We start from the raw sequence: 144,179 nt of genomic DNA, 5'->3' as shown, positions 1-144,179 counted from the left end.
TTAGTCTTATCCTTGAGAATAAGTATTGTACTTTTTTTTGGCCCCTGAGACAAATTTCCTCTACTCCATGGCTCAGGGTAGCGGTCACCTTAGCTGATGTATCCATGAGCATTTTGCTGTGAGGAGATACCGGCTTCATCCCGAGAACCGTAGGGCTGTCAGTTTTGCTTACTGTGGCGCTGGATCATTACTGCTCTGCTGCTTCTGGTTTTGGAGCTAGCAGCTGCTCCATTTGCTCAGGTAACTCTGAACTGTTTTCCAGTATGTGCTGTAGATGTATCCACACCAAATCTACTATTTACTGTTATGGCCTAACCTCACCGTCTGCTGTTGGAGGCTGTCATCTTTTAATAATAAGAACGTTTTCGCAATTAATAAATTTCAGTGACTGTCAGGACCACCACACTGTGAGGCAAAGAGCAGGAGAGGGGGTTCTCTCAGCCTGAGGGAACTACATAACCTTGCTGCAGATAATAGACCTTAACATTGCTTTGAACCTGCCCTGGACTCTGGTGTGTGTTTTGACGAGCAATGTGTGTCTGTGCTTTCATCCACACTCTGCTGGTGCAGCTTTTTTATCTTCTAAGTGTTGTGGTTTGAGTAGGTGTTAAAACTGCCTAAATATAAACCAGTTGCAATTAATTCCTAGAACACCTTCAGAAATAATTTCTCAAATACCTGGTTGGGCACTTTGTTCATGCAGCCATGGTTAAACACATTCCCAGATTTGTGATTAGCTTGACAGAGTTTTTTTCCCCCCTCGATCCCCATGCGGCATATAGCCACTAACTTAGGTTTAGCTAGGAATTTTCTTTGTTTATCAAACTTCCTGCTATTGTAGGAGCCTACGGCAATTATGGCATTGCTGGTCAGTGATTATACTACTCTATGGGATCTAAGAGGGATAATTGCTGCTCTTTCTATTGCTGGTTTGGCGTTGGAAGGAGTAGGCACAAACAGCAATACTTGGTCCAAAAAAAACAATGACTACAAAATTCGCTCCATTTTTTATCTGTTATATATTTTTATCCCTGTACGCATACTTGTCATGTTTCATCAAAGAGGAACAATGCCTACTGCGCCAAATGCATCAAAATCATCACACTCTAGGAAAAAAATCACTTGTGTACAGCCATTATCAATCTGTCCTCTATACAAAAATCAACAAGAGTGCAGCATTTTTATTCACGCTAATATTAATAGCATTAATAATACAGTATTAATAGTATTAATACTACCAATAGTATAAATAGTATCAAAGTGTTGCTATTTTTGAAAGCTTTCAGTTTACTTTTAATCTTAAAATTGTATGTGATAAAGCTTGAAAGCTCATGTAGTGCATAACAGTATAAATGCAGAGCCATATACTTCGTTGATGGCACTGATTTATATCTGCTGACGGACTACTCATTTCAGTTGAACTTGGTACACAAAAACTGTCTAGACAATAAACACATTAAGGACATATCTACTTTACTTCCAGCAGTTCTAGCTTGCTGGCACATTATTACATTACACTGTATCAGGTCCATCTCAAATTTCAGCAAAACAGCTATCTCTAAGAGGCAACTCTGTATATTTGTGTGGTACCTCCAGTTGTGTGTGAGCCTTGAATCTAATTTAACCATTGATAGAAATGCATTTTGAACCCACCTAGTATAACTGTGCAGTGACAGGAACAATTTGGACTTAAAAGGTGCCTATCTTCTCAAAATTTTGATACCTGGACTGTCTTTTTTTCAAGGTTTAGCTGCTTCCTCTGGACTGTGCACCACTCCTTGTTATATTTGTAGTGAGTGTCGTCTAGGCTCATTCAGACTTACTGCTCCTACTGCATGGAGTGGGATTTTAATTATGAGAATTAAACCTGTCATATGCTCCTACCTAATAAATCCAGGAGAAAGCAGAATTTAGTGAAACAGTGCAGCCATTCTGTATTTATAATAGTATACAGGAGATTACGAATTAGCCCTGAGATGACCCCATACTACTTGAGATCAGAGATCAGAGTTTAGACCTCAGACATATTTGCTTTCCAGGTTGCCCTGCGTCTCTTGGAACTCATTTGTCAGCTTTCAGTTTTACCAGGTATCCTTGCTTTTTCCCTTTTAAAGGGATGTTTCTCTCATGCTAACAGGTTTAGAAGAATCCAAGTTTTTAGTCTGTCTCACGAGGCGCATCTCCCTGTATTTGCTGGTAAAACCAAAATGATGTCATATGCATGAGATACGAGTTGTATATCTTAATTCAATTTAGTTTACTAAGAAAACATTTTTTGGGGAGAGTGAAATGTCCTAAACCAAAAAAGTGCTTTTCCCCCATCCTGTTTATACATGGACTGTTTGTATCTGTGATATTGAAAGGAGCCATGATTAGCCTGAGGTGATTGTGCCACGGCCTATCCTTAAACCTTGAAGACAAATGCTAGGTACAGCCAAGGTTATCCATGAATGCAGCAGATGGACGGGGTCCCTTGGCCGTGCACATCCCATTAGTGCCCCAGCCGTGCTGCAGCTCCGGTCAGCTCAGCTTGCTCTTGTGCTGTGCTGCTGACAGCTGCTCTCCTGCTTGAGGATATATATCTCCTGTTGTTGTGGCCTTGCTTATTCCAACAGAAGTCAGCATAAGCAATAATGGTTTTGTGAGATCAGATTGTGCTTTTAAATTGTATGAAACATAAATTGAGGATTAGCTACTGCTGTGCTTCGTTGACAAATTTTTCTTTCCTAAACTTTGGATCGTGTTCAGTAGTTCTGATGGTTCTTGCATGCCTCTCATGCTGCTGGGCAGAGTATTAACAGTTTTGATTTATTTGTTATTGTTGAGGAAAGGAACTCACTGTATGTGTAGTTTAGACTGTATGTAGTATAATGTGAAGTTTAGACTGATTGCAATATTAAAAGGATGGATGAGGAGTGAACAGATAGATAGTCAGATAACCACTAATAGTTTTCACACCAGAAGTTTCTGGAATAGTATGAATATATATGTATCTACCTGATTTGCAGGCAAAATTAGGTATTTGCATTGCTATGCCTGTGGCTTCATACCTGCAACTAATCACGGGCATCCACAAAACTGAAGATTCTTTTTACAGATTGACTACTAAACCTCCTCCACCAAAATTCAATTCAAGACAGACATAAAATCCTCCAGCAAAAGTGTTTCCTTTTAAAAACTAATACATCCCACAGTAGAAAATTGGCATAGGTAATGGTTGGAACTGTTTTTTTCCCAGGACAGGTTTATGGTTATGCCTATACTAATAAATTTAGTGACAAAATGTTCTCAGATGCTGCAGCTCAGTATCACATAAAGCTATAAGGTAACCTGTATGACCACCTCAGGCTCTGAAGAACTGTAAGGTCAGGAAGTTAGTGTGCCACGGACAGTCTATATCTGGTATCCGACAGCCAAGTTGGCTCTCTTTCTTACCATGGGAGACAACATAGAGATGACCGTGCCAAAATCTTTCTAGGATTGTAATGTAATCTGGTAGCAAACTGACAACACCATTTGGTCACATCCATGCTGGCACACTCAAGCTCCTTCGAGGACTAACAGAATGATTTGCCAGCGTAGAGATATCACTTCATGCTGTGATACAACTTGCTTTTCTGTTAAGCAAACTATTGAATGAATAATTTTTAGGCTGCTTTCAGGTATTTTGGAGCTATCAATTTTCTGGACAAGGTATCATTGTCAAAAATCCTAGAAGATACTTTTATTTTCTTCGGGCGTGTCAGTACCAAGACCAAGTAACACATAAATTCTTTTGAAACAAGGGGCTCTTCAGTGTCCTGAGAGAAATACAGCAATTACTGACTTACTAAGGTAATGGATTTAGCTAGAGTCGCATCAGTGTGCAAGTCATGCACAGTCCCATGCACAAAATTGCAATGAATTAAAAAGCTTCCCCACAGCAACATAACAAAGGACAATCTTTGAAAGGCCAAACCTAGAAATAGAATGCAGTCTGAGAAAGTGTGTCACTTGCTAATTATGGAGAGGCTGACTCTTAAAGTCATAATTAGCTTTCTATTATAAACCTTTTTTTTTTTCTTCCCCAAGACAATTGAAGCTGGTCAAATAACTTTAAACATTTTTCATGTGCGATTTTACTAATGATGGTTTAGGGGAAACAGTATAAGCTGGCTGGTCTGTTCTTCCAACTATGGCTGCACCACAGAATGCCAGGACCCGCTTGAGCCTGGCTTTCCACTGCAGCCAAAATGCCTTTCCTTGGTGCTCCCTTCCCAGCTGCAATCCATTATGCAGCAGGGCTGCAATGGTTTTACTCTCGATGGAATTGTTCATACCTGGGCAAATGAAGCTGGATTTGCGTGGCTGTTTGCTTAAGTCTGTATTACTTAATATGACTTGAGTGTGGAACTCTTCTTTGGATTACATGCTAGATATACATCTCAGCATTTGTAGAAAGAAAAAATTTATATTGAAGCCATTTAGTAACACTTTATGCTAAGTTAAATTCTCCGTGACGCTTTTCGTGGTAAACATGCATTCAGAATTCATCTTCAGTCTCTGTATGTTGATACTTCATTTACTAACTGAGTAGGTAAATTCCCAAGTATTAAAAAACCCTAAAATATTCAAGCAACAAATTCTACCCTCCTTTCTTTCATACCATTTGTTTTTCAATATCATAACTTATATAGTAAACTAATTCACCTTTTGCAATTTAACCACAGGTTTTTCCCTTTCTGGGTCAGGAAAGAATGTCTCTGCGCTCCTGTTTGAAGAGGGACATACAAAACTGCACATTATGAAAGACTTGCCAGCACCGTCAGAGACTCAGAGAAGGATTTACATTTGCACAGATGCAGAGCAATAATGGAATACCACTGTCGTTCTCCCATGTATATTGAATGAAATGTTTTCTGCCTTGCCTCACTTACATACTATTCTGGTGCTACAAAAATTCTGTGTCAGCTTGAAGGAAATAATTCCCGAAGGCATGGGCAGCATAGGGTGGATGTTGACCTATATAGCTGAGAGTGGGGATTATTTGGGAAAACTTGAATCCTCCCTATGGAAAGTCACTGCAAGCCAGTTAATCTCTCACCTAGCTGCAAGCCATTTGAATGGAAGGGCAAAATCTTTCTCCATAAATGTTCTGCCCAGCCTGCTACTTTCTTTGATGGCATAATTTTATGTCAAGGCCATAACATATCCTACAGCCTTTTTTTTTTTTTTTTTTTTAAAGCAGATACTGATGCAAAAGAAGAAATTAGAAAACTTGCCCACTTATTCAGCATACTTACAGCTACATGTGTTCATTATTGTACTGATTGTACGACATCGTACTGGAGGAGAAGCAGGAAACCTCACTGCTCTTTTTCAGTTCCCCATGTGCTTACAAGTACTGTAACACACAAGGCAGTTTATAATTAGTATCATGACTCACTTAATACTAGTAACTGCAACTATGCCCTCGGAGGAAATGACTTTTCCATATCCTTCAGTTCAATTCTGTTTTGTATTAATGGCCCACCCCTTTTCTCTTGTGTCTCTTCTTCCAGAACTCCTGAGCTGATGTCAAGACGTGTCTTCTAGCAAGTGTGAGGGAGAAGACAAGTCAGACTTTGGCCCTCACAAATACTCTTCCAACTGTGCCAGCTTCCAGAAAAAAGGAAGACAAATCAGAAACAGCAGCTTCCAGAATTCCACTCCTTCTCCAGAAGATAAATATAAACCAATTGCACAGGAACATAGTCTGAATTCAGTTAAAGAAACTAAACAAGACCATCTTGCTTTCTGAGACCTGTCCTATTAAGTCTGTTCCTGATTACAAGAGAATGAACTTCTTTGAACAATTAAACAAGTGACTTTAAAAGAAAACTGGAGAAGTAGCAGATGGTGAGGCAGACAGACATCTTTGGTAGTTTAGGGGTGGAGTGAACAGTGAGTTGAGTTTCATGTCCTTGGGCTTTCTGGTGTTCACTGAAGAGACGATGAGCCTCTAAGCAAAGAAGATTAAAAAATAATTTGGTAATTTATAAATTCAATATCTGCTTCATGTTCCTACTGGGAAGATATCAAAGAAAAAGAGACAATGGAGATCGAGGATAAGAACAGGTAAAAAAAAATATTAACTCCTGAAAGAATTTTCTGTTAGGCTGACATTTTCTTGCTGAAACCCCCGCGGTCAGTAAGTTAAAGACTGAGTCTGGAACTTGCCTAGTGTTTGTACAAAATTGCTACTTTTAAAGGTGAAATCAATTGCTTAAGTTACAGAAATCACACATAGGTGTCAGGCTCTGCTGCATTTACTTATGAATTGTCTCTGAATTAATGAGAACTGCTTGAGAAAAATAATCAGTCCTGTGAGTAATGGATTCATAGTCTAACTTTCAATTCACATGGATAGTCTACATTCACTATAGCATTTTTTGAAAACAAGTGAAAGTTTTCTTCCTGCACTTGCCTAACTTTGAATTCAACATGTTGTGTTACTGGGAAGAATGTGTAATCTTGGTAAAACAGCTAAAAAGCAAAGCAAGTTCCTTGTGTGAACAGTATCTAAACAAATCATATGAGATAAATGCGTATTTGGATGTTAAGTTGTAATTAGAAGTGTTCTTATTTGCTATCAATGGGCCTGCAGTAAGATGATAGCTTCCACTCTTAGCCTTGCAATCTGCAGAATCCCCACTGATGTGCAACTCTATAACATACAGCCTCTGCTGTTTCCCGTGTGTTGAGAAGGGGGGCTTTGCATTGTGTTGGAACGTTGTTGTTAGCAACAGCTGATTATTGTTTCAGGATCTGTTTGACTGGCTTCCTGGGTAACTTTGTGAAACTTCATGGAAGTTACGCATTTCTATTGCAAGGTGACTACGGGAGAGAAAATCTGGGGGTTTGAATCTCTCTCTTTTTCTTCTAGATTAGTTATCAAGGCCCTTCTAATGCAAATTTTGTACATCTAGAAATCTCTGAGGTTTAGACATTGCACAAATTACCCATGCAGCAAGCTCTTCTATCATCCAGTAAGACATGAATGTCTTCTGTAAAGACCTAGTCTGATGGTCAGCTTGGTTGGCATCAAGGACTGAAATTGGACCAGAGGTGAAACTACAGAACTGCCAGGGACAAGGGCTGGAAAGCATGGGTTGCCCTAGACTGAGCTGCAGGGCCAATATTCAAGCTGGAGGCTGTGCATTGGACAGAAGTGGGACTGAATAAATCTGGCTTCAGAGCCATAGCCAGGTAGAGGCAAGCAGACTTGACTTGACACACACTTGACTTTTACATGTGAATGGCTCAATCTGGCCTGCTAAAAGCAGATTTCTTGCAGTGAGCATTATTCATGCTGCCAACAATTTTAAATTCTCTATTTCAATATCGACATTATTGGATACTATTAAATGATGGGCTTTGTTCCACCAAGATCATAAACGACAAATCCTGTCATGTCAGTTGTGTAATGACTTTTGCTCATTTGATTCCATGCAGTTTACATTTTTATGCAAGTCTCAGTTAAACTGAATTTCCACTAGACTATGTAGTGATATTTCAGAATCCTCATTGGATTTTTTTTTTTTATTTCAGTGTTAGTCCATTATAAAAAATTACAGATCTCAAAGATTTTGGCACAGTATTTTACCTGAGCTTCAACTTTAACATTGGCATTATACCTAGCTATTTTTAACGGTAGTTAAGTGGCAATTTTCAAATCGGTGTGCAAAATTAGGGCTTTAGATGTCTAACTTGAAGCTTAGTTTTAGCAAACCCTTGTGCCCTTATGATGTCGCACCAAATTAATTTCCTTCTCAAATTTTGGTGTATACCCTTCGTCCAGCATGTCTTTAGTCCACCGCAAATAGATTCTTTTTGGGGCAGAGCCAAGCTTTTATGCTTTTTTTTTGGTACAGTGTCTATTATAATAAGACTGTAGTCCCAGTTGGAGCTTCATGGAGTTTGTGCAATATATATAAAGACAGTAGCTAAAGTACTGATTTCCAGTCCAGGTTTTGACTTTGAAGTTTTAGAATTTTTCATTATATATATTTGCTACTATTATATTAATTAATGATAATAGGGGTGCAATTCCCTTAACTTCCCATCCTCAAGCCTCTTTCTATCAACACATAGATCCGATACAAATATTAAAAAAAAAAAAAACCTTTTCTAGCTAATTAAAATTAACTTATTTTCCAGAAAGGCTTAATTGATTACATTGTAGATGGGTTTTGCTGCAACGTTAGTTTGTGTTAAGCACATGCTATCAATAATCTGGTTACTATTCATCCACAAAAATCTTTGGGTACTGAAGTGCTTTAAACTGGTCCACGACCGAAGGAAGGGAGTGAGTGCACTGCAGCTCTTGCAGTGCTGATGCTTGGATGGGACACAGTCACACTACAGCTTTAGTTACCACAACCCATCAGCTCCTAATCCAGTCTTCGCTGACTGTGAAACCCTTTATTGCTGCAATTTATTTTTTTTTTTTCGGTGTGGCTACTTCTGTTCAAGATAGGCACAAGCAGGCTAATTGAAGAGAAGTTAACACAGGCTTTGTTAACTTTGCACTTAACTCATACCCATACTTCAATAAAGATTTTACATAGATTATAATAATAGACATATTGTATCTAATCAACTCTTTCCATAAGTGTGTCTGTGTAAATATAAATACATATGCATAATAAATAAGCATACAGTCTGTTGTACACTTAAAAATCCGCTCTGTGGCCTCTGTAGGTGTCCTGTTCCCCATCTCACTTTCCTTAACCTTTGTAGAAAACTCCCTTGACTTCTATATTTCTTGCTTCTCTTGTGTCCAAATATATAGAGGTATGCCAAAAGGCATGCCATATCTGTTCCCTCATACTGATGGAGATGTAAACAACAATGATGGCATTTTCAAAAGCACCCTGCCCCCAACTAGTGAAAGTTTTACGATCTACTTCACTGGAAGCAGTCAGGATGTCTTTGTCTTCTCCTTGCTGAAGCTACAGGTTAGCACACCCTCCATGCTGAAGAGGGGAGACCTTATCACTCTCTACAACTACCTGAAAGGAGGTTGTAGTGAGGTGGGGGTCAGTCTCTTCTCCCAAGTAACAAGTGATAGGACAAGACAAAATGCCCTCAAGTTGTGCCAGGGGAGGTTTAGATTGGACATTTGGAAAAATGTCTTTACTGAAAGAGTGGTCAAGCATTGGAACAGGCTGCCCAGGGAAGTGGTGGAGTCACTGTCCCTGGAGGTGTCAAAAAACATGTAGATGTGGCACTTCAGGACATGGTTTATTGGGCATGGTGGTGTTGGGTTGACGGTTGAACCTGATGATCTCAGAGGTCTATTCCAACCTAATGATTCTATGGTTCTATGATATCACAGCTGCCTTGTGCTTTGTGTCTCAGCTCAAAATGAGCCAAAACAATTAAAAGTAAGAATCTGTTAAACTGGGTAATACCATCTGAACCAGGGTAAGAGGCAATTATGTAAGAAATTCTACCAGTAAATTGGAAAGAAGAGTAAAATGCAGTGGGGGTGTAGGAGGCTGGAAGTACCTGATGTCTTACCCCATGCTACTTTATGTAAGACAGGACATGGAAACACAATCTCTGATTCCCAATGAACGATTCCGCAGCTCTTGTGTATGAGCTAGTGTTTGGAGCAGTATTTACTTGCAGCTATTACAGTTGTGTGACTGGACTTAGCACGTAACCCAGGAATCCCTTTCGCTTCTCTGTGTTTTCCGAGAAGACAATGCCTTGTGTCGTTTCTTCCCCTTTTCACTCCTTCCTCTCACTAGGCCTTAGAAATCGCTAATGTTTCTTCCTCTGTGCCACCCATCCTTCTGTTGTCTGAAGGATAAATTGTTGCTTGTTTTTCTCTATGAAATGCTGTTGTGAAGGAGACAGAACTGATATGGAGCTGGTAAAGAGCTAGCATTATCTGAAAGGGTATTACTGGGTATCATCCGCTATCTGACGTACAGATACTTGCAGAGGTGCTTGAAGTTGTGGCTTTTAAAAATTTAAGAAATTTGCACCTCTTGTATTTCCTTCTGTTCAATATTCTGATTTTCTCTAGGGCTCTGTTCACTGATGCCTAGAAAATATGCAACTTTGGAACATGACTAGATGCAGTATTCAGAAGCAACAGGCATGGAGAAATACTTCTTAAAATGTTTAATGTATGTGTCATCTGGGGCTGCTGATCTCATTTTATTTATTGAGTGGATTTTCCTCACTTATGTAGAAAGCTTTATTAATTACTCTGGAATGAAAATAAGAAAAATGTCATAAGGTAGTATGGAAAAAATGTCTTTTATAAGCTGATTACCATGTGTCTTAAATGGAGGCAAAAAACCTAGGCCTGCATTCATTATGGTATTTAGGAACCTACGTTAGGCACTGGAATAAATTTGCAAATTCAGGCTCTGCTTTTTTGATATTTCAAGGTTAAAGTTCTAAATCTGTCCGTATTATTGGCACCAAAGGCCAAAAGAAAACACTACCAGTAAGTTAACATATTGCTTATTAAAAAATGTATGCCAACAGCAGTTCTTGCAACACTGTAGTCCCTTGTAACGCAATTCTCTAAAGAGCAATTGAGTTTATTTTTGTCACTATTTTGGTTTAATCTTTTGCATAATCTGAAATGCCAAGCATTTTGTTCTGTATTTTGTTATTTGTATCATCTGAAATAGAAAACCCTGTGATTCTTAGCAATTCAAATTTGTGGAGTAATGGTTACTGTACTATAGTTAAGAGTAAGGTTAGGTCCTCTGTTTGAGGACTTTAGTTTAGAGTACTCTTTTCCTAGAGGTAGATCTAAAAGGAAATTTTACTTTGGCATTTGAGAAGATTTTGAAATTTTATTATTTATTTGTGCCTTCTTGCTATGCTCTTTATTTGCAAAGAATAAACTGAAACAAGTTTTATAGGTCTTTTGAGTACTTTCAGTACTTCCCATTAGCATTTGCTTAGCGCTGTCAAGGAACTGGCTTGAACATTAAAGCAAATAACTGGGAGATCAAAATCATCAGATGGAAATAAATGTCAGTTCCTGGCCTCTGTGCCCTTAAATCTTTTGTTTGTTTTTAGTAGTATTTCAAAAGTATCCTGTTCTTTTGATATTTTACATTTAGAAACACAGCAGCTTGCAAAGACATAAGACTTTCCTCCAGTTCTTTAATCTTTGACTAAGCCACAATCATACAGTTATTTTGCTTAGAAGCTGCCTATAATGGTTTCATATCAGGAGTGTGGAGTAGGAGAATTGATTTAAACTCACTGCACTCATCTGTAATAAAGTAGTTTCAGCAAATTACTTAAATTGTGTAATAGATTTTAGGGCAAAACTAGATATTTTGTTTGAATCAAATGCTTCACAGGCCAGAGGGTTTTTTTGGTCATTTGTACTAGATAGGACTATAGCCATTTCAGTGATTTCTTTTATGAAAAAAATTACTTTCTAGTAAGGGGTGGCTTTCCAATGACTAGCACATGCGTCATCAGCAAATAATAGGTTTATTCTCAAACATCTTGAAAAGGCATTAGTAAGCAAGGATAAAGCAAGCTCCCGGCAGTGACTACAGACTAATGCAATCTATAATCTCTGGCTAATGTGAAATATATACCGTGTAATAGTTAAAACATCTGTTATAAGCACTTAAGGAATTGATTTAAGAATGAAGGTAAGTGCTTACAGTGCCACAGAAAGTTTTGATTTTATGTTTGGCGTGCAAACCTAGACATAGTTGTTGAGTCACTGCTACTTGCCTGCCAGCACTGCAGAATGCTATTTGCTGCACTGGAAGGTACTGTACTGCAGTTTCCTCTTGCATTACTGACCTAATCATGTTTGTTTCTTAGCACACCACACACGCCTTTTGCGGGAGTTCCATTCCATCTTTCTAAGCATGCTGACAAGGAAGGAAGGGGTTTGCACCCATTTCTTTCTGCTACTGCGCTTTTACTCTAAATTATTGGAAATAAGAGGTGATTCCACAACACAGAATTTACTGTTTTCAAAGGAAATGTCACTATGAAAATGGCTTTAATTTCATATTATAAAAATACTTCAATGTCGGAGGGACTTTTTCAATATTTCTTTTACTGCATGACCCTTCTTGTAAGGGTTATATGATCTCATTCTGAACCAAACAGAACAATTGTATATGTGAATTTTCCATATATATTTTTAAATCTAAATGCTGTTCTGGTTGGAAAAGTTGTCATAGGAATGTCTATATGTAGTATTTAAAAATTCTCAAATCAGTCCCAATCATTTTAGATTTAAAAGATTTTTTTTTTTCTAATTGCCATGGGTACAAAATTCCCACCTGGTCACGTCAGATGGATTTTCTTCTACATTGTCATGTACAATCATTAATAGTAGTTCTGCATAACAAATATGCATGTGATACCTTTAACCCTTTAACTTCATTAGGATTACACAGCTTCCATAGTTCTGTTTTCCAAAGGCATAAGCAAGATTAAAAATAAAAAAAAATTTGGTGGTTTTTTTTGGCTGTAAAAATCTGAAGAACTGGAACATGTACTCCTTTTCAGTCAGAAGTGTGATTTCTATATAGTCACGTTCTAGGATATTTTTACATAAGTATCAGGGAAAAAAAAAAGTTTACAAAGGTCAGCCATAAGCTGTAAAAAAGACAGAGTTTGATAATGGATAACAGGATATCTATAAGTCACTTTGTAATAAAAAGGAGATTTATATTCTACATTCCTCGCCAGATGAATGGCCAGGATGTTGCTGATGGAAATCAGCACTGCAATTAATGCTATAGGAGTGACTTTAAATTCCAGTTAAGTTTCTGCAAATAGGTTCCTACTGAAACCGTACTTGGAATACTTATACTGTGTTCTTTTGTTTGGGTAGAGTTTGAGAAGAGCTCGTTTTTTCCCCATTCTTTGGATCTGGTACCAGTATCAGTGTTCATTTTCCTTATCTTTGTTACTGAAATCAGTGCCTTCTCTTGTTAGGAGGCTGTGCCAGGAAATTGGTAGTTTGAAATTTTGGCATCACTGAAATCAGTGCAAGCCTTTCTTATTATCATCAATAGCAATATCTAGCCAATAAATAAAACGGGATGGGGCCCCAGGGACAGGGCCAGAACTCTAAGGCTAAGTGGCATAGCACACCTTGTCTAAAAACCTTAAGTCTTTGGCCCTATATCAAAATGTCCTTGTCTGTTCTGCCTGTGGAAAGTTGTCCCTGGTTTACGAACCATGCCTGATCATTGTCCTAAAGACTGGTGGTGGTTACGGGTCAACACTGTGCCGAGAAGCGTGACAACAACTAAACAGTGCGGATGACCAAAGGGCTGCATTGGAACACATGCTCTAGTCGTCTTTTAATACAGTGGAACTAAGAGGATGCACATCTTGCTTCTATCTGGATGGACAGAAAAAAAACAACCCAAATTATCAAAAGGGGAAAACAGACTACAAAACACATGATAAAGGAGAGGCAAATGAAAGGTGTCCCTTAGGAAGTAGAAATGGGACATTCATTCCTGCCAGTATGAAAAATCAGTCTCCCTTCTAACAACAGGATCAGATTTATGAGGGGAACAGGTATGGCTAATGTCCAGGAGCGCAGGAGTCAAGCTTTGTCCAGAACCTTGCACGGTTCCAGTTCTGTCACCAGTTCTTCCCAACTCCTACCCTTCTACTACAGAGCTCACGTACTAGACAGTCTGTCATACACAGGGGTTTTTTCCTGTGATATTAATGTTAAATCATCAGAGGACATAATTTGGGAATATCGTTTTGTCATATGATATGACAGCGGTTGGGGAACTTCAGCCAATCACTGACAGCAGGATTGTCTGTGGCCCCGAATGCGTCCCACCATTTGAGATGCTCAGTGTAGAGAGGTGGCTGTTAGTTGAGATAGCTCTGTTTCTCTCCAAGGTCCCATTCAAACAATTGTGTATGATTCATAAAATGCTAACTCACTCCTCCAGTTCTCCCAGCTGGAGAAGAATTAGATTTTGCCAGTGTGGCTTGGCGGTTTAACTGGTCTGCAGACTATTTTAGTAGCTGATATAGATGGAACTGCATCAGGTTTCAACTACTTCCACCCTGCCCAGTCATCCACATCTGTGCCCCTTGTGCCACACCCTTCTGTAGATAGTATATTCCTGTGGTATCAAGACATAAAAAGATAAACACAAGAGATTGGAAGGCAGCCTTCTCAGTCCTTTGGACATAGCATGAAAAATTCTGTGATGTCAAACTGTAAAGTGGATATAACAAAATGGGAAGTTAAAATGATGAAATGATCGAAAAATGAACAAAGCCCTGAACTAAAGCAAAGAGTTAGATGCATCTCGTTTAAGTTAAAGCAGGATCAGACCCACAAATATTCTAACATTTCTTATAATCCTGTAGTATTTAATATACAAATATTGCTGATCAGTGAAATAAAATACAGGCTGAGAGAAGAGTGGAATGAGAGCAGCCCTGTGAAGGATTTGGGGTTGGTGGTGGATGAAAAGCTGAATATGAGCCAGCAATGTGCACTCACAGCCCAGAGAGCCAATTGCATCCTGGGCTGCATCAAGAGAAGCGTGTCCAGCAGGTCGAGGGAGGTGATTCTGCCCCTCTGCTCTGCTCTGGTGAGACCCCACCTGCAGTGCTGTGTCCAGCTCTGGGGCTAACAGTGTAAGAAAGACATGGACCTGTTGGAGCAGGTCCAAGAATAGGGACACAAAGGTGATCAGGGGCTGGAGCACCTCCCCTGTGAGGGCAGGCTGAGAGAGTTGGGGTTGTTCACCCTTGAGAAGAGAAGCCTCTGGGTAGACCTTAGAGCAGCCCTCTGGTACTTAAAGGGGGCCTACAGGAAAGGTGGGGAGGGACTCTTTGTCAGGGAGTGCAATAATAGGACAAGGGGTAATGGTTTCAAACTGTAAGAGGGGAGATTTAGATTAGACTTTAGGAAGAAGTTCTTTCCTGTGAGGGTGGTGAGACACTGGCACAGGTTGCCCAGAGAAGCTGTGGCTGCCCCCTCCCTGGCAGTGTTCAAGGCCAGGCTGGATGGGGCTGGGAGCAACCTGGTCTGGTGGGAGGTGTTCTTGCCCATGGCAGAGGGGTTGGAACTAGATGGTCTTTGAGGTCCCTTCTGACCCAAACCATTCTATGGCTTTAAGATGTCACAGCACTGGTAAAACTCTGTCTACCTAGATACAGTGTTGTATCCTGATCCACCTGACCTTTGTGGTTTTTCAGCTTCCTTCCATTTTAAGTGGACTATTTTCTTCGCTTGATACAGTTTCTGCAAACAGGTTCATTGTGTCCTTCCCTGTTGTTGTGGCTTAACCCATCAGGCATCTAAACACCACACAGCTGTTCACTCACTCACCCTCAGTGGGATGGGGAAGAGAATTGGGGAAAAAAGTTAAAATTGTGGGTTGAGATAAAGACTGTTTAATACGACAGAAAAGGAAGGGAAAACAATGATGATAAACGAATATACAAAACAAGTGATGAACAGGGCAATTCCGCACCACCTGCTGACTGATGCCCAGCCAGTACCCAAGCAGTGGGTGACAAACCCCCGTCCAACTCCCCCCAGTTCAGCATGTTGTCATACAGTACAGACTAACCCCTTGGCTGGTTTGGCTCACCTGTCCTGGCTGTGTCCCCTCACAGCTTCTTGTGCACCCCCAGCCTTCTTGCTGGCAGGGCAGTATGAAAAGCTGAAAAGTCCTTAACTTACTGTAAGCACTGCTCAGCAACAACTAAAATATCAGCGTGTTATCCACATTATTCTCATCCAAAACACAGCACTGTACCAGCTACTAGGAAGAAAATTAACTCTATCCCAGCCAAAACTAGGACACCCCTTCCACAGAATCTCTGCTATCCGTTGCTGCCAAGTAGCAGTTTTAACTCCCTGTCACTAAGTAAAGGCATAAATGCTCTAGTTTAGTCAGTGATTGGAATTGAGGACCTGTTGGAACGAAATGGAATTGTTGGCTGGAGGTCTGTAGTCCATCTTCCTTCTCAAAACAGGAGGATCACCAATACTGGATCAGGTCAGTCATGGCTAAGCCTTGAAAATACCCCACTATGAAGAGTGCCTCTAGACAAACCCATACCAGTACTGTACTGCTCTCCTAGTGAGATTTTTCCTGCTGTCCAGCGCGAACCTCCCAAGCTGCAGTTTGTTGCCATTGCCCTTTGTTAGTCTAACGCTGTTAGGGAGAGTTTAGTTCCATTGCCTTTGTACCTGCCCTTCGGGTAGCTGCAGGATGTTACTATATTGCATCTTAGTCTCCTCTTCTTCAGACCAAACAAGCCCAAGTCCCCCATCCTCTCCTTGTAGGTCATGTGCTTTGGGCCCCTGATGGTGTCAGTAGTCCTCTGTGGGGATCTGGAACCGAGGAAGCCCAAAATACCACATTCTGGTCACAGTATCCTAGATCCAGCTTCACCAGCACTGAGCAGAGACTCACTTCTCTTGATCTGCTAGTCATCCTCCTTCTAGAGAGAGCATGCTCTTGCCTCATATTCAGCCTGGTATGCACCAACTCCTCTGAAGCTGGGCTGCTATTCAGCCCATGGTCCCAGGTGCAGAACTGTGCACACAATGAACCTTGGAGGTTTCTAGTTGACCACAAGGTCCTCAAGGTCCCCTTAGCTCATTGGGACCACAGATAAGACTAAAGCTCTGTTTTCAGGAGAGTGAGGCCTTTCCCTAAGTCTCGAACGGCATTAGGACTTACCATCTACCCTGTGAGATAAAGCAGAAGATCAACACCAAGAAATATTCATGATCAATCAAGTGACTGACAGAAAAGCAGAAAAATCATGTTTCGTTCTGTGTTCTGCACCCTTGAGAAACACGAAGTTTATCAGCTGTAACTTTGCGCGCTCCATGCGGTGGTCCCTGAACGCTGGGAATCGGCTGGAACACCAGTGTGCTTCCCTGCCGGCCTGCCCTGCTGCAGGAGGAATCTGCGTGCGGCGACGTCTCTGGATCTCCGCGATAGTCACGGCTCTGGCAGCCTCATGCCTGACACACACCGCCGGCCAGGCCAAGCTGCATCCTGCCCCGCGGCCGAGCTCGCCCGCCCGAAGGCCCTGCCAGGCAGCTGCAGCGACGAGCCTCGCGAATCGGCGACAGGGTCGCGGGAAGCCTCCGCCAGCTCCGCGGAGCCGGGAAGCCCCATCTGCGGGGCCTCTCTGCGCGGCGGCAGGCGGGCCGGGCCGGGCCGAGCCGAGCCCAGCCACGACCCGCCGCCGAGGACCCGCTGAGGGCCGGGCCGGGCCGGGCTGAGCTGACCTCACCCTGCAGCCGCTGCTGCTGGCTTTGGGGCGGCTCCTCCACCCGCTCCCTCCTCCCTCTTCCTCCGCGGCGCAGACCTCAGGGTGAGCCCCTCCCTCCCGCCGCCGTGCGCAGTCCCACCCCTTCCCCGTGCGGGGAGCGGCGGCGGCGGCCGCAGCTAACGGTCCTTTGTGTGCCGCGGCGGGCATGTGAGTGGCGACGCGACGGGGCGGGACGGGACAGGAGGCCGCGGGCGTGCGGCGCTGCGGGAGCGGCTCTGCTCGGAGGCCCGGGGGCTCTTTCCCCCGCGGCGAGGGGGCAGGCGCTCGCCCGTCCGTCCCGGGCCTCCGGGCTGCCCGAAGGGGAGGGCGATCAGGCGGCGGGTGGGCGCCGGGGCAGGGCGCTGCGTGTCTGTCCTCAGTTGGTGTCTGTCGTGTTCTCGCAGGCTGGCCCGGGTGACCGTCCTCCATGACTGCCTGGGCTGCAGGACCTTCGAGGTGCCGCCCTCCGCGGCAGTGGGGGACGTGAAGGCGCGGATTGACGCGGAAGCCGGCTTTCCCCGCGCCGAGCAGCGGCTGTGGCACCGCGGGAGAGAGGTGAGGGGGCGCGGCGGGGCGGGCGGCGGCGGCTCCTCCGCTTCCCTGGTGGCCTCTTGCAGCCCTGCGGTGGCTGGCAGTCCCCACCCGGCAGCTTTTTGCGTCTTGCCAGGTCTTCTGGTGCCTGGGCTTGGATGTGGGTCTCTCACGGGAAGCAAGGAGGTCGTTTGGGACAGGCAGCTAACTCTCTTACTTCTCTTGGTGGTGCCAGCTTGTATCATTCGAGTTTTTGTGTCTTTTTTTTTTTTTTTTTTTTTTTTTCCCTGACATAATCCATGTGCTTTATCCTTATTTCTTTGGGAGGGAGCAGAAGATTCACCTGAGAGTGCTGATGGGCTTGTTCTGGCTTTCTTTCGATCTTTAATCGATTTTCTACCTGCTGGCTAGCTTCAGCAGTGGAATTGACATCAGCATGACAGGAAGCTCTTACAAGTTAAAAATTGAGGTCTGGGTACAAGAGAGAGTCAAATGAATGAATGACCTTGTTCTGTTGAAGGCATCAGCCTGGGGTCACCGTTTTAGTCCTGCTTTGCATGCTTCTAACCACTCTTGGGAAGCAGGAACCTGGAGATATTGGTGGGACAGGATGAGTAGAGGCAAGAAGGCGAGAGAGGGGAGTGGTTAGAAATTAGGGTTAAATAGGGCAAGGGGACTTGAAATGCATAGAGGAGAGGAGAAGGCTTCAGAGAGATGTTATCGCAGCTTTTCAATGTATAAAGGGGGCTTTAAGAAGTATGGAGAGAGACTTTATATCAAGTCCTGTAGTGATAGGACAAGGGGCAATGGTTTTAAACGGAAAGAGGGTAGACTTAGACTGGACGTAAGGAAGGAATTTTTTAGGATGAGGGTAGTGAGACATTGGAACAGGTTACCCAGAGAAGTTGTGGATGCCCCATCACTGGAAATGTTCAGGGTCTGGTTGGATGCAGTTTTGAATGACCCAGTCTAGTGAAGGGTGTCCCTGCCTATGATGGGGAGGGGTTGGACTACATGGTCTTTAAAGGGCCCTTCCAACCCAAACCATTCTATGATGCTCGAAAACGACTGAGTGCTAGTAGCTGTATTGCCTAAGAAGCTTTTAAGAACCTACATGGGGAACACAAGTAGTCTTTGAGGGCTCAGGTTTGAAACAAACTACCCTTGTAGTTTATCTTCTTATTTTCTTGCCTGGTTTTGTGTGTCCTTGATTTTGTTCTCTCTAAGCCTTTCTGGTTTGGGAGGAAGGATATCTGTATATCACTTTCTAAAATTCATCTGAAAGAGAAGACCTGAGAAGCACTCTGTCTGGCACACAAAATGATCTTTTGGCAGGGAACAGTCAGGAAGCAGACTAAGCTATTTTGTGGTTTGTTTTTCTTAATATTAAACTGGAATACATATGGGTTTATTTATTAGGTACTGTAGCAATTTTGAAAATCCTTTATAAACTTTTAAACTCCTGTTTATTGGGATCAAATTATTTTAAACTTACTGACATAGTCGAATATTCATCATTAATTTTTTTTTTTTTGCATTAAAGCTGCTACATGCAATTTACAGATATTAAGTAAAATCCAGTATCTCTTTCTCTCGTAGATCCTTATGGGGTTAAATGATTAATTTGAATCCATTCAATCTCCTAGTTTCTGCTGGTGTTTTGGTACAAAAATCCCACCTGAGAAAATTCAGTTATTCTGTCCCTTTAATGCTTGGTGATGGGTTACAGCATTCTGTGGATTATTTTATTTTATTTTATTTTATTTTATTTTATTTTAGTGAGTCCTGGGCAGGTGGTATACACAGTGTAACCTATTTTACAGCTTGAGACAAGATCAGCTCAAGTATAACGTTTCTGTTGTTGTGAGTACTATGTAAAACTGTTGTAAGTGAAAAGGAATATAGGTTTTTTTCTTATTAAAGATTTTAATTTATGCCTGAATACTGTGGACTAGGACTGTCTTGCTTATTAAATGTTATTAGATTGTAAGCATCTACATCTGTGTAAGCACCGAATTCTTTCTAGTGATTTGATTTTACCCATTGAAGTGAGGAAGTAGTCCTGAACTTTGCTATAAACTGAGACTAATATAATAATATAATTTCATATAACAAATTTTTAATATAGTTTAATAGACATGGAAAATAATTTGCATTGGTTAAGTTTCTAGTTAGCGCAGTGCAGCTTCTAATTCTACATTCATTGTTATGGTATGCAGGATAACATCACATCATATATGACTATTTTGGTATCACGTCCTCTATGACTGGGACATAAAATGAAACTAGAATTGCAAGAAAACCATTATGTGCTATGATTACTAAATAGTTTTCCCAATGGCTGCTAACGAATTTGTTGCTTAGTTTGCCCTAGTTTCTCTGTGATGTTCCCCATGAGTCCATAGGTCTGTACGTAGATGTAATGGGGAGATTAGGCTGGTGAATTCTTCAGGGGTGTTTCTGTGACCTACTTTTGTCTCTACACATTCTGTGTTGCTAGCTGCTTTGAGCTGATACTGCTTGGTTTAAAACTCCTGTGAAATGCATACCTATATGTCCCTTTTGGAGTACGTAGGCCATGTACTTCCTGTATACTTTACTTCTTGTATATGTTGTTTTTTTTTTTTTTTTTTCCTTTATGGCAATGCACCTTAGAACAGTAACTGCTCTAGTTGTATGCTTTCAGAAGTTCCCAGAACGTGGAACTTTTCAGTGGTAAAAATGGGAGGCCGTGGCTTGCTCTTAGTGTGCTTCTATAGGCATTTTTTCCACCTGATTTGCTTGCAGCTGTTTTTTCAGTCCTGCTACTAACAAACTGATACTTCATCTGAGGAGTATCATTAGGCAAAAGAGACCATCCTAGGCCTCAGGGACTGAAGGTGCTGCTCAAACTGAATACCGGATGTTTCATAGTATTTGTATAGTTCTAGATAAAACCAGACTTCATAGGATAAGTATGTAGGAAATGGAGCTACAGTAAATTATTTATGCTGCAGAATGTTCTGATCAAGTTCTGTCTTATTTTTTCAGTTATCTGATGGTATGAGGATTGTGGATCTTCAGAAATCTCAAAATCAAGTTTTTCTGAAGCTTCAGTCAAAAGGGTTGAAAGGAGGAGGTATGAAAAATACTTGTGTCTTTATAAACTGGAAGGTCAAAGCATCTTCTAATGCAACCTGGAGTTACTTGAAATTACTCTCTTCTTTAAATAGGAAGCAATTATTTTTCTAATATGTCCTAGGTATCGCTTCACTTGTTATTTTCATTCTGCTCCAGCAAAATTAAACTTCCCTTTTTAAGTGCCTTGGTGTTTAATTTTTTTCTTTGTAATGTCATGTGTAGAAATGAGAATATTCCTGGACTTTGGAATAAATAGAACTTGCTTTTCAGTAGCATTATTAGCTGTCTTATCTCATGTAAAATGAGCTGAGTACATATAAGCTATTCAGATACTGAGAGGATATCTTTTCATAACCACTGTGTAGAAAACTATAACACTGGTAAAAAGCTTTTGATTTCTTCTCTTTGGGTTTTTTTTTTGGTTGTTATTTGGTTCGTTGTTTTTATTTTGATTCTGTGTTTTTAGTTACATTTTTATTGCAAAAAATTTCAGTTTATATGGTATCTTGAATTAGATTGTGATACCTGAATGTCTTTCTTCAGATATGCTCTAGTTAAAATCTGTAATGATTATGTTACTTAGTTGCTAGTATTAATATTATTTTAACAATAACTTTGTTATAAGGGTATGAAATAGATGTAATGGGATGGTAGGGTGAAGCAGGAAACCCTGCCTTTCATGCACATATTTTATTTGGTGTCACAAAATGTTGTATTTCTTAGCCTATGTGAGCTATGAGTGTACTGGATTATGGTTTTCCAGTGACAGAGGGAAGTGAAGTGTTCATTTTCATATTCTGTAGAACCTGCAATGGTTAGAAAACATCTATGAAAATGGACATCGTGGTTCTATGGCATGAAACGTTTTTCTTTTATTCTTGACTGTTTGCTCTGATAACTTTTTTGCTGTATGTAGGCTGTGATAGACTAAATAAAAAGGTTCTTTTTTTCTCCTCTGAGCTGTTTTTTTTCCCATGCAAGTATATGGAGAAGATAGTGTACTAGCCCTAAGAAGTCCTTCATGGGAAAGAAAAGCTGTTGCTGTTTTTCTTGCCTAGGAATGGAGTATTTGGCTGTGAGATTTTCTTAGAGATATCACTCTAAGCAGTCCATGTCTAGATAAAGCACTTAACTTCTTTTGGCCCGCAACTCTGATGTGCGTTGATCTAAAAGACCTGAAGGCTTTAGTATCAGCCTTTTGTGTTCATTCTGGAGTCCTTCAGTTCTGAGATGTTTCCTTACAGCAGATGAATGAAGGAAGGCCCTGAATTTCCAACTCCGGGAAGTGCATGGTCAGTAGGGCCAAGTGCGTTGTTTGCTGAGGTGCTCTGAAGATCACTCATGTCACCTTTGTCTTCATCACTGCTGTCTGTTGAATAATTGCGTAATCTTTTCATACGATCACAGAAGAATTCATGTTGGAGGGGACATCAGAAAGTTTCTATTCCAAACATGCTCAAAGCAGGGTCAGCTCTGAGGTTGGAGCAGTTTGCTCAAGGGTTGATCTGGCTGAGTTTGGAAAGCCTCCAAGGATGGAGGCTGCACAGGCTCTCTGGGGTCCTGTTCCTGCCCTTACTGTGAAAAAAGTTTCTCCGTCAGATTTGTGGAACCAGTTCTGTGTTAAATATGACCAGATCTAATACTCACAAAAATTCAGTTCAGCCTTCGATAGGATGCAGTAAGTCATGAGCTCTAGACATAGTAATTTTTGTGATGTACATAGAGCAGCTCTGCTCTTAGATGTAAAGAATCAGAGTAATGTCTATCTTCCTCCCTATCGCTTAAAGGTTACTTGTCTGTTTTTGTGGTTCCCATAGTGAAATGTGTTGTTTAAACACTTCCTGTTAGCTTGCCTGCCTCAGACTTAGAGATTGGTTTCTTGATTTTAGAGAATTTCTCCTAAGAAAAGAAACACCCAAACTTCCCATACAATTGATCAGTTCACCTTGTTTTGGAACTTTGCATATTGCATGTTGACTTTCATGTACTTCTGTATGCTGTGAAAATAATAGGAAAAGTTACAAAATATTTTACATGCTTCCAGCTGTGAGTTGCGATCAGTTTCTTGGTTGTTTTTTTTTTTATTGATATTATTAAATTATCTTAAACAAAGAGCAATATGAATTTTTCCTCAAGATGTTTGATATTTTTACTTGAATTTTTTCTCAGCAACTAGATCTCTTATTTGTCCCCTTTTTCCACACTGCTGAGGATTGTGGGGTTTTTTTTTAAAATAATGTTCTAGTCCATAATTTATATAATCTGTATGTTTTGAATCTGTGTACTTCATAAACACACAAATATGAAGAAGGGGGGGGAGAGAGAATAATTACTTTATGAATAACTTTAAAAGGAAGTGATAGATGGGGCATCAGTAGAGTTTTGCTTATGGGGTTTGCATCATTAATATTTGTTTGAAGCAAATGTTTTAGAGGTCTGGATTTAAGGAGCTGCTTTTAGTCTCAGACTGGAGTTTGAATTGAAAAGTAGTGAACCTTTCGTTCTATGATAGACCCTTGCTCTTGGAGCAGAACTTCATAACTCTTGGTAGGACCTTTTTGAGACTCTTCCCTGCAGGGCTGAGCCCACGTAACACGAAAGCTGGCACCAGGCCCAGCACCGCGATACGCCAGAGCAGGAAGTGTACATACACTAGAGCCAAAGCGTACTGTGCCTGTGGTTGTCAATAGGGATCATCACTTGGTATAAACAAATTAGAGCCACTGCTGCCCTAGAATACTGTCCTACTACTTCAGAAGTAGTAGTCCTTTAGAAGTTGCTACATTTGAACATCCAGTAGTTGGGGTATAACTGATGCAAAAACTTAGCCCCCAAATTTATTTCATTTAGATATGAAACAGCATGCTGACCGTAACATCAAGACTACCATTTTAATTTTTTTAATAAGAAGAGTTATGATGCAGTATTTTTACAGTTGCTTTTGGAGAGACAAGATTTTACAGTATCAGGCCTTGAGTTAGTGTAAAAAAGTTTTCTAAATTCCCAGCAATTTTTTTTAATCTGAAATTAAGTGCATAGTAGCATAATACACAGATTATTTTTTGTTTGTTTGTTTTTAGGTCGTTTTGGACAAACAACTCCACCACTTGTTGATTTTCTTAAAGATATCTTAAGAAGATACCCAGAAGGAGGACAGATTCTTAAGGTATACAACAAATTATATTTTTAGCAGTCATTTATTATGCATGGCATAATAACACAGGTTTAACACTTTCTGGCAAATCTTACAGTTCTTCTACTTCATTAGATATTAATTCTAGTACAGGAGATACATGTTTCCATTTCTGTGGACAAGGCAAAGTGAGTTGTGGGTTTGTGGGGGTTTTTTTGTGTTTAACGAGTTTGCTTTTCACAGATGCCATTGTAATTTATAAAAAAATAAAGATAAAATGCAGAAGTTGTAATTAAATCAGAGACTTCATGATGTGCTTTGTGAGCTATCTAAAATGTTCATCATATTACTTTATTGTTCAATCTGTGCTCTAAGCTATGGTAAAACCACGTAATAGTATATAAAATATTTGAGAGGGATTATCTTAGTTTAAAATTGGGATAAGCTGGAGACTTTAATACAGATTTTGCTGTGGAATTTCTTGGTTGCTAAATATATTTCCCTCAGTGAACTATGACAGCATCACAAACTTTCATCATTAGATTAAAGAACACTTTTAAGATGGGAATCTTTAAGTTGCTTTTGTGAGACTTGCTCTAGAGTGGTAAGAATAACAAATCCATTAGTTTTGTATGGGCTGAAAAAATTTTTCAGTCTAGACATTGGTTCTTATAACAGAAGAATGTCACAGGATTTTCTGAACTGAGGTTAGTGTTCTTTATGGTGTTTTATCGTTGGTCCAGGAGACTTCAAAGTATGCAACAGTAGGGAATGTTAGTGATGTTGTGATGCTCCATATTTGAAGGTCAAATGTTACGTGTACAAGCCTAACAATGGAAATGACAACATTGATTTAAGCACTAAAAATTTTTTCGATAAATAGGGTGTTGAACTGATAGAGTGGAGTTCACCCCCCCTCACTTCAGACAGGGCTGGAAGAGCCCCCCTGTGAAGAAGGGCTGAGAGAGTTGGGGTTGTTCATCCTGGAGAAGAGAAGGCTCTGGGGAGACCTTATAGTGGCCTTTCAACATACAAAAGGGCCTTATAAGAAGGATGGAGAGAGACTTTATACCAAGCCCTATAGTGACAGGACAAGGGGCAATGGTTTTAAACTGAGAGAGGGCGGACTTAAGATTGCACTTAAGGAAGAAACTTTTTAGGATGAGGGTGGTGAGACACTGGAAGAGGTTGCCCAGAGAAGCTGTGGCTGCCCCCTCCCTGGCAGTGTTCAAGGCCAGATTGGATGGGGCTTTGAGCGACCCGATCTAGTGAAAGATGTCCTGGCCTGTGGTGGGGTGTGTGTGTGGACTAGATGATCGTTAAAGGTCCCTTCCAACCTAAAACATTCTATGAATCTATGATCTGAAAAAATACAGTCCTGCAAGGGGAAGGACAGGTACCTGTAGAAGGTGATTTGTCTGATTTATCATAACTTCCTATGCTAATGTCTGGAAGTGCCAGATTGATTTTTTTGGTTTGCTTTGGGTTTTTTTTTGTTTTGTTTTGTTGTTGTTTTTTCATTGAAGAGCTTCTGGGGTGATTAGTTCATAGCTGGATGTTAAAGTTCTCATCCAGAATGCTCCATCACATGGATGTTAGGAGATTAATTTCCTTAGTATATGGGAATACTAATTTCTAACTAATGGGATTTGGTATAGATATATGTATGTATTTATCCATATGTAAACCACACAAATACAAATGGTGACAGGTGATGGCAGTTTCTGCTATCTCTTGGAAGGTTTTCTTTGCAACTGTGGAACTAGAAGTTGATTATTTTTAGTGTGAATGCTTAAGATGAGTATATCTTCAATTGTTTTGGCAAACTGCATCCTGGGTATGTTCTGAGCAGTGCCTGCTCATAGGATGCGTGCTGACATTTTTACTGTTTCCCAGAACTAGTTGAATCTGTAAGGTGCATTTGAATCATGAAGGGTTCAGACCTTCTTAACAGTTTAAACCCAAATTTTCATTCCTACATGAAGAAATAAGATAATGTCCTAAGAAATCAGATACGTAAATGTAAAAGTAGAAATGTTCTTCTTTTCATGGTTTGCAATTTAGAGTTAACAGACTGTTAGGGAGGGATTACTACCAGGAATTTTGCTGATCTGATAAAATTGATTTCATTGTTTGGATTCTTCGAATACAATGCTATTACGGCTGAATGTAGCAGATGGTCCGTGTGCCACAGCATGAATGCAAGTCTCTGACTACCTAGTGGTTTCTATACTTACTATTTAGTATTTCTAGAGGCTTTGCCTATCTTTCTGTATCTTTTTGAATGATTGCTGTTGTTATTATTTTAGCAGAAGAATTGCATGATTTTTGTAATTAAATACCTCGTGGAGATTCTTGAAAAAATTTATGATTTGTGCTGAACTGTGGGTATATTTCTTGCTATCTTATCATGCTTCAAAATTATGTAGAAGTGACAATATAAACTATATTTTGGTTACTTGTGTGATATGCCTTATAGATTGAACATTATTGTCACAAAGTGAAAAATCGAGGGCTTATAGTTTTGAGAACAGATATTAGATAGCAATCAGCTTAATTTACTGTCAAGGGTATATTAGAATGCAACCTACTCTTAAATATATGCTGCTAGTTGATGCATTTTTTACAAAGTAAAGATTCATCTTGCTAGCAACTCTTTTAATTTTATGCAAAATTAAATGGAATTTGTTGTATAAATACATTGGATGTGATATACCTGCGTAGCTTTTCAGTTCAGCTGAGATACTTCCTTATGCCAAGCTTACATACGCCCACACAAACATACACACGTATGAATGTGTATCTTTGGAGCCCTGATACACTTCGATGATTCAGTGTAAACAAAGCATTGTGTGAAGCTCTAATCCTGTAGGTATTTGTAATCATGCTTATGTGTCTGCAGTGTATAATGCTATTGATATAAATGGGACTGAATAGGTATATTTTATTAATGGTAGTGTTTACAGAACTAGTTTATTGACGTTTTAGTTATTGGAGTTTTCCATAGCTCTCACCACTACTAATACTATTCAACAAATATTCCATCTTAACATAAGCCTTTTTCTGGTCTATGGGCTTCATTTGCAGGTGAGCTCTGTTGGTTCATGCTTTACAGAGTTACTGGTCAGAAATGTTTTGCAGCCTGTTGCTCCAGGGGTGTTAGAAGCGAGCACTGTGGCTCTTGAACGGTTGGTTCATACTGTGAAGTGTTAACTTAAATGGAATTCAGTTGACGTAAATGAGAGTGCTGTCTATTGCCCTTTTACGACTTGTTGCCTCGCTATTGTCTTACAGCTGTTGTGTGGGCTTAACAGCAAACTTAAAATTTATTTTTATAAATTCTTTTTTCTTCAACCTTCTTGAATGGTTTTGAGACTTCTACAACTGATTTGGGATAATATAGTTATAGTAGTAACAGTTTAGTAGCTTATTTCTGAACATTATAACTGCTTCTGTGTGATATTTGAGTTCCAAATTCAGATCACATTTATAGTATTTGTCTGAATATTCCTTTATAATGATGTCCATTTTCATTCAGGTAAACTGGATAAAATTACTTTGGTTGAAAAGTATGAAAACAATTACACTTGGGACAATTGCTTATTATGTTTTGCTGTTTAAGTTGGAAAGCCATTGCTAGAATATGTGCAACATTACTACATTATACTTTGGTTTTGTTTGGTTATTTCATTCCCTCAGGAACTGATACAGAATGCAGAAGATGCTGGTGCCACAGAGGTTAGGTTTTTATATGATGAAACTCAGTATGGAACAGAAACTCTGTGGTCAAAGGACATGGCACAATACCAGGGTAAATATAACTTTTATGAATTTTGGCCATTATTCTTCAATATGCATGTGGTTCTGTGTTTCTCTCTTTACTGTATGGAGATGACCACCTTACTAGGTGCATGTTTTATGTTCTAATGTTGATAATTCTTTTCCAAAGCCGGTGTTTGCTATGGAAGGCCTTAACTGTCTCCTTGGAGGTTGTCAGTAGCAGCTGTCCAACTGCTTCCAATTAATCCTGTTTGAGAAAGCCTTCATGTTCTGCTTTATTCTAAGTCACTTCTCCCAGGGTGACTGTATGTCCTGTGGCTTATTTCCCTGGGTCCACTTGGTATCCCAAAATAGGAGAAAGGTTTTTCAGTAGAGCAAGTAAACAAGATTTGATAAGCAAGACATATGAGAAAAGAATGCTTAGGGTATTAGACAGTAACTTTCAGATTTCCTGCATATTAACCTCTACCTTTTGAGAGCTATGTCGAGTTCTTAATGTAAAGATGACCCTAGCCCCTTCCATTTCAGCAGCATTCTCCAGGCAGTTCTGTTTTCTTCCCCATCTCTTAGTCTCTCACCCTTGTGCCAAACTTTGCTTCATGCTGCCTGTGTACTGCAAATGTAATTTCTTGTAACTTTAACGTGTTTATATAATCTAGTATGGCTTTGCATGATAGAGGATAGTTATGTATTTATCGAACAAATTAGTTTAGATAATTGTTGCAAAAGACATTCAGCTGTGATTTGAAGATTTCAATGATGAATGATCCACTGCTTCTTGTTTCTAGCTTTTCCTGAGTTGTTAATCAGCCTCTTTATGTCTTCTAATTTGAATTCATCTGTCTTGCTTTCTAGACACAGCTTATTGTTGTATCTTGCCATGTATTCCCTTCCAGTGGAAGTATTAATAGACTATGTTTGGTCTATTAGAAAGATCTGTAGTACATCTTTCAAACGTCTTTTTGATGGACTGAACAGATAGAGTTTAAGCCTTGCACCACAGGACACTTCTTTCAGAAGTGGTGGTGTTTTCTCCTTTCTGTTCAGTTTTTTGGAGTCATTCTTTTAGAATGTGGACACTAGAACTAGATACCACATCAGAATATAAATCTCTTAAGTACCATATACAGAGGTAAATCCATCTCCTTGCTTTTGTTTTTGCTGCTACACTCTACCTCCCTTTCGTCACCAAGCATAATTGATGTCAGCTTGAGTCATAGCTTCCCCATTCAATTTGCATATGCATACTTTAAAGAAATACTTTCTCAGTTCTGTTAGTTCATCTTCTAGAAATTTTTAACAGTAGGTAGTTTTCTTCTGTCATCTTTTTAACACTTAACTATTTATTATAGGGCCAGCATTTTATGCGTACAATGACGCAATTTTCACCCCCGAGGACTGGCATGGTATACAGGAAATAGCAAGAAGCAGGAAGAAAGATGATCCCCTGAAAGTTGGAAGATTTGGAATTGGCTTTAATTCAGTTTATCATATAACAGGTACCCTCAGTAGATGTTTTAAAATCAACATGTTGAAGTTTTAAATTGTTTAATTATTTTAGATATTCATCAAACATTTAGTATTTTCTCTAAGAGTGCATTTTTAAATTAGGTCCCTGGCTAAGTTTCCTTAAGAAGCATTCTTATTTTTCTACAACCCTGTAAGTTATTCTTTGGATTTTGAAGGTTTTAGGAGGAGATGTATTTCTTCTAGTAACATCATTATGTACTTAGTCCCTTATATTGAAACGAACGTTTCTTTACACTGGAATTTCATGCACTGCTGTTCATATTATGGTGGCCCATAATATAGGGTAGGTATGTAAGTAGAAGTGTGAAAGTTTAGACTAGACTGAAACTTTTATGCAGGTTCTTTGCATAATAAGCCATGATTTTATTTCATGCTAGAAAGGATATTCCATAATAAAGGTATATGCACATTTACATTTGAGAGAGATAGTACATACTGTTTCACAAGCTGGTAATATTCAATCTTGAAACTTATTATTCTGGCAAAATGTTTTACTGCTGTACAGAAGAAGCATATAATGTAAATAATGTTTATAGTCTACATAGTCATGATAGTTCAGGATAAGAGGCACATTTTGCTGAAATAACATTTTTAACTTGTGAAGTGAGCTTTGTAAGACACAGGACGTTTTTTCACAATATTTTACCTAGTAGAGCATGAATAAAAGCTTAGTTAAAACGTTCAGTGGTTTGGTAATTCTGGAAATTTGTGCTTTTAAATGTGCAAAATTACTGTTTGCAAGCCTTCAAGATCTGCCAAGTATGAAAGTAATAGAATGCATCTTCAGTAAATAAATTTTTTTTTTTTTTTTCCTGAAACTATTGGAAAAATAAAAGTTGGAAAAAATTATACCTTCTGTTGCTCACTGTTTGCTAGAATTAAAATAGTTGAATGACTATTTATATATTTAATTGTAGAATAAGGGTGTGCATGTTTCTTCCTGTCAGTCAGCACTGAATTATGTTATCAGAATCATAGAATCATGTAGGTTGGAAAAGACTTTTAAGATCATCAAGTCCAACCGTTAACCTAGCACTGCCAAGTCCTCCACTAAACCATGTCCCTAAGTGCCACATCTAGACGTCTTTTAAATACCTCCAGGGATGGTGACTCAGCCACTGCTCTGGACATTATACTTGGTTCATCACAGTTTTATAATATTTGTTTTTCTTGTGCTTTTAAAATTTGTTCTTTAAGACCGTATTTGAAAAATATGTTGGTTTAGGATTTTTAATAGCTGTTGTTTTTTTGTGTATACAGATGTCCCTAGTATTTTCAGTGGTGACCAGATTGGAATGCTTGATCCTCATCAAACCCTTTTTGGACCTCATGAATCAGGCCAGTGTTGGAATCTAAAAGAAGATAGCAAGGAAATCAATGAACTTTCAGACCAGTTTGCACCGTTCATTGGTGTATTTGGCAGCACTAAGGAAACCTTTAAGAATGGAAACTTTCCTGGTACCTTTTTTCGTTTCCCACTTCGTCTGCAGCCTTCCCAACTGAGCAGCAACGTTTATGACAAACAGAAGGTTTTGGAGCTGTTTGAGTCCTTCAGAGCAGATGCAGACACAGTATTGCTCTTCTTGAAGAGTGTTCAGGATGTTTCATTGCATGTTAGGGAAGCTGATGGAACAGAGAGGCTGATTTTTAGAGTAACGGCTAGTGAGAACAAGGCCTTGAAACATGAAAGACCCAATTCTATCAAAATCTTAGGAACTGCAATAAATCAGTATTGTAAGGGAGTTCCAAGCAATAGCATAACGTGTGTGACATACCATGTAAATATAGTTGTAGAAGATGAGAGTGTTAAGGACGCACAGAAAACATCTTGGTTAGTATGTAATTGTGTAGGTGGTCGAGGAATGTGCACTGAACTGGATTGCTTAGCTGATGACTTGAAATATGTTCCTACTATTGGAATAGCCATGTGTTTATCAACTAATGGGGTGGAAAAAGGAGCGGTAGCAGACTTTTCAGGAAGAGCATTTTGTTTTCTGCCGTTGCCTCCAGGTGAAGAAAGCAAAACTGGACTCCCAGTTCATGTTAGTGGTTTCTTTGGTCTCACAGACAATAGGAGGAGTATCAAATGGCGAGAGCTGGATCAGTGGAGAGATCCAGCAGCTTTGTGGAATGATCTCCTTGTGGTGAATATAGTGCCAAAGGCATATACCACCCTTATTTTGGAAGCTATCAAACGAATGGAGACCGAGAAGAATTCGGATTTTCCATTGTCAGCTGAAAGAATTTATAGGTTATGGCCTGATGAGAACAAAATCAGGGTACCCTGGAAACCAGTTGTAGTACCTCTCTTTAAAGAGCTGCTCCAGCACACCGTTATTTACTCAGTGAGTAATCAGTGGATAAAGGTGGAACAGGTGCACTTTTCTGAAGTGGATGAAAGTTTGGAGTACACACAGTCTGTTCTCAACTACCTCCAGAATTCAGGGAAGCAGATTGCCAAGGTACCAGCAAATATTGCTAGTGCAGTGCATCTTACTATTTCTACTGCTAAAGCTGTGAAAAAAGTGACTCCTGCTGTAGTACGGCAAGTACTAAGGAAATCTGGACACAGTGGACCTATGGAAGAAAAGCTTCATCTTTTAGAGTTTGTGCTTTCTGATGGAGTCTACAGTGAACTGATTGGATTGGAGCTTTTGCCATTACAGAATGGAAATTTTATTCCTTTTTCCTCATCTGTGTCAGAACAGGATGTAGTTTACATAACCTCAGAAGAATATCCCAGGTATACTTAATATTTTAAATACTGTTTGGTTTTGGCTTTTTTAAGTTTAGATGTTAAAGCAGAGCTTCAGACTGTTATTTGCTTATCAGCAAATGAGACGATACGCAGCACCCTGTAATGTAATGAAGTAATGCATAGATAAAGTCAGTTTTCTGTATATATGTACATGTTGTGTGCATATGTCTCACTTGAAAAGTTCGACAGCTGCTTGTCATTATAACTTTTTATGAAGAATCGTGTGATCTAGGCTTTAGGGGAATAGCTCACAATATATTTCAAGTTAGCTTTCTTTTGAGAATTGTAAATAGGAGGAAGTTAGAAACATGCATACTAAGAAGTACATGAAATTAGGTAATGATAAAAGGTTTTATTAAATAAGCTTAAAGCTTGAGATTACTTCAGGCTTTTTTTTTTTTTCCCCCTACACAGCACTCTTAGTTTCAGTGGAGGGCTTAGTACTAGACACTGGTTTCAGGAAGTAAGCAGATACTACCATGCAAAGAAGCGGGCTTGTCTTTTGCATCTGCTCTCCCTTTGTTCTTTCCAGTCCCTCTCCAATTGTTTTTTTCTTTTTTTCCTTGCTTATTTCCCAGCAGCGTCAGTGTTCTAATTTGGTTCACATTTTGTGAGCCAAAAAAGCTTTCACCGACATTGGGGAGGGGATAGCAAAGAGCAGGCTAGGTGGAATAAGTGACCTTGGGGTTACTGGGGAGAACACATGACTACTGCTTTCTAGGTCTGTACTGGATTATGCATGTATAAAAGATGTGTTAAATCTGGACCCTTCTCCAAGTAGTCTCTTAAGAGGTACTGCTTGAAGTCACTCAAACACACTAGATTTCTTACCTATTCCTCCTTACAAAGCGTTACCCATATGTATGTTCACAACCACCCCTCCTTCTCCTTTCCCTCAGAGTTCTGTTAATTTTCATATCCTCAACCTGAGAGAATGACACTTGGCATGTGCTTTGCTGTTTTTACTGCCCTATGGACTGTTTATAAGGGAAGTAGAGATGGGTTGGAGTGTGCAAATAGATATTGTTAAGGTAAAAAGTGCTCTAAGTAAGGTCTTTATATAAATTGTGGTTTGAATATACATATAGACAACATGTTTTCAAGAAGGTTTGAATATATGTATAAACAACACATCTTCAAGAAAAGCAGTTGGATGCAAGTGTCTGGTCTTCCCATGTTGCTTGAGAGGAGTTTGCATTTTTTTCAAGTCTGCTGCTTTTCTTTCTCTGTTATATTCTAAACCCATAATCTTTCTTGTTCTAGACAATTCAGATTATTTATCAGGGGATTAACACTACTCAGAGCCTGTCATTCTAGTGTTGTTTTTAAAAAATAATTAAAAAAAATTTCTCCAGCATCTGTTGTGAGATGGTTTATCTTTTGCTATTCTTTCACTTTGTTTCTTCTTCCAGAAGTTAAGGCAGTGTACTAATACAGAAAGCATTCCCATGATGAAACTAACAAATTACAGCCCTGCTTCAGACTAGTCATAAGATACTTTTTTTGAAACATAATGATGCCACTATATCTTACTTACTTGATGTTCTCTTGATAATGGACTTAGTTTGGTTAGTCTTGTAGAACTGATATAAAAGCATGTTATACCAGGCATAAATCTACTTGCTAGCTATGACAATACAGAAATTTGAAATCATAATGCCTTATTTGCCTCTATTATTGCCTACAGAAATGATTTTTAATTCTAATTTTATAAATTTTATAAATATGATAAATGACTTACGTTAGATATTTTAAAACAATTTTAATTTAAGAGTTTGGCTCTTCGCATATTCAAATTTGGAGCCTGCTTCAAAAGCTGAAATAAGCTTTTATGAATTTATTTCTGTTAACACCTGTAGAAGAACAAGATTCTGTGTTAGTTTGTGTATAATTAACATACCTGCTGTCAGGATTAAACTGGATAGCTATTTTTGATTTCAGAAAGACCAAAGCCCTAAAAACTATTTAAGTGCTAGCATAAAGCAAGGGAAGGGCAGGATGAGACTGACTCTTGGCTGCAATAATCTTAACCACTGTCTGCAGATCTTTTAAAATCCACAGATCTGTGTGAAGTCCTAAAATTACATGTTGTATTTTTTGTATGCTTTCAAATAGAATCTTTAAGAGGCATAGAATAGTAAGTGCTATTTTACCTGTTTAGGGTTTTTTTCTGTTAGAATATGAATAGAAGAAAATAATTTTCTAATCTCAGATTTTCTATCAAAAGAAAACTTGCTTAGACCCGCTTTGAAAAGAAGAGTAGTGGGAAAATTAGTTTCTTACTACTCTCTGCTTCTAAATGTATGATTTTTCTCATTTATAAGGAAATGCCTGCTGGAAGCCGTATTCTGCATATGTAAGCAATGGCTTTGCATGTGACTGTTTTACCATAATGATTACCATGCTGGTAATGTCTGTGCAGCAACATAAATAAATTAAATGCTTTGCTAAAGTGTGTTTTGGGTTTTTTTGTTTGTGTTTTTGTTTGTTTGTTTGTTGCTTTTTTGTTGTTGTTTTTATGTTGTGCTAGATCACTCTTTCCTGGCCTGGAAGGAAGGTTACTTTCTGATGACCTGAAGCCTGAGGTTCTAGCTGCTTTGAAAGAAGCTGCCAAAAGTCGAGGTAATGTCTTTTGTATTCTCATATAGAGAAACAGATTTCTCATTGTTGAACAGACTAGTTCTAAACCCAAGTTTAAAATAATGTCTCTTTTGAAATTCAGTTCACATAAATAAGTTGGCTACCTAAAAAAATATTTAAGATATGATAGACTGTATTGTTTGAATTGGAATTAACACAGATTAATTAAAAATGAACAAAAGGCAAAAGCAAGGGAAAAAGGATGAAAATTTGCAATAAAAGAATAGATTTTCCCTTAGTAAAGCATGTATTCAAGGTTCGATAATTTTGTTCAAATAGTATTCCTCCACTTAAGACAGTCTGAATTCTATTTTGCATTTGCAGTATTTGCATATGTAATAGCTATGTCGTGGTTTTGGTATTGTGGATCATCTCTTGCAATTGCAAGTGATCACATCAGTGCAGTTTTTTAAAACCAGATGAAACCAGCTTGAGCATCTAGCCTCAAGCATGCTGTAGAGCATGTAATTTCATCAAGAGTTTCCCTAGTCTTAATTCATAGCTTATGGTTGTGTCAGTGTGGACCTACTGAAATACTTCCAATCTTGATCAAAAGACTTGGTGAAGAAGTTTGCTGCATCTGTAGATAAGATGCTTCTATATTTAGCTGCCTTTGCAATTAATTTTTTTTTGGCCTTTTTTCTACTCAGAGTTTGTCTATATTTACCTTTCCACCTTTGCGTTTAATTATGCATTTGATTGGTAAATTTCCTATAAACACAATTTGCAAACAAGTCACTCTTCAGCTTATTTTTAAATAGTGTGAGTACACGGCGAGCTGTTCTTCAATGTCTAGAAAATGTGCTTTTCAGAAAAAGATTCTTGTCTCTCTCTTTTTTTAAATTGCTTAATTCATGAAAATTTTTTTTTAGACTGAAGACATTAGAACCAGACAGAGAATATTATAAATCATTGTCTTGATTTGCTTTTCTTAATATCTTTTATCATGGTCTTCAGTCGTTCAGTCACAGTCTCTGTTTCTTCAGTCTGTGTTCTGACATTTTTTTTCCCCTACAATCCTTATGTGTTCTCTGTTTATTATTCTTCCTGTTCGGTTGGAAACCTAACTCCTTTCTCCATGGTTTGATTATTGCTTCATTATCAAAAATAATGGAAAATAAGATAATTCTGAGGCAAGATGATAAATATTAAAAGTATGGCAAAGCATCTGTGAAAAGATTGAAAGAATTGGGAATGACTTAATGCACAGAGTAAACAGTGTAAATATTTAAAATAATAAAAATTGCATAGAAGATACAAAATCAGTCCTGGGACTTTCATTGAATACGAAGAACAGCAAGTCTGAAATGACTATAAAGAAAAACTTTGTTCTAAAAAGTAGAATTGTCAAAACTTTTGTTGGCATATGATGGGTGTCATGTCTATTGTTGCAGTAGAATATGCTTGTTCTAATTCTTTTTTTTACTGTTAATTTCCCCCAGTACTCTTTTTAATTTATTTTGTTTTAATGCAGACCATAAACTTGAAAGTAGTGACTGCTTTAAATTGTGTATCCCAACAGTGAATATTCTTAATCTGAGATAGAACCATAAAGAACTACTGTTTACTTTAGTAGTAACTGCTGAGACTTTGAAAGTACAGAAACACACAGGGATCAAGACAGCCACGCTGAGATTACATGGATGGAAGACAGGAATGTTAGCTTTCAAAAATGCCAGTTCCTCGTGATGATACCTTAAATCTACTTTTGAGATGTATTGTCCTAGACAATTTCCTCCAACTGAATGTCACGTCAGCAGTCCAAAACCATGCTTAAATTACAAAACAGAGCAAAACAACCAAACCGAAATATAAGTTTGTCAGACTATGCTTGAATACATCTTGAGAAGTGGAGATGACTAAAATGAAAAAAACCTGTATATTTATAAAATGCAGTTGCTAGCTGAGTTCTCCTAGGACATTCCTTCGCTCCAGGCTTGGTCTCTGAGTTGCAACAAAGTCTATCTAGTCTTTTTGGTTCCTTGGAAGACTTTTGGTTGCATTTAAGGTCTTGCTTCTTTCTGTCTCTCTTCTTCCTCTGACAGTTTCTTTGAATGACCTTTTCCTAGGGACTTGTTCTTGGTTGGTAGTATAGAATCATAGAAAGGTTTGGGTTGGAAAGGGCCGCAAAGATCATCTATTTCCAACCCCTCTGCTAAGGGCAGGGGCACCTTCCACCAGACAAGGTTGCTCAAAGACCCACCCAGCCTGGCCTCGAACACTGCCAGGGAGGGGGCAGCCACAGCTTCCCTGGGCAACTTGTGCCAGTCCCTCACCACCCTCACAGTGAAGAACTTCTTCCTTACATCTAATCTAAATCTCCCCGCTTTCAGTTTAAAGCTGTTAGCCATTGTCATTATTAAATCAGAGAGGTTCCCAATACAGTTGCAGGAATAAAAAATTTCTTGTATTATTTCTTTGGGAAGATGGGATGCAGTTTTTTTTTATTGTGTTTTACAAAGACAACCAGATCTTATTTTTTCTTTCCTAAAATGTGTACTGTATTTTTCTAGTTAATAACTGTTTCTGTATTTAGTGTGTTAATGTGTAACTTGCAGGATGTTTTCTAAAAATGGATTTGATTATATTCTAGCCCAACAGCTTCTCTGGGGATTTTCAGGTATGGTAATTAACTGAAGATGTACTGGTTTGGATTGAAGCTTGAATTTGCGTGAATTTGGTGATCAGCTGTTCTCATTACCCCAGCTTTCTTGTAAACAAAACTTGCCAAATAGAGCTGCCAAAAGATAGCTACCAAAGATAATTATGAAAAGAGTTCTAAATACAGTTGAGGGGAAAATGCATGTTGATGAAGAAAACCTTGCAGTTATGTTAACACAGAAATGATCAATATTTTTATTGGATTTTTTAATATATTTTTTAATAAATTCCCATGCAGGAAGATTTCCAGTATTTTAAGATCACATGTATAGATTTCAAAACAGTATTTCTGTATTTCTAAACTTCTGTGCTCAAATAATGGGATTTAAGCTTAGCCTTTAAGTAGATTCCTGTCTTGCTGGTCCACTACTGCATTTCTCACTTCCACAAGGCTGCTGTGTTTACCTGTGGTTTCCGTTCAATAGAACTAAGAGAATGCATAGCTCTGTAGGCATGAAGTGAAAGGGAAAATTTTTTTTCTGAAGGTTGTCTTACTACTGATTTCCAGCAGAGCAGGGACAGTAGATAATATCTTTAATTGGACTATTGCTTTTAAGGAAATGGCAATGCTATCTAGATGGAAGAAAGACCCGAAACTCAAATAGATGTCTTGCTTCCCTTTCTGTCTTTTGGTTTTGATGTTGTTGGGAGGTAGTGGTTTTTATATTCTTTACTATTTTCTTACTCCCAGACATTTTGTAGTTTTTAAGTATAAGCTGTCTTAATGATAATTAAGACATGAATGTTAACATAGATTTCTTTTAGTGAGGGCTTTGGTATAAGAATAAAACCATACATGTATAAACTTAAGTTTCCATACTCCTTGCACAGCTGAGTCTTGTTGCTTTGTCAGTTTTAGTGTAAGATCATCTGCACCCGAGCTGCTCTTTGTGATACCTAATAAATAGTCTTTCAAATCTGTTTGAATCTGTGCAATTATAGCCAAACAAATAATGGATTAGATTCTTATTTACTCCTAGGTAAATAAGTAGTATAAAGAATCAACCAAATGAAAAAATACATTTGAAGTTTCTACTTTGATTGTAAATCCATAGTTGTATGTATGCCTGAGAATTCTTGTGTCAAACTAACAAATGCAATAACATTGATAATTTTCAATTTGTTTTTATTTTTATACTAATACGGAATGTGTTTGTTTCTAATTAACTCCTAAAAGCAAGGGTAGCTGGTATCTGCAGGTCTGTTTAACAAACAGTTTTTTCCACTAAAAAGAAAAGGCGGGACACAAGTTAAATTCCCCCCCACCCCAACCAAAAGCACTTTGTTATCTAACTGCTCTGTGATTTTCATGGCTTTGCCCTTTTGCTGTCATTTCAGGAAGGCCATGCACTCAGCTGCAGCTTCTGAACCCAGAAAGATTTGCCCGGCTCATTAAAGAAGTTATGAATAGTGTGTGGCCTGGGAGAGACATGGTGGTACAGTGGTATCCAGGTTTGGAAGACAAAAATCACCCATCAGTTTCCTGGCTTAAGATGGTCTGGAAGAACCTTTATATACATTTTTCTGATGACTTGAGTGTGTTTGATGACATGCCGCTTATCCCCAAGACACTGCTGGAGGAAAACCAAGCATCAGTGGAACTGATTAGATTTAGGAATCCATCACCTATCATTCTGGATGATGAATCTGAGACTCAGCTCCCGGAATATTTAGCTGATATTATTCAGAAAGTTGGTGGAGTTGTACTTAAGAAGCTGGATATTTCTATCCAACATCCACTTATAAAAAAATACGTGCACCCACCATTACCAAGTGCTGTTTTACAAATAATGGAAAAAATGCCCTTACAGAAACTATGCAATCAGGTTGCATCATTCCCGTCAACACATAAAGATGCTCTTAGGGCATTCTTAGCTAGTTTAACTGATGCAAGTGAAAAAGAGAGAAGAATTATTCAGGAATTGCTAATATTTAAAAAAATTGAAAAATCATCTGATGAAAGTGTCCCTGTTTTTACTGGGCTAACAGGTGGTAAGGTATTACACCACACTGCCAAAATTCCTCCTTGTCTAAGATTTTCTATTCCAATAATTGACAGCAGTGATGAAGCTACTATTCGCTTAGCTAATCTGCTGAAAGTAGAACAGCTAAAGAGCACAGATTGCTTGAAGTTTGTTATACAAGACATAAGAAGTGATTTTTATTCATACGATGAAACAACACAGATAATGCAATGGGTTCTTGAAAATCTGACTTTTCTGAAAAATGAGAATACGGATGTGATAGATTGGCTGACATCACTAAAGTTTATTAAGATTTCACAGGAAAAGGTAATGTCGGCAAACGAACTCTTTGATCCTGATGTAGAACTTCTGCAAAACTTGTTTTATGCTGAAGAGGAAATTTGCTTCCCCCCTGTTACTTTTACATCTTCAGATATTCTTCATTCTCTGAGACAAATAGGCTTAAGAAATGAGGCCAATCTTGAGGAAAGTGATATTATGAGAGTGGCAGATAGAATTGAAAGTTTGCATGCTAGCTCTGACACCAGTCATGATTTACTGTTAAGGAAAGCTAGAACTCTTTTGATGATTTTGAACAAAAACCATACACTGCTTCACTCATCTGAAACAAAAGCTGTGCTGAAAAAACTAAAATGGATTCCTGCATGTAAAGAAAGACCTCCGAATTATCCAGGATCCTTAGTTTGGAAAGGAGATCATTGTAATCTGTGTTCGCCACCAGAAATGTGTGATATATCTCACGCAATTTTAGTTGGTTCCTCAGTTCCTCTTGTGGAAAATGTGCTGTTGGATGTAGAAAAAGCACTTGGCATCCCCACCAAGCCTAGCATAAAAGCAGTCTTAAAACATTTCAAGGTGGTGGTTGATTGGCACAGTTCTAAAACCTTCAGTGATGAGGACTATTATCAATTTCAGCATATCTTGCTTGAGATTTATGGATTTATGCATGATCATCTAGAAGAAGGCAAAGAAGCTTTTAAAGCCCTGAAATTTCCCTGGGTTTGGACGGGTAAAACGTTTTGTTCCCTCACACAAGCAGTAATAAAGTCAGTACCTGATCTTGATCTCCAACCTTATCTACATTATGTGCCAAAAACTATGGCAAAGTTTCACCAGTTGTTTAAATGTTGTGGTTCAATTGAGCAGTTAACACCAGACCATGTGTCTATGGTCATTCAGAAAATATACCTAAAAAGTGAGCAGTCTCTCTCAGAACAAGAGAGTAAACAAAATCTTCACATTATGTTGAGCATCATAAGATGGCTGTACAGCAATCAGATTCCTGCAAGTCTGCATACACCTATGCCGCTATACAGCGGCAAACTTCCTTATAAACTTGCAATGAAGCCGATTCATGAGTGCTGTTATTGTGATATCAAAGTTGATGACTTAAATGATTTGCTTGAAGATTCTGCTGAACCAATAATTTTGGTACATGAAGACATACCAATGAAAACTGCTGAGTGGTTAAATGTCCCATGCCTTAGCACAAGATTGATTAATCCAGAAAATATGGGATTTGAGCAGTCTGGGCAAAGAGAGCCTCTGACTGTAAGAATTAAAAACATTTTGGAAGAATACCCTTCCATTTCAGATATCTTTAAAGAGCTTCTTCAAAATGCTGATGATGCTAATGCAACAGAATGTAATTTCCTGATTGACATGAGAAGAAATATGGATATAAGAGAGAATCTTCTGGATCCAGGAATGGCAGCATGTCATGGTCCAGCTTTGTGGTCGTTCAATAATTCTGAATTTTCTGACTCTGATTTCCTAAATATAACTCGATTGGGAGAGTCTTTAAAAAGAAGTGAAGTTGACAAAGTTGGAAAATTTGGACTGGGATTCAATTCTGTTTATCATATCACTGATGTTCCTATTATTTTGAGCCGGGAGTTCATGATTATGTTTGATCCGAATGTTAACCATATCAGTAAGCATATTAGAGATAAATCTAACCCTGGGATCAAAATCAACTGGAGTAAACAACAGAAGAGGCTGCGAAAATTTCCCAATCAGTTTAAGCCATTTATAGGAGTTTTTGGTTGCCAGCTACCACTGACTGTAGAATCTCCTTACAGCTACAAAGGAACACTTTTCAGGCTGTCCTTTAGAACTCAGCAGGAAGCTAAAGTGAGTGAAGTCAGCAGTGCATGTTACAATACAGCAGACATTTACTCTCTTGTGGATGAATTTAGTATTTGTGGACATAGACTGATAATATTTGCTCAGAGCGTAAATTCAATGGTTTTGAAATACTTGAAAATTGAGGCAGATGATCCTGGAGTGGCACAAGATGTTGTCACTATCAAAAAAAATCTGTGTTCTTCCAAAGCCTTGACTGCACCAAATGTAAGTGTTCTAAAGGAAGCGGCTAAACTCATGAAGGTCTGCAGCAGCAGTAATAAAAAGCATCCCACTGAAACACCAAAATCCTCGTGTATCTTACAGATAGTAGTAGAAGAATTTCACCATGTATTTAGGCGGATTGCCGATTTACAGTCTCCGCTTTTCAGAGGTACGGAAGATGATCCAGCTTCTTTCTTTGAAATGGCTAAATCAGGACAGATAAAAAGATCAGCTGATGAATTGCCACAGAAAACAGTAGATTCAACAACATGGCTTATATGTTCTTGCATGGACATTGGAGATGCTTTAAAATTTTCGTTACATGAAAGTGGACGGAGACTAGGTCTTGTTCCCTGTGGTGGAGTAGGAGTGTTGCTGTCGGAAACCCAGGATCAAAAGTGGATTGTGAAACCTAATTGCAACACCATAGGTGAAGTATTCTGCTATTTACCTCTACGCATAAAAACAGGCTTACCTCTTCATATAAATGGCTGCTTTGCAGTTACTTCAAATAGGAAAGAGATCTGGAAAACAGACACGAAAGGAAGATGGAATACTGTATTCATGAGGCATGTTATTGTAAAAGCCTACATAGAAGCACTTTGTGTTCTACGTGACATGGCAATCAATGGCGAGCTAGTTGACTACAGTTACTGTGCAGTGTGGCCAGATCCTGATTCAGTTCACGATGATTTTTCTGTTATTTGTCAAGGGTTTTATGAAGACATAGCTCATATGAAAAGCAAAGAAGGGATCAAAGTGTTTTCTGATGGTTTCTCTTGGGTTTCCATGAAGAATGTAAGGTTTTTAGATGACTGTATACTGAAACGACCAGATGTTGGACCATCGGCCTTTAAGATCTTTCTGAAGTACCTTAAAAAAACAGGTTCCAAAAATCTGTGTGCTGTAGATCTCCCATCCTGGGTAAAGACTGGATTTGAAGAAGCAGGATGCAAATACATACTATTGGAGAACACTTTCTCTGAGAAACAGTTCTTCTCTGAGGTATTTTTCCCTAATGTTCAGGAGATTGATGCAGAGCTGCGTGATCCTTTGATGCGTTATGTTCTCAATGAAAAAGTTGAGGAGTTCTCAGGAATTCTTCGTGTTACTCCATGTATTCCCTGTTCGTTGGATGGACACCCATTAGTTACACCATCAAGACTGATCCATCCTGAAGGAAGAGTTGCAAAGTTATATGATGCTGAAGATGGAAGATTTCCTTATGGCACCACTCAGGATTATCTTAACCCAGTTATTTTGGTTAAACTCGTTCAGTTGGGAATGGCTAAAGATGATATTTTATGGGAAGATTTGATAGAACGTGCAGAGTCAGTAGCTGAAATTAACAAGACTGATCATGCTGCAGCTTGTCTTAGGAGCAGTATTATATTAAGTCTTGTTGATGAAAAACTGAAATCTAGGGACCCTAGAGCTAAAGAATTTGCTGCAAAATGTCAAACCATCCCTTTCCTTCCTTTCCTTAGCAAACCAGCAGGCTTCTCACTGCACTGGAAAGGCAGCGATTTTCAGCCTGAAGCGATGTTTTCAGCAACTGATCTTTTCACTGCTGATCATCAAGATATAGTTTGCCTAATACAACCAATTCTTAATGAAAATTCCCACTCCTTTAAAGGTTGTGGTGCTTTGTCATTAGCTGTCAAGGAATTTTTGGGTTTACTGAAGAAACCAGCTGTTGATTTGGTCATAAATCAGTTAGAAGAAGTTGCAAAGTCATTTGATGGAATCACGTTATATCAAGAAAATATCACTAATGCTTGTTACAAATATCTACATGAAGCAATGTTACAGAATGAATCAACAAAAGCTATGATAGTTGAACAACTGACAAACTGTAGTTTTATTCTGGTTGAGAACGTGTATGTTGATCCAACAAAAGTGTCTTTTCATCTGAATTTTGAAGCAGCACCCTATCTCTATCAGTTGCCTAATAAATACAAAAATAGTTTCCGTGAGCTATTTGAAAGTGTGGGTGTAAGACAGGCTTTTACAGTTGAAGATTTTGCTGTAGTTCTGGAATTAATAAATCAGGAAAGAGGGACCAAACAATTAACAGAAGACAACTTTCAGCTTTGCAGGAGAATAATTAGTGAAGGAATATGGGGCCTCATTAGAGAGAAGAAGCAGGAATTTTGTGAGAAAAAGTATGGTGAGATTTTGTTACCCGATACTCGTCTTGCACTTCTGCCTGCAAAATCTTTGTGTTACAATGACTGTCCATGGATTAAAGTTAAAGACACAACTGTTAAATACTGTCATGGTGATATCCCAAGAGAAGTTGCAGTAAAGCTCGGAGCAATACCAAAACGCCATAAAGCTTTAGAAAGATATGCCTCCAATATCTGTTTTACTACCCTTGGATCAGAATTTGGGCAGAAAGAAAAATTGACAAGTAGAATTAAAAGCATTCTTAATGCCTACCCTTCAGAAAAAGAAATGCTGAAGGAGCTCCTTCAGAATGCAGATGATGCAAAAGCTACAGAGATCTGTTTTGTGTTTGATCCTAGGCAGCATCCAGCCGACAGAATATTTGATGAGAAATGGGCACCACTTCAAGGACCAGCACTGTGTGTGTACAACAATCAGCCTTTTACAGAAGATGATATTCGAGGAATTCAGAACCTTGGAAAAGGTACAAAAGTAGGAAATCCCTGTAAAACTGGACAATATGGTATAGGTTTCAATTCAGTTTATCATATTACTGATTGCCCTTCTTTCATATCTGGCAATGATATACTTTGTATTTTTGATCCTCATGCTAGATATGCACCAGGTTCAACATCAACAAGTCCTGGCCGCATGTTTAGAGATTTAGATGCAGATTTCAGAACACAGTTCTCAGATGTACTGGACCTCTACTTAGGAAATCACTTTAAACTAGATAATTGCACAATGTTTAGGTTTCCTCTTAGAAATGGAGAAATGGCGAAAGTATCAGAAATTTCCTCAGTTCCGTGCTCAGATAGAATGGTCCAAAATCTTTTAGATAAGCTGCGTACGGATGGAGCAGAACTCTTAATGTTTTTGAACCATATGGAAAAGATTTCTATTTGTGAGATAGAAAAAACAACAGGAGCACTGAATGTGTTGTATTCTGTACAAGGCAAAATCACTGATGGAGACAGACTGAAACGAAAGCAATTCCATGCGTCTGTAATTGACAGCGTAACGAAAAAAAAGCAGCTAAGTGAAATCCCTGTGCAACAGATTACTTACACAATGGATACTGAAGACTCTGAAGGGAATCTTACAACTTGGTTAATTTGCAACAGGTCAGGCTTTTCTGCCATGGAAAAGGTATCCAAAAGTGTAGTTTCAGCCCACAAGAATGAGGACATTACTCTTTTTCCACGTGGCGGGGTAGCAGCTTGCATTACTCATAATTACAAAAAACCCCACAGGGCATTCTGTTTCTTACCGTTATCATTAGAAACTGGATTACCTTTTCATGTGAATGGACACTTTGCTCTAGATTCTGCAAGGAGAAATCTATGGCGTGATGATAATGGTGTTGGAGTAAGAAGTGACTGGAATAGTAGCCTAATGACAGCGCTGATAGCACCGGCCTATGTTGAACTGCTGATTCAGCTGAAGAAACGGTATTTTCCAGGCACTGATCCTACAGTGTCAGTGCTGCAAAACACACCTATTCATGTTGTGAAAGACACTTTAAAAAAATTTTTATCCTTTTTTCCAGTTAATAGACTTGATATTCAGCCAGATTGGTATTGTTTAGTGAAAGCAGTTTACAGTTGCATTTATGAAGATTTGAAGCGTCTTTTACCTGTTATGCGAGCTCCAAATATTGATGGTTCTGATTTGCATTCTGCTGTTATCATCACATGGGTTAACATGTCGACTGTGAACAAAGGCAGGCCATTCTTTGACAATTTACTGCAAGATGAATTGCAGCATCTCAAGAACACAGAGTACAACATCACAACGCGGAAGACAGTGGCGGAAAATGTTTACAGACTCAAGCATCTACTCTTAGAAATTGGATTTAATTTGGTATATAACTGTGATGAAACTGCAAATCTTTACCACTGTTTGGTAGATGCAGATATTCCTGTCACCTATGTGACACCTGCTGATGTCCGATTATTTTTGATGACCTTTTCTTTTCCAGACTCTAATTGCCACATTGGAAAGTTACCCTGTCGTCTTCAGCAGACAAATTTGAAACTCTTCCATAGTCTCAAACTTCTGGTTGACTACTGTTTTAAAGACGCAGAAGAAAATGAAATCCAAATTGAGGGCTTGCCACTCCTTATTACTCTTGACAATGTTTTGCAAATTTTTGATTCAAAGCGACCGAAGTTCTTAACAACGTACCACGAACTGATTCCATCTCGCAAGGATCTCTTCATGAACACGTTGTATTTGAGATACAACAATATTTTACTTAGCAGTGAAGTAGCAAAAGTCTTTGATATCAGAAGTTTTGCTGAATTGTTATCATCTGTGTTGCCTAGAGAATACAAAACTAGAAATTGTATGAAATGGAAGGAAAACTTTGCAAGTGAATCGTGGCTTAAAAATGCCTGGCACTTTATTAGTGAGTCTATAAATATTAAGGAAGAGCAAGAAGATACACAAGCAAAATTCGATGATGTTGTTGAAACTTTGAAGGACTGGACTTTGCTCCCAGGTGTAAGATTTACTGTCTCAGCTAATCATCTTGTTGTGCCAGAGTGTGATGTTTTGCTCCCCCTCAGCATTATGCATATAGCTGTTTTTCCGAATGCTCAGAGTGATAAAGTCTTTCATGCTTTAATGAAAACAGGCTGTATTCAGCTGGCATTGAACAAAATTTGCTCCAAAGACAGTGCTTTAGTGCCTTTGTTGTCAGGATGTACAGCAAATATAGATAATCCTTCAAGCATTCTGAAAGCCATACAATATATGGTACAGACATCAACTTTTAGGACTGAAAAGTTAGCAGAAAGTGACTTTGAGGCTCTCTTAATGTACTTCAATTGCAATTTATGTCATTTGACATCTCAGGATGACATTAAAATTTTAAAGTCTCTTCCATGTTACAAATCAATTAGTGGCCGATATATCAGCATTTCAAAATATGGGACGTGTTATGTCCTCACGAAAAGCATCCCATCAGTAGAAGTAGACAGATGGACACAGTCAACTTCATCAGCTTTTCTTGAAGAGAAGGTTCACTTGAAAGATTTGTATACTGTGCTTGGCTGTGTCTCTGTGGATGATCTTGAAGTGTACTTGAAACATCTTTTGCCAAAAATCGAAAGCCTGTCTTATGATGCAAAATTAGAACACTTGATCTACTTAAAGAATAGGCTAACTAGCATTGAAGAAACTTCAGAAATGAAAGAACAGCTGTTTGAAAAGCTTGAAAGCATTTTGATCATTCATGATGCAAGCAATAGATTAAAACCTGCAAAATATTTTTATGACAGGACTGTAAAAGTCTTTGAAGTTATGCTTCATGAAAAATTCTTTATACCTCAAGAGTTTTTTAAGAAACTAGAGCAACTTACAAAACCAAAAAATCAAGCTGCATTCCTTCCATCATGGGTAACTTTTCTACGACATATCGGATTGAAATTCATCATTTCGCAGCAACAGTTATTACAGTTTGCTAAGGAGATCAGCATGCGAGCAAATACAGAAAACTGGTCTAAAGAAACACTACAGAATACTGTCGATGTCCTCCTCCATCACATATTTCAAGAACGAACTGATCTTTTGTCAGGAAATTTTCTGAAAGAACTGTCCTTAATTCCTTTTCTGTGCCCTGAACGAGCTCCCGCAGAATATGTTCGATTTCATCCTCAGTATCAAGAAGTTAACGGGACACTTCCTCTCATACGATTCAATGGTGCACAGGTGAATCCTAAATTCAAACAGACTGATGTGTTGCAGTTGCTGTGGACTTCGTGTCCCATTCTTCCTGAGAAAGCAACACCTTTAAGCATCAAAGAGCAAGAGGGAAGTAGTCTTGGTGCACAAGAACAACTCGAACAAGTTTTAACTATGCTGAATGTTAATTTGGACCCTCCCCTGGACAAAGTTATCAATAACTGCAGGAACATTTGCAATATAACAACTTTGGATGAGGACATGGTGAAAACTAGGGCCAAGGTCCTAAGAAGCATTTATGAATTTCTTAGTACAGAGAAAAGGGAATTTCGCTTTCAGCTTCGAGGAGTTTCTTTTGTAATGGTGGAAGAAGGTTGGAAGCTCCTTAAGCCTGAAGAGGTGGTAATAAACCTTGAGTATGAATCTGATTTTAAACCTTATCTTTACAAACTTCCTTTGGAACTTGGTACTTTCCATCAGTTATTTAAACATTTGGGTACTGAAGATATTATTTCAACAAAGCAGTATGTTGAAGTTCTAGGTCGCATATTCAAGAGCTCAGAAGGGAAGCAATTGGATCCTAATGAAATGCGCACAGTTAAAAGAGTAGTTTCTGGCTTGTTCAAAAGTCTTCAGAATGATTCTGTCAAGGTTAGGAATGACCTTGAGAATATGAGGGATTTTGCCCTTTACCTTCCCAGTCAAGATGGTAGGTTGGTAAAGTCTAGTATCTTAGTTTTTGATGATGCACCCCACTACAAAAGCAGAATCCAAGGCAACATTGGTGTGCAAATGCTTGTTGATCTTAGCCAGTGTTACTTAGGAAAAGACCATGGTTTTCACACTAAATTGATAATGCTATTTCCTCAGAAACTGAGGCCTCGCTTACTTAGCAGTATTCTTGAAGAACAGTTGGATGAAGAGTCTCCCAAAATTTGTCAGTTTGGAGCATTATGTTCTTTGCAGGGAAGGTTACAGTTACTGTTGTCTTCAGAACAATTCATCACAGGACTCATTAGGATTATGAAGCATGAAAATGACAACGCTTTTTTAGCTAATGAAGAAAAAGCAGTAAGACTTTGCAAAGCTTTGCGAGAAGGTTTGAAAGTTTCCTGTTTTGAGAAGTTGCAAACAACCTTAAGAGTTAAAGGTTTTGCTCCTATTCCCCACAGCAAAAGTGAAACATTTGCTTTCCTGAAGAGATATGGAAATGCAGTAATATTGCTTTACATACAGCATTCTGACAGCAAAGACATAAATTTCCTGTTAGCATTAGCAATGACCTTAAAATCTGCAACTGACAACCTGATTTCTGATACCTCATATTTAATTGCCATGCTGGGTTGTAATGACATTTACCGGATTGGCGAGAAGCTTGACAGTTTAGGAGTGAAGTACGACTCTTCTGAGCCATCAAAACTTGAACTACCTACACCTGGCACTCCTATACCAGCTGAAATTCACTATACACTTCTTATGGATCCAATGAATGTTTTTTATCCTGGTGAATATGTTGGTTACCTTGTTGATGCTGAAGGTGGTGATATATATGGATCATATCAACCAACTTACACCTATGCAATCATTGTACAAGAAGTAGAAAGAGAAGATGATGAAAGCCCCAGTTTTCTAGGGAAGATTTACCAGATCGATATTGGATATAGCGAATATAAAATAGTGAGCTCTCTTGACTTGTACAAATTTTCAAGACCGGAGGAAAGTTCTCAAAGCAGGGATAGCACACCTTCTACCCCAACCAGTCCTACAGAATTTCCAGCACATGGACCAAGGACAGTTCCACCTCTCTTCACTGGTAGAGAAAGCCACAAAACAATGTCCTCAAAACATCACTCTCCAAAAAAGATAAAGTCAGCCTCGTTGCCAGAAATATTAAGAGAAGTGACATCTGTGATTGAACAGGCTTGGAAACTTCCAGAATCTGAAAGAAAAAAGATTATTAGGAGGCTGTATCTTAAATGGCATCCAGATAAAAATGCAGAGAATCTTGATATAGCTAATGAAGTTTTCAAACATTTACAGAATGAGATTAACAGGCTAGAAAAACAGGCTTTTATGGATCAAAATATGGACAGAGCCTCAAGAAGACCATTTTCATCCTCTGCTTCTCGTTTTCAGTCAGATAAGTTTTCATTTCAGAGATTTTATACTTCATGGAATCAAGAAGCAACAAGCCACAAATCTGAAAGGCAACAGTATAAAGAAAAGTGCCCATCTTCCACGGGGCCATCTTACTCACAACGCTTTTTCGTCCCACCTACATTCAGGTCTGTTGGCAATCCCGTAGAGGCACGTCGATGGCTTAGGCAGGCCCGAGCTAACTTTTCAGCTGCAAGAAATGACCTTCATAAAAACGCCAATGAATGGGTATGCTTTAAATGCTACCTTTCTACTAAACTAGCCTTGATTGCAGCTGACTATGCTGTGAAGGGCAAATCAGACAAAGACGTAAAACCAGCAGCCCTTGCACAAAAAATAGAGGAATACAGTCAGCAACTTGAAGGGCTTACAAATGATGTTCAGACGTTGGAAGCTTATGGAGTAGATAGCTTAAAAACCAGGTATCCTGACTTACTTCCTTTTCCACAGATTCCCAATGATAGATTTACTTCAGAAGTTGCCATGAGAGTGATGGAATGTACTGCTTGTATCATAATAAAACTTGAAAACTTTATACAACAAAAAGTCTAAGTGATTTGAAGAGGTTAGGGAACTGTTTTGTCAAGATCTTGGGTATTTCATGTGACAGGATACAAGTGCGATTGTGCAGATCAGTGAACACTGAAGAGGTTATACATTGCCAAGCAGTTGAGAAGCTTAGTGCACAAACGTGGATGGTACTGAAGTAATTAGAATTGAAATTTATGTAAACGGGATTTTTCTTTTTTAACTGAGCCTGCTGTATAAGCAAACTGTAAAACATCGATATTTTAAAAAATTTGCAAGGAAACTGAGCTGCAAAAATTAGCTGTATGTACAATATTGTGATTAATTGGCGTATTACTGAACTGCACTTTATATAACCAAAGCTTAGATTTCTGTTAGTCGAAGCCTGTAATTATAACTCCTTAGTAGATTTTATTTCATGTAATACAACGTTTCCAAAACGGTAATGTCAGTTTTCAATGTACTAATCTTAAGACTGGACAGGGAGACGGGATGGAAATGAAAATAACTTTGGAGGTGTTACTCCAAAGCATTTCTGTATTCTTTTGTGTTCTGTGGACATTCGTGTCACTCATAGTAATATGTTTATCAGCTGGATCTGATTATAAATTTGCTGCAACGTGACATTGTGAACTTTGAAAGGATAGGTTAGTACCTGTGAACTGGTACAGTTATTTTAATGCTGAATAATGATACTTGATTTAACATGCAACTTCGTGTCATGCATTGATTGCATTTACTTTATTATAAAATAATTATTTAATTCACATTTTTTCTAGAGCCTGTCATCTTTTGTTCAATGAAAAATGCATGTGGATGATATAAAACTGATGAACATTGTTATATGGTGTTTTATGATTCTTTTTTTGAACACCAAAACTCAGTTTTCAGATGTCTAAATGCTTGAGGTTTTTTTTTTCCCTGCGTGTGTGCCTCTGTGTGTGTACATATATATATATATATATTTTTCCACAAACAAACATTGATAATAGTACAATTCAGTAACCCATTTTTGGTGTACACTGAGCACTGTTTTTTGTTACATGTTTAAAGGTGCTGCAATATAATGCTCTTTTTGTTTTTTGTTCACTACAGCCCTAGAGAAGTCTGATTTTTAGTTTGCACTCTTTCTTTTATAGTTTGTAATACTTTTGGTAATGTAATGCAATATGTTCAACATTAGATATTTGTAAAAAAAATTAAAAAATAAAAAAATATGGAAGGATAATGCTAAATGGAAGGATTTTTCTTTTGCTGGATCAGCCACATTTAACATAAATGTAAACGTTTTCCAGTGACGTGCTATTACAATTGTTTACTTGACAGCACAGTGAAACTGTAATTTAACTTACAGGACACAAAGGAAAATAAACAGTCAGCTTGCAGGGCTGATACAGCTACAATAGTGTTGTAATCCAAATATAAAAAATCATGATGAAGGCTTCTTCAGTTTTGTGCAAATTATAAAGGGCTTGGTCTCTTGTGAAAAATCTTGCAAATTGTAGTGGGACGAAATGTGATGTTTGAAAAACAATACTGCTTCTGATTGTGAAGCCCTATTATTTCTGCTATTAAATATTAAGTGCCATAATTTTAATAAAGAAAAATGCAGACATATATTTTAGTCTGATGTGTTTTGGTTTTATAAAGTAGCCTAAATTTACCTATTGTTTCAAGCTTTCTTTTATATAGGTAAATACATAATCTCTTTTCAATTCATTCTAAATAATTTTACAAATACTAAAATACTGTTAAAAATGCTTTATTCTTGCAATGGCAAATGTTTGCAGTTTTCTCAACGAAATTGTACATTTTGCTGATTTTTTGCAATAAATAGCATGGAAGTAAAACAGAAATCCTGGTGTGCCATCAAATAAATTAGTTTAGTTAATTCCCCATGTTTCTTAAATAGATTCCTTTGTGGCTCGCTCTTTGTGCATTAAGTCACATGAATAGTATTGAGAATAAGCAAAATACTAATAAAAAAGCTCTCATGTTAATAATAACAAAGGAGCACCATGAACACTTTCAATTTTTAGGTGAGATCTTGAGGAAGGAAATCTTTTAAGCAAATGACTGTGTTTTGTAAGCAACTTAGGTTGCCTTACCAGTATTATTAACAATTAAACTGGCTCTGCAGAACCACTAAACTACTTTGTTGTATTTTTATTTTATTTTGTGTATATTGTGAGTTCTGACACCGTTGAGAAAGAAAATGGACCCAGTTCTTAGGAAACTAATGATCTGAAGCAATTTTCAATGTTGAACCAAGGTGAGCAAGAAAACCTGAACAACACAGAAAAATTCATTTATTCTATTATTCCTGAGCTGATACCATCAATCAGTTACAATAAAGTTTACATATTGATGCACAAAGACAGGCAAGATGGTGTCTCAATTGGAAATCTCTTATTTTCTTTTTTTATTTGCTTAACTCACTGTAACAGCTAGCCTGAATAGAGGCCTTATGAGACGAGGAAACCATATTGTGACAAAAACTGATTTCCTAAGTGCCATTTAATCCCTGTTTAAAAAGAAATAAATAAAATGCTTAATTGATGCTTCCTTTCGGGTCAGCTGGGAGCCTTGGGAAATGCAGAATAACATATTTGTTCCTCAGTTGGGCATGGAGGCTCAGAACAGTTACTAAGTGATGATTCCTTAGTAGGGGTCTGTGGAAGTAAATGTTAGCATGTAGATTCCATAAAAATACATTTTACAAGTAATTCTGCACATTACAAAACTTTACATGAGGGAAAACATCTTTTCAGCCAGGTATATGTCCCAGTTATCTTCCACAGGTACCAGTAATGTGTTTAGGAAAAGCAGCTTCAGCAGTCTTGTCTCTTAGGATTATAGTTGTGAGGTTTAGCAAAGAGGAGTGGTACAGGAAACTGATTTAATGGTACATGTAGTAGTTTAAATCTAAGGAACTGTGGTCATAATGAGCCGTGGCAGTTTTGTTACTAACCTTCTTGCGGAAGCCTTAAAAATTTTCCTCTCAAACAATGGCATTAGCTCCTATTCTAAAAAGCACTGGTCACTTGCCTCAGCAATTAGTGAAAAGAAAAAAAGACCTTTCTTTTTTTTTTTTTAAGGAAATAGATGTTTTTGTGTAGCCAACTACCAAAAGAAAAAGAAATGGTTTGTTGTATAAAGAAATGCAGTTTTGCAATATTTGTACTCAAATGATTGTCAAAATAAAGGTACCAAGTTTTAAGAACTAAGCATAAGTATTGCAGTCACTTGGTACTTCGGTTGCTTTAAACAAGGCTTTAATAAAATCTGTCGTAACTGCTCCAATTAAAGGACAATAGTACCAACTTTGAGATTTCCTATTGCTCGATCTGAACACTTTGAGAATGGCTGGATTGGTACTGTGGAACACAGGCACATGTAATAGTTCAGAAATGATTGAACTGGGCAGCCAAAGTAGATGTTTTTGAGGAAGACACACATTTTTGTCACATGGACGTGTTTGTTAATGAGTTTTTAATCAAAACTGTTCATCTTTGCTTTGCTTTTGTTTCTGGATGATTAATTCAGTAGCACTGGCATAATTTTTTGTTACTTTCACCTACTACAGATGAAGACAAAGGAATTCTAGATGTCCAATCAAACCTAATTGTAAAACATTTTCTAAATTCTGGAAAGTATATTTTTAGTTGGGGCCAAGATTTTTGTTCATATTTTTAAATAATGTTCATTTCACATTCTTAGAATCTTGGGAAGACGATTTTGTTTTAAAAATGACAGCACTCATTTAAGCTGTGTTTCATCTGAAGACAAAAGGAGAAGCAGACTTTTCAAAATGTATAAAGTTTATTCAAGAATTCAGTTTCAGTTAATTCTTGCAATTTCCTTTTGCATAAAGCTATATAAACCTAGACAAACATCAGTACTAAAGGACTGTGAAGGTTGTGTTTGGGCAATCACCAATAAAGTTTTACTACCATTTTGATATTTTTACTTTTCCACTGTGTAACAATCCCAATCAGATACAGGAACTGATGTAAATCATTCCTTTTGAGGGAAAAAATATGCAAGCAATACTGTTCACTATGCTGGGTAGTGGTTTTTTTGTCTTCGCCATTTGGATAACACTTTTGAAAACAGACTAGAAAAGTGCATACTCTCCTATGCCATAATTTTCTCTTAATCTGTAACTATTTACTCAAATTTGATTCAAGTAGAAAAAATAATTTTGAAGTATTAAAAAGATATGGAGTCATCCATATAGAGATATCAGAAATTGCAACTGTGATGTATGGACTATATTAATGACAATTCAGCTTATAGAGTCAGCTGATCTGTGGTAATTGTAGCATAAACTTTGTTTCTCCACTAACCACACCTAAAAGAAAAAAATCTCAGAAATGTTCTTCAGTGACAAGAAGTTGCCAGCCATGCTTTAAAAAACCTGCACAACTTATATAATGCAACTATATTTTAGTGTTTATTTTGTAGCATAAGGTAAAGAAGAATGAAATTTAGACAATGCAGCATTGGTGAGTTGGATGATAGCAGAGCTGAGGATACAGCAGACCTGTTTAGTTTCCTGTACTACTCAGAATCCACCTGTGAACTGAGGCAAGTCCAAAAGGTTTATCTCCACAAGAAACGCACTAGTTACTGCAGTGTCTAACTGAAGTGCCGTAATGCTTAGTACTGTCACTAGCCTGAGAACTGCACCCTGATTTTCATAGCTGTATACCATAGCTGTGTAAAAATGTTAACTAATCTAGAGCAACTTCAACGTAAGAATTTGCACAGACGTGGCTTCCAAATATCCAGTAGTTTAGAGCTTAAGTTACTCTTGTGACAGATGGAAAGCCTGGATCCCCTGCTCTGTATTAACTGGCAAATCACATTTGAAAATGCATGTCTCTCATGAGGAACAGCTGAAAGATCTGGGGCTGTGTAGCCTGGAGAAGAGAAGGCTGAGAGGAGACCTTATTGCTCTCTACAACTACGTGAAAGGAGGTTGTAGTGAGACAGGGGTTGGTCTCTTCTCCCAAGTAACAAGTGATATAACAAGGGGCAAAGGCCTTAAGCTGCACCAGGGGAGGTTCAGGCTGGATATTAGGAAGAATTTCTTTACTGAAAGGGTTGTCAGGCATTGGAACAGCCTGCCCAGGGAGGCGGTGGAGTCACCATCCCTGGAGGTGTTTAAGAGACAGGTAGATGTTGTACTTAGGGACATGGTTTAGTGGTGTTGATAGAGCTAGGACAAAGGTTGGACTCAATGATCTTGAAGGTCTCTTCCAACTGAAACTGTTCTATGATTCTATGTACCTCCAAAACCAAAAGCTTAAAATATGCAACTTAAAATGCTATGTTTCCATTGCCAGCAGAATAGGCAGATTGTAACCGACATACTTATTTACAGTATCTGGGTAACATTTAGGGATTCAATTAGGTGAATGAGTGCTTTGGCACCACATGGAAGTGGGCGTATGTTCCCTGATGTCAGAAACACAGGTATGATGACAATTCAAATGCCTTTGAAAGTAGATAGTGGCTGAATTCTCTGAGTACTGAACTCCTGGTTTTGCTGTTACACTACATCTATAAAAGACTGTAGACATTACAGCCCTCCAGGTTACTTGTAGCAGCAGTTTTTAGGTATCTATCTAGCACATGCAATGGAATTTGCTGTCCTTTATTTTAATAATTATACTTTCTATCCAATGAATAAGCTAAGGCTGCTCATAATTTGGTTTGCAAAAGCTTGCACATGGAGCTGGAACCACCTAAACTGACTGTAAAGGAATGCTGAAGACAGGTTTCTGTTAAAGACTGCTAACAAAGGGCAATTTCAGTATGGTGCATGAGATGTTGGATAAATTACGAAGACAGTCTTTGAGGCAGAGACTACCCAGGGCTTTACCACAATAATAGTGGATGCTGTTAACTGGGGGCTCTTTCTCAACTCAGTCTTTTGTGGTGTCTGGGATCATAACTGAATGTTGGGTTTCTTCACTTGTCCACCAGAGCTGATGTAGCAAGTTTAATAAATGGCATAGTCTTAGTAGTTCTTTTGTTCTGATTCTCCTGCTTTAAGGATGATCATTCTTTTATCTAAAGGATGGACATTCTGTGGATTAATAACAATTATGGGTTAAAATCTTTCTGTAAATAGACACCAAGGCACTATATGATAGCAGCTTCTACCTGGGTAATAATATCATCAAGTATATACAAAAAAGCATCAAAAGAATTAAAAAACCCCATGAGGTTTAAACAACAGACTATTAAATACAAATCCTGCTACCCAGAGGTGTGCAAACAATTTATTTGCATTCAGTGCAATGCTGTACAGGGGAACAGGTCTGCAGTTGTGTTTCTCTACAAGATCAATAAATGGTTTGTCAACTCTGGTGAGCATTTATTTTGTATCCAAGGTCCTAATGTAAAAAATAATAGAGTAGTTTTTCTCTCGCCGTTTGTGATGGAGTCCCACTCAGACAGGATCAGAAATATCAGTCAACAGCTGCAGACAGAAATGAAATAGTCCTCTTAATTGAATCCCGTGGGCTGCAAAAAAGGATTTTTTTTGCCCCCCGCCCAAACAGTTCCTTGTGTCAGACAATCTGGAGCCACGTATTTTTTTCTTTTTACTAGTCCAGCTGGCAAAGCAAATTGCCTTGTTGAATTAGCATGTTCTAAAATATAAAAGGGTTTAAATGAATATGAGGATACAGGCAGTACAACAAACTATTGCTATTATAAAATATACTAACATATTTCTCTGTTGTATAGTGAACAGATTTGAGACACAGGGAGGTGTAAATGACTCCTGGAGGTTTTTGTATTAGTTATTTTTATATGAATTTCAGTAATAAGCAAATCAGCATATATGTTGCCAAATTAAAATAGAAAGCTATTAGCAAATTAACACCTTTTACACAGAACTTATACAAATACCACATTTTTCGTATCTTGTGTTATTGCAAGAACAAAATTGCATAGACATTTGCTGGCACTTTCTGAATTCCCCAAATAATGCTTTGTCTTAGCAAATACTTCAAGTAGTTCCCTCAATTTAGTTTCACCCACTAATGCTGTAAGTGGTTATGTGTAGTGAGAGAAAAAAACCCACAAAGCTCAAAAATATTAACAATGACATAATCATCTCACTGACTAATAGTTCAGCAAGGAAATATATTCCTTTTTTTTTAATGCTCTCTGTAAGGCTGTTTTCAAAGTGTTACTGATAGAACATATAATTTGATTCAAGTCATTCTGAAGTTGAAATGTCATTTGTGCTCTTCTTCCCCATTCACCCTGTAGCCCAGAATTGTAGATACACATTTGTTTCCTAAACTGAAGCACTTTGTTTCTAAAATTCTGAAAATTCTGCTTTCGGTAATGCTCTTCAGTAGTAACATAAAACTCATACTAGCAAGGGGGTGTACAGCCTTTTCTGGCGCCTCACTGACAGACACGGCTGTATTCTTGGCAAGTGGAGCTCACGCCGGCCACTGACAAGTAGAGCTTTCCATCTGGACACACGCAGATTTCGTAAAGCCCCTGAGAAATACCAGATCCACCCCTTGTACCCTCAGGCAATTTGGGCAGTCGCACAGTTTCAGCATCGAGCAAAAGCTGCATGGGAGAAAGCAGGACAAATGGGCTTGTTAGAGATAACAATGCAATAGCATGCTGTAAAACAACCTGACTTTGTCTAAGCAGTGGTTTAAAAATAGACTTCTACCCAGACTTGTTATATACAAAGCTGCTCCGAGGCCTGCGCTCTTGGCAGACACTGGGACACGGGAGAGGCATAAGCTTTTGCCCATCCTCTTCCTTAGCAGAGACTTCCTGAAGTTCCACAAGGCCAAGTGCAAGGTTCTGCACCTGCGTGAGGGCAATCCCAAGCACAGATACAGGCTGGGTGATGAAGGGATCGAGAGCAGCCCTGCGGAGAAGGACTTGGGGGTGCTGGTGGATGAAAGACTGAGTATGAGCTGGCAATGTGCGCTCACAGCCCAGAGAAGTGTGGCCAGCAGGTTGAGGGAGGTGATTCTCCCCTCTGCTCTGCTCTGGTGAGACCCCACCTGCAGTGCTGCGTCCAGCTCTGGGGCTAACAGTGTAAGAAAGACATGGACCTGTTGGAACGGGTCCAGAGCAGGGCCAGGAAGATGATCAGGGGGTTGGAGCACCTCCCCTGTGAGGACAGGCTCAGAGAGTTGGGGTTGGAGAAGAGAAGGCTACAGGGAGACCTTATAGCCTTCCAGTACTTAAAGGGGGCCTCCAGGAAAGGTGGGGAGGGACTCTTGATCAGGGAGGGTAGTGATAGGACAAGGGGTAATGGTTTCCAACTGAAAGAGGGGAGATTTAGATTAGATGTTAGGAAGAAGTTCTTTCCTGTGAGGGTGGTGAGACACTGGAATAGGTTTCCCAGAAGGGCTGTGGCTGCCCCCTCCCTGGCAGTGTTCAAGGCCAGGTTGGATGGGGCTTTGAGCAACGTGGTCTGGTGGAAGGTGTCCCTGCTCATGGCAGGGGGGTTGGAGGTAGGTGATCTTTAGGGTCCCTTCCAACCCCACTGCCATTCTATGATTCCACGGTAAGAGACAGGGCCCTGGCCTGTATACTGAATAGCAGGGCATGGGTGCTGCTGCTGCTGTTGGACCCAGGTCTGTCCTGGCCTAAGTGCTGATGCCTCACAGCCATGCCAGCTGGTTAGGGATGGACACACAGGTTGATCTGGAGATCCTCTGTGGAAGAACCGGCACTGTACAGCCTTGCAGAGGGGCTGCATGTCACGTGCTGTTGCTGATAGGGGCAGCTCTTAATGGTATCTGCAGAGCTTCAACCCTTAGTTTAGCAGTTCTGGGAGTGAGTGTCTACCTCTGGGCCAAGGACCCCACTGGGGTGCCTGAGGATCGCTAGTAGGGAGCTGAGTGCTATCATCGAGTTTTATTAGAAAGCATTTCTCTAAGCTAATACAACATTATGTCAATTGATAGTATTATTTAATCTAACCCATAAATAATTATTGGCACCATTAATTTTAATACCTTGTCTCCTAAAATCTGAGGAATTAAATTAACAGAATTTGAAAAAAGCCTTGAAGTTATTAGTTATATTCAGACAGCAAGATCAACTGGAGTTATGGAAACAGAAGGGCTTGTACTCACCACACCATCACTGCTGTGTAGTTTGATATCCATCTGGGAAAGAGCTTCAATATTCCCAGCTTGCGCTTTGATATTAATTCCTCGTGGTGCATCCATGCTCAAAGATCGAGTTGGTGATTCCAGCCTGAAAGCAGGAGCAGGAAATCTGACAGTAGCACATTCTCATATATTCCTTTATTTTTGGAAAATAAGTAAGCTTTGAACAAGCACTTGAAGGATCTCGCCTGAAGTCATATAAAAGATGCAGCTTCTTTTTTCTTCAGGCAGACTTGAAAAAGGAGGTAGCTATTTAAAAATACCAAATATCCCAAGTGAAAAATAAAGATGAATTCGTAATACAAAGGCAAGGTATTATTTCAGACATAACTTCAGATTATTTCAGTATAACGGTAATTTATTCTTAAAAACTGAAACCTATCTTTACATTCTTTGTTTTGAACTTATTTTAATTTTTGACATAATAAGATATTGTAATTAATACAATTAGTGCAGTCTGGAAGTTTTTTAATCAACAAGAGTTTTGACTTTGCTATCAGCTGGACCAAGATTTAACTCTGTGTGCACATGTGTTGTTTAACTAGATGGCATCTGAAACTTAAAACCCAATAACTTCATTTGAAATAAAAATTATGCAATATAACAGAAAGTGGTAAACCCTACAGTGCCACAAGATGGCAGGAAGGTACTGTATTAGCTGAGTAATCACCTCATCGGGTCAGCTGTGCAGGATTAACGATTTTTATTTTCCAAAGAGATAAGGCTTTGTTTCTTGAGAATTTTGGTACCATTTCCACGATAAGGAGCAGGGATAGAAGTTCTAATTAAAACTCATGAGAAGGAAAGGAAAAGCCCAAGCTCCGCAACAAGCTAGTGATTACATTGATTCTTTTGACCATTACCTAGAACTGCTTTGTCTGGAGGCACTGGGAACAGCAGGATCACAGTTGATACCTACTGGGTTTGGTTCCTGAATATTGGCTCACCCTTCCTGATGACAACAGCCTGACTTTCACCCTATCAGCCAACATTAAGCAGGTGAATATTAAGGCCAGAGAAAATGAATCAACCGGTGGTCCCAGTTTACTTTACATCCATGTTACTTCTTCTATTCTGTAGGTTCCCTGGACACGTATAAAACAATGGGGGTTTCATCCATAATGCAGAACTCAGACATGCATCCCTGATCGCAGGTCTGCATGTGCTCACCCACTGTGACTTTGGGAAAGAAGCATGCACACACACACACATGCACACGCACTCCCAGCAGATGCTGTGTTTGCTCCCTTTGTGCTCAGCAGCTGCCGATCTGCACGAGTGGAGGACTGTGCCCCAGCAGGTCCTTTACCAGGTATGCATCAGGTAGTGAGTCTAGATGCTGACTGCCAATCCCATGCTAAAGGAACAGAACAATTTACACAGTCCTGATGTAGCTGTCTGATGGGTTTCATTTACTCAGACTGCTTCAGTTCTTCCTTTTTTTTTTTTTTTTTTTTGCAGTTACTTCATTAAAACAAGAATTTAAAAGAAGTCAGTTTGTGCTTGTGAGAACCTTTAGTTGTATCTTAGAAGAAGCTAAATCCAGGTGATATCTTAAAACCTAAACCCATGACATCTGAGCACAGCCAAGCATGGTCACTGAAACTTCATTTTTTTATCCCCAAATCTGAAAATAACTCAGGCAATATTGGCTTATCACTGCTGGCCAGAGGTAGCAGAAGATTCTATCTTTGATCTCCAAAGATCCCTTCCAGCCCAAACCGTTCTATGACTCCATGTTTCTATGATCTGTCTCTCCCTGACATCTCCTGGGTTAGTCACTTTCAATTCGTTTAAGCTCCAGATTGATAAATTAGATTCCTAACAATGGATAACTGCATCATGGTTCCACATTGGGACTGTATCTACAAAATAGTTTGATGCCTTATCCCATGGCTCTGAGATGGCACTAACTTCTGTCATGATCATGCTGAGTACAAGGGCACAAATACGCATCTGTTCTGTTCCACCTCAGGAATCTAATAGAGTATTAGTAATCTTTATTAAGCAGTGTTTGTGATTTAACAACTTTTCTATGACTTTTTGCTTTAGATCCTTAGACTTACACTTTTATGGAACAGGAAATCAGTTTTTCCCTGAGTGATTTACATGGGAGGTCTGCTTCATGGGAATATTTTTTGATGTACATTTGTATGCATTATATAATGAAAAATTAATTGACGTTTGTATTTTCAATATTTAAAATTGAATACATTTTCATAAGTTAGTGTCAAGGTAGTTGAATATAACCGTTGCTGTAGTTTGTTTTAGCAAAAAGCTATAAACATTGAAATAGCTCATGTTTACTATTTCACCTATGTAAGTAATCTATATATAGGCATAAATTTTTATTTTTCAGCTCTACTGAATATTACAAGAAGGCAGACTGGGTCAGATTTTTGAAGAACGTACCAGAGCTGGAGTTTGAAAAGCAATCAAACACTGGAGAAATATTTCTTACTTTCTACCAAAATTAATTTTGGCAAGAAGCCAACAAACTTCGGAAGCATTTACAGATTTATGATGTGACTTACATATAATTTAAATTACATGGCAGAATTACATTTGCTATATTAATCACAATCCTAAATTTCTGCTGTTTATACAGGTTCTATTTCTAGATTAACTGAGGGTGGATTTAGCTAATTAAGACATTGGAGCTTCCTGGCAATAGAAACTGCAGTGAAGCTTAAGCAGTGATTTAAACCAGTCTTCTGGGACTGTTATGTGTGAGATTTTAGCAAAGGCACCTACCATTCAGTAACACTAATGAAGTACTTCTTCATACAGCATTCAACGGTTCAGTGTCTCGAGTCCAGGTGTACTAAAAAGGAAACAGGCACCTAGTGTAGAATGACATGACTGAGTCGAACCTTGACTCTGAATATCCCTTGTTAGTCCCCACTTGTTCCTGAAGACACCTGACTTCCTCAGCCCCTTAGACATTGACCTTAAAGTCACCTAAAATTCTTCAGTGGTCCTGGCCCTGAGGCACTTCCAGTTTGTCACTGGTGGGCAGGTTTGTACTTCTCTATGCTTAAGGGTCTGGGGACCACAGAACTGCCCTAACGAAGAGCTGAGTGATGGAAATACTTGTATGAACTCAGGGTATCTCAGAAAGATATGTCTATTTAAAACATTGATGGTGTTTTAAATAGACACTTACAAAGCAAAATGGGCTTTTTTAAAATCAGTAACCAGTGGACCTACTGAAAGAGATGATGGGAGGAAGTTGCTCTGCACTGCGAATGATTTGGGTCAGTCAGTCAGAAGACACACGACTGTGTGCAGGTAATGGCTGATAAGGAAGTTTCAAGATCTATTCCCTAAGCAATAAAAGGAGGAAGAGAGTAGGATAGGCTGAGCAAAATATTGATGTGCATCCCTCAAAAGTCTTGGCAAAACAAAAGTTAAGTTTGCTTGCAAATGCTGGAGGGTGCTTGGAGCCTGAGAGGACAGAAATGATTGTCTTAGAGTTTCTGGTCATTTTACAGTGTTTGAATTTGGGCAGTAGAATGATGAAGGAATATATTGTTACCAGTCACTTTATCTTTTGTTTAAAATACAGCCATATAAATTACATTTAACAGAATGGAGCGAGGATCTTTATCATCTGGAGGAATTAATCTATGTAATGTGCTGTCCTAAATGAGACATCTGTCACAGCCTGTATCTCATTTGGGAAGATGGATTCTGTACTTATGAGTAGCTTCTAGGTACTGTGGTAGCTGCCAGAGGTCTATTAGCAAGTGGTGTGGTGCAAGAGGAATTGATCAGGACGGCACAACATTTGATGCCAAGAACCTGACATCCTCATTATATGTGTCCTGAGGAGTACTCTGGACTAGCTGTTGCCTGACCCTGAAGACTGGATGCCCAGAAAGGTTGAAGCACATTAGGCGTTCTCCAGGAGAACATAGCTTTCAGGTTAATTTAATCCAAATGTCACCCTGTTCATGTACCCCAAACAGTTCCACAATGAAAACCAAGATGTGGGGAGCTCAGGCAGTTGGGAGATTTCCCTCAAAAGCATGTTCCTAACTTGAATTACACTCATGTAGACATATCCATGAAACAGACACTCATGTAGACATTTCCATGGAATGTGAAGCAATGGAAACTGTACCTAGGCCCACTTGCAGAGTAGCTATTTTGCCTTGCTCTCCTTCACTCTCATCTCTGCACCCACCTGGAGGTTTGTTGGCAAAGCACAGGGAAACTGCACTGTCAGCTAATGAAAGGCAGGGAAGGGTGGGGCAGTAGGTGGTTCCTGAAAATATTTCATAGCTCTGTTATCTGCTTGATATTAGTCCTCCAATAGCCCATTGCAACTGGAAGACAGTATTTTTATCGCTGTCTTCTTACTTGTTGGTAAGATAGTTCCAAAAGTTGACAATACTGTCTTGGTTGGCTGCCAAGGAAATTTGGTGCTGAGGCGTGCAGAGTAATTCATGAAGGATGGTGTGAAAGTCTTCCGATGGAACCTGGACAGCATCCAGGCTCTGAATCTGAAACCACCCCAACAACCTAAAGGCTTGGAGATTCCCACCTTTTGCTATAAGCGTGTTGCTAACTCGTGGAGATACCAGATCACCAGAAATTGCTCAGTTGGCTGTTTAGGGAGGATGTGAGGGGAGTGACAGCCTGTTGTGGTTGTGGTAAAGAAGCAGCTGATACTGCCTGTGCATGTGACAGGAATATCGACCTCTTCTTTCACCCTGTTCTGGCAGGAGATGGGAGGATACCTTGCTGATCTTACAAGTACCGCAATGTATCAGAAAGCTGGTTTTAGTACGGCAGAAAGAGTATCACAGTCTTCTGGAGCCCAAGCTTCCTACCACGATGTGGGGCTGCTTGACTCTTAGAGCAGGACAGGGGAACTAGCTTGCTCTTGTGAATTTGGGGAATAGTTTATTCCTTCCTTCTGGCCACTTTTTGTCCTTTCCATCTCATGAGTCAGCATCTCTCCTGACTTCAGTGGGGACAGAATTCCTTGACTGGTATGACTTCAGATAGAAGTTCCCCACATGTATGCATTCCTCCCAGCACCTACCTGGGGAAGACCAGGGTTACTGTAAGCGGACTGGATAGGTAGATGGACACTGCCTCTAAAACCATGGTACACCCAACAACTTGTGTGCCCATACACACATACACCTAACTTTTTTTTTTTTTTCTTCTTCCCTTGCTTTTTGGTTAAAATATCCTGATCAATTTTACCATACAGAGAAGATAGTATGAAATGTAAACCTGGCACTAAAGTGTTAAAGGTATGGCAAAGAATTTAGCAGTGTATGGCATATTAAGTATTGGGGTTAAATATGTTCTTGTATCAGTAAAAGAGAAACACCTATGTATTTTAGCCCAAACTGAGCTTTAATTAAAAAAGGGCCCTTGTACACAGGACAAAATAAAATGTCGACTATATTGGACTTGATTTATTTAACTTTGTATCAGATTATGTCACAGCAGTATGTTTATTTAGATTATTAATAAGATATTGGTCTGGTGTTCACCTATACGGTGGGTTTTCTTTGTGAAGCCCTTTTACACACTGAAAGAACACGAGGTGGGTCCAAGCAGAACCTAGGTGCTGACTAGTTCACAATGCCTTTTCATTAGAAGTTTTTCACAAAGCTTTCTAGTATTGATTGTTATGAGAGTTCATAAAATATACTAATCCATCACTTTTGCTTCAGTCTTTTTCCCATAGTGCTTTAGTATAATTAAAATAAAAGGATCCATGCAAAAGGGTCAAATAAATATGTATGTTAAGGTCTGATTTAAGAAAGTCATATGAGGGGATAGAAGACAGTGAAAGATCCCATGCTCCTTTCTTTCTGCCATTTAGTCTTTGTAGGGTTAAAGATGCTGCTTCACACTTGTTCCTAGGATATGGGAGCATGCATGGGAAATACAGTATTAGAGAAAAGACTGCAGAATATGAAGAAAAAAGAGGAGATATAGAAAATGTAACTCAGAAGAGCTGGAGCTGGAATAATAGTACTTGCTCCACTGGTGTGTATTTGCATATTGTTCTTGTTTCTCTTGAACTTCCATAAAGATGCTAAAATCAAACCTGATGACCTCATAAGGATGTCTTATCCTCTTTGAGTACACAGCTGTTTGGCCCACCTCTCAGTAAACAATCTCCATGACTTCTCAGAGTTAGAAAACATCTAAAAAAAAAAAAGAAGTGCTTTTTCTAAGTTGTTCCTAGGCTAAATAAAGCCATTACAGTGAGTTCAATAAGGTTGCCAGTTATGGCACTGAAGATCTGATCCTGCAAGCCTGCATTCCTGTGAAAGTAGCACTGTGCACCTCTGCCCATGCACGTGTTCTGCCAAGAGTAGGCTCATTTTTTTTTGGAGATTATGAATATTTGTAACTTTTCATTCCTATTTTATTTTCATAGATTCATGGAATCGCTTTGGCTGGAAGGGACATTTCAAGGTCAACTAGTCCAACCTCCCTGAAATTAGCAGGGAAATCTGCAACTGGATCAGGTTGCTCAGAGCCCCATCCAACCTGACCTTGAATGTTTCCAGGGATGGGGCATCTGCCACCTCTTTGGGCAACCTGTGCCAGTGTTTCACCACCCTCATTGTAAAAAATTTCTTCCTTACATCTAGTCTAAATCTCCTGTCTTTTAGTTTAAAAGCATTACTCCTTGTCCTATCACAACAGACCCTGCTAAAAAGATTGCCCCCATCTTTCTTGTAGGCCCCCTTTAAGTACTGGAAGGCTGCAATAAGGTGTCCCCAGAGCCTTCTCTTCTTCAGGCTGAACAACCCCAACTCTCTCAGCCTGTCCTCACAGGGGAGGTGCTCCAGTCCTCTGATAATTTTTGTGGCCCTCCTCTGGACCCGCTCCAACATGTCCACATCTTTCCTGTGCTGGGGGCCTCAGAGCTGGATGCAGCACTGCAGGTGGGGTCTCACCAAAGTGGAGTAGAGGGGCAGAATCACCTCCCTCAACCTGCTGGCCACACTTCTCTCGATGCAGCCCAGGACATGGTCGGCCTTCTGGGCTGAGAGCACACATTGCCAGCTCATGTCCAACTTTTCATCCACTAGTACTCCCAAGTCCTTCTCAGCGGGGCTGCTCTCAATCCCTTCATCCCCCAGCCTGTACTGATACCAGGGGCTGTCTCGACCCAGGTGCAGGACCTTGCACTTGGCCTTGTAGAACCTCATGAGGTTCACATTGGCCCACTTCTCAAGCTTGTCCAAGTCCCTCTGGATGGTATCCTGTCCCTCAGGCATGTCAACTGCACCACTCAGCTTTGTGTCATCTGCAAACTTGCTGAGGGTGCACTCATGCCACTATCTATGTCATTGATGAAGACATTAAACAGCACTGGTCCCAGTATGGACCCCTGAGGGACATGACTTGTCACTAATCTCCACCTGAACATTGAGCCATTGACCATTACCCTTTGGATGTAGCCATCCAAACAATTCCTCACCCACTGAACAGTCCACCTATCAAGTCCATATCTCTCCAATTTAGAGAGAAGGATGTTGTGGGGGACCATGTCAAAGGCCTTACAGAAGTCCAGACAGACAACATCCATAGCTCGTCCCTTGTCCACTGATGTAGTCACTCCATCACAGAAGGCCACTAGGTTGGTCAGGCAGGACTTGCCCTTGGTGAAGCCATGCCGGCTGTCTCAAATCACCTCCCTGTCCTCCATGTGCCTTAGCAGAGCTTCTAGGAGGATCTGTTCCGTGATCTTCCCAGGCACAGAGGTAAGGCCAACAGGTTGGTAGTTCCCAGGGTCCTCCTTTCTATCTTTTGTAAAAGAGATGTAATGTTTCCTTTTTCCAGTCCCCAGGGACTTTACCTGACTGCCATGACTTTTCAAATGTCATGGAGAGTGGCTTGGCAACTACATCAGCCAATTCCCCCAGGACTATGGGATACATCTTGTCAGGTCCCCTAGGCTTATATACAGGTTTCTTTTCTGGAGAGAATCAAGAATTAGGACAGCAATGGCTACAGGTCTTATTACAGTCTATAAAGCTGCAGAAGCACTGAGGTTGCAAAGGGGACACGCTGTGAAAATGGGGCATATAGCATGAGATGCATACCAAACCAGCTTTTTCACATTGTTAAGAAAGAGACCCTCATATGCCTCTGGCATGCAGGAAGGATTCTTGCCATGAACATCTGCCCTCGAGTTGAAGTCTAACTTTGGAGAGGTGAAAGGGGAAATTAAATTAGGCAGTGATTGGAGGTTGTGGAGCAGAGGAAGAATAGAAAAGGCAAGAAACGAAGGAAAAAAAAATGAGGAAAAAAGGGGAAAAAGGAAAATCTTTAACCTGTCAAGAAATTAATGTCTTGAAAGTCAAAAAAGCAACCTAGAGGATTCTGTGGGCTTAATTGGCCTTGGTTCTCTGTGGGTGTCTGCTTTCAGCCCTGCTTTTTGAATTCATGTTAACCTTTAAAAGGCAATAGGAGTATATTGGCTTTTTGATTAGCCTGAGAGCAGTCTAATTCGCTGGCAATGCAGGTTGTGAATTAGGCATTCTAAGAGACTAAACCATAGACAGAGCATACACTAATAACATAGGAAAAAGAGGTTGTCAGCATTTATTTATGGTCCAATATACAGAATTTCAAACCATATTCTCTCTTTATGAGGAAGCCGGATTCCTGTTGACACGAGCTGAGTGAAAGCAAGCTGGAGTTGTAGAGGTGGATAGTGAGCAGCAGGCACATGCTAACGCTGGCTGCCAATTCCCACCCATATTCACTTATCTCCCAGCAGCTTGCTGTTTTGAGGTCAGGCAAGTGCAGAGGGTGATCAGGATGTAGCAAGAAGAATATGATTACCCAAAGCTATGGATCTTGGTGTTCTGCCTTGTGGCTTTTGGGTGTTTGCCAGCAGATCCAAAGGCAAAGAAGGACAAAACAACAGGACTAAGAGCTCAGTCTCGTTATATGCCTCATTTCTGTTTTGTAAAATTATTTTCTTTGGAATAGCTCCTAAAATTACATCTTCTTGCAAACAGGAAAGATGAGTTTCACAGCATGTTCCAACAACTGTGTGTATCTTCAGGACATGGAAGTATTAGTATTCAACAGTAAACTCTGATAGGTCTTACTCAATGTAAAAAAATACGAAATACTAATGACTCATTAAATATTCTTCCCTGATCAGTTTCTGCACAGTAATGGAAACATAGCAGTTACTTAGTCAAGCCTTGGTACAAAATTCTGATTTGATGTAACTACTGAAAATCTTTCAAATACTGATTGATTTTTCTTTCTAAAATGTCCCATTTTGCATCATGCATGCTGAATTTCTTCATTTAAAGGTGGAATAATTGCTTGCTACCTGGACGATGCTGTCTTCCATATTTCTTGCATTCACTTTGATACTCAAAGTCTGAGCTTCACTGAGTTAAACTGAACAAACTATAATGAAAAAAAATTGACTGAAAAACAGCATCAATTTTTCCCTGTCAAGTCCATTAGTTGGTCAATGGTTATGTTACACCATCCCCATTTTTGTAGCTTAGTTCAAAGAAACCACTTTTCAGGGGTTATTGCTCTTGGGAGTTGCCTGCATTAGGACACATATTCCGTTTCCGTAAGACTAATGTCAATATCTACAGCTCCCTTATACTGAATCCCAAGTTAGCCCATTATTTATGCCACAGTAAAATGTAATATGTAAACCAGTAGGTTTTTGATGAATCAAAATTAAATAATAATTATCTAAAATGAAAAAAAAGAACATTTTTGCAGTTTCTTCCAAGTGCATCTGGCTATTTCATTGCAGACAAATTTACAGGAAAACTTATAGTAGCACAAGACACAACTCAATATTAGAACTGTACTTTCAACTTAAGTACACCTCTCCAAAATAAAGTTTTTGTGCTAGTAACAAAGATCACCAGCATCTTGTGAAAATACAGAAATGTTATCTGATAATATCAGAAGAAAATAAATAGGGTACAACTGAATTCAGAGAAACATACTACGAGGGTGTCTGTTTAGAGGCAAGTGTACATACATAGGAACTGTATTAAAGAAAAATTATTTGGCTAGAATGAAGCAGCTGTTCATAAAGCACCTCATTTTTCTAGTAATTCTGAAGCTTTAAAAAAAATCTTCAGTGGCACTGTGTTGCAATTTAGAGCCTATAAAATAATGGAGCAATTTGTTGTAATCAGATTTTAAAAGTCACTTTTTTGTTGACTCTCTTCTGCTTATTGCTTAAACACATTAACGAAAATCTCATTTTGGAAGGTCTATCATTTTGTCTCAAATGACTTGGGAAAGTCTCAAAATGTGCTGGGCTTTGCTGGCAGTTTGTAACACCTCTGACCTCTAAAAACTAAGACACAAATGCACATTGTAATGCACTGAAACATCCCAAATACTTCAGTAACAGCAAAGCTACTCTGAAATAGTTATGCAAGGATGTAGTAGGCTTTGCTTTTTCTAGTAGCTTTCTTTCTTGGGACAATAATGTTCTTGACATTTACATACATACATATAGTGACAGTCCTAATGTGTGAAGCACTAGCAGTTGTTACAAGAGGGCTACTAATAGCAGTGCAGGACTTTTATATGGCATGTATAACTGCTGCAGGATTCTTTCTTTTAAAAAAATAATTTCTCTTGGAAAATAAAAATAAGATTGAGTCAATTATTTTTGTCTGATATCAACAAGGTGTAAAGTGTTAATAATGTATGGTTACTGAGCTTAAAAAAATAAACTCTCACATCTGTAATGGATTCTGTATGATCAAGAAAATGCTTTTAAAAAGCTGCTGTTACCTTTATAGCTAGATTTTCTGGAGGCACAAAGTTTATTAGATTCCCCTCTGAGATGTTTGTGTTGGCAAGGACTAGGAGCACTTCATTACTTGTCCACTTCAAGGTCGAGTTCTCAACTTTGGCATGGAAAAAGAAAAGGCCATTGAACGACTTCCATATTTCCCTTTCTGCCATCTTTCGGGAAGGAGCTGTCCTCATAACATGACACGGCTGGGCTTATTGTGCTTGGCTGCAGCGAAGGGGAGCCACAATGAAATGATAAAATCCCATTCATACCAATGGAGTCAATATTTAATGAAGACCCACTTTGGTGGTGGAATGGAGAAACCAAGAAGTCAGATCACAAATACTCACTAGGCTCAACTAGGCATAGCTCAGCTATAGGGAATGCAATTTCTAAATCTAAAATAATCTGATGACCTTATAGAATCTTGAGCTGCTGCAGTAATGGATTCTTAGACTCTGTGTGTTTTACATTAGACAGTCATTGGGTAGAAATAAAGGCATAATTAATCAGATTCTATGGCTAAACTCATTTGTCTACAGATAAATTCAACCATTTATCCATGTTTAATCCTATATTTAAATGATTTTATCCATGGACTTGTTACAATCTTATAACTGAAACAGCTTGGATATGGAGTCAAGTCTGTTACTTGCTCTACTGCTGAATCAGGGTGCCTAAATTTTAAGTATTGCAACATCAGAGCTGAAGGACCCAAGAAACCAAACTGGACCACATTCCTCTAATGACTTCTTTGTTAAGAACTCCATGAAAGAAAAGCACAAACAATATAAGGTTTTAATCTTTTCTTGTGCTTCAGGCTGTGGGCAATCTGACGATTCAAGATTAGACGAAAAGGGAGATTTTGCTGTTTTCCCAATACAAATGAGCAGATTTGTAAGCTTTAAGAAAGAGTTAAATTACAGGAAGACATTGGAGATGAGTGGTGGAGAGCAGTACAGAAAACGAGAAAAACTCTCAGAGCAAGGATTACTGGAGTCAATGGAACAACTGTAGAAGACAATAAATATACATGTAAATACAAGCATGGGAAGCTGATGCACAATTATTAATATTAGTATAGAAAAGAAATATGAATTTGATGCAGAAGACATGCAGAAGGTTTTGAAGAATGAAGAGATTAAGAAAATTGATAGCAATGAAAACATTAAGGCTGTATTTTGAAATTCTCAAAGTCTTTAGTGAGTGTGAGAAAGCTATGGATATTTACTGATTTTTTTTTTTTTTAAAAAGACACTTCTTTTAGGTAAATATGATGGTGTCATGACTTTCCTGAAAAGATAAAAGTTCTAGCATGGCCAGGGTCTCCAAGCTAATTATTAGCTTGGAAGGACTCATTACCTTGTGCCTGATATCAAACAAGAGCCAGTAATTGGCAGTGTTTGCTAATCCTAGTTACAAGGTTATATAAACTATGATTAACAATTTAGATGAATTTATGGAATACAGGGTTACAAGTGGAAAAGCTTTACTCTGGGATTTGAATATTTCCCAGCACAGTGTGTGGCCTTGTTTCTTATGATGAAATTTTATTTCTTCAGAGCTTAAGCAAATATGGCCTCATTGATAAGTGCACGATTTCTCTTAAAAAATGTCCATAGTAAGGAGTATAGGTGATCCCCGGTGCACCCTTTGAAATGAATAGAGAGAAACAGAGTATAACTAATCTGATCTATTTTAGATGCCTCTGTTAGGATGAAACGTAACATGCCCTAACAGTACCTGTTGCCTTACACAAGAGGTGATGAGATCTGATGTAGATAGCTACACTCTAGATGTCTCAGTGAGTTGAATCAATTCCACCTGAACTATCTGCCTGAGCAGTTGTAAACCCCTGGGGCCATGCTCCAGGTATATTAGTCTCTCCAAAATGCATCTCTGTGGGTAGTTTGTGGGAGGATGCCTTCCCACTTCAGTGAATGAATGAATGAATGAAAGAAAGAATGAATTAATGTTTCTGCTTGCAGAGAGGGGAATTCTAAATCTGGATGAGCATCTGAGATGCACTGGCTTATTCTGGGCACACAGAGGTCCTCTGGGTTTGGACTCTGTTGTATGAATGCATCCTGAATATTCAAGAGCTGAATGGTAAAGAGAAGTGTGTGCCAAATTACCAGCTGAATCACACGCATGAACAATGAAGAAATCATTTCGTATCAGCCAAAATGTCAGGCAGATATAGATGAGGCATTTTTTGTTTGTTTTAGTTTTTTAACCCTACTCCATATGTATAGGAAGTGTGGTTGATTTTTAAATGGATAGGTCTATTGTTGATTTTTTTTTTTTTTTTTTTTTTTTAAGCTTAGCTTGTCTTATGGTAAAAATGATCAAGGATAAAGGGCAGATCCCTGAGACACTCCATTTCTTTTGGGTGGCATTCTTAAATGTTGGGAGTATTTGCTGCTTTTGATGTCAGCTGGCATGTTCTTCAGCATATTTTCCTTTCCTTTAATTTAAATAAAAAATTTCTCACCATAGCTTTATTTCTTGAAATAGTCTGTGTTCCAAATTTGTTCTATATTTATGTTCTAAATCTGAGATGAGTGGCAACAGATGATTCCAGTAACACTCAGTTATGAGATTCTTGATTCAAGAGAATTGCTCAGTATAAGCACAGCAGGCACTAACACTGCTTATGGCTTAGGGGTGATTTGTGTGCACAAGCACAATTATAAAGCCAGATTTGAATAACAGATGTTTCCAGTTCCCAAGGTTTTGGTTAACAGCACTTATTTTATGTAAGCAATATAAAAGAAATGTTCAAAGTTCTAGGACAAATACACTTGCGTGTTCCCTTAAAAAGAGAGTAAAACATTGCCCAGTTTTAATGCTACTTTGAAAAGACTATAAAAGCAATTTAAAACAACATTTATAATCTATTCAAAAACACAGCAGATAAGATTATTATAGTGTAGTTATTTGTTTGCTAGTTCTTCATCCATCTTAAATATTGAGGTGTTTTTGCCTGTTTGTCCACTGTCACTCAATGCAGAGCTGCTGAAGAAATGAAGACTAAAGATCAGAACTATGATTAAAATAGAAGTTTCTCTCAAGACTGACAGTTGTGATAAAGAGTGGTAAGCAGAACTAATCCAAAAGAGGTCTTTGTGATGACCTCAATTTTATGATGTGCCGACTCTCCAGGTAATTAAAAATGGCCAAGGCCCTGCTGAATGTGATTGAATCTGGCACATCACAGATGTTTCCAGCATGGCTATCTTTTTCAAATGACTTTAATGCTATTATAAAATAACTTAGCATATTATACTATTTTACTCTCATATAATAACACTATTTGCATCACTGTTGTAAAATATCTGGTTAGTATTTTCATTATGAGTATTTTCATAAAATTATCTTCCAGGTTGAAATTTGCCATGCTTTTCTTTTATATATCTCTAGCAATTTTTTCTTTACTATGCAGAAGCATAGAAAGATTTCAAGTAACTGGAATGCTTCAGTATATGCCTTTCATAATGTCCACTCGTTCTGCATGAAAAGAAACACTCAAGTGAAGAGGGCTTTGCTGACAAGCAGGTCATACCCTTCCCCTCTTGTGACTCATCAGTACAGCAGCTGAATGTGCCACACTCTCATTAGATTCCTCACAACTGAAGTATCACAACTGCACACACAGGTTGAGGGAGAGAGGAAAGTGTGAGTAGTGACAGTGCACACAATATATCTTGGAAGAATTACTGTTACCAGCAAATGCTTCCCTTTCTTCTTCCAGTGTTTGCCACATGCACATTCTTATGGTGAGTGATTCCTGTTTCATGTCTCCCCCTCAGTACCCTTGATATACATGCAGACAGGTATGCAGGTGAAAGATAATGTAAGGGATGCTCTACCCAGCTCAACATTACCTCTTACATCAGTGACAGCAGAATTACAGACTTAAATGTAGAGCTCCAGGTGGTCATCTGCAAGGTGTCTATAACCGTGACAATCATTAATGAAGTTTTCACGGTAGCTTGCGCTCTAGTGGAGTATGCTGTAATCACTGATGACAAGTTCACTTTAGCAATCTCACCGAGCAGTCTGATGTTGTCAGGTACCCAGTTCAACAGTGGAGGCGTAGAAATCATTACACCTTTGGTCTTTGCACTACTGACATAAGCATCCATAGAAAATATGTAAATGACTGTCCCATACAAGCAACAACTCCTAATGATTTTCATGTGTTTTGTGACATCTCTGAAAAACTGAGGCTTTAGAAAGAACATCAGTCACCTTACAGACTGAAGCGAGTCAGTTATGACAGCGGGCAGGATCCTGGCATGTGTTCTCAGGGAGATCTTACCTGGCAAGAAGGCCACTAACATCAGTGCACAGATTAGCTCTCCTCCTGTTATTGAGGTATCTACCTACGTATCACTCTCTGGTTCCAGAGGCCAGCAGTCCTTTGAAACAGCAAACGCGCTGTAGGTGCTCAGGAGAGCAGCTCTGCCTGCCAACACATCCATGTGGAAACAGGCTTGCTAGGAGACCTGAGCCCCTGTTCCCATCGGTCACCAAACATCCCTCCTACCTCAGCAAGGAAACATCTTCTGTGAGAGCAGGACAGAGTCCCTCTGCAGAGTCAGAATTACAGAAGGCAGGATGATCTAATCAGCAGAGGTAAGTTTATCTCCTAAGGTCATACGGTCTGTATGTAAAGTGATACATATGCCCTGCAGGTGAAGCACTATAGTTTGTAAATTTAGTTTTGCAAGAATATGGGTGCACACACACAGCTAGTAATGCAAGACAGGAAAAAGAGATTGTGCTTGGAAAAATTCTTCTCACTTCAGGATTAATATCTTCAGGTAAAATCACTGCTTAAAAGGAGACCAGACGTGAAGTAGCACCCAAGCCTTTGCTAATAAGGTATCTTTAAATATCTGAGTCAGAAATGCTTCTGAAAAGGTGATAACCGTGATGTCCTGTATTATCTGATCCTTCTGAACTATGCCTTTTCACAGATCCATCAGATGAATGGAAAGAAATTCTTTAAGCTTCCAAAAGAAGTATTAGATGGTGTTCTTAGTTAACCTGAATGCAGTAAAGCATATGAATGCAAATTTATATCTAGCAAATTAATGCCAGGGCTCATAAAATTACATTGCATCAGAAATATCTCAATAGTCAGGGAGCAGAGATGCTTTAGATACCAAATCAAAATGGTAGAATTACTTTTCAGTTACGTAATTCATTCTCTTCTGACTGACTGGGCTTTTGATTTGCATAATGAATGCAAATAAAAATCACTGTACTTCAATTAGTCAGATGGTATTTTTAGGCAATTAGCATGTAAGCATTAGTATTGCAAATATGATTAAGCAATGATTTAGCAAATGTTTTTATCTTGGTTGGCTTCTATATATCTCTTTCTAGATTTCTTTCATAATTCTTAGTCATATGACCATGAAACCCCACAACTTCTGTTTCCAGCCTTTCTCTCAGTCTTATTACACAGTATAACCCTAGCAAATACTTCAAGTGCAAAAGGAAATCATATTATCAATGGGGAATGGAAAGGATAAAAGTAAGCCTTTGTAGAAAACCAGAGAGAAGTAGAAGCCATAAGAAAACTGGAGTTATTGGATGCCACAGAACAGAAGTAAAAAATTAAAGGGGACGTATTTATTCTGAATATATAGATACGGAGGCCTACCAGCAATCCATCAGTACAGTCATTTAGCTTCACCAAATACCTAGATGATGTATAATTATGCCCTTAAATTATCAATATTCTGTAACATGTAAGTCACAAGCTAGTAAATACATATTTTTACGCTTTTAAGCACTGGACATAGGTATTTCATTAAGATATGAAGCAACGCTTCTTAAATGATGTATTTAAAGTTTTAGTGAATGCCAATATTATATATTTATTCACAATACATCTGTTTTCCTGGGAAATATTGAAATCTTTTCAGAATATACCCGTAAGCTGTTAAATATACCTGTATTTGGATAACTTCCTATATATATTTATAATCATACTTAAACAAGTCTACTCTGAAACAGTGGCATCATTCCTGCTATAGTGCTTTTCAAGCAGGGCAGAATGGGGTGGATCACTTCTGAACTTGGATATAAACCCCCAGTTGAAAAACTGGCAAAATACCGTAAACAAACTGTATTAAAGTGATTTCCCAGAGGATTTGTGCTCAGAAGGCACAGTTGCTGGCTGTCAGACATCCATATATGGCATATGTGAGAACAAATCTAGTACTTGTTCATGAGCATTATGTTCATTATGCATAGCATGCAGTTAGTTAATAAATGGAAAGGTGTCATTTTTGTAAGCACATTTCCATAAGTTTGGGAAATGTAAATGCTCAGTTCAGAAACATTGTTTTGAGATTTAAAGAGTTTTGCTCATCCATTTTTTTTTTCCCCTACGAAACCACAAGCCACGTAGATCACAAGAAGCGAACAGTATCAAAATGACAACAGAGAGGTGGGCCCAGGTGAACCTCATGAGGTTCAACAAGGCCAACTGCAGGGTCCTGCGCTTGGTCCGGCGCAACTGCTGTTATCAATACAGGCTGGGAGAAGACATGCTAGAGAGCAGCCCTGTGGAAAAAGACTTGGGAGTACTAGTGGATGAAAAGCTGGACATGAGCCACCAGTGAGCAATTGCAGCCCAGAAGGCCAATCACATCCTGGGCTGCATCAAAAGAAGCACGGCCAGCAGGTCAAGGGAGGTGATTCTGCCCCTCTGCTCTGCCCTGGTGAGACCTCTCCTGGAGTGCTGTGTCCAGTGCTGGAGCCCCCAACACAAGAAGGACACGGACCCGTTGGAGCGTGTCCAGAGGAAGGCCACAAAAATGACCAGAGGGCTGGAGCACCTCGCCTATGAAGACAGGCTGAGAGAGTTGGGGTTGTTCAGCCTGGGGACATCATAGCAGCCTTCCAATACCTGAAAGGGGCCTATAAGGCATCAGGGGAAGAACTGTTCACAAGGGTTGTGGCAATAGGACAAGGGGTAATGGTTTCAAGCTAGAAAAGGGTAGATTTAGGTTGGACATTAGGAAAACGTTCTTTAATATGAGTGGTGGATCATTGGAACAGGTTGCCCAGAGAGGCAGTGGAAGCCCCATCCCTGGAGACATTCAAGGTCAGGCTTGATGGGGCTCTGAGCAAGCTGACCTAGTTAGAGATGTCCCTGCTTATTGAAGGGGGGTTGGACTAGACGACCTTTAGAGGTCCCTTCCAACTCAATACATTCTATGATTCTATGACAAAACTATGTATGAGTTATGTGTTATTCAAGGATATAAAATATAGGAGGAATAGAATAATATGCTAAATAATAGTCGAAAGTGCTATAAATTAACAGGAAAATATGTTAGCATCAGATGGAAAACATCTGAACTGAGACACTAGTTTTCACATAGAGATTGTTACTTGGGGTTATAAAACGGTATGTGTGCTGGCATGAAACTGGATTGTACCATAAGAGGCTACTTCCAGTACATAGCATGGAACCGGGGCAAAAGCTGGCTTTTAGGGAATTGCTATAAATGTTTCTGTCTACAGAAGCTAGTTCCATTAGTTGCTATTATATATTTCCTACCTACATTTTGGGTCACAAGATAGATGTCTGCACATGAGCTTCTATAATCCTGTTTAAATTCCTTCTTTTGGAAAGCAAGGTACCCATTTTCCATTAACTTTGCTGTGATCCAGTCGGAGATGGCAGTTAATTCTATGGAAGCCCCAGAAGACTTGATTGAGGTGAGCTCTCAACATGCCAAATACATACCAAAGTACAAGGGCTGTGGCCACTTTCATGGATAACCATGGAAGAGGTAATACTTTCCAACTTTTTATAATATTCTAAAGAATATATAAAATATACATTATAATAGATATTATAATATGTATAATGCTATATCACATATAATACAATACTATTGATCTTGCTATTCAGCAAGAAATTACGAAGCATCAGTTCAGTTCCCTCCTCATCTTGAAGGGAATGAAACCTGTATCTGTTACCTCTGTTTACCAAACTACAAAATAGTAAAGAGCTGGATTGTGGCAATCCCTGCGCTGAAAGTCAGTCTTTGCCCAACCAAGTAATCTGGCAAGAAACAGCAAATAAAGGGGACGTAACCTAGTGGTCAGGACATTCATCTGGCGGTTCTTCCAGGATTGGTTTTTAAATCATAACTGAAAACCCCTGGTCTCCTACGACTCTTGGCTGAATGCCCTACAAACAAGAACAACTTGTGCTTCTTCTTGCTTGCTCTCCTGTGGTGCCACAACCATACAGAAGAACAGGTTCCGCCAAAGGAGAGGACATGCAACCCAGTAGATGGGTGCTTGCTGTCAATGAAGCACTCCTGCACCTGGAAGCTGTGTAGGCACTTTACTATATCAGGCAACTGAACTGTGGAGAGACGTATTTCTGTTCTGACTAATTACAGTTGGCTAATTTTAACCAGGTACCTTCTCAGTGATGTTTCTCTGTGGAAGGTATTTCCTGGTTTTCTCCAAATCTTCCCATTGACTGTAAACACGACGTTGAGATGTCTGTTGGACACTTATTACGTGCAAGACTGTGTTTTTAGGTCTCCACTAGGTTCTAAAGTCTTAACAAATTTTGCAAATGGAAACTAGGTATCTTATTTAGATCTAAGAACTTCAGGAAAGGAATTAAAAAGTAGGCAATGTTTCTTTAAACCTAGGAAAGCTTCAATTTTGAAATGTAGATTTTGTTGTTATAGTTCTTCCTACCAGTTGGAAGTAAGTGCAAGCGCATCTCCATTTCTTTATGGGTGAGTCATGAATTCAATCTATTAGACTGAGAAGGACTCTATATGTTTCCTTCAAATTACAGAATGAAAAGACTGTTACTGACCACAGTATAATTGCATTGCTCTGTCTCCATTACTTAGCTATAAAAAGATATGCTCTAACACACTTATCTCTTTGTTTCCAGAAAAGCAGTCTATCTTGAAAGCCAGCATTTGACAGGAAAGCCAGCAGAATGTGTAATTCAGAAGGCCATTTGTGTCAGCTTTGTTTGTGACCTACCCTAAATCTGAATGACAGAGAATGAATGTGGCCCCTTTTATATGACACAAGCTGAAAAGTTATGAGCATTAACAGCTTTCCAGTCAGCTCCTTGAAACATGCAACTACATTTTAAGTGGATGGGTTTTCTTGAAGCAGTATTCCCTATATTAAATACTGCATATTGAGGTACTTTTTATCACATTCATCCAGCGTATCACACTCACATGGCACAGCAAAACCATTGAAGGAAAAAATAGAGGAAAAATAGCAGAAGATTAATAGATGGTGAAATTGTGGAGATAAGGCTTGAAATGAGCAAATAGGCTATATTACCTATAACTTAGTACCTACTACCTTAATCTGGAAAGGAAGCATATTAAAATTTAAAATAGGAAAGTAATACTTAAAATTGCATTTTAAATTTTCATATTGAAGTGCTTTTCAGTAGGTAGATTCTTGTATTTAACAATGTAAAATGAAACAGAGTATTTATAAAACACTACAAAATACCCATTCTTTGGTAAACTTGTCTGAGCTCCTTCACAATGGAATGCATGACTTTTGTTTACACCAATGTTTAAGATTACCCTTTTTCCAGTGAGCTTTGTAAATTTGTCTTCTCTGCCTACACCTTAACTTAGCATCTGCACTGCAGACAAATGTATTTGCTTCTTGATCCTCCCCAGAAGCACTTCATGGAATCACCGTCATCTCTGCTTTCAGATTTGACACTGATTATCGGTGGTAAAGACAGTAAAAAATAAAATAAAATACAGGAATAAGGCATTTTGAACTGCTGTGGGTAAGCAACTGCCAGGACATGAGCGAGTGGTGTATACATTGCACAGCTTCATGCCCTGATATTCAGAATTTTTCTTAGGGTTAAGCAAACTCAGTTTCTAGCACAAGTGTTTAGCAGCTCTGGATTTATGTCAAATACTAAGGTCAGTTGCAAGTGCCAATGTTGATGTAGGTACTCCTTGACATTCTGGTGAGACCCCACCTGCAGTACTGCATCCAGCTCTGGGGCCCTCAGCACAAGAAAGATGTGGAGCTGCTTGAGGAGGTCCAGAGGAGGCCACAAAGATGATCAGGGGGCTAGAGCACACCCCCCTGTGAGGACAGGCTGAGAGAGTTGGGGTTGTTCAGCCTGGAGAAGAGAAGGCTCCAGGGAGACCTTGTAGCGGCCTTCCAGTACTTAAAGGGGGCCTACAGGACAGGTAGGGAGGGACTCTTGATCAGGGAGTGCAGTGATAGGATGAGGGGTAACAGGTTCAAACTGAAAGAGGGGAGATTTAGATTAGATATTAGGAAGAAGTTCTTCACTATGAGGGTGGTGAGACACTGGCACAGGTTGCCTGGAGAATCTGTGGCTGCCCCCTACTTGGCAGTGTTCAAGGCTGGGCTGGATGGGGCTTTGAGCAACCTGGTCTGGTGGAAGGTGTCCCTGCCAACGGCAGAGGCTTGGAACTAGGTGGTCTTTGAGGTCCCTTCCAACCCAAACCTCTCCGTGATTCTATGATAATTATTAGCGAACTTCTGTAAATTCTAGGAAAATCTGTACTTCCCACTACTTTAAGTAAACTGAAGACAGAACTGAATGAGATTTTAACTATTGTACTTGAGCTCTGTTAACACACAGCAACATTCTAGATCAAAACGTGTTCATAGTTGACGCAGTAAAAATTACTAAAGAGATAAGCCATGAAGTAAACTTAACAGTGCAGGAGAACTTTGCAAACACTTCAAATTAATCTCAATGTTTTCCTTCAAATGATATCCTATTTGAAAAACAGGTGAAAAATTTATAACAATAGTTGTATGTAGTCTGAAACGGTGTAATTGTTTTTAAATGAAGTGCAGATAAGAACTTAAAATGTAACGTAGCATTATGGATGTAGGATAAAACTATTAGCTTTAAGACTATTAAAATATTATTAATTGATGATGCATTTGAAGCAAAGTAACAACCACAGAAAATAATTGATATGTATCCAATCAAAATTTGCAGAGAGTTCCTTGACTTTGTAATTACAAAATTCAATGTTCTATTTTATCAAAATTGAGATAACCACAGGAAACGACAAATTTGCAACACAATGAATCAACTCCCTACAAAATCAGACAATGTTCATTGCAATGCAGAATCCTACATATTGATCAAATTCTGTCAGATCCAAATTCTACCACAGTAGAAGAAACACATTTTTGAAAGTGGACATCAACATGTAAAAACTAATGTCTTGAGTTCATTCTGTCTTCAAATGCAAGCACAAAGTACCTTACTGTAAGTAAATCTTAAATATCAAGGAGAAAATTAAAAGAAGTATCTTAATAGTTTCCCTCTGATTTGCCATTCTCAATTTGAAAATTCAGTCACCAAGATACAGGCAGTGTTCTTGAAAGCTTTAATCATCTTCCACTACTCTCTAATAGTTATCCCTGTTGGAGAAGAGACACTAAGAAGTGAAATTACAACAGAAAGTAGTGAATTGCCAAGGTATGAAAGGACAGAAATGTAATTGTTAAAGATATCCTTTTTCATTTAAAATCTTTCTTTGAACTGGCTTATAAAATGAAACATAACATGTTCATGAACAGAAGGTAATTTGAGTTTATTACCTCATCATAACCACCATATTACAAACTAATTTGAGATACTCAAAATTACATAGAATAATGCACAAAGAAATGCTATCCCAGAATTAAGCAGCTCTGAAACACACAAAGTACTTTATAATGATTTTCTCACCCCAAACTGCTCTTTAGTCATACAGAGCTTTGCACACCAAATTTTTCTTATTGGTCTGTTTCCTCAGATTAATATTGGTTTCTAAAAATCTTGACTAATTATAGGTCGATGACCTGCTGCAGACAAGCAACTTCTATCGTAACATAGTAGAAAAAGTCATACTTAAGTGGTTCAAAAGTGAAAAATAGTCTACAGAAAAACTTTCCTCAGTATATTATGTGGCTTTAAATAGTCACCATCAGCAGTAAATAATTCATAATACATTTCATAACTGTAGAACAATGCATAATTTTCCTTCAAAACAATAATTTGTCACATAAAACAGAAAAAAAATTAGTACTTCTGTAAATGCTGTTGAAAAATCCCATGTTCAGAAAAATATGAACATCTATAGCAAACAATGTCTACTTATTAGATTTATGTTTTTATGTATAAATTCTTACCTAAGCTGTTTAAAAGCTTCTGCCTTCACAAGTGGTGTTTCTACAGAGTGTTCAAAAAGCGCTCCTTCAGGCCCTGCATAAAAAAGAAAAATACCATACTGTAAAAGATCAAACGTAAGAAAACATAGCGGCAGTGATTTATATGGCCACTTTGATACCAGAAATTAAGATAAGAAAACATATATTAACAATTAATAAGACAATTAAAATACAGCTACAGTCCTACTAAACAGTGTTGATTGGAACAACACGATACACAGGTAAGGTAAAAGTACAGGTGCAAATTCTTAATATGAAATCTAAAAAGTGTGAAGACAGAGAAATTTTAAACTACTTGGGACAACAAAATAAGTAAATAAGATTTTTACAATGTAACTTTAATGGAAGTTAATAAAGATGATTAAAATCTCACAAGATCTTAACAAATATTACAGACATAAATAGCTATATTTATTTTAGACTATTCTATACACAGCACAAATTCTAGCATGTAGGTTCATCAAAGATTTCCTTCTATTTTTAGGCAGACTTGCTGAATATAAAATATTTTTTATGTGCTTAAAATGGTAATGACTATGGGATCAACTAGTTTACCTCTTGAAAAAAGAGTAGTTTCATCCCAACAAGGAAGAAACAGTAGGCACCCAACCTCACCAGGAGCCTCCCTGTTGGACCTGAAAGTTCTCCAAACACCTCCATTTCTGCTTTCCTGAGGACTAGCATCATTGCAGTATCACCAGTGACCATCTCCTGCCTAAGCTTCACTGGCATCAGGGAACTAGCTGAAGTAGTACAAAAGCACCTTAGCAACAGAGATGGCTCCAAAAAGCAGCTAAACATCACCAGCTGCAGAAAGGGTGGAGTCTCTCACCTTCTGTTCATTTGCTTTGTGAAGGCACTTACCTAAAACTGGGGAGGCCTTAAGTTGAGTGGACTTCTCTGGCTTAGAGGATTCACACAACTAAGCGCTTTTCAGGTGAATATGTAGCAAGGAGGCAATATATTTTAATGGTTAGGATATTACTCAATGTGGCTTTTCTGGCTGCTCTCTGAATTAAAACAGAATGCAGTTATCCTCTGGAAAAAATTCTGGGCTGTAGAGAGCCCTAAGTCAGGGCTTTGGACTCCATCTAGAGAAATAACCTCTTAAGGCCCTCCTTGAGCTAGTGAATATGCATGCATGCATGTGCATGCTTGTTTAAATATTATAATTGTTAACATATTAATTGCAAATATTTGTGTAAACAAAAGAAAACTGGATTTGTATTTTCTATCTGGAAGACTTGATGAGATTGGGATGAAAAAGTAAAAGTACATGTAGAATCAGGCAGAGGGAAGGAAAGACAAGAGGAAATGGATGACTAGAAAGTATAGTATAGACAGTATAGATGTGGTATTAGATGTGGTACGAAGGGAAAAAGATAATAAAAATCAGTAGGGGCAACCACAGAGAATATGGTAAAAGGAAAAAAAGCAAAATCAACAGATACTATTAAAAATTAATACATTGCTGAGCCAAGTGATAGGAAGACTGACACTTCATGAGGGCTGGGGGAAAGTTCTCAGGATGTCCTAAGAAAGCATGAAACATGCTGCTTTTTGAAAAGAACTCTAGCTGAAACCATGATTCCTTAGAATGAAATCTCCTTAGCTTGGATGGAAGAGAAGTGCACAAAATACAAGAATCACCATACTAAATAATTTCAGCACTTCAAGGAAACATGGATTTCTAAGCTCCTATTAGATTTTATTTAGCTGTTGAGATCCTCATCATCAATTTAAATAGATGAGTCTTTGTGGAATCTGCTCACTGTCTTGAAAATAAAACTGGAAAATATAAAATTCATTATTTCAGACAGGACTTTAACCCTTCTTCATTAGCATTAAGATTATTTTCCAAGATAAAACCTGATGTCTGGCTGGACATAGTTAATTATTATCCTGTTCTTGTATTTGTGCTGGTGGGTGTTACAAGGTGGCAACCTTACACATTGGAGATGGTGAAAAAAACAAATAACCTTTAAGGAATTAAATAACTTTGTCAGAAAATGCTGATTTGTTACAACTAAGATATTTTGCAGGGATACGCTGATCGGTCAAAACCTGTGACTTAGTTTACTTGCCAGCTAGAGGTGACAATGAATTCAAGTTTTCCTTTGAGCTGAGACTGCCTCAAATGTGCTTATTCTGACACTGTGGTGCTTTGAGAATATATCATGATCCTTCACTGTCCTTCATTCCATTATGTTCCACCTGACAATTCTTGGCAAAGCAAGCATTTCACTGTTTTCTGCGCTCAGATTTTCATCTTGGATTATAGTGAATGAGTTGCAATTTCAGTGAAATATATACTGTCACAACACTACCTGTGCTAACAAAAGCCTTATCTTGTCAGTAACTTTGAACGATGTCCAAACACATGATTTATCAGGGGAGATAGCTTGATCTTAATGTCTTCCAATTGTAGTTCTGGGAAGTCTTTAGGTATGTCTGTGTTAGAAGGTAATGTGACCTGAAAGGGGTGGATTTATAAAGTGATATATTTGGTACTAAAGAACTGCCGCTCATACTATACAGATATAGGGGATTTTACTTTGGACCAACTCTAGTCTCATCCTGTGGACTTAAAAATATCTAAATAAGTAAATGCATTCTTGGAGCCCATTTCTGAGTTCACCCAAAAGGAATTCATTGTATACACTCCGTGACTCCTCTATGGTATAAACCAGTGGGACGTGAGAACTGTCAGAACCATCAGATCTGCAGCAAAACTGCAGTCCTGACTGAACAAATCCTGTTGAGGATGCACATTTTGGCTCAATGACTGTGGAAGGCATTTTTAAATTTCCTTTATTTTCCCATTCTTTTTTCTTACTTACTCATCCATGTATCCCCTACACCAACATAGGTTCTATGGTGTGCTCTTTCACTTGAGTATGGTTTGGAATCCTTTTATTTTCTGTTTGCTACTTAATATTTTTTCAGCAATTTTCAGTAACAGCTTAGCTCTATTGTGTCATGGGATGAGGTAATGAAGATACAACAAAAGGAATTCTCGTTCTTAGATAAGCTGCGTAGTTTCTTATAATGCCAATTGTATGAAACCGTATAGTTTGAAATGTCATGCCTTGCTACACTGCTGCATATCCTTACATATGATGGCCGTAGTGGTAGAATTGACTTTGTTCCAATTTCTTGATATCTAAATAATAGTGTCACATAGTGAGAATCTTGTTGCAGTTTCTGGATATGAGATCCATTTCCATCTTGTTTTCAGGTCTATAAGAAAAGCTGAGCATTTGATAACACTGCTACTCTGAGGAGAAAGACATCAATTATCACCTGGTCTTCCAGTTGTCTGAAGAAGGCCTCGTCTGCTGCTTCCCGATACGGTGGTCTGCAGTATACAATGACCACAATGTTGCCCATGTTGATCTGCCCTCTAATCCTGACCCATAAACTCTCAGCTGGCTTCTCATCCATCCCAAGGCTAAGCACCATGCATTCCCACTGCTCTTGCACATAAACGGCAACTCCCTCCTCCCTTTCCATCTTGTCCTTGAAGAGCCTCTATTCCAGTGAAGTATTTTGAGTGGCACACTACTAAAGAACCTTAACTGTTTGCATGTTATAGTGTCATTACTGTAGACACAGTCCTCGGATTGAAAGCACTGAAAGGGCCAGTGCATACTGGAGCAGCTTTGTGGTACCTAATGGTATGACAATGGTTTACTGCTATTAAAAATCAAGTCTTAAGTCTGCATTTTTATAAATTTTCCTGCTATGTCTGCATGTAAAAATCCCATTACTTACTTAGTCCACTTGCTATAAATCATACAGTTTCAATTCTTAGAAAGATTAGGGAAGGAAATAATCACCTTCATTAATATTTTGCAAAAGTAACATTAATGGCTATTCACAGAATCATGAAATGGCATACCTAGCCATCGGAGGAATAATCAAAGTAACAAAAGGTAAGTGGAGCCTAGTAGTTTAACTACATGAACACAGTCTATTATCTGCTACCGTTGACAAAATAACAAATAATGACTTCAAAAGGAAAAGATGTGTGTTTAAAACTCAGATGGTGAGTTTTGTCTCCACATTAGACATCACCAGTGTGGGCATACTCTGAAGAGCTCTAGTCTCTGCTCTGCCTGCTTTTCATATAATTCCTCTGTCATCTTTAGAAATCGATACAATTACTACAGCACCTTTTACACAGAAGTTCACATTTGGTAATATAAAAATGAATAGTGTTTGTTTGCATTTGAGGTGTAGCTGGATAAGATTATAAAAGAAATTGTATGACCTACTTGTCTTCTATGAAAGGGATATGAGCTGATAAATCAGATTCCTCTTCTAGTCTAACTTTTACACTTCTATCAAGGTTTGGACTTGTTGCATTGAAGATGACCAGATATGCACGGAGAGATGTCAGAAAGAGGAGCCTGACAAAATTGACTGGAGGAGGGGAGCGAACTTCTATATGAAGAGAGATTTGTGAGGCCTGAGTGTAATCATGTTTGCTGAAGCCTTGTTTGAAATAAAGCAGATCCTTGTTTTAGGGATCTGCTCCTGTCTCTTGGCCCAGGATGGCAGATCTCTTGGTCTAAGCACCACTGTGGCTCAAAAACAAGGCAGAGAGAGCAGAAAGAACAAACTGCCCAGAGAAGCCCAGTTGTATTCCTACTTCTCAGCCCATGCGGCCATGAGCATTCGAGTCAGCACTAAACCCCATCAAGTACATAATTTTAATTAAGAGTAATCCTCCTGAATGCTGTTATCAAACAGCATTGTCATTGGAGCATTCCCTCCTCACTGGAGGAGACCGAGCCCATGCTTAGCAGTGAACAACTCTGGGGATCTCACCCTCTCCTGCCCTTTTTGAAAGTGAACCATGAAAGAGGATGAGCTGAGACAGCATGTAGCCAGAGGCAGGGCTTCACTTTGCTGGCAGACATCAAAAGTGCTTGCTCCCAGCTGTCCCCTCACACTGGGCACCTAACATATTGTATGGCATTACAGAGCACTTTCCTGGAAGGTAGGACTGCGAGGCTAAAGTCTCCTGGGCCAAGGAGAGAAATCAGCCTAGGTCTCCTGCTCCCTCAGACACCCTGCTCTGAAAACGAGGTGGGTGTTGGTCTCTTTTGCCACATAATGAGTGATAGGACAAGGAAAACAGCCTCAAGTTGTGCCAGGGGAGGTTTAGATTATTAGGATATTAGGAAAATATCAGAAAGCATTGTTAAGCACTGGAACAGGCTGTCCATGGAAGTGGTTGAGTCACCATCCCTGAAAGTATTTAAAAGATGTACAGACATGGTGCTTAGGGACATGGTTTAGTGGTGGACTTGTCAGTGCTAGGTTAACGGTTGGACTCAATGATCTTAAGGGTCTTTTCCAACCTAAATTATTCTATGATTATATAAAGACAGGTAAGCGGTAACAGAGACAATATTACTTACATGGAAATAGGAGCTAATGGAAGAAAGCCAAAGGGAAGCATCAGTGTTAAGGCTCTAGAGAGGGGGGTGGTGGTGCAAGAGGGAATGAAAAGGCTTCTTTGCATATTCTAGAGCTGTCACCTCTAAGCCAGCATAAAACCTTGCCTTCCTTTGAGAAAAAATGCTTCATCAAAGAGCATTAAGTTTGAACAGTAGGACACTAAAAAACCCCCAAACCTCAGGGCAAACTTTTTTGGAAAATGGCTCTGAATTGGTTTCTTTTCTTCACTGTCTACTACTTTATAATTGAAACTGTAAAGAAATAACATTAATTATGATATGAATATTACTGTATTTAATATTTTATAGAGTATTGGTTTTTTAATATAATGTAATTTAATCCTAAAATACACAAGATCAAGATATTAATTTTCTTAATGAGAGGACTGAAGTCAACAAGGTTCATTACCACCCCCCACCTTATCAAGCAAAGACTATCTGCCTTTTCAAAGTCTAACAGAATGTTTATTCATGCCCTCAAATTGTCTCCTACTTAACTTACCTTCTGAATGGAAGCCTTTAAGTTAAACACACATTTTCACATTGCACTTCAGCATTAGCTACTCAAACTGAAAACCTTTCCAAAGAACAGAGCACTAGAAAATCACTGACAACACTTTGCAAATACTTTGAGAGATTATGAAAGACAAGCAAGCAGAAGGACAAGTAGTAAAGTGGAGAAAGGGTGACATAATATTCTTCTCCATAAAGATACTGGTCCCCTCTGCCTTGCTAACCTTTTTTTTCAGGAAGGCTGGAGGGTAAGCAACTGCATTCTATTAATTTCTTACCTACTCATCCAAATATTACCTGATACAACAGCTATGATACATAAACTATAATTTGTACTTCTTAAAGAGTTTTTTTTTGTGCAGTAGTTGAGACCATTTTATGTCTGCTGAATGATAATTATTTTTCTATTGTATACAATTTTATTTACTTCAGCCTATTTTCTCCCTTCTATGGACAGCCTTTAGTTGGCAAGTTTACAGGGTAGGCAAGGGAGTGAAAAAAGGACTCCTATGGCCATGGACTCTAGCCCTTCTGTTTCCAGCCACTGCTGTGACTTCATTCCTTCTGCCATGACAATATTGTTAGCTATAAAGGAATTGGCTCTTTGCCAGCCAATACACTGTTACAGGGTGGGTTTCACTGTCACCAATGGCAACTGAACGTACAAAACCTTACCAGAATGAAATGCTGATGTTCGATACCTCCAAAGCAGCATAACAAATATCTGCAAAAGGTGCAGGTCATTACTGAAATAATATTAAAGAGTATGTAACTGGAGTAAATTGGAGTACACGCACCTTCACCCAGCATTAATTATCATGAAGGGTTAAGCTGAGCTTCAGTTTCATACACTTAAGTATCTATGATGTAGGTGTCACAGATGAGCTAGAGGCAGAATCTAGTTGCCTAATCATATGCACCTACTGTCATCTAAAATACCCTTATACATCCTGCCTGGCCTCCAGCTGCCATGATCAAAGGAAGTGTCTCCTGTGGATGAAGTGATAACATGTGGCATCTCACACACCCTAAGGTGTTTTAAACATTGCTGGATGCTGATGTTTTAGCATCTGAACTCAGCCACTATATTCAAGGGAGATGAGCAAGCCATTGAGCTCATCCTGAAGTTGACAACTGCATTTGGTTGGCAGAACAGCTCTCCACATGCCAGGTCTACTTGTCACCTTCACACTCTACGCTGCATTGACTGTTAGACTGGAGGTTCAATCCAGTTGTCTGAACATGGGCATCTAGACCTGTCCGTGACTCTGTGGGGTATCTGAGACTCTTGGCTGATCATGGCTTTCCCCAGGCATTTGTTCTTAGGAGAACAGAGAGAGTCTGCTGCTATTTTATTCTACCATGTGGCCCAGAAAATGTCTGACTGAAATAGTATGAGGTCAAACATAACAAATCGTTGGAAAAGACAATTCCTTAGGTATTGGGTTGGATTATCTTATTCTTAGACTTTTTCATCTGTCCTGAAATACCATAAATCACAGACATTTGCTCTCTTCTATCTTATATTGTAGTTGAAAACACAGTTTTCTTACAAATTGTTACTGAGCTTTTCATAATTCACATAAATAAGGAGAAGTAAAATCATAGTTCACTATAATGTACATAAAAAACCTGCAAAATGTTCTTTGTGTATTTTAAGCCTGCAGTAGTCTGTTTCTCATGGTATGAACTTTTCAAAATTTATTTCACATTGATCTTGTTATCCATGTAAAATATTTAAAAAATTATCTCAGTATGCAAAATATTACTAATTTATCCTTCATGATAATAGTATCATTTAAATCACAATTTTAATAAATTAATTTGAAACAAAGTCGCCATGAATCTCCTCTCACTTATATTCATTTTACACTGAAATAACCTCACTGACTTTAATGGATTTGCTTCTGAATTGTACTACAGTGTAAAAAAGAAACAGGCAATGTGTCTTTCTACAATATCTGCTAAAGTAAACAATTATCCTTGCAGTGTAAAAATTAATATTGGATGAGTCAGAATACATGTTTTAGCATAACAATTTCAACTTGTATGTGAATGATTTTTACTTACTTTGAGCAGAGATAGACCTTTTCCAAATCAGTTAACAATTATGCAGTTTTTCATATCTTTGTTAAACATGCTTTTCTATTAAAGTTTCGCATCCCTTGGGCAAACAATAATTATTTGATATGGTTTCCTGGTTAAACAAAGTTGTAATTTCAATTAGGTTAAAAAGTAAAAAACTTAAGATAAGACCCTCAGGCGTAAACAAAATTTATTAACACACTTATAACTTAACTTTGGCTTTGAAACACTAATTGTATAGTTACTACCACATTTGTAGTTTTGCACAGTGAAATAATATGAATATATCCATTCAAATTAAGACCTCAAGATTTTAGAGGACCAATAATTAGCAAAAGGTAAACATGATAGTTGCAATCAGGTTAAAATATTAAAAATGTAATTGAAAAGAAGTTACAGGATAACTTCAGTATTTCCTTTGATGGACTCTTCCACTTAAAGAGAAATCACACCTTGATGTATATGTTTTAATGCAATCTTACACCTGGAAAATGAAGGCTGACTTTACCAGGACACACGAAAGGAAATAGCTTTTCATGTGATAACTTCGACATCTTACTTTGCAAATGAGTACTTCGGTGATTTGCAGAAACAGCCTAAGATAAACTTGTCTTTTGACAGATGACATTTTAAATTTACTACAAATACCATCCTGTGACATATGTGCTACACGCAGAGCAAACATAGTGGCATTCACTTTGAAAGATAAAACCATATAAAAATATCAGAGAAGGTCTAAAAGTTTTCACAAATAAAACTCAATACAACTCAACACTGGAATATCTAGAATTTTTTCAGCCTCAGTCAACAGTGTGCACTGGAAACATGAAATAATTCAGAAAAAAAAGCAGGAGAACAGTTCCAGTCACTAATGGCTTTAAAATAAAATACACACATACAGACACATATACATGTTTCTATACACATATTATTATTTTGCTGTTAAAAGTTTTCACTGATTATTTATTGAAAAAGGTCAGAACATCTTCATATTTGTTTCCTAATGAGGTAAAACCAGATCTTGTGTTCATGCACAATGACATATTTAAAAATGCCAGTTTTATTGTGCTTTGCTTGTGGCTATTATTTGGGCATTTCTTAAACTGTTACAAACCTGTGACTCGCAGTTTATCTGTGCCAATTACAACCTCATTTTCATCCACTGTAAAAAGTGGCTTGCCGTCCTTTGAGTTGATCTGAAATTGCTGACCGTGGAATTCTACCATTTTAGGACCTGCAAAGCACGGTAAAATAATGGAAAAATTATTATATCAGCTTGCTTCAGTTTTCTATATAAATTGCTAACACTTTGAATTGTGGTCTTAACGATTTAGTGACTCATTTAAGTACATTAAGGATCACAAAGCACCCAGATATTGTAAGGATATTGGCCCTGTAAGTACTGAAATTGGATAAGTCTATTTACATGATCTAATTTGTTGTTCAAAACTGTGCCTGGAGTTATGCTTTCAAGCTGGGTTTCCAGGGAATTTAGGAAATCCCTCATGAATCAAGACAAACATTCATGTTCTTGGTGTTGAAACTGCTAAGATTCTTTGATCGGTATGAGTCTGTCATCTTTTTTTTTTTTAAACCTAGAAATTAATTCTCAAAGTCTTTGCAGCATCATCCCTTTTGATTAGGAAGGCTCAAATGCTTTAAAATTACAAACATCCCATACGAGCAGCACCCTCAGCTCTTCGTAACAAATGCCAGTTTAGCTCTACATATCTAGCAAATATTACTGATCATGTTCTTATATGAGTTTCAAAAAGCTATGACAGTATTTGCAATTGGATCTGCTACTCCAAAAATTAAAATAATTGTGTGCAAGAGAGTCTTTACATACTACCAGATTCTAAATTCAGTAAACCACCCTGTTCTACGGTATTGGCTTGGTAAGCGGATATAAATCAACCCCTTAATATTCCCCTTTCTAACAACCTGGTCAATTAAAAATTCACATCATGTAATTTTGAATGTCTATTTGATAGAGTCATCACTTAAATCTATGTTCCGAATTAAAATTACAGAGAACGGTCGAAGCAGTTAAGACACCTTTTCAGCAATTTTTAATAAAGGTAATTCACAACCTATCCATGGGACCGAGAGGCACTGAGCTGCTTCCTTCTTCCAGTAAGAACCTGTCTTACCCTGCCTACTCCCATAAATGCAAAACATATTACCGGCAGTAATTCTCAAAAGAAATAGGATTTTTTTTTTTTTTTTTTTTTTTTGGTTAGATCTTATGTTAAAATGACATTAGGTGACAGCGGATGATTGATACTACTAAGAAATATATTCAGAAATTCCCTAAAGTCTGCATGGTAGCTGATGCCAGAGATGCATACCATAAGGCTCTATACAAATTGCTTACTGCTTCACTCAGCAGATACAAAGTATTGCTTTTAATTGCCCACCAAGCACAGAAAGTGTTATAGAAGACATAATGTCCTAAATTAGGGCAACAATTTTAAGGCATGAAACCCAATGTTGATTCTACTTGAAAACGGTCTGGATAGAGTCCTGAACTCTGCAGTACATTTACTCTGTTGGACATGTGCACCCAGTCACAGCCTTACTGATCTCAATTTGGTTCTTTAAAGCTCCTCTGAAGCACATGACTATTTCTGAGAAGTGTATTGCAAAAAGTGTGGTCAGAAAATATCTTCATTCAGTGAAAAGGTGTTAAACAGTAATTTTTCTTTTACAGAAAGAAGCAGTTCTGTGTAAGCAAGGCAAGGATGGGTCCCTATCAATGCTTTCCTAGAAAATCTTGGTAAAGGTGTTTTTCCTGTTTCTGCCCAGCAGCAGTAATGAAACTGGCCATTTATGTAATGTAGGTGGATCCTTGTTTATTCAAACAAATCAAAGGACTGAGTAAACTGGCTGTTACCAACTGACTGGTGCTGCAGGGGCCAGTTCCTCATCCTTCCCACTCATCCAACACCATGATTACAGTGCTTAGCACAAGTGTGGAAAACACAAAGCACAGCCTCTGCTGTCTGACATGAGACAGGATGAGTGATTCAGGCACACTGAGGATACCACGTTTTTGCTGGAAGGGAGCCAGGAGTGATTCTTGGTCTCTTTTGTTGAAGATGATTTACACTGTATAGAAAAGGAAAGTACTAGCCGGAGCCTTTATTTCCTTCACAGGAAGGGAACTCAAGTCTCCAGCCTCCAGGTTCAACAAGCTGGCTGGAGGACTGCTGGAAAAACTTGTACTACCACCTTTTCTTCTGATCCTGTCTATTGTCGGACCTCACTCTAAAAGGCATGCAATTAAAATATCTGCTGGATTAGACACAGTGGATGAGATAGAAATGGGAATGCTTACTCTGTAGGGTCTGACAGGGTTAAGTATTTTTTCTTTTCAGTGCTGTCAATATTTTAGTAGATCTGGGATGCTTGAAGCAAGTATTTTTATATAGCTATAGAAAATTTACTGATTAAAAGAATTAATAACTGAGTGAAGAACCTGAAGACTTACATTTTAGGTATATGTACTTTAAAGTAAAGTATGTGACCCAAGACCTTCCACAGATTCAAGTCAAAGCTGTGAGGTTTTATAGTGTGGTTAAACTTTAAAATACTACTTAGAAAGTGCTGTAAGTTTATTTGAACTATTGTGCAAGCCTGTAAACAATAGGCAGCAATATCTCTAAAAGACTCAGAAAGATATACTGTTAATTTATATATAATTGTTAATTATTTACACACGATCACAGAAAAATACTTTAATGTGATGAAGATACTGTATGTTTAGGGTGAATGCTATCTACTGATTTCCTTGGCATAAAGGCAGTCATCTTTGAAAATAAATTGCTGGACCTCAAGAGTGGCACTTCTGCTCTTTCCTTCTCAGCACGTTGGTAGACACAGAAGTTTTCATGGACAATAAACCATTGGAAAAAAATAATGGATTTGAAAGAACTGGAGAAACCAGAACTGAAGCCAGGGACACCCGAGGAAGAGCAGAGAGCCGCGCCAGGAGCCAGCAGCTCTTGTGAGTGTGGTTGATGTGGCTAGGGCAGCTATAGGAGCAACTATGGGAGATTTAAACGGCCCTGGGGAGCGCCAGCGACCAGAAGCGCCGTGACCAGGGTGCAGCAGTTCACATGTGAGAGCCCCGCACCCTGCTTATTGGTCCACAGCTCAGGGAAGTGCTCTAGGTCTCAGCCAAAATGGTGGACACTCGCCGCAGAATTAAAGCCAGTGCTCCTACAGAGAAAGGCCCTGTGATGTCTGATGTTTCCACCCAGATGAAACTTGTAAAGAGGGAGACTTCAGTACAGGCGGTAGGTTGCAGAGAGTGCCCAGACCCTTCTCCCAGTGAAAAGGTAATTCCCTGCATAAGGTGTGCACAGGTTGAGGATCTGTTATGTCAGATGGCAAAGATACAGGAAACAGTCAACAGGCTGCAGAGCATTAGACAAGCTGAGATGGAGATAGGTGGTTTCATAACCATGTTCCTGTAGTGGATGTCACCTTGGACCCTGGCGATCCACAAAAGCAGGACTTTGCTTCAGTCTCCACCCTCCAGCATCACAACAAAAAAACAGATACGAAGCTTTAACGCATATAGACATGCAGGAGCAAGGTCTGCACAGAGAAACTGTACGAGCAGCACACAGTGGATACCATAAAATGAAATGATGAGTGCTCGTAGTGGCTGACTCTGCTAAAGGGCATCGAGTCACGATAGGTATGCTGCCTTCTGGGAGCTACGATATTGGCTATGTTGCCGAGAGGGTGCCACAACTTGTCAAGAGCACAGACTATTATCCACTGTTACTCTTTCATGTGGGCATGAAAGACACTGCAAGCCAGAACCTGGGCAGAATCAAGGAAGACTACAAAGCCCTTGGGGGTGCATGTGAAAAATACTGGAGCCCAAGTTATCTTTTCCTCCATTTTACCAGTTGCAGGAATGGGGGCAGATAGAAATAGACAAATAACTTCTGGTTACATGGCTGATGCTGCCATGAGGGTTTTGGCTTTTACGACAACAGGACATTCTTTGATGACTATAACCTACTAGGAAGGGATGGAATCCACCTGTCTAGAACAGGCAAGGGCATCTTTGGCAGCAGGCTGGCCAACTTGGTGAGGCGGGCTTTAAACTAAAGGACTTGAGGGTAGCAAAAGAAAGTCTAGGGAAAATGTGAGCCTGCTGCTGAATGAGGTGGGTACCCTGGTGACGGAAGATACAGAGAAGTCGGAGTTACTGAATGCCTTCTTTGCCTCAGTCTTTACTGTCAAGGCTGGTCCTCAGGAATCCCAGACTTTGGAGGTAGGAGAGGAAGTCTGAAGAATAGAAAGACTTCCCCTTGGTCGAGGAGGATTGAGTTGGAGATCATTTAGGCAAACTGGACACCTATAAATCCATGGGCCCCAATGGGATGTACCCATGAGTGCTGAGGGAGCTGGAAGATGTTATTGCTAAGCCGCTTTCCATCATCTTTGAAAGGTCATGGAGGACAGGAGAGGTGCCTGAGGACTAGAGGAAAGCCAATGTCATTCCAAAAAAGGGCAACAAGGAGGATCCAGGAAACTACAGGCCAGTCAGCCTCACCTCCATCCCTGGAAAGTGATGAAACAGCTCACTCTGGATGTCATTTTCAAGTATGTGGAGGAAAAGGTTATCAGGAGTAGTCTGCATGGGTTCACCAAGGGAAATCACGCTTGACCAATCTGATGGCCTTCTGTGATGGCATGACTGGCTGGGTGGACGAGGGGAGAACAGTGGATGTTGTCTACCTCGACTTCAGCAAGGCTTTTCACACTGTCTCCCATCACAACATCCTCACAGGTAAGCTTAGGAAAGTGTGGGTTAGATGAGGGGACAGTAAGGTGGATTGAGAACTGGTGAAGGATGAAGCTCAGAGGGTTGTGATCAGCAGCGCAGAGTTCAGCTGGAGGCCTGTGGCCAGTGGTGTTTCCTCTACCGCAGTACTGGGTCCAGTCTTCAACATATTCATCAATGACCTGGATGAAGGGACAGAGTGTACCCTCCGTAAGTTTGCTTATCACACAAAACTGGGAGGAGTGGCAGATACAGCGGAAGGCCGTACTGCCATTCAGCTAGATCTGGACAGTCTGGAGAGTTGGATGGAGAGGAACCTAATGAGGTTCAACAAAGGCAAGTGTAGGGTCCTGCAGCTGGGGAGGAATAACCCCATGCACCAGTACAGGTTGGGGGTTGACCTACTAGAGATCAGGTCTGTGGGGAAGGACCTGGGGTCCCCAAGTTGACCATGAACCAGCATGGAATATAGATTAATTCACAGAGAGATGTGACATGACAAAAGAAAACAGTTATAAGATACAGGAGCTACTTTAACTGTTTGAATTTAGGATGAATATATACACAATAAATAGTATTTACATACCTTGGACCAAATTCTGTTTTCTCTCACTTAACTGAAGTAAACAGGCATAGATAACAAATGCATGTTGTGCAGACTGACTTTCTCATCTGTCCTCTCTAATACAAATTTCAGGCATGATGTCCATATAGACATGCAGATACATCTGGAGATGCAATGTATGCTAGTTTAATTAAACTGGTCCATGTGTACTGACCTCATTCCAACACTGACTGGAACAAGGCTGGGATACAGCCTTTCCACTCCCAGCTAATTGTTTTTAACCTTAGACCACAAGAGCACGTTCCTGGGCTTTTCTCTTTTCTTCCACTGAATTAATATCTGATTGTTCCAGGCAGGGCAGAACACCTTTAACATCAGAAACTGAGGGAGTCCTACCCTAAAATAATGAGATAGGGGAAAACGAGAGAAAAATCTCCTTAGACAGATGAGGAACAAGAGGCACAACAGGATTTGTAGAAAAGTATTCATCCTGGCTGAGCAGTGAGTTTTAACAAGCTAACGAACACATCTATACCAATAAATTAGAGAAAGCCAAGGCAGAGGAGACACAAGCACTGCCAATTTCTGCTAATCTAGAAGCACACTCCTTGGCACTGCCTCGACTTGTGCCACGCAGTGACCTCCCAGACAATGCTCGTGATCAGAGGCTGTTCCTTGCAGATGGGATGCATGAAGCTCTCCAGTTCTGGAGTGAAGTGGGTTTAGCTGAGAGTTGTGCCATGCCATCTGCCCCCGGGGCAGACTGTGGTTCCTGGCCTGGTTTGGTTGCTAATGTAGACACAGTGTATCCCTACTTGCTAAATACTTTCCTACTTTAGATGTTTCTGGTCATGCTTTGAGTGAATTAAGGTCTTTAACTATTTTTATTGTTTAGGAAAAGTTTGGTGCCTATTGCTCTTAACTTTTTTTTCTGAGCAGGAGTTAGAATTTAAACATTGAATGTAAGCATGTAGAGGGCAGTTAGGCAGGATTTAAGATGGGTGCACTGTGACCTATATCCATTATATTTTAAAGCTAGACTTAAATAAGAAAAAACTCTGCAAGCACTGGGAACACTTACTGCACATTATATATTTCCCAAAGGAGTCTTAACTGGTGTCTCTTTGAAACTACAATTCATGGCCCTGCCCATGCTGGGTTTGCATCCAGATTTCTCTCCTGTCTGATCCTGGTCCTTGCACACTTGAATAAATGTTTAACAAGAATCTTTAGGTCCATATTTTTCTCAACACAAGTGCCCCAGTAAAGCAGGACAAGGATTGTCCTATAGATAATCCTCATTACCAAAGAATCCTCGTTACCAAAGAATGGTATGGGAATAACTGATGCATTTTCAATCTTTAGAGGAAATGCTAGGGTAAACCAAATTCAAGCATACGTTTTATTCATGCTAGAGATAAGACATCTCAGTATACGTGGAATAAATTTCAAAAAGCAATAACGGGCTTTTAAAGAAATGGGAATAAATTTATGTAACCAAAAATAGTCATTAATTTCTCTTAGTCGTATTTCACAATACACATGTGCTAGCTATATTGCAATAACACTAATTGTATTGTGAACCCAGTAGGATTAATTTTCAGCTCATAAACAGCAGCCAAATACAATATCTGAAACTTTAATCTCCTTATTCCTAAATGTATTTTGTTTACAACCCTAGTATATTAGCTACATGTAAGTCAACTAATACTATGTAATCATACTTGTTGATAAAATCCTACAATTAAAAATATAACATTACTGAATGCAGGTTATAGAAAGCATTTGGACCATTTTCCCATTGCTGCCAGAGGTGTTACAGGAATTTCCCGGTCCTTAGGTTATCTTTGCTAATCAAGCTGACCAATAATTGATCACTGTTTTGTTACACTTCCTCCTTTAACATGTGCAGTTCTGATAAAGACCTCATATGTGATCATTGCATCACACACCTCTTGACTGAGGATACCACTTTAAATGATGAAATTTGTTCCAAAATCAATTTACCTATTGCCTGCAAAGGAGCACACTGCTAAACAGTCTTCCTTTTTGTTTCTCCTCCTCACTCTTGACTCCCCTAGGTGGTTTTCCAGGCAAGGAAGGTCTTTTGTTTAGTGAGTCCATTTCAGCTGAAAGGCATTTAAATAAATTCCCTTCTACTGTTACCCAACCTTTGAATTTCAAGCAAATACAATGTAGGATGACATGATGGTGAAGAATCTTCTATCAAAAATAGGGCCTGCCATAAAACACACATCCACAAATGCTTAACGTCAATGAAATGGGTAACATGTAGGCAGACTCTTAAAATGGAGTTAGTTCTGCCAAGTACTAAGCACTGAGTGTGTCTTTAGATCTTTCAGAAGAAAAGGCATTCCAACACTGAAGTTATTTATTTAAGTTCAGATCTTTTCTTTTCTTACTCTCTTCTGCTATTCATCACTCCTGATAACCTATGGCTGTCACCTACTTTGTATGCTTCATTCTCCTCCTACCACCTAGAATCATTGAAGTGTTGAATATAAGCCAAAATCCTGAGTGCTTTGGGGTACTGCGATGCAATTTCATTTTAGTTAAGTTTTATTATATTAAAGCACCTTACTTAAAATAAGATCTCATTAAAAGTGTATTAAAAATGTAATACTCCTACAGATTCAGTTCTAATTCCATGACTAATACAATACCAATAAATGTAAAGCCATTACTTTCAGAAGCATAAAATTAGTCAGATTTTCATATGGAATGGTACGGAAGTACTTGCTGGTCTTTTATTAGAACAAATGCATTATTACAGAGAATACGCATCACACCGCATATATATATATATTATGTTCATATCAGACAACTCTCATCACCTTGAAAAACATCTCTAATACATTAATAGAATACTTGCTGCTCCTGGTTCCACTTTTTCTCTCAGTTCTCATTTTATGCAATGGATGTAACAATTATGCCCTCTCAGATCAAAGCAAAGATGCCTTACTGTCAGCACTTCCTATACTTTGTTGTTCTCTACAGTTGAACACAAGTCGAGAGATCTTTAAAAAATTAGTTCTGAATGATCGTTGCAGACACTGATCATGCAGACACTGGCAAGCCAACTTAGTGTTAGGTATTTCGGTGGTAGTACTTTCCCCTCTCAGAGTGATTTAGCTAACTAAATGTCTTTATCCATCTAGGCATTATCCTTATAAAATACTCCATTTAAATATAAAGAAATAAGTCCACAAAATATTCCACTGTAAACCAGATTATTGCATGTAGAAACCATGGCAGGAAGAGGAGATCATGTTTCTCACACAGTGACTTGACAAAAAGGCTATGTTGTCACCTTTCCTCTCAGGCCTAATGAATCCAGAATTTGTTGCATGATTAATAACTTCAACAGGAAAAGGTAAAATGCACAGTCATCAGACAGGTAAGGTGAAAAGGAAAGTATTATAGGAGATGAGGCATGATAATTTGAAACCCTGTATGCAGAGAGGACAGCTGACCTAAATCTCTCATCCCTGAGCAAATACTTTAACCACTCTGTCTTCTGTATAGCAGATAATTCTTCTTCCTCCAATTAATTTTTTTTTTAAAAAAGAAAGGCATGAATGTATTTTCATAAGGTCAACTCCAGCACTGTGTTTCATGAGTATGCTATGCATGCCTACTGGATCTGGTCAGAGGACTACGCGAGAGGACCAATTAAAACAAACAGACAGGGCATGACTCAATTGCCAACATAGCTGTCCAGTGCCATTTATGTACTTTGGTGTTCTCTGCCTGGCCTTCAGCTTATTTTAGATGTCCCAGAGTATCTAAGACTTCTACATCAGACTAGAAAGTCTGACATGGGATCTGTAAGCAACCTGAGCCCTCCCAGAGTGTCAGCTGAAGACTGGGCAAGACAATCACAGAAGAATGCAAGGCAAAGGTCATCTCTGGAGGTCACCTAGTCCTACCTCCTACTCACAGCAGGGTCAGCTTGGTTGTAAATTAGATGAAGGTGCTCAGGGTCTTGTCCAGGTGGAATTTTAATACCACTGAGGAAGGGGATTCAACAATCTCCCTTGGCACCCTGTTCCCATGGTTAACGATTCTACCAGTGATATTTCCCCTCCACTTCTATCCAGTTGCATTTTGCCTCACTGAAACCTATGACTGTTGCCTCTTGCTCTTTTTGCTCTGCACCTCTGAGAAAAGTCTGGCTTCATCTTGTCTCTAGCCTTCCTAATAGTAGGGCAGAAGTTAGAAGCCCCCTTTAAGCCTTCTTTTCTGCAGGTTAAGCAAACACAACTTCTGCAGCTTCTTATACTTTATGTGCTTCCACTCCCTGACCATCTTAATGGCTCCCTGTGTGAATGTCCTCGGTTTGCTCATAGCTCTGTCAAACTGGAGAGGACTTAACATGCTATTCCAGATGCAGTCTTCCAGGAGTGGACTGATGCAGCCCAGCATGCTATTAGACCTCATTGCCACAAGGGTACACTGCAGATACATGTTCAGGTAGTCCACCGGGATGGGAGTGGAGTGTCTTCTGCAGACCTGCTGCAAAAATTTAGGGATCTAGCTCCTTTTTTGGCCACTAACAGCTGTCGGGAATCCTATTAGCTTTAAGAAGAAAGTACTGTTACACTTGAAACGATTAGGATTTTTAGACGTACTTGATTATCCGAAATCCGTAATAGATTAAAGTCACAATAAATTTCAGCTATTTTAAGATAATCTTTATAAATTCATCTAGCATTAGCAAATGCCAATAATTCAATCATCTTATTTCTTTAAAGGAAGGAAGTACAGGAACTGTCCTCACCTTTACAATAACTAATATCTTCAAATTATCATCCAATGACTTATGTTAATGATTACAATACCATATGAACCAAAATATGTTTGGGATTGCAAATGTCCTGAAGACTGTGAAAGTCAAAAAGGTTATAAAGTATTTAATAATTCCCTTTTTTAACTTATTTTGAATTCCTTCCTCCCATTGAAATAAAGAGAGAATAAGGCTACTCAGATGAGTAATTGCTCTCTGATGAGACAGATATCCACTATCTGGTTCTTTTTCCAAATAAAAAATTATTTCCCAAACATTAGCCTTTTTTTTTTCAGAGCTAAGCTCTGTAGACTTATACGCCTACTGCTTTTCTCTTCTTCTAGGCATAGTTAGAAGCGACAGCACAGGATTCAAATTCCCTTGGCCAGGTTAAATATATCCTTAACTGTGATGCTGGCATATGAAGCAAGTTGGCAATACACATAACTACTTGATTAACTTCTACAGTATGTTTAAAGTCTGGCTTAAGTCAGCATTGTTGACCCTGAACACTATCACATATTTCTTCATAAAGATTATCATATTTGGGAACAGTGGGAAAGCACCTTACTATACATGGTACATAGATACGAATAGCATTTTTTTGGAAAAGAGGATACTTTTCATTTGAGTCTAAATATTGAACTGTACCTGTAATGACTAAATTACTTTCTTCATAAAACGTTTTCATGGTGACACGTTTAGCTAGGTTTAAATGTATATTGATTACTACTTACTTTTTTCTATTTGTTTACTGTTTTCAACATTACATCAATTTAAATACACAATGGTCTCACAAAAGACTAATAGCATATGCATTTAATGTAGAACAGAAACACATATGCATGGATTAAACCAGGAAATTAGAAAAGAGAATTGGTTAAAAAGTCTGTAGGATGCTTTAGCAGCCACATGTCTGTCTAAATTTTGTCTGATCTGAGTCAACTAAATTTTAATTTTAAATAAAACTAGCATTTATGTCTTGATATCATCAAATTCATTGGTAGCTAAAATTTTTAAACTTCTGGAAGTAAAAATCCCTACTTTAATCTTCTTGGAACAAATATTGTAAGTTCCTGATCACAGGAAGACTTAATCACCTCAAAAATACTTCAATAAAGTTTCCAATTTATCTTTCTATTAATTACTCCTATGTTGTATCTCTCCGTCTTATAACCCAGCTGGACAGCAATTAAAGTTGTGCAAATAATCACCTTCCTGCAGTACAAAAATCTTTAAGAAATATGTTCTGGCTTTTATCTTAAAGATAAGGAAGAACTTATTTGTACAAAAATGGAGTTTTTAATGAAAGCCTTCTGGGAAAAATAAAGAAGGAAAAGCTAAATGATTTTACAATGTCATTAATTAAGTGAAATTTATGAAACTGGCTTCAGGGTTTTCCCTGTAAAAACACCATCAAACTCTTCTTACATACATCATGCTTCATTAACACTGTTTTCTTCCTATTACGTCTCTAATGAAAAAATACCATCACTTGAAAATGAAATATCAAAATGCTGATAAGAAAACCAGAAATTATTTGACATTGGAAAGTGGTAGTTTATAGATGGCAATTAATGCTAATGAAGCAATATATTAGGCACTGACACATATCTGTTCTCTTAGAATCTTATTCCTGTTTGAAAAAAGATGGGTGGGAAAGCACAAACTCTCTCATTTTAAACAGCTGTTCAGATTAATGTGATGGACATGACAACAGTCTTTAGGCAGAATTTTGACTGTAGTTATGTTTTCAGAGTGCATAAACCATTTTGACTTTTACCATATTTCCATGCTTTCTGAGTGGTGCTGATTTCACGTCTCAAACTACCAAACAGCTTCATAATACAGCTATCTAAATAAATGCCCTCTAGCTTTAAATACTTTAAACTGAACTCCTGACCTGAAGCTACTGATGTTGCTGTTTCTTGGTGTAAATGATTGAACTAGGAGGAGGACCAGCAGTCTGCTCTACTGCAATCTGTTCTCACAGACCTTGCATGACTTTGGAAGCTTCTTTCCTTTGTGTTTTGTTTTTTTTTTTTTTCTGCCGAGAAAGACATATTACAAACAGAACTTACGGTCTTCTGTAGGTTGAAGCCTCCTTACACAATCCTTGAAAAACAGATGTTTTCAAAAACTGGACCTACTTTTCAGTAAAGATAGTTGGAAACATGCTGCTCTTCATCTACTTTCTTAATATTCAGCCCTGGAAAAGTCTGACTGTATTACATTCATCTGCTGGTATGCTGTACATGTAAACATATGTTTATTTAGGTGAAGCATCATTTACCTTTTGAGATCAACGTTGCTCTTAAGTATTTTATAATTGATTATATATTCTATATATTTCTTTTATATATATTATATATTTGTTATTTATTATTGGAAAACTAATTTTTTACACTAGGTTGCTTTATTATGGTTCAGGGCATAAATCAAAGGTACTACATTTCTTTTTTACTCTAGGATTGAATAAGTCTTTGAAGTAGTAAGAAGAAGAATCTTGGAGATGCTTCAACTGCTTTCTTGGATTATCAAAGAAAGTTCTGGATACTACAGTTTTGAAGGTTGATGAGCAAGCTGCGATAATGACATCTGAATCTTATTCATGATTTTAAAGACAGGAGCTACTCTAATGAAAATAGACACCATCTGTTCTGTAGACATCCTTGTCTTGCCTATAAGCATCCCTCTCCACAGCTTGCTTAATTCCCTGACTCTCAATCCTGTACCTTCCCATCTCTGTGCTTTGCTTAGATTCTTTCCTTGCTGTCTGTTGGCCAACACCCTTTTTTAAAGACTCATTTCTCCCAGAAATATTCCAAAGCAATCTTATCTCCATAATCCCTTAACTAATGTCCCCCAAAGGAAATGTCCCATTTCCTTTTTTGCTTTAAATTATTATTTTTTAAAAATTATTTACTGAGTTTTAATATGAGTTTCTTTGGTCATATATGAGTTTTAAATGATTTTAAAGAGCAACTCAAACAAAATGGGTATCTTTGTCATCCAGAGGGATACTGAAGTCAAAAAACAGTAAAGCACGGAATTGGTTTGGTTGTTTAGTTATGATCCCTATTATTTTGAAAGCATTCTTTTCCTAGCAAGCTGTTAAATGTATTTGCATTCAGTGAGTCTTCTGAAAGCAGCATAATTATGGAACTCAGTCCAAAACACAGGAAGATCTACAGCATTTTTTTTTTAAAGAGCTACAATGTCCAGATAACTCCTGCCAAGAGCTATGTCATGCGTGTAAACTGAGGAGCATGTAGAAACCAAGAGTGCTCATGGTGGAAATTGCTCGCATTTGATGTCATTTTAGTGTATCTGGGCTTCATGAGGGAAGGCTTTTTCATTCTTGTGTAATATGTGCCTGTTATCCTCACATGAGGATTTTCACAGAAACTCCTCAAGTAAAGATTTGTTTCCACCTCTTTTGTGAATTACTTCTATTGAAGACTGGGCATTTAAATCACTCTCTGTAACTTATTAAAGTATTTTAACAGATCATTTGAATCACAATCTTCTATGAGCTAAAAGGTATTTTTGTTATGCTCTTATGCTATTGCCATCTTTGGAACTTTCCCAAACTTATCTATACACCTCCTTCACAATGGCAACTACTCATATTTATAAGATGAAGAGAGTATTAAGACATAATCCCAGCATGCTGGCAACTGTGGAAGGCATTAATTCTTTTGCAAAGGCTTGTGCATATGAATGAAATCAGTCACATGCCTATTTTTCACACTTCTTATAAGGAAACACCATTTTACATGCACACATTTTATGACTGGCTAAGGACAATGGCTAAAAATATCAAGCTATGTATAGATGGTCATTTACTTTAACAGACTGTCACTTATCCCAGTCACTGTTGTTTGACCATATCTTTAGGTATTAACAGAGTTCTTTAGAGCATTAAGTTTTTGCTGATCTTTCAACACTTTTCTATCAGTCTAAAATTACTATGATTTAATATTAGTAGTATTTCATGTTAGTATTTACAGTGGTACCAACTACACCAGACAGCACCCATTATTAATGAATTCAATAAATAGAATTGCCAGTCAAAAAGAGATTACTTAAACATGAAATATTTCAAATAATATGCAAATGCACTTTAGCACTTCCTTTTGATATAGTTTTGATTTTCCCAGGCTCAAATCATTATTTCACTCTCTTACCTAAGTATTTCTTGTAGAGCAAGCCAGAGTGCTGTCAGAACTTCTCTGCTTCAGTGCTGAATTTGAATTGCCTTTATATACTGAACACTTTTAAAAGATTTGAGACGCAGGTCTTCCAGTCTACACTCTGCTCCTTCCTACTGATTTCCTCATATATTGCCTAAGCCTGATACAGCCTCTCTGCACAGCCAGACAACTTTTTGTCTGGACAACACTAAGTATTTGGCTTTCCCTTAGGAAAAGATTAAAGAGGCTTTAGATTATAAGGTACAAAAACCACTGAACTGCACATTACTGGGAACAGAGCCAGAAAAGCCAGGTGATGAAGCGTGGAGAAACAATATCAAGCTACCACTAAGAAGGGAAAATACTAAATATGGGTGGTACTTGCTATAAATGAGTCACTGCTGATGAGAGAGCTTCCATTCAGCAGAGCTCTCCCCCCTAAACACCACAGTCCGTATTCTACAATGCGGGTTCATATTGACCCTTCTGTATACCAGGTCTTCAGTTTACAAGTTTTCTTCAATCTAGATGTCTCTAGCCCTATAGAGCAGGTATTTTTAACTTTCTATTAATTTAAGGCAGCACATTCCATCTCACTTTCTGTACTGCTCTTCGTTAATGCTCTCAGAAGATGACTAAGTGGTGACTGGGAAGTAGAAAAAAGAAAAGATGGTCTGAGATTTGTTGTTATTTTTGACAGGCTTAATTTTCCTAAGGTATGATCTATACCCATTGGCTGGCACAACTAAAATATCTTTCCTTTCAGTAAAAAATATCCTTTACACTGCTTCCAGCACTGAAGCTCTCTTTGTTAACAGGCAAGACACACTACGGGTGAATATCTCAGGCTGCTCATTTATGGACCTCAGTTGCTATAGGTGCCAAAGCCCAAATGAGCAATTCATCTATATCACTCTTCAGTGCTGATATTTTTACCGCAAAGTTTCTTAACTGTTCATGCAGAATCATCGTCTGAAAAGCAATGCACCTTCCACCTGACAAAGGGATGTAATGTTTCCAGCCTGAAATATGGAGGTGCCTTATTTCCATAGGGACACAGCCCCCTAACTGCATCATGAGTATATTAAAATACGATGACAGAAGTTAGAGCAGCTTTTTCCACTTTCATGCAAAAGCACCTGTTGATGATGGGGTCACTCATCTGAGAAGGGCCTAAACTCAATATGGGACCAAAATATTCATTAACATCTTTATAGCACACGTTTCCTATTAGCAGTTTTAAGTCACGCAGGCTGGACACAGCCTGTCAAACAATTCATCAGGCCTTTGGGCTACTGTCTGACGTGAGTTTACCTGTAAGTTTCTCAGACTTCAGCAGGGATCAGGTTTGACAAATTAGTGTGGTGGTCAATGATCTGCTCCGTTGTCTGCCCTTCCCAAAGGACCTCCTAACGACTTCTTCTCATCAGGCAGGATGGGCACAAGACCACAGTGCAGATAGACATCTGGTCCATGATGGGCAACCACAACAGCACAGAGCAGATAGAATCAACAGCATATGTGCCATGTCACATAAATTTTGATCATGTGATGTGTTAGTTTTTGATCATGTGGTCACTGTGTAGTTAATTTCTGCAAATTAATAACTTCACTAATAATATGAGACTGTATGTTCCATACCTTTAATTATTATCAAAATGAGATATGAATGCTACTATCATGTTTTGATTAATATTTAGGGGCATTTTCTTAAGCAGAAAAATTCAGAGCTTTCTGAATAGCTTGAATTAAAAAACCAGATATTTGAAAGCATTTAAAGGCCAAATTGTGATTTATTGTATAATTATACATTTTTAAGAGAAATAGCAGGCTCCTTTATAAGTTTGAAATTATGTTTTTATTTGAATTTTGTTTGAAAGCAGTGAAGCCTGCAAAAATGCTCAATGAATTGGTACAATAATTCTTCAAACAGTAATTGTCACAGAAGTTACACAGTCTCATCAGCATGGAAAAGTTGCTCATCAATGCACAACTGGGTCTCAATCTAGCAAATTATTTCAGCATATCAGGTTAGCCTTGCTGCATGAGGATCTTGGAAGAAAGTTGTTAAATTGTTACATTTTTCACCAAAGTCAAATAAAGGTTGAAAAATTGTTACAAAACTAAGAAACATATTGTTGCCATTCTTGCCATAAAAATATGATTTAAAGACTAACGTCTGCTTAGTCTTGCTGCCAAGATCTATCACCTACATCTGTCTACATCTATTGATTTCACTCAGTAAAACAATGTATCTTACTGCTTCCAAGTATAGTAAAACATGTACGTTTCTGAGTTTGAATGGAGATTTTTTTTTAGGACATCTGCTTAAATATGTTAGTCTCTGGAATACTAGGAAATGAAGAGAGACACAAACCTCTTTAGCCATGTTCTCCTGTTGCGTTTTCTTAGAAAATTATTTGCAACTATCAATAGATATTTACACAAGAGTAACTTCTGCAGTGACCCTTCTTGCATAACTCTTCAATAAAGAAGTGCTTCAAATACTTACAGAACTAACTCTTAACTGAGAAACTGAAAATACAATGTTGGTACTTATTGAGTGGCAGCTGGACTATTCAAATATGGCCATAACAGTAAAAAAATAATCACGTTTAGTGCTTTATATCCTCGAAGCTCCTTGCAAATATTCATTACAAAGTTTCCAAAACAGTGAACAAGGAAAAACCACTTAGACTTACCCACATTTAATCTGCCTGTGACTTCCCCATTTGAATTGCGAGCATTCACAGTCACATTGTGAGTAGACTGGAGAAGCAGTGATGAGTCCTGAAGTATGCAGAAAAAAATCCAGTAGATTCAGCAGAATAATTAGAATTGTTAACAATTTTCAAAATTTAGTCTAGTATTCATATTCATGCAGCCACTGAAAGAGCTTTGCATCTACAAGACCAGCCATAGGTGTCATCAAATACTTCAGGTGAACAAAATCTGTGTTACTGGCCCAATGAACATGGTTGCTAACCTTTTATCTTTTGGAAAAAAATGCTTAAGTACCTGATTTACTACATTTCAATACATAATTGAGACTCCTAGAAGACAGCCATTTAATTGAAGTGTGAGTACTTCCCTTTGCAAGTTCATACTGTCATGTTAACTTGGTGAGAAACATGCATGTGCATTCTGCTTCCTCAATGGTCCATGCAGCCTGTATACTTTGGCTTGATTTTGGCACCTGGCCCTGACTCTCCTGGCAAGGAAACTCAGACAGTGGATGATGGAGAAAGTGGCAGGTGGACTAGCTCAAAGCTGACTTTAATAGATGACCATACAGATAAAAGTGTCAGTCTAAATTAAATTGTCTCCCTGTCCACCATTCAGGATGACAGAAGTATAGCAGTCTGATCAGCATCACTGGCTTTTCCACATCCCTCCACCATGATTTGAGCCTAATACACATCTGGTGTCCCAGTGTACAAAATCACATCTGCAGGTCACAAAGCAATGGCATTCACATTCAACTTAACTCTCCTCACAGGCTGCATCACAGCTGGGACATCTGCAGAGCAACCAGAGCCTCATGCCTACCCATCATTCTGTGCTACTTACAGCAGCCAGGGCACACTGAGCAGGTGCAACTGGTATCTTCATTCACCTCTACCACACCTCACCACAAGCCAGACTAGCTATGGTAGGCAGTTCAAAATTTCATGTCATTCTTAGGCTGCAGCCAGCATGGAGTTACTTCACCAAAACATCCCCTTGTGTTCACTCATGGCTTGGTGTTGTGCTTGCTGAACCCCTCCCAGGTGAGGTACCATTTCCATTACTTATTCCCAGACTTGCCATTCAAACTCTCTGTACTTCAGGCCCGTTGGAGCCTCCCCAGGCTTCTCCTTGTCCTGAACAGCAGATGAGTAACTGTTTTGAAAGACCTAGCTGCACACTGTGCCCCATCAGACTAGATATACAGACAGTAATGAAACCGGTTCATGGCAAGAGACCTGGCAGGGTTCATTTGCAAGTGTCCTAAAACTTTGTGAGGAGGGCATTGAGTGGTTTCTTCTTATGGTTTTCTTCAATTTACCACCTGAATTGTCTTTAAATGCAGCTAATTTTCATGGAGATCATACTGGCCACTTTACCTGATCTTAAGTATCAGAAAATTATCTGTGGACAGAAGATCTGATCGCGTTCGTGTAGATCAGCAAACGGTAGCCACACTGGTAGACTTAAGAGGGGAGGAAGTTGTTTGCAGTACAGGTGCTTTCATACTAAAGCATACTGTGCATCTAAAGGACAGGAACCTAGTAACCAATAAAAGTGCCTAAGTAGATCTCAGCTGACAAAGTATCAGGGAATACACGACACAAAGAGTATTAGCAAGCTGCCTGCTTGGGACTTCAGAGACGATACTCATTCCTAGATAAATAAGCGAGTTTCTAACTACTGGAATATTGTTAAAGATCAGTCTCTTTCACGTATATGGCTCCTGGTACTTCTTCTGGACTCAAGAGAGACTATTCAGCCCCTTGAAGGACTAACCCCCGAAAATCGCTCCCAAGTCATGTTCCCATTGTAATTTAATGCTTAGTATGCCCCCTTGCTTCCAAGTGACTTTGTTCCTCTCAAAATGTTCTGCTCACTGCAGTGAGCGGCCGTTGAGGAGGACTGATCATCCTCTCTGGCCATAACATTGTCTGGTTACGGAGGTGCATGCAGAGTATCTGCTGGTTATGTATACAGACCTACATGTGTGCTCTCCAGGTGGCCGTAGTCCCTGAATACTCAAGGGTACTGAAACAGAGACTTATTTTTTCAGACAGATTGGGGTTTTTCTGTATCTTTTCTGCTGTTATTCTGTTACTTATCTAGATAATTTTAAGTTCCTTAAACAATAAAAGAACACGCAGTCAGGGTTCTGGCTAACAATTTCTTACTCCTTTTCCAACACCTCATACTTTTCTGTTTTCTTTCAGGAAAAGTTTTTCCAAATTCCTGCCTCTGAAATCTTAACTAATCATTTTCTTCAGCAAAAGATGCCGATGACCGTGGATACACTCTGTCCTCCAGGAAAAAAAATTACGTCAGCTTGCCATTATTTTAAAAGGGGGATGGGAAGTATGAGATAACCTGAGGATTTTGAACTCATTTTACATGAAGAATATTACCACAAACACTCATCTAATATCAGTGGTAGAAGCAATACACAGTTTGGAGTGCAACCTATACTTTTTAAAAAACCGTTATCTTACAATTAGGAGGACAGGCTGTCTCAAAAGTCAGTAAGTGAGCAAAATAAATCAATCTCATTTTGCAAACTGTATCAGGAAAACATGAAAGCTAATGGAATTAATACCAATAATGAAATGTGTTAGGAAAAAGGTAAGCAGTATGTTAGAATGAACGTTAAAGGTAACAAGCTAGTATGAAGTGAAAAAGGAAGGTCAACAAAGATCAGGTAAATATATTGCATTTAAGTACATGTGCTAAATGACCCACAAATCTGGGTATCTTTATTACACTTATTTGCCTGCTGCTGGTTGATTTAAAAAATAAGTTATTAATTTGTAATATGAAATGTAAGTGTGAACAAACTGTATTCTAAACCCGCAGTTTCCACATGTGTGTTGTTGACTAAAATCTAGTAGCATATTTATAAATGCTCAGCTTTTATGTTTCCATGAATATATATTAGCTAAGATGCAATGGTGCTGCCCACAACTCTGTGTTGGACTCATAATGAAGGCATAAACTTTTAATAGGCTCCAGAGATGATGCACAGCAAGTAGATATTCTGCTACATATTTTCTTAGCACTTTGGAGACCTCATTAGGTGTGAAAAGCTGTTAGGAGACTGCAAGGAGAAAAGTATTAAGGCAAGGGAGAAAGCTGCTATGATAGCTGTGAGTGGCCCAGTTTTCTAACAGACAAACTTAGAAAAAGAAATCATAACAAATAAGCAACTTTATGAGAATAAATATATAGATGGCACTCAGGAGATCAAGCTACAGGCAATTAAGCCTCTAGAGAGTTCAAATATTTTTATAAGCAAGCAAGCAAACAAACAAAAAAACCTCTGATGAATTGTCAGTTCATAGGGGGGCAGAGGCATGCAGTAGCCTGAAGGTTCTAATTAATGCATGCTACTAATGATCACAATGGTTCATTAGACAGCTAAGCTTATATTAGATGCTGCCACACCTCTTCCTATATCATACTAAATGTATTAAGAGCTGCAAGGAGTATTAAAAGAGCACAAATGGTAGCTTAACATTGCATAATGATTTTTTGGGGCAGAGGAAGTTCTTAAGTATTAGCTATGCTGGTCTTAAAAAGTTACACATCTTATAGGATGAACAACCTCAAGAGAAATTCATTTAAGCACATAAATAGTTTTCCCACTGCCTATGAGGCAGAAAAGAATACAGCATAAGAAACATGGAAATACAGATTTAGTAATGGAACTTTACCATCTAAGAAAGAGCTGTTCCTGCTACTGGAAATATTTGTTGCAGAAAGAGAGGGAAAACAATGCTTAATAGAGCTAAAATATGTTTGCATTGCTTAAATTTCAGCAACCAAGCATTTTAGCAACCTCATTCTGATAAATTTATTTACATTTTCTCTTGTTGTCGTGATACAACACTAACTTTTTCCCTAGGTTCAGAAAAGTCTCATAGATGGCTATTTATTCTTTGTGAGGATGATTACATTTGAAGTAATGAAAGGCCCATATTCAGATTTTACTCTCATTGAATAGTATTTTCTTCAATGAAATGTCCCATTGGTTGATGATAATGTTCATAAAACATGGTTTTATTTTGTGAGACTTTGGATTACAGATGACAGTTCCGAAAAATATTCATTTTGTTGGCCAGAAACAAATATTGCTCTGCAAAAAATTCACTGGAGTAAGTTTCAGAGTTCACCTGGATAATTAAAAACCAATTCAGATTCTCTCTTCCTTCCTCTAAACCCAGTACTTCAATAAAAATCTCTCATACCATAACCATTCTCACTGCCGTTTTAAAGTTACTCTGCTCGATAAGTATTTTTTTGACCAAGTATGTTATTCTTTTTTTACCTCAATAATAATAACATTTTCTGTCTATGTAAACAAGATTAAATCCTGTATCTTAACATTTAGTCTTTTAGATTTAATATACATCAATATCTAAATATATCATACATTTAATATCATTGTCGTAGAAGTGACAAAACCTGAACTTATTAGAGAAATCATAGCTTTTCCAATGGGATCCACTAATTTTAGATATATTGAAACTATTCTGTAACAGTTGAATAAACAAAACAAGCAGTTTCACAAGGAAACCTGCATTAAAAAATAATCTTGGCAAAAATAATGAAAAACTTTCTACACACTCAAAACTTAGCATCAATTATATTCAATGACCTTTATAATTCCTTTTAGAGCTACTTCTTATCACCTGCCTAAGAGAAAAAATGTTAATTCTGCCATGGCATCAGGACATTGACCTAATGATCACGCTCATAAAATATGCATTTATATACATACACACACATATATATTTCCATGACAGATGCCTGGACTTTGCCTAAATTCAACTGTTCATAAGTGCATTAATTTTATTTTAGCATTATTGAAAGATTATCTGCTTACCACTCGAGAATGGATTTCTTTGGCATAAAGAGGGAACAAGAATTCTGATTCCCCTTCTAGACGAAGGCCTTCTTTCGTTACACGCAGGTGTCCCATTCCAGTCTGAGGAGAAAATGCAAGAATTATGAATTATTTTTTTTTTTAATTTTTGATAAATTATTTTTGTTGATGTATTTCTTTTTTGTTCTTTTTATAAAATCAAAATTGCCAAAGCTGCCTGCATCCGGTCTATTGATAAAGATATCTATACCAATGCATTTAAAATTTTGAGGACTCACTTATTCCAGGAGTATTTTTCTTTAAGAAATTGTAGCTTTCAGGAAAGTTAAAGTCAGGATTTTTTTTTTTCTTTCGAGGAAAAAATACAATATAAGGGTCATAAACTTAAAAAGAAGTGCAATTTTATTGTCTGTGCTGAAATAGCCTCTGTACTTGCCTTCTAAAAGTGTCATGAAAAATAAACTTTTACACAGGAGTACTCACATAAAACAAACTTTACATTAACATCTCTAGGTTTATTCTATCCATAATTAACTCACAAGGAATGCAATACTTCCAAGCCTATTGAAGAGACCATTTTTATTTGCTTCTATTTTCAGTAATTACTTCTTTCTTTCTAATTATTTTTTCATTCCTTAGTTTATTTTTTTTATTCTCTAATTGTAAGTTAAGGCTCCATCCCTCACACTATCATCTTCCTTTCTCTCTGTCACCTGCTTGTCAGTTTTTGTACCTTTCTCATTCTCTCTTAATCCCTCCCTCCCCTTTCCAGCCCCTATTTTACTTAATTCAATTTTATTTGTTTCATCATTATCAAATAATTGATAATGTGAAAAATGAGTGAGGAATTACTTCAGTAAGTAATGTGAGGATTTGCAGGCTCCAGTTGGGAGGTATTTCACAGGTATTTAGCTAATTTGTAAAGGATTCACCCCTCCTGCTGCCATAAAAAGTGAGAGAAAAGTTGGCAAAAAATTTGCAGGTTTGCAGCTCAGCTACATGTGAAAATATTTCAAGTCAACTGCCTTAAGCCACAAGGGGTAGGTGAGAAGGCTAAATAAATAACAAAAAATCCAAAAGGTATTCCTACTCTAAGTATTCTTCAGGTTGTTCTCCATGTAAGCAGAGAAGAAATACGTGACAGACCACTGATGATACATCAATAACCTGTTCATCTAGTCAATTATGCCTACCACTGATCAAAGTCATCACTTTAAGAGATTGTTTCCAAATATGATATGTTCTGACCAATGAGGTTATGTATTTTATTTATTTATATATATGTTAAATAACATGTCTAACCAGGTTTCAATGAAAAATTGTAGCTGTTTTCTTTTAACAGGCTTGAAGAGAGACAAAGAGAGAAAAAAGCTTTGCTTAAATTCCATAAAGTAAGAAATATTCATGTCAGCAGTTTACTCCACTGAAGAGTACAACTGCGATTCCTCCTCAGTAAGGATTTATTTCAGGAAAGAGACTTTTGGAATAGCTATTTATGGAATCTGTTATTCAGGGTCAAATATTTTAGTGCTTTGAAATAAATAATGTACTGACTTTTCTCAGTGGAACTATATAAAATTTCTAAATTCTAGACCATTGCAAAGCTTTTAAAAAGTACCTAGTATATACTGATACATGCAAAACTAAAATAATACCTATGATGAGCCCTCTACGGCTTTCATAATCACAAGTCCTAGCCAGGAGTGAGTGATGAAGAAACATGCTTTTCTAGTGAGGACTGTTGACAATTTTTTCTAATTTGTAACACAAAAGAGAGATCACTTTGACACCATAAAAACACAATGTTTTAAGACAAACACTTTTGAAAAATATGACATGAAATACTAGGATATTCTAAAGAAATACCACTAACAAATTGCTCTCATTTGATTAATTAAATTTAGGGTCTCATTATTTGCTCTGATCTCATGCCTTTTGCAATCAGGTGAAAGTAGATTATATTATCCATCAGGTTTAAACACAGTTTGCATATTTTTCTGGAATATAAAGAACTAAATAAACAGAATATTACAGAGTAAGTATAAGAAATGATGTTGACAAATCTGAAATTTAAGAAGGCAGAGTAAGAAGCAGCAATTAATTCTTGCTCTGAAGCGGACTGGGGAAAATTAACAAACTCCTGGGTAGCAAGCTCTATCCTGCCTTTGGCTTTGCCAGGAAGAAATTTTTAGTAGAGATGAAAAAACTGTAACTGATGTTGAAAAAGAAGATTATGCAATTTACTCAGCACACTCTTTCTAATGGATTCAGATTTTTCTGCAATGATTATTCTAAAACTGCTATATAGACAAAGGAATGTCTTTGACATCAAGAATAATATGCCATGTGACGAAACTGAGCACTTTAACTTACAGATAAGTTCTTATTTTTCAGTAAATCCAGCCATATCACTCAGGATTACTTTGTATAAGTATGTCCTCAAGTATGTCCTATTTTCTTCAACAGATATTTCATTTAAGCATTGACACAAAGCTTACATTCTCACATATTTGAATAAGAGCCTCCTTATCCATTCTCATTGACCACTTGGTAAGTGCAAAAACACATGGAAATTTAGACCTGGGTTATTTGCATAAATGACTATCTCTGACTAACAGATAAACTCTGTGACATGCATGAGAACAACAAAACTGTGGATTTCATACAATGATCCTTACTTCTATTGCCTTTGTGACTGTAAACAATTATTATTTCCTTAGTACCGTGATATTTGAGCATCTCAAGATTGTGAAAGAACTGAGTTATGCAGTACTGTGAGATGGGGAAATTCTATTATTCCTCTTTTATAATTAGCAAATTGAAGTTACATGGAATATAAAAGAGAAGGATTTAGATAAACAACCACCCCAATGCACTGAGATCCAGTGATAAGTTCCATAAAAAGGAAGAGTATAATACTTACACATAATGTTCTTTCAACAGCCTCTCTGCTTCTTACATTACCATTTAGAAGCCAATTATTATTTACTGAGTATCGTGACTTCCTCAGTGATCAACAACCTTGATGCTTTCGGTTTCAAGGATTTGATTCTGTTCCTACTCAAACAATTGAATAAAAATATTTCTATTGACTTGAGGAAAGGGTCCAAATATCAGTTAGACACTGACTTTAATGCAATTACACAATAAGCTATTGATTAGGGAAAAAAAAAGTGCTTCATTAAACATGGCAGATGTATGGCAAGTCTGAATTCTTGTTATCTTGATGCTGATGACTGTCACTGCTTGAGTGTGCTAGCCCTGAGCTGTATCACATTGTTGTTTATATAGCCCTGAGACTCAGGTTTTCTAATTACTCAAAGCCCTCATTGAGACAGGGACTGAGCTGTACAGAAGAAGATGAAATGATATCTGTGTAGACACTAAGCAGATTTTGCCATTGCTGCAAGGAGTTGACTGGTGTGGAAACTGCTGGCAGCTGCCAAATCCTTATGCACCAAAGATTCAGCTTAGCATTAGTGCTCACAAAGGTGTGACCAGTTTTAATTTCAAAACTGCTAAGGATATTCTAATTGGAGTAACAGGTTGTCTTCAACTGCAGTAGAAGCATTTGTCATCATTTGAAAATGCTCCTGAGGTAGTAAGTTCTTGTAGAAACAGAGGCAAGGCTTTCTATAAAAAATACAAGATCTGAGTGGGTTCAAGCTCAACAAAAGGTTCTTTGATTCAGAAATCATGGTTTAAAGGATATTTGACAGCTGTTCAGTGAATTGCCTACAGAGGGATACTCCAGACTACCTGAAATCAGTAGCCACCACTACTAGAATCCTAGGTAACACTCATTGTGCTATGGAACATCTGGATGGGAGGACCACTTTGGATAGGTTATCGTTCTCTTAGACTGTAGACACAATAAATGTAAAATATTTTTCCTCTGAAATAAGGGGAAGCAGTTTCATTCTCCACAAAGCCAGTAGAGGAATGGAGTATGTCCACAAGACATGGAAAGGCCCTTAAGTTTCTTGCAGAGGACTGCAGAAGTTCCAAAAGCCATACTCATAGCTCTGGTGGTATGGCCACCTTCTTCTGCTTTTGAATATCTGTGTTAAGGAAAATGGAGAAATGACTGGATAAAGCAAGTTTGACAGCATTGGTATGGCTAGTGCTGAAGGCCTGTCTTGTTAAAATACCTGTTGTTATCGCAGGACCTGCTGCTCTGGCTCATGACCAAGAAAGTCCCATGGAAAGCGACGCATGTTGCACGTTGCTGTGGGACTACCAGGGAACAAGCAGATGTAGCTCTAGGGCTCTTGCACTCACAGCGACTTGCTCTCAGGTAGCTGAGCCTCATGCTGTCTATGGCTTACAGAGTCAAAAGAGCATCAGATGATGTATTTGGGATTTATCTCCCAAGCCAATATGGAAACAGATTTATCTCCAAGCTGATTGGAACTGCTAATGATATTAACTTCAGAGTAGAGAGGATGCAGCATTTCCATGTAGATAACACCTTTTCTTCCTTATAGGATGCTTACATCCTACTTCCAGGCCAGCCCAGCAAAAGACCTTGGCAAGTTCAGACCAAGACATCATTTGTTGTGCCCCAAACCTAGTTCAATTAATGGCTTTATAGATCCAGCTTTCACTGCAGTACTTCTTGCAGCAATTACTATTTAGAGAACTTGCTTTGCAAACATGAGCGTACTGTTTCATTGAGATAATAGGGCTGCGGGTAGAGATTGTTAAAGAGCAATCAGCAAAACAGGATTGGTAATGAATCTGATGAAACTCTCTGTTTGACTTACAATATCTATTTTGGAGCTAAGTACGTGCTTGGTATAATAACATTACTGATGCCTCATCTCATTTTCTGTTGCAAGGACTCTATTTCCTGGGCTCAGACAGAGAAGGTTATCTGACTTCTTCGGTGACAGCGGAATCTTTTCTGTCAAAGACATTGGTCAAATCAGAGACTTTAGCAACTCCTCGTACAGAAGTGAGTCTCACCTCACTTAGTGCTGGATACAGACTAAAAAACCCTTTGTAGAAATATGCTAGAAAGTGGGTAGGTAATATTCCATGATCTAGAAAAGCAGATGGCCACTTTGCACTCAACAGTTTTGTAAGGAAATGTCTATAAAAGATGCAAATTCATCATACCATTGACATTTGCTTGGTTTTGGTAAGATTTCTTTAATAAAACAGGAATAATATTAAAGATTCACACTTTCGAGATACTTTCAGGTCCCCTTTGTCCTAATATATAAAACAGCAGACTTTAAGTAAAGAAAGATATTAATTACGACAAGTATCACTCAAGAGTGAAAAATAACTTCAGTTCCAGATTCATTTCCTTGTTTGGTAAGGACCAAATTCTGTCTCTGGTTCTGTACTGCACAGACATTTCAAAGCCGGATAATACTTGGCTAATAAAAATGCCATTAGATCTGGCATTACATCTCCTGTGACTGATTTACTCAACATTAGAAAAATAGACTGCTACTCCTACTGCTACACATATTTATTCAGGAATTCAGGAACTGAGGTTTTTATAAGCTGGCTAATTCATTTTATTATATTAACATTTGAAATTATGCTACTTAGCTAAAGAAATGGAATTAAATATTTTCTTTTTATTTTTAAAGGCTGTAAAAAGGATTTTCTTCAGAACAACAGTGCACATTATTTATTTCTTGAATTCCTCTGAGGAATCAGGGATATTTGCATGGTGTATATGATTACACAGACTATGTATTGATTCAATATTGTAAATCCTATCATTTGTACTAGGGGATGCTTCATCTTATGGTCTCAGTGCTCTATGCCTTGTGTAAGCACACAGTGACAAGGATCTACACCCTGACAAAATTTGCTGTCTAAATAGTCAAGCTCACAAAAATGTGAGATGAAAAAAAAGGACAAAGACATAATGCATCCATCACAAAGCATTGCTGAAGAGGTTTCCTGCTCTGTGTGAAAGGAATGAATTAAATATTTTACCTTATGTTTTGTCTTGCAGCTATCATGTAAATTTATTTAAAAATTATATTACCATATTAAATGGCAGTCACTGCAGTATATTGCAATTAAAACCAGATCATCTCCAATAACAACCCAACCTCATTTTGAACTACGCAGCCTTCCCCTCATCTTAGTGTTACTGATTAAATAAGGTTTGAGAGCAGAGTTTTGGTTGCCTTTGCTAAATTAAATTAAATTTTCATTCTATATTATTTAATTGTTATTGTACTTCATTTAATTACATTTTCCCCACAACTTTATGTATACAGAAATGTATGTTTGGAAGAGTTTAGTAAGCAGTCAGTGCAGGTCTATACAAAGCAATTTAAGTATGGAGAAACACGAATCATCATAACTGTTTTGTCTGTGTAGGTATGAAGGCACAGACAAGGCTTTTAACTGGAAGACATTTTAAAAGCAAAAAAATACATACTTTATGAGACCATTGTAAGATGTACACAGAATACATACGGAGATGTCACCTGGACGCTCACTAAAAAGGAATTAGGACAACCATCAGAGCAAAAAATGAATGGATGAAACAGATGATGGAGGTTTTGGGTCATTAAGGAAGTAAAGCTGTGAAGATCTGATACAGAACAGTGGAAGGCCTTTGAGGAACTGCGAATATAAGGACTTTACTTCTGTGAACAGGGCAGGTATGTTTCTTAAACTGAAGGAGTAACAATGGGAAAATGTATGCTAGATAAAAAGGAATGGAAGAAATCATATAAGTGGTCATGTGCTTCTAGAATTTACAGGCTCGGGATTTGTAAAAACAGGAGCAACACTACTAATAAGATCTTTATCACATATCTGAAAGTCTTCAAAGACCTGCAAAGAATCACAGAAACCACTGAATTTCTTGTTAGTTCACAACAGGGGAAACAAAATCAATGTACAGCTTAGCTGTAAACTATTGTATGATTCTTCTGAAGAATGATACATTCAGTTCCGACTCTGCCTTCTACATACTGGTTCTCTATGAAAAACCTGTGTGGAAACAGTTTCTGTAGGGGGTAAGACAGAGAATCAATAGAACAGCAGAAGTCCAAAGGTATAATTCAATATTAATACCCTTGAAATTGTCTGGCAGCCAGATCTCTACATTTTAGGAGCATGTACCACTTTAATGTGAAACGGCTTGTTACACAGCATTTATTGTTCTTTCCTAGACTTGTCCTGCTCACAGGTCCCAAGTCTGGGTGGGTGGAGGCCCTGTTGTGCTAGACATTGCAGGAACACACAGAAGGTTATTTATTAACTGCAAGTACTAACACAACAGACAGTACAAATGATTTAAACATACATATGTCTTAGGGAGTCATCATTTGAGAACAGTGGTTACTTTTGTGTCTCACTGATTTCTACTGGAGCTTGGCAGGCTTAGGTCATTTTCGTGTCAGTCTCAAAACTAGCCTGTCCTAAGAGTCCCACATGGAAAAATGGCAGTTCAGGAACTCTGCGCAGTGAATGTTTCTGATCAGATGGCTGGATTTCATACTCAAATGCATATGCAATTATATGTACATGAAGCACAGAAACAGGAATTAAACCCAAGTTATTCAGCTTCTCCATCTTGTGGTTATTTCAGTAGGCTGGGCTTGACTCTGGGTACTAAACTGCAGAGTAGGTGTGTGCACAGCGTATACCTCCTCACCCACGTCAGCACCCCTTTGGGAAAGGGGATTTTGAGCAGGAAAGGGCCTGCAGGCACTACTCCTGTACGCACTTGGGCACCTGAGGTCAAGGCTGGAGCTCACATGCAGGCAAGGTGCAATCAGGGTGTGCACTTGGATCCAGGCACTGGGAACTACCTGGGTCCCACATTTTGGAAATGTAACTTACTGTCCTAAGTGTCTTAACCTCAACCATTCTATGTCAACTTACATTATCCTAAGAAACGTTACAGTAAATTTTCATTGAGTCTGTGAATCTCTGTAATAGTATTGTTGAGTAAATGATGATCTAAAGATATATAAAAAGTCTTTAGGGAGATTTAACCTCTTCTACGAAGTCAGCTGACAGCACTGGAAAAAACAGACTGTTTCATGGGCAGAGATCTTTTTCAGGTCACACCTGAGCTACACACATTGTAAATTTCACTAGCTCTATCACTCATCATTCCTATTTCCTACATTAGAACAGCTCTGCTTGCTCCCGGGAGCAAAAATACATGCCTAAAACCTATGAAAATTTGCAATTGAAGTTACTGATTGTATCTGGGCTCAGAAAAGAAGGTGACACCTCTGACCATGAGATCAGAACATCTGGTTTTCCTTTGGCAGAGGGTTTGCTAAGAGCAGCTTCATTTACATTTCCCCACACAACTTAAAACAGCAAAGCAGAGTCAGGAGCTGCTCAAGCCCTTATGAGCTTGTTTGTCCACAGTTTTTAAACTTGCATGTACACTGTAATCTCACTGTACTCAGAATTTTAAAATCTCTTTACAGAATCATATAATGAATTGAGTTGGAAGGGTTTGTTTGGGCTGAAAGATCACCTAGTTCCAACCCCTCTGCCATGGGCAGGGACACCTTCCACCAGACCAGGCTGCTCAAAGCCCCATCCAGCCTGGCCTTGAACACTGCCAGGGAGGGGGCAGCCACAGCTTCTCTGGGCAACCTCTTCCAGTGTCTCACCACCCTCACAGTGGTACAATATATATTACATAGAGAGAGATTAGCTGCTATAAAAAGTATATTATAAATTAATCCAACAGTAAACTTAGGGTTTTTTTCATTTGAACAAGTGTTCTTCCACACTCTTTTACATAGACTTGATTTGATTCATAATATAATTCAGACTAATCAAACACTTCAAGGAAATACGCTATATATATATGTAAGTATATATCCCACTATTGAGAAGTCTTACTTTCTTTGATAACAGCTTTTTTTGCAGTAAGTATCTCCATATCTTTCTTTTCAACTATTATTCTTTGCATAAAATATTTAAATATTCACTGTCTGATAGAGACAATAGGAATGACTGTGGCCTGGTTGGCTTTAATTTAACTTAATGGAAAAATAGCAAAATACAGCTGTTTAGGATTATTCAGATTAGAAACTATGGCATATTGGAATATTCTGACATGAAAATATTTTAGTGAAAAGTAGGATGAGAATTTGTGAATAATTAAATATTGTATTTCATTTGAGTATTAAAAAATGTAACATTCTCAAAATGGCAACTAATTCCACAGAGCATACACTGTTAATCATAAAATGCCTGAAAAGGCTGTACAAGTAGTGTATGACTTTACAGTGAAGGAGAAGTCTTGCTGTGAATGAATGTTCTTTACCGTACAATTTTATCGCTGTCTAGTCTGGTATTAAATGTTCCAAATGACTGGGCATCTCCAATTTAATAAGGCATGCTACTACACAGTCTAGTAAGTCTTACTGTGAGAAAGTGTTAGTTGATTTTCAGTTAAAATTTTGCTTTCCTAATTCATCACATTCCTAGTTTCATATTTTTCATATTTCTTTGAGTAACTCCCTCCATCTTTGGTGCTTGAATTTGTCCAGGGCTTAAACTGCTGTTTACACAAGTATTTGATTACATAATCGGTTAAAAGATGGGTTTCCCCATTAGAGGCATGACTGTTTCTGGCATTATGATAATGTAGCATAATGTAATGGTATCATAACTGAACTAATGTGGGGTTTCTGAACAAGATTTGCTAGTGCATCAGAAATGGTAACCATCTGATCAGGTGCCTTTTTACACCTGAGTTTTAGAATACTAGCACGACAACCTATGAAATTCAATAGTGACCTAAAAATGTCGGTCACTGATTACAATGTCAACACAATCGATCAGTATTACGGGTGAAGTTCTGAGGACATGAGTACTAATTCTCTATGTGACAGCAGGGTAGAACAAATAAAGATTGTTATATTTAGGAGAAAATGTGAACTCAGTCTCATGAACCTAGTTTTCTCTAAGGAATATAAAGATAATGGAAAAGTAAAAACGCAAAAAGAAAAAAATTCCCTCAGAAATCACTGAGGCAGCAAGGCAAGCAAAAGATTACAGTTGTGAAATCATATCAGTTATGTAACAAACAGAGAAGCCAAATACCTCTTGTTAATGCCTTCTACTGAGCAACTAATCTCTATAAAGCTTTCAGATGCTCAGTGTAGTATAAAACATTGTTACACAGATTAGCTCAACACTGCCCAACTTTTCCAAATTGTTTGCCAGTCATGCAGCCTCCTCGAGTCATGTCAATATGGAATTTATATGTAGGGCAATTAGTACGAGAGATACTTAAATAATTTAAGAATCAAATTCCAAAACACAGATCCTCAGAAGTCTTGCTCACTTGCCCAACAGATCTAGGCATACTAATATTCTTGCACTTAAATTATCTGATCACCATTGGACATGAACACAGTCAAAATCTCATGTGACCATCTTATGAATAAAGTCTACAAGGACAAAGAGGAGCCATGTGAAGAGGTACTGATGTCTTTTTTCTTAAAAACAAGTTGTTGCAGTACTCAACTCAGTTGTTGCACTCCCAGATTAAAATTCCACCCTTCCCTGGGAAAATCTGATCGTGTATCTTCTCCCAGAGATCCATGCTCTAACCAACAGATTACAGTACATTCAATGTTGGGAATCTTTTACTCTTTCTTTTTATAGTTTGTTTTACTTCATACAAATTCATTAAATATTAATTGGAGCAGAAGCTACAACAGAAGCTTCTGTCTTCAAGGTGAGTACTGTAATCATGTGACAGCTAAAGCATGTGTCATCTCCAGCCCAATAAAACTCAGTTTTTCTATATAAATCAAAACAGTTTCAGTTAGAAAGACTAAGAAATGCCCAATTCCATAGTCTATAGCTCAATAATGATTTGGAAAAGAGCAATGAGAGTAAGGAGTATTCTTGCATTCAATATATTCAGTATTTTTCTAGTTAAATATTTTAGGATCTGATAGAAGGATGAATTTTCATCTCATATGATGGCTTCTAGTCGAGTATAACTGATGGCCTTGAAATTAAAATGTTATAAAGTAAGAGTCAGTGGACCATTTTAAAATTATGCAGTCATTTTCATCAACTAAGACAACAAGGTAAAAGAGGAATATCTTTTTTTTTTTTTTTTTTTCTGTGAAGCATTTATCTTCTCTTTGTCAAAAGCATAAGAAAGATTAATAAGTTTTTCAGAGGAAATCACTACTGTAATATTATTTATAGAAAAAGAGATATTCTGTCTTGGCAACATCAGATGGTCAACCACAAGGCAAAACTTCTTACAACCAAAAATGATACTAAAGTTTGTCAATATGTCTCTTCTGTTGGGAGGCTCAAAACTGGAGGCTGTATTATATGTATGCCTCATGAGTGCTGTGTAAAGGGAGATAGTCACCTCCCATGGTCTCTCCCTCTGTCCCTGTTCACATAGCCCAGGAAGCTCTCAGCCTTCATTGCTGCCAGGGCCACTGTTGGCTCATGCTCAGCTTGCTGCCCACCAACTCCCATGACCTTCTCTGCAGGGCTGTCCCCAGACAGTCAGAACCAGCCTATGCTGGTGCCAGGGCCTCTTCCTTTGCAGGAGCAGGACTCTGCATTTGTCATTCTTGAAGTTCGTAAGGTTGGAACATACCTCCAGCCTGTCTAGGCTCCTCTGAATGTCAACCTGAGCCTTGAAAGTATTGAATAGTACCCCCAAATTGGTATCATCTGCAAACTTAGTGAGCAAGTATTCTGCCATGTCTTCCAAGTCTTTGATAAAGTTGTTAAAAAGGACCAGTCCCAGGATAGACCCCTGCAACACTTATCAGCGGCCTCCATGTACAGTACAACACACAAGTAACTACCTTCTGAGCCGAACCAGCTAGCCAGCTAGTTGTCCACCCTTCGTGGCTGTAATGTCCTTACTAGGGTACAAGAATATTGCGGGAGAGTGTCAAAAGCCTTGCTAAAGTCAAGGTAAATGACATCTTGTGCCCTCCCATTGGCTATAATTCCATTTTATCACAGAAGGTAATCATGTTGGTCAGGCATCATTCACCCTTGGCAAATCCATGCTGACTGTTCCCCATTAACTTATTCTCCTTTGTGGGCCTTGAAAAGTCTTCCAAGATGATTTGCTCCATCATTTTCCCAGAGACTGAAGTGAGGCTGAGCAGCCCGTAATTCACCAGGCTGCCTCTCTGGCCTCTTTTTCTGAAGACAAGTGTGACACTTGTGTTTCCCGTCATTCAGGATCTCCCCAGTCTCCATAACCTTTCAAACATGGCAGAGGGTGACTTTGCAAGAGAATCAGACAGTTCTCTCTGCACCTACTGATGTAGCCCACCTTGTTGCCCTTTGTCCCTAGTAAGTCTTAACTAAAGCTGAGCTCTGGCTTTCCTGACACAGGAAGCCTGACGCATTCCCTGGCCCAGACAATGCTTCTGAATTTATTTTGTAGCCTGTCCTTGTTTCCAACTCTTCTACACTGTTTTTTGCACTGAAGCTCTGTCACAAGTAACCTGTCCACCTAAGCCAGCCTACTTATCTTCCTGAGTGATCATCCCTGCATTTGGAGGATACTGTCCTTAAATACCAGCAAGCTTTCCTAAGTAACTTTAGCCTTCAGATCTGGCTCTCATGGGATTGCATGAGTAGCAAATTCAACTGTGTGCCACCCTTAGTTGTTCTATCCAGAAGTTACTTCTGACACCTTCTAGAGATCTTCACTCCTTCCATCCTGCCATGTTTCTCCTTTCAGCAGATGTCAGGGACATTAAAGCTCCTCTCTTCCAGACCTATTGGATCCTTCAGAATCGTTCACAGGACTTCTGACATCCTCGCCCTGTTACAGCCCTAAATCCCTTAAGATTCTTAGTTTCTAAACTCTAAGGACTAGCAGTCCCCTTTAGTTCTCAGAAAACTTCAATATGTTAAAACCAAAATCTGGAATTTCCATTTTATGCAAAATTTTGCTATGTTCTGTCCAGGGGAAGAAAAACCAACCTCCAGGTTTTTTAAACTCTCTAATTTTAATGCAAAATTAATTCTAGTTTTTAAATTACTCTATTTCATCTTATTCAGTAAGCTCAATGCATAATTCTTTGATTCTGTCTTTTCTAAAACAGCTGAATATAATGAATCCACAGCTACCTTCTCCCACCCCTTCAAAAATCCCTGAAACCCTGTCCCCCCAAACTCCAGGAAAGAAAAATAAAAGAATAAGAAATATTGTGGGCCTGTACAAACTTTATGAAGTTCCACAAGGCCAAGTGCAAGGTCCTGTACCTCGGTCAGGGCAATCCCAAGCACAGATACAGGCTGGGTGATGGGTGGCTCGAGAGCAGCCCTGCGGAGAAGGACTTGGGGTTGCTGGTGGATGAAAAACTGAGTATGAGCCAGCAATGTGCACTCACAGCCCAGAGAGCCAATTGCATCCTGGGCTGTCTCAAGAGAAGTGTGGCCAGCAGGTCGAGGGAGGTGATTCTGCCTCTCTACTCCGCTCTGGTGAGACCCCACCTGCAGTGCTGTGTTCAGCTCTGGGGCCCCCAACACAAGAAAGACATGGACCTGCTTGAGAGGGTCCAGAGGAGGGTCACAAAGATGATCAGGGGCTGGAGCACCTCCCCTGTGAGGACAGGCTGAGAGAGCTGGGGTTGTTCAGCCTGGAGAAGGCTCCAGGGAGACCTTACAGTGACCTTCCAGTACCTAAAGGGGACCTAAAGGAAAGGTGAGGAGGGATTCTTTATCGGGGAGTGCAGAGATAGGATGAGAGGTAATGGCTTTAAACTGGAAGGATATATTTAGATTAGATGTAAGGAAGAAGTTCTTTACTGTGAGGGTGGTGAGGCACTGGAACAGGTTGCCCAGAGAAGCTGTGGCTGCCCCCTCCCTGGGAGTGTTCAAGGCCAGGCTGGATGGGGCTTTGAGCAACCTGGTCTGGTGGAGGGTCTCCATGCCCATGGCAGAGGGTTGGAACTAGACGATCTTTAAGGTCCCTTCCAACCCAAACTGTTCTATGATTCTATATCTGATACCTGTAAATCAATGTGTGCAACTTGGGGATGCTCATGTGTTATCTGATTGGGGCAGTAGGAGAAAAGGAATATATTCTCTGTTTGAGTTGTTCCGTTTTAGTCTAGATTTTATGAAATGAAATTAAATGTAATTCTGTTCAATTTAGTCATGTTCATTTAATGCTGAAGGCCTCTCAAACAATGGAGTTTAGAAAAGTCTCTGTCTTTCATCATCCTTCCAAATTTCTACAAGGAGATTAAAATCTATTCATCTTGCAGCATATCTATGTCTGGTTCATGTTCTCCTTTATCAGCTTAGCTTGTTTGCTAGTATTTATCACACTGTCTGTTTGGGTTGAGACAGGACATGTGTGCATGAATTAATTGTATGCCAGAGCTTGTTGAAGCTCTGTTCATAATTTCATTATTATTTTAATCTGGATCTACAAATAGATCTACGCATGTGATTTTTGTATACTGCAAGTTATTATTTAATGAAATATTTAAGGATGCTTTACAGAAAAAAAAAAAAAAAATCCTATAAAAGGAACTTTGGCGTCTGAATAACAATTTGACCAACTTTTACTGGGCTTATGAAAGGGCTGTGCTATAGAATTAAGCCAAACAACCACTAAAGCACCAACATCCCTATGCACTATACTGCAAAACTGTTTTCCTAAAAAAACTATATACTACAATCATGCTATGTTTAAAGTTTTCTTTGAGCATAAACTCTCTTCAGAAATATACTGTAAAAATACCTTTTAAAATGTTTCTCTTTTTTTTTTTTTTAAATGTTTATCAACCTTAGAATACAACTTGTTTCTTGTATTATTTTACAGAGAAAAAGTTGTTAATATTTTATTAGCAGTTATTATTCTAATATTGTTAACGGGGATAATATTTCAATGTTAGTTTTTAAAAACTAGGACTGAATACTTTTGTAGCATTAGCTAAAAATACAATATCTATTATTGACATTAAACATAATAAGTAGTGTAATCTGTACACAATAGGCCTAGAACACATTAATAAATACAAACAGTGTTGTCACAGCTAACAGACTAATATTTGCCAAATAACTGATAACTGCATAGGATAATATTTATAATTACTTTTAAACTCTACCCAATAATGGGAATGTTTAATTGGCTATCAACTGATTTCCTAAATAGCAAATACTTGTCAAGCTTGGAACTCAAGAACCATAAAAATCTATTTCTAAGAATATATTCTTACCTCTCTTTTTCAAATAATAACCAAACACTTGAAGGCATAAATGCTTAATTCCATCAGGAAAAGGGTTTGATGATAGTGTTGGTAATTTCTGTGACTGTTACACTCATTCTTTACAAACAGTATTTCCTTAGACACAGGAAAGGACTGTGATGCCTCAATTACACTTCCAGACTTTGAACATGCAGTTAACACCTGTACACTTGCTTAAGACTTTTCTTAGAGGCTAGCAGCGCTTCTCTGGATGGTATTTCTGGTATCTTCAGAGTTACTTCTTGTCTTGACAGACATATTCTATTAAAACAATACCCAGCAAAAAAAGTTCTCCGTTCTTGATGACCTAACACATACTTTTGCTGAGGATTGTGACATAGATGTGTATTTTGCACAAACATTCTAACAGCTGATATTTAGCTGAAATATAGATATTTCCCTAAAACTATCCCAAATGAATGACAACATTAGTTAAGTCACTACTTAAACAGGTACAGAAAATTAGGAAAACCCTTATAACCAGGGCATTCATGGTCCACCCTGTGAAAGGATGTAAGCCTGCACTACTTGAGCTGTTATTCCACTGCTGTTGTTGCCAAGGCAGAAGGACACTGCCCCTCAGCAGATCAGGGCATTGGGTGCCTTCCTCACAGGTAACTAGTAAGACATAGGAGTTCCTAGAAGTGGAGTTTCTGATGTTATTTTTTTAGTCCTGATATTAGAGAAGAAACATCCAGTTTCACGCAAAGAAACCAAAATAACAGCAAGTAATTTTAACGACTCCTTAAAAACATAAACCTGAGCCACACAGGAAACATTTTTAATTGTTAATGTTCTCTGTGATTCACAATGTGCACTAAATGCACATCTTCCATGTGAACTGCATAAGAGAAAAATTATATGTGATCTAAGATGTTCTGCATTATAATCTGTATGACAGTAACAGTCCTGAAAAGAATTTATGTGGTGTAAGAAACTTGATGAGAATTCAAGCACTAGTAACTATATTAGTAAGTAGGACTTAAAATTAACCTACTTCATAGTAAGAGAAAATAGAGTATAGAAATGCTTCTATGAAGATGAAATGGCCTTCATTTAGTGACAGAAGCATAACAAGAATAGATAACGGGAATTTTAATATAACACTTTCTTCAGTAGCAGGGGCAGAGCTGTGGGAATTTACTATTAGGGTTTTTCTTGTAACAAATCTATTCAAATCATCTGTCTATCAGGACTGCATGTTAGGAACAAATTGGCTTAGCTTCAATATTCACTGATGCATTTTATTGCATTCTGACTAAAGCTACACCTTGCAGACTTCTGAAAGTTATTCTTTAATCTACTACATGCAAAATTACATTATAAATATTAAAATATATGACAGTGGAAAGTTATTAAATTTATTCCTGAACAATATAGCTGCTTAGCCTCAAACACAAAGTAGTAATAATTACCTCTGAGCTGTAATTAATTGGGCAAATAAATTTTTAAATTTTAGATGCTGATAAATAGGAGAAGGAAGCTAAGAAAAAACAGCAACTGTCAGCAATATTGTAACACCAAGAACTTCTGTATGAGACAAAATTACAGCAAACACATTTATAAAATATAAACTAAACAGAGACTATGAGACAACAGTATAATACATTCTCTTAGAATGGTTAGAATTCATCTCAATATAAGGTATGAACAACCTCAGTATTTTAAAGATTATTACCAATACAGAAATTATAGATCAGGAAGTATGTTCAAAGATAAATATTTCTTACATACTTTCAATCAAAGTACAAGGTACAGTTGAGAAGGAAGAAAAAAGAACCATCTATTACATACAGAGAAGCTGATGTACATACAAATTACGTGAAGTGGTGAGGCAGGGAAGAGGAGAGAATACCAAAACCCCAGAAAAATTAAAGAGGACACTTACTGGGGAAAACCACATCACTTTAAGGATCCAAATTGTCAAAGAAAAATTCACAACTAGGATGATAAGCAGGAGAAGAACAAACAGGTAGAGGCAACGCTTTCTCCAGCCATATATTCCAATTTTGTACACATATTCATTCTTCGGCCTCTCTAGGCTAGTGCCTGGTGTTGTTGTAGTGTATTGTTCACGTACCATCTGCTATGTAAAGAAAAAAAAGGGACTGCTTAGTTTTTTGAGTTAAATTAAAAATATTTATACAACAATCTCAAGGAAAATATGAAGATATAATTGTAACAGCAAGTTACTAGAAACTAGAAACTCTTATGAAGTTTTTATCTGGAACATTTTCATCATGTCCCATTCAAATTACACTTGCATCTTACTTTTTGGTACAAAAGATGTGACATTTTAATATATAAACTGCATCAATTGCCATTTTCAGGAGGCTTAAATTTATTTTATCCTATACAGAATGGCAACACTTCCCTCCCGTTTTTCATAATATTCTAATTCTCCCATCACAAATATTTCACAGGATCACATGATAAAACTGTGGCTCACAGAACAATATCTTTTTACTGTAAAAATAGTTTCAAGTCGGAATGGTACCTTCTAAGTACAGGTTTAAGAACATTTCTACATATTCTTTCCTCAATTCAGTAATAAAATACATTCTTTGTGTTGCAAAACTTAACTGTATATCACTGGAATGCCAAAATACGTTAAGCTTCAGAGTATGTCTATAAAGAGATGAAACAGTTCTTAATAATGTAAAGGAAATAATGATTTATCAATTTATCAGATATTCATATTTAAAGATACATCAGCAATGAAAACATTACTTACTGGGTTTAAACTACTTCCTTCACATGAAATTATAGTTCTTAAAGAAGCATTCTTTGAATTTAAACAAAGCTTAACCAGATTGTACTTCCTTAAAACATAAGGATATTCAGTAGCTTCCACAGAGGTTACCAACAATTCAAACTCTTTATTAAAGCTTACAATTTCAGTCAAGAGAATAAAACCTCAGCAGCTGATGCCGCTTACCTAAAACAATGGTGGGCAACATCTGTCTCATTTACATTGATACAAAACAAAAATACCCCACCCCAACCATGGATGTCAAGAAGTTCAAGCACTTCCCATGAGCCAGGTATATCCACAGGCATCTTGCATCCAAAAACTGGTCAACTTTCCTACACTGTAATGATCCCAAGTAGGAGTGCTTTCAGACAGGTTTCACACAAGGTCTCCTCTCAATTCTGAATTTACTCATGGGAATGAGATCACTGTGCTCTGCTCACACAACTTTCAAAATGTAATTAAATTACAGCCTTGCCCAGCTGCTAACTACTCTAAGTCGTTAAGGGTCTTTTCAAGTCTCCTGCAGAGGCATCCTGTGTCTGTAACAAGGTTGTTGCTCTCAGTTCTAACCCTTAGCTTTAGAAAGATGTCATCTTTTGTTCCTGCAGCTTTCTATTGAACTACAACGCAGAGAATGCAATGTAAGTGTACAACTGAACAGTTCATGCATCAGGTCTTTGCATATACACAGTACTCATTTATTCACTTCCATTCAAAAATCTTTTAATTTGTCGTTTATTTGTATTAAAAATGAGACTTGATCATTGGCAGTTCATAATGTAAGTGTGCTATAGCCATTAAGGCACAATATTCTAATTAATTTTTTGCTGCAATACTGTGTATATAACTCTTTTCATCTGCTGAAAATACTGAAAATAGTATAATGATTTATTAGTGGAGAATCACAGATTCTGAAATAACTTGGCTTTACATTACTGCAAAACACTGTAGATCTACAAGATGTTACTTAATATTCACCATATGAACTACGTTTGTTTAAAACTATCAGATTATATTTTTCAGTTCTGTGTATTACTCAAGCACCTAGTACTGATTATAGGATACTGTTTAAATACAAGTTGCTACTACTTTTTTGCTGTTTTCCCGATAATCACTGTATAACAAACCGTATCACTCACACAGAAGTTGCCCTTTACCTTAAACCTGCTTTACCATGCTCCGCCAAGTAAGACCAATTGGGACATTTATGCACACAAGGAGTTTCATAAAATGCTTAGGAAAACCTTTACCCTTACTTCCACACAGATTTCTCCTGAACGCTGTAAGTTACAGGATAGGATGCAGTTATCTGGTGACACCAAGAGATATACTTTGAGAAATAAACCATGCAGTTCTTGCTCAGGTATAGTACAACTATCTAATACCGTAACATAGAGCATCCTCTGAGTTTCTTACTGTTTCCTTCACTACACGTACTTATTAAGTGTCAGTATAACAAGAAACAAAATAGATGTCAGCTACAGAAATGTCCCCAGTAACAGAAGCTCCCTTCACAAGATGCACTGCTTTACCTTTTTCCTTTTTTTTTTTTTTTTTTAAGGAGATAAATAAAATCCACTTCTAAGAGCACTTAAAAGGTTATTTCAATAGGGCCACGGGAAAACGGACCATTCTTTGGAAACTGCACAGCCTCATGAATTTAGCTGAGCAAACAAATCAACAAATCTCTAGCTGTGGCAGCTAAGCTTTGCCTGTTCCTTGTGTTGCTGTTCGCTACATCTTCAAGGTAAATTTCGCAGTAGAAACAACATTTGATAGAGTAAATTAGTTCTCAGATCTTCATATTTTTATGTCAGCCTCATCACAGTGGTATCTGAGGTTGCGATTCATCTCGCAACGTTAGATACCAACAATTTAGCCTTCAATATCTAAGCTAGTCGGCCTGGACTCCCTTTATGGTCAATGGAGATAAACCTACCCCTGCTGGGAATTATTACAGACGTATATTTTAGACATCCAATGAGCTGCACCTTAGATGTGTTCAACCTCTCTTCATAAAAAGAGAAATTAAGACAGTCTAGGGATGACTTTTTCATATGTACATACCTACATGTTTTAGACATAAATATTTGGTCAAATAAATTCCAACTCGAATGATTTCCAGAAATATGTAATTTAACAAGAAGACAGGATTCTTTTGATTCCTGTTCTTCTCTGTTCCATTTTTACCCTGTTGTAAAATGTTTATTGTGTGAATTGAGGGTTTTATACATAATGTACTATGTACTGCTGTTTAATGAGGTGAGGTCAAAATCCATTACGCATTTCACCAAAAGGCCTGTGTTTTGTAATTGTTTTCAGCCCTTCAGAAATTCCACAGAGGACATCTCCCAGCACAGCATTGTTCCCTGCAGAAATTATTTTCTCCTGACAGAATACAGTTCTGTTGTTCCTGAGCATTATTAATACTGCCCCAAATTGCTTTGGTCCTAGCAAATGGGTAATGCTGGCCTAGACAACAGACTGATTAGAAAAGGATTAAATTTTTCTACTTATTATAATATTTAATTATTTTTAAGAGAATTAGTGGCTCGGTACCAAGTAATTACATGGGAAATCCTTTAAGAATTTATACTGTTGGAATGTTTCTTCTGGAAGAATCAACTTTCCGTATTACTAACTTACACATTCACGAGATGAAACCACATAGGAGAATAATCTGTCTGGAGAAGTCAGAGAGATATTCTTTTACAGGTTTGGGCTGTTTTAGGAAGCTGGGCTGAAAGGAAAGCTTTAGACAGGGAGATCTCATAGTTGGCTGGTGAAGTCTGCCTGGATTCAAGAGAAGGAAAACAACAGGTATTTTAGTACTATGATGAAAACCGTGATTTGGATGGAATAACCATGCAACCGTAAGTTGGTTGTGTAGGAGCATATTAAACAGACACCAAGAAGGAAGTGGTTACTTAGACACCTGGGTGTACACAAGTTAGCTGGAGAAGCAATAAGTCTGCACAACAAACGACGACTTCAGTAACTGTTATCTTTATATTCTTTTACAAGCAGGCAGTACACAGTGACGAAATAACAGAGTAAAAACAGTTCTGGCAAACTATAGTGCAGCTAAAATGGCAATTTTAGAATGAAAACAATGAAAATTCTGACACATTTAAATGTGCAATGTCTTATTTGGATTATGTCAGCAGTACCTTAATAAAAAAATCTACTTAATTGGAATTTCTTGGTGTTCCTAGTCAAGGGCCCACACAATGAGAAGTCAAATAAGCTTAAGGTCAACTACTCACATATTCCTCACAGATTTTTGTATATGTGGCCATAATTTATGGGAATGAGCTCTACCATGGTAGTTTGCTATTTGAAAGTATTTTCCAATTGCCATAATCTGTTTTACTGGGATACATTTTTAACCAATTACTACTTGCCCATTTGCGGATTTAAAACAGATACCGAACGCTAATTAGCTGCCAAAAGATTAGTTATAGGTTTTAAAGGATAGATATAACTTGTGAATTACTTGTACACTGCAGATATTTTGACCATGTGAGATTTTCTCATGTGTTCAGGTGTTACTTGTGTTGCATGTAAGGCATGAAATTCTTGCCTACAGGAACACCATGAGCTGCTGATGAAACAGCTGGATGTTCATTACACTGTGTTACTAAAACCCTCTAAAAATATGTAGCCATAACAGAACGTTTCCTTGGATCTATTCCACCTTTTTCCATGCAAGACTTGGAGATTGGCCTCTGTGATTTGCATGATTCAGAGGTTCAGGAGATTTTTATATTAATATCTAGATATTGAAAAACTGTCTATCAATAATGTTACTGTAGGATTTAAGTCAGTTTCAGCATCAAGTTCAAAAAGCTGTTCTGATAACTTTGGAATATTTAATTAACACAGCTGTGTTTTGAAGAAGGAATTTGCAAACTTATCAGTAAGCCTACTTGGGAAAGCAAGCCTGAGTAGAAGCTTGTTAATTGTATTATTTTCAGGAATCATTTCTCTGTAGGAATTACTGAAGACAGAACAGAATAGTATTTCAACTAAAATAAGCAATCTCAGTTTATTTCAGTTGTAAAAATAAGTTTTCACTGTTTTTTTTAAATAAATGGCTGTTATTTTCTTGAACATAAATAAAATTCTCCTTAACGCACAGTTCAGAGCTGTATTACTTGAGTTCTTTGCCAAGTTCTCATAAAGCAACTCATAATACTAAACTATTGGAAAGCATAACTTACATATAAAACTACTTAGTTGGTTAATACTAATAACCAACTATAATCCATTAATAATTATATAATTTTAGCATTTTACAGTTTTGGACTATTTCCAATTATGTTGTGATTTTCAGCAAAGAGACAAAAAGCTTAGCACTCAAGAAAACCTTTTCGAATTCGAGTTAAGAAGAACTGGTGAGGTTTCATGAAGAAATCTGCACCACTGATGCTTATACTATACACGTTCTTTTGAAAGCAAATTTCAGTCATCAGTGCTTCTACTCTTCTCTCTTTACAAGATGTATATCCATTCACATGCAAGAAAGTTCACAGTATCTGTAGGGATGAAAGAGGTGATAGTGCTAAACAGAAACAGTTCAGTAGAAAGACCATTTTAATCATTTGAACTAAATGATTGTGCCATTGTAAACGAACTGTAAACTGAAGTAAAACAACCTGTCACCTCAGGCAAATGAGAACTACTTTTACAATCTGCATATAGGATCTTCACGGAACATTAATGTTCTTATACAATGCATTGAGCTAGACTGGTACTATTATATAGTATGAACATCAGAAGTACATGAAGTCTTCACAGTTTGGCGGCTTTCAGGCATGCACGCTTTGGTCTCTTAGGAGGACAGAAGCAGCCCACTGATTAACCAACAGGAAACCGGTGCAGCTGGAGTGTTTTCTGCCAGAGGAAAACCAGTTGAGGCAAACCAGTTTTTCAAAGAAAAAAATAGAAGAGAAAATTTTGGAATCTATATGGAAAAGCGCTCAAGACAAAACTGGAAAGGCAGGGAAAACTCAGACTCTCATGACTATATGAAAATTTTCTAATTCCTTTCAGCCCTCCCTCATCCCAACATATTGTATTTAATCTTGCCCAACCTTGTTTTGCTGAGATTTGTGTATTATATAGTATATTACAGTTTGAATTGTAAACTAGTGTCTTCAGCTAAAAAGAGCTGGAGCCCTGCAGCGTAATTTGTGGAAACCGGCAAAGAAATTCATATGGCCTAGTTAACTGCTTTCATTCCCCACAATGCAAATTTACTTAATAACTACAACATGGTCACAACAGCGTTGCACATTTTAAGTACCACTCCAACAGCTGTCACTAACAGCATAGGATGAAGTGCTATATTAAAAATGATTATTTGTCTAGTATCTGTGTACTTTTGAATCTCATTTACAGTAAAAATGTTTTTAAAACTTTGTTTTCAATCTTTAAAGTTGGTTTATTTTTCCTCCTTTAACAAACTTCCAAAACATTAATTGGATCAGAAAAAAGCCATTTTCATGATACTTCCTGCAGAATCAAAAGGCCAAGCTAAAATCCTAGACAGATTTTTTTGTAAATTATTTTTAATGTTTACTAACATTTTAAGAAGTAGCTAGTTTCTGGTATAAGAAATCCCATGTCTTTCATGTAAAATACCTTAAAATGCTTTAATTAAAAAAAAAAAAAGCGAACCTTTTCTCACTGATATTGTCACCATTACAGCTAAGTTTCCTTGAGCAACCTTGGGTGCTGTAATGTAGAAAAAACCTTAAAATGTAGCAATTATTTACTTTCCTGAGATTACCAACATACATGTTACTCTGTCTTTTTAGACAACAAAAATCTTTTCAAGAACACAAAGAACTTTGAATAACTGATGTAGAATGAAGATGATGTGGGTGAGATATACCCACTGGATGATGATGTGGCTGAGATACCCACATCTAGATGACTGTCTCATCCACAAGGCTACTGGCTAGACCTCATGAAGCTCTCATTACTATTACAGATTTTAGAAATAAGTCTTTCAGAGGAGAGAAAGAGCAGTCTATACAGACATTGTTTTCACCTAACAATGAAAGACTGAGATCCAATAAAGGTTGTCAAGATCACTTAAGTGTTTACACAAAGGACTGCAGGTCCACCAGGAGAACGGAAGATACATAAAGTATTGCAGTCAATATCAGAACAGAAATTATTGCAGGCTCTTCTGGTTGTGAGGTTTCTCTCTCTCTCTCTTCCCAGGACTTAAAAATAATTTACATGTGAAGCAGAAGCCAGAATAGATTCATTCCACTATATCCCTGCTTTTCTTTAATCATGCATTCTGAGGGTGGCAGAGCACTGGAACAGGCTGCCCAGGGAGGTTGTGGAGTCTCCTATTCTGTGGATATTCAAAACCCACCTGGATGTGATCCTGTGCAAGGTGGCCTAGGTGAGCCTGCTTCAGCAAGAGGGTTTGACTATATGATCTCCCAAAGTACCTTCCAACCCCTACCACTCAGTGATTCTGTGATTTACCAAAATGTTTATAATTAAGCTAGGTACAAACTACCCGACTCAAATTATGAGGCATTTAAATTTGTAGTTAAGGCTTTCAACTAAAACGAACAGATTAAGTAGAAGCAGATTGCTTAATCTGCTTTTTTGTCCTCTGAGAGAAGACAGGAGTTTGTTATAGAACGATGGTATATCGGTGTTACTGCGTTCAGTTGTTCATGAGATGATGAGAGGTAGTTTTTGATTTATTGTGTAACAGTTTTCCCAGAACAGAATCATAGAATCACAAAACGTTAAAGTTGGAAGGGACCTCTGGAGATCTGGAGACCATGTGGTCCTATTTCCTGCTCAAAGTAGGGTTAACTTGACATCAGAATTGGTTACTTGTTGGGAAAAAAGGTGCAATCACACATTATCAGAAATCAATTTTCTTCAATAGCCTTAATGTCTCTGAATTGTCGTGCTAAACTTTGATTGCCTGGAGTTTCTGTGGCAGCCTTACAATGCAATTTGAAAAAATAGATTATTTTTTTTTCAAGTTCTTAACTACTGCTTGGACTCCTCTACTGTGTTGTTACATTTAACCTATTGGAGTTTTGATCCTTTTTACCCCATTTGATACAACTAAGATTTTTTATTAATATCTTCCTGCTTCTAACAACTTGTCCTGCCCTGCTTTTTAGCTATACTGTTTTAACCATTGTGGTGGTTTGGCCCTGGCCAGATGCCCACCAAAACCACTCTATCAATCTCACCCCCTCAGCTGGACAGGGGAGAGAGAATATAACAACAGGTACGTGGGTCAGATAGAGACAGTTTAATGAAGCAAAAGCTGCATGCGGAAGCAAGAACAAAACAAAAGATCTTATTCTCTTCTTCCCATCAGCAGGCGATGTCCAGCCACTTTCTGGGAAGCAGGGCTCCGGTACGCGTAGCGGTTGCTCCGGACGACAAACGTGAAATGAATGTCCCCCCCCTTCTTCTTGTTTTCCCCAGCTTATATTGCTGGCAGACATCATGTGGTATGGAATATCCCTTTGGACAGTTTGGGTCAGCTGTCCTGGTTATATCCCCGTCCAAGTTTTACCCACCCCCAGCCTACTGGGGAAATGTTGGGGAAGCAGCCTTGGTGCTGTGTGAGCCCACCTCAGCAGTAGTCAAAACACTGGTGTGTTATCTAGCTACCACTGCACAGCACCGTGAGGGCTGCATCTCAGGCAGACCCATTACAGCCACGTCTTTTAAATATGTATTTACCCTGAGCATCTGATATTTCAAAATAGTCCCATGCAAAAATTTGTTTCCTTTTCAAAGGCCGCCTCCTTTTCACATAGTGCCCTTTTTTAAGTCAAGAACAATGACTAAGATTCTTCAGCTCTTGTGACTCCATTGAAGACACTTTTAACACCAACATGGCCAATATTGTAATACAATCCTTGACAACAACATGAAAGAGACCTTGTGCACTGCTCAGAACTAAGTCGGGAAATGACACTGTTTCCTGAGAAACTGCTCCCAAAACCTGTCATTTATGGGATCTAATAATGTGGTCTGAATGTTGGACCTACAAAGGTAAAAGAAAAAAACCAGTTTCCTCTCATAGTGTTTCTGATCCACTACAGCAAGTCACAGTCATTGTAATCACCCTGGTGAGGTCACTGGCAATATAGTTTTAATATCAATCATATTTATACCGTTAATAATATTATTATTTTGTTTAGATTGCACATTTCAGTCCACAAGCATGTTGATATAATTGCTGAGTTGATACAACTGCTTTATCAATCTGTCTTACAGTAAGCTTCTGTTAACACATGGCACCACTTGCATGTCTTATTCTGTCTTTCCCATATGTTTTTAACTTGGTGTTACTCACTGACTGTTTTCCTCCTGTTATCTTTTCAATACGGCTATTCAAGTTCATTTAGTTTCATAGCTTACTTAAAGCTAAGCATTTTTGTTTTCCTATCTTATTTTGAGGCTATATGTATAACTTTGTTTCAGCTTTCCCTCAAAACTTAAAGTTTAAAATGCTCTAATCTTTTTGAAGTGTCAGGTGCCCAGTTCCATGTTAAAGTGAAGATGTCATTCCTATTATTGGACACCTCTTGTTCAAAAACATTCCCAGCTCCTAATGAATTTGAGCCCCTTTCCTAACTCATCTTTCCACATGGTTTTGCATGTGGTAGTAAAAATATTTCAAAGATTGCTACCATGGACTTCCTGGTCTTCAGTTACCCATATATCTCAGGTTAAACTTTGATTCAGAACCTCTTCACTAGTTTTCTAGACTCTCAGTAGCTTTAGTGGTTCCCTCAATTTCAAGGTTGCAGACTTGCACCCTCTCCCAGATCTAGCTGACTGAATGAGCAATTTTCCGTAAAATGCTGCTGCCTTCCTTTACCTATCAGCCAAATAAACAAAGTTTCCTAAATACCAATACTAGGTATAAATTATCACTAATGTTACTGAACTTAAATCCAAGTTACTTGCTGAACAGCAGGTGCAACTACTTCTGATACAGCTTCCCCTGCCTTGCATACTGTGCTGGTTTCGTGTCTGGAGGAGTTTTGTCAGCAGGGGAGAGGGCGACAGAGGTGGCTCCTGTAAGAGGCTTTGAGAAGCTCCCCTGGCTCCAATTTTGGACCCGTCTCTGTCCAAGGCCAGGCCAATGGCGCCTCTGTGAATAACTCTATTTAGGAGTGAAAGAACCTGTTGATTGAGTTCTTTGTCTGTCTGTGTTGGTGAGCGGGAGAGAGAAGAGAGATGGGAGAGAGACAACCCCACGGACACCCCGGTCAGTGAGGCAGGAGAGGGGGAGCTGTGCCGGAGCAGAGGTTCCCCTGCGGCCCGCGGTGGGGTGGCGGCTGAGCCCCTGCAGCCCCTGGAGCCCAGCGGTGGCCCAGAGGTCGCCCTGCAGCCTGCGGAGGGCCCCGGGCCGGAGGAGCAGGGACCGGGCCTGGAGCAGCCGCGACTCCGAGGCAGCCCACGCTGGAGCCGCCCGTCGGTGGGAGGGCGGCAGCCCCAGGAGGGACCCGCGCTGGAGCAGTTGGAGGAGGAATGTCTGCCATGAGAGGGACCCCCACGCTCGAGCAGGAGGGCTGCAAGGGCCCCTCAACTGAGGAGGAAGGAGCAGTGGAGACACCTTGTGCCGGATGGACTGTGACCCCCATTCCCTGCCCCTGCGCTGCTTGAGGGGAAGAGGGAGCAGAGCTGAGCCGGGGGAGACCGGAGGGGTGGGGGGGGCAGGTGTGTTGTATTTAAGATCTGGTTGTATCTCTCATTCACCTTGATGGTGGTGGTTGGTTGTATTAAACGCGTGTTGTTTTCCCCAAGTTGAGTCTGTCCTTTGCCCGTGACCATAACTGGTGAGTGAGCCCTCCCTGTTCTTTGTCTCGACCCTCAAGCCTTTTTGGTGACATTTTCTCCTCCCCAACCCTCAGGGGGCGGGGTAGGGGTAAGCAAGCAGCTGCGGGGGGCTTTGTTGCTGGCTGGGTGGGCTCAAACCACAACACATACAGTGCTAGAATTACCGGTGCTATTACTGCATTCAGAGTCAAGAAATGTGCTGCTTTCTTCCACCTCTGTTAAAATTCTAGATATATGGCTCCTGCTGATCTGTAATCCAGCTGCAGTAGCTGGATTGGGTAAGGAAGGAAGGAAAAAAGATAAATTAGGCAGCTATGTATGGACCAGAGTTTAAAATGCGGTTCAGTTGCAGTCATAGAGGGATATTTTATTCCCATTCACTTGACTAAGATCCTATGCTTAACGAGAAGTTCTGCTTCCAACATAAAAACACACTACATCTCCTGGACCCACAGAAAGTTTCATTCTACTTAAATGTTACTAACACATATACAGATGAGAAAATAGTGATTTCCAGTTCAGTATATCAACTTAAATTTTCTTCAACACGACCTTCAGTCTCCTAAGATTTCTTCCCTCCCTTCAGGACTGTACTAATGAAGTTTGTTCTCTGTCCCAAGACACTGCTTTAGCTTAACTACCATATTTGATGACACTCTTGCCAAAGTTGCCTTTTTGCAGGGATGTAACTCGTTTCTTTGAACACTGACCCTAGCAGCTGCCTGTCTAGGAAATTAAGAGGCTAGAAAAATGAAGGAATCAGCCAAGATAACACGTGCAGAACTTCCCTGACATCCTCTTCTTTCTTCCTCCTCTCCTAATAAGGGACTGTTTTCATTTAAGATGCTTCTATTCTCTTGCAAATTGAGCTGGGATGAGATTAACTCAGCAACATTTAAGCATGCAGAAACATTACAGTGAGGACTCTGGTATCAGCAGGACTCCTTAGAATAACTTTCACTTCCTCTTAAATGGAGGAGGAGGAGGAAACCAGGGATCTACGCTTGTTCATTTCCCAACTACAGAACATGCTATACATTGGCACTACCTCTCAATCAGGAATTCTTTACCTGTGCAGCTTCCAGAGATTTATGCTCTTTTGCAAGTTGTCTGCTACTGCATGACTCCTATTAATAACATTTTAGGGAAATACTGCTTATAGTTCACCAACTTGAAAGAAGGTCAAGCTAGTTGTCATCAGCGGAGTAATTTTCGAAAACTGAAATTAAGAATTCTTAAAGTATGTGCTCAGGGTGGGAGAATCCCAAGGGACTCTAGTGTAGTCTTTTGAGACAACAGGAGTCAAATTCAGGATAATAGCCAAGCCCAGATCCTAAAAAGCTCCTCAGCTCGGGATCCAGCAATAGCTCAGCTGAAAGTGTGAATTCCAGTGAACTCCCAAGCTTGAAATTGCTTTCAGATTTTCTGGTCTAGGGGAGTTACATACAATGGGTTCAGAAGTCATGCGAATGCTGATAGTAATGAGAGTGAAACTGTGAATTCCACTGCTGCAATTTTCAGCCTTCACTCCCTGACCTGGTGCACTCCTTGACTCCCCTCCCCTACTCATTATGATGAACAAGTCAAGAATTACGATATCTGCTGAAGAAGAAGGAAGGACAACAGTGCGAGGATGGTGCGACACAGCTTGCAGGATAAAAGGGAAAGGCAATTCCCATTGCTCATGCTGGGAAGAAGACGCCTGAAGCACAGTGAAGATATTCCCTTAGTCACTACCTCAGGACTACCTGCTCCACAAATCAAGGCCTGAAAGTTAAACATAGCAATTCACATATATTTATTATTATACAGTTCTGCACCTTAGCAGTGCCTTCCTAGAATGAATCACAGGAGAACGATTATCCATGCCTTTTTTCATTCTGATTTCTCATGTATGAGTGGAAATAAGAATGAGGGGAAGTAAGAACAAAATACGAATGCAGAAAATGCTACTGTTTAAAAAAAAAATCTTCCTTGGTAGTGCTAATAAGCCTATTTTCTGTAATTAAAACCTCAACTGTATTCCTGAATGATAAATAATAGATCATGGACTCTTTAAAAATCCCACAATAATAAATATCCTTCTTAATCAATACACAATGTATTTTGACATGAAAGTTACAAAATAAAAACAATGAACAAAAACTAAATGGACTGGAAGAAGAAGTGATTAACACCATATAAATCCAACCTTAACGTTAAGAGGAACTATTTAACTGCCTGCATTTAAAAGGACAAGTCTTTAAATGATTAGCTTGAGCTCTGCAGCACTCATCTTGAGGTAGGTGGAAGAAAGGAACAATTTTAGGCAAGGAATGCTGAGAGCTATCTTGTCCTTATGGAAAGGCTAGCAAAATCGCCCTTCTTCTCATCCTTCAAATTTAATAAAAATCCTGTCTTTATGAAAATAAGAACACTGTGCATTTAGTCTACTGTGTAAAGGGCTTTCTCACTAACAAGGACAAACCAAAACTAAACACACAGGAATGACCTGGGATCTAATAAGTTTTCCATCTATAAATTATAAAATGATAGTCTTTACAGGATTAGAAATTACACTGAGAGCTGAATACCACATCCCCTCTTATTCTGATCATTTGATCCTTCCAGGTATCAAAGGGCTTTTCTTCAGGCAAAAGTGGAAGGTTTCCCTTCGGGTTGTCACTCTTTGCAAGTAATATAGCTTTACAGTGCAATCC

The 144,179-nt window shown here is 38.4% G+C and overlaps 2 protein-coding genes across 3 annotated transcripts; one reads left to right on the top strand and one right to left on the bottom strand.

Moving 5' to 3' along the window:
* Window positions 1–27,871: 27,871 nt before the first annotated feature.
* On the top strand, window positions 27,872–50,717 carry SACS (sacsin molecular chaperone). Of its 2 annotated transcripts, XM_086481823.1 has the most exons (6): window positions 27,872–27,902; window positions 29,224–29,370; window positions 30,662–32,144; window positions 34,690–34,781; window positions 37,393–37,419; window positions 38,799–50,717. In XM_086481823.1, the coding sequence occupies exons 1-6, from the start codon at window positions 27,887–27,889 to the stop codon at window positions 50,357–50,359; spliced, it is 13,326 nt and encodes a 4,441-aa protein (XP_086337949.1). In that variant the 5' UTR covers window positions 27,872–27,886; the 3' UTR covers window positions 50,360–50,717. The 2 variants fall into 2 exon arrangements, with proteins under 2 accessions (XP_086337949.1, XP_009950489.2); XM_009952187.2 differs by lacking the exon at window positions 37,393–37,419.
* A 7,052-nt stretch (window positions 50,718–57,769) lies between these two features.
* Window positions 57,770–135,803, bottom strand: SGCG (sarcoglycan gamma). Its single transcript, XM_086481822.1, has 8 exons — window positions 135,780–135,803; window positions 130,756–130,953; window positions 113,632–113,733; window positions 108,728–108,815; window positions 91,763–91,882; window positions 82,544–82,616; window positions 59,479–59,602; window positions 57,770–57,943 (listed from the first exon to the last, which is right to left on the bottom strand). Exons 1-8 carry the CDS (start codon window positions 135,801–135,803, stop codon window positions 57,770–57,772), a joined length of 903 nt encoding a protein of 300 aa, XP_086337948.1.
* Between the last annotated feature and the right edge of the window lie 8,376 nt (window positions 135,804–144,179).

Source organism: Leptosomus discolor, chromosome 1 (genome assembly GCF_034619465.1).
Source record: "Leptosomus discolor isolate bLepDis1 chromosome 1, bLepDis1.hap2, whole genome shotgun sequence".
NCBI classification, from domain to species: domain Eukaryota; kingdom Metazoa; phylum Chordata; class Aves; order Leptosomiformes; family Leptosomidae; genus Leptosomus; species Leptosomus discolor.
The sequence above is the reverse complement of the archived record's forward strand: the minus strand, read 5'-3'. Positions and strand labels throughout refer to the sequence as shown.

What these genes read in the sequence shown, in the direction of transcription:
- SACS (XM_086481823.1), top strand. An exon ending in ACCTCAGAAGAATATCCCAG is followed by an intron (nt 32,145 to 34,689) that starts GTATACTTAATA and finishes ATGTTGTGCTAG; the next exon opens with ATCACTCTTTCCTGGCCTGG. An exon ending in GCTTCTCTGGGGATTTTCAG is followed by an intron (nt 37,420 to 38,798) that starts GTATGGTAATTA and finishes CTGTCATTTCAG; the next exon opens with GAAGGCCATGCACTCAGCTG.
- SGCG (XM_086481822.1), bottom strand. Translation starts at nt 135,803, where the DNA reads ATGAGAACTTGGCAAAGAACTCAA. An exon ending in AGATAAACTGCGAGTCACAG is followed by an intron (nt 82,617 to 91,762) that starts GTTTGTAACAGT and finishes TTTTTTATGCAG; the next exon opens with GGCCTGAAGGAGCGCTTTTT. An exon ending in GAAGCTTTTAAACAGCTTAG is followed by an intron (nt 59,603 to 82,543) that starts GTAAGAATTTAT and finishes TCCTGCTTTCAG; the next exon opens with GCTGGAATCACCAACTCGAT.